Source organism: Macrotis lagotis, chromosome X, assembly GCF_037893015.1.
Source record: "Macrotis lagotis isolate mMagLag1 chromosome X, bilby.v1.9.chrom.fasta, whole genome shotgun sequence".
In the NCBI taxonomy this organism is placed as follows: domain Eukaryota; kingdom Metazoa; phylum Chordata; class Mammalia; order Peramelemorphia; family Peramelidae; genus Macrotis; species Macrotis lagotis.
The window spans coordinates 240,761,234-240,905,412 of NC_133666.1; the positions used below are offsets into that span (position 1 = coordinate 240,761,234).

General features: G+C 37.5%; 2 protein-coding genes across 6 annotated transcripts in view; one reads left to right on the plus strand and one right to left on the minus strand.

The window, feature by feature from the left end:
- The first annotated feature begins 10,229 nt into the window (after positions 1-10,229).
- MAP1B (microtubule associated protein 1B) lies at positions 10,230-117,405 on the plus strand. Of its 5 annotated transcripts, XM_074202531.1 has the most exons (7): positions 10,230-10,407; positions 18,446-18,547; positions 95,701-95,783; positions 97,652-97,792; positions 104,532-111,057; positions 115,844-116,082; positions 117,196-117,405. In XM_074202531.1, exons 1-7 carry the CDS (start codon positions 10,230-10,232, stop codon positions 117,349-117,351), a joined length of 7,425 nt encoding a protein of 2,474 aa, XP_074058632.1. In that variant the 3' UTR covers positions 117,352-117,405. The 5 variants fall into 5 exon arrangements, with proteins under 5 accessions (XP_074058632.1, XP_074058636.1, XP_074058634.1 ...); XM_074202535.1 differs by lacking the exons at positions 10,230-10,407; positions 18,446-18,547 and adding an exon at positions 86,165-89,572; XM_074202533.1 differs by lacking the exons at positions 10,230-10,407; positions 18,446-18,547 and adding an exon at positions 92,805-93,065.
- A 24,318-nt stretch (positions 117,406-141,723) lies between these two features.
- Positions 141,724-144,179, minus strand: part of MRPS27 (mitochondrial ribosomal protein S27) — a 160,053-nt gene continuing 157,597 nt past the window's right edge. Inside the window, exon 11 of the mRNA XM_074200629.1 lies at positions 141,724-144,179. This exon is cut by the window's right edge and continues 512 nt beyond it. The gene's annotated coding sequence lies outside the window, so the exon portion shown is untranslated.

Sequence of the window (144,179 nt, forward strand, 5' to 3'; positions counted from 1 at the left end):
AGCATATTGTATTGCTATATAATATCACATTGCATGTGCCAAAAGCCATTTTAAGCTAATAAGCTCCAGTACCAAGACTTTTGGGATACCCTGCATATAATACAACATTTCACTATATGCTAAAATTACTATATTCTTTGTGAGATTTCTCTTGGCCTTAAAGAATGGCTGACCAAATAATGTTCATTCATTTCTTCTTTGATTTAAATAAAATTTTCCTGATATGTACAATTAAAATTTGACTTTCGTTTTTAAAATGCACATTTGCACTAGTTCATCATTTATGAATGAAAGGTTTGCTATGATAAAGGCACTGTTTAGTAATTTTTAATTATAAAAACAATAACTGACAAAGACAATGTAATTGGGTTTTGTTTGGTAGGAGTAGTAGCAGCAGCAGTAGTAGCAGTAGCATAGAATTTAGATGTTATTTTTAGGTTTACAAAGCCCTTTACAAATATCATTTCATTTGATCCTTACAGCAACCCTGGGAGTTAGATGTTATTATTATCCTCATTTTATAGATGATGAAATTGAGGCAGAAAGTCATTGTGTAATTTAACTAGGGTCTTGTAAGTATTTGAGGGGCAATCTGAACTCAGGTTTTCCTGCTTCCAGGTTCAATGTTCCATCCTTCTACTGTGCTCCTATGATATGACATGATAATATATCTTATATCATGATAATATATAATGTGAATATTTCTAGATACCATTTAATATTTCTATAAATTATTCAAAAACTGTACTTTTATTGCATTATGACTATTATTTATATACTATATACTATTTCCATAGTATTAAAAGAATAAACCAACATTATTATATTAATAATACCATATTGATGCTTCATTTGAGTAATATTATGTTGACATTAATATTATAGTGATATCAGTATTATAACTGTAACAAGATCTCACATACTGATAATAGTTGGTAATATAATATTCTATATTATAGAATCATATAGGATTCTTGAATGTATGAATGCTGATGACATCATTTATTTATTGAAGATATGAATTATTATATTATTACATTATTTTTATGTCATTATTACTAAGATCCTTCCTAGCTCTAAATTCTATAAGCATTAACACTATTTTATTTTATCCTATCACAATGGTAATATTTATCCAAATTTTTTGCCTTTATGTGGAACATGATTATTTCATAAAAAAAACTCCCCAGAGCAAGTGTTTCTACAATCTTTTCCAGTATTTCATTACCAACAGGAAGAGAAAACCTATTGTCAAATTCCAGAATCTTAAAGTGGGTGGGACCTTAAAGCATCTTCTGGACTGGTCCATCAGATAAAGAAGATGCTATTATTTTTACTTTCAGGGTGGGGCAACTAAGACCCAGTGTTTACTTGGAGATGCTTGGCAAGTCAGTGATGGAGGGAGGATCTGAATCCTTCCTCTTCATGCAGCCTAACAAAATATAGAGCTGAGAACAAAGACAGATCTATAAACAATGATAGGCTATGTTGCCACAAAGCAAAAAAAGAGGCTTCACATGTTTACTCTGCAAGAGACTACTAGTTAAGTTTGGTTTGTGTGGGAGCAACTAAAAAGATTAGATGGTTATTTAGTATTAATAACTCTCTTGAATAGACAGAAAAATAATATATTGACAGACAGAGCTTCTGGTTTAATTTTTTTTAACCGGAATATGTCCTATGATAATGTAACTCATTTCTTGAGATGAAAAACAGCCATTCCTTATGAGAACTATTCAAATCCAAATTATCTTTTAAAGAAATTTAGAAATTTCTTTATATTTAAAGTATGTCTACTTTGCAGATGGGGTAACTGAGAGGATGCGATCTGCCCAAATTCAGCCAGCAAGTCAATGAGGAGAAAGGACTGCTTTCTGCAAATGTCCCAGAGAAATTGAGCTTGCATATTAGGTGTAGTTTAGAGGTAATTGACTTGTTTGATTTGTAAGATATTCAAAACATTCACTAAAAGTTACACTTAGGTTTCTTCCCTGAGTCGAATAATCCAAACTCTATAAAACTTTTATTTTAGGAATAATTTTATATTTTATAATAATACCTATTTTGTAGTTATTTTACATGTCTTTAAAATGTTTTTGTTCTTTTCTCTATATCTCTTCTAATTTCTCCACACACATCTTAAAGTCTGAAAAAAATGAAAATAAACCATCAGTGACAAGTTTAGATGCACAATTTCTGTCTGTAAATGATACAATCCTCAAAATTACCCTCTAAAATTACCTTAATTTTTTTTAAAAGCACAATGTTGACTTATTCGAAACTAGTTTGTTTATGAGCTTCAAAGTGTTTCAGTTTTAATTTGTTTTGTTGCCTAACCAATAACTTTCTATCTTGAATAGCTTAGGGTTTTTTATATTTACATAGGAAGATGTCTGTATATTTTTTTTTTTTTGCATTGTCACTGAAATTGGAGTCTTAAAATCAAATCCTGGATCTGAAATTTTCTACCAGTGTGACCTTGTACATGTCATTTAACTGCTCAGTTTCCTCTTTTTTTCTGTTTTGGATAAGGAGGGGATTGACCTGAGGTTCCTCCTCATATTCAAAAACTTGGCAAAGATGACACAAGATAAGAATATTGTTAGAAAGGTTGAGGAAAGACAGATGCACTAATGTGCTGTTCGTGGAGTTTGAGCTGGTCTAGAAGTTAGAAAGCAATTAGTAATTATACTAATAAAGTAAGAAATACCCAAACTCTTTGGTTTGTTTAATAGTATTTTTCCCCAATTACACGTCTAGACAATTTTTAGCATTCATTTTTACAAAATTTTGAATTCCAAATTTTCCTTCTTCTTCTTCCCCTCTCCCCCTTCCCTCTTCCTAAAATGGTGAGCAATTGATATAGACTATACATTATTGTTGCATAAAACATTTCCATGTTAGTCACTTATAAAAAAAAGATCAAAAAGTGAAAAATATGAAAAAAGAATGAAGTATGTGAAAAAGGTATGTTTGATCTGCATTCAAGGTCCATCAATTCTTAATATTAATGTGAATTTTCCTTCATGAGTTCTTTGCACTTGTCTTGGATCATTGTGCTACTGGGAAGAGCTGAGTCATTCATAGTTGATCATCATATAATGTTGCTGTACATTTATTTCCTGGTTCTGCCCATGTCATTTTGCATCATTTCTTGCAAGTCTTTCTAGGTTTTTCTGAAATCTGCTTATTTATCAATTGGGGAATGGCTTATATTTTTATAAATTTGATTCAGTTCTCTATATACTTGAGACCTTTATAGAAACATTTGCTGAAAAGATAGTTTCCCAGCTTTCTGCTTTCCTTCTAATCTTGGTTACATTGTTTTTGTTTGTGCAAAAGTTTATTAAATATAATATAAATTTACCCTTGGACTTAAAACAGTTAAACTCTTCAAAAACATACATAAAATGATGACTATGAAAAATAGGTAGGAACTGGTTCAAAGTGATGTAATAATGTTTGTCCTTCAGTCTCAAAGAAGACTACAACCGTGACAAGTACATGAATTGAATTTGAGTGAGGGGAGTGTAATAAGTCACCTGCCTTACTTTCCCCTCCAGATCTGTCTAGTTCTAGTGGCCAGATAGGAATCAGGATTACTGGAGATGGTCCTGCATGAAAGTGATGAAAAAGAAACATACACAGAAAAGCAACATACACAGAACTTCAATAATGTGAAAAACAACCAAAATATAACCCCAAATACACTATTATAATGAAAAATCTAATCCCCCCGCCAAAGGTGAGACAATGTGCTGTAGATGTGAAACAATATACATACTATTGGATGATTTTTTTGTTTTGCTTAATACGATTAAACTAATTTTTTCTCTTATTCTCTGTTACAAAGGATGATTATTACCTAACAGAGGAGATGTATGTGTAAATAAGGATGATATAAAAATATTCGCTTTTTTTTTTTAATGAGAGGGTTGGATTAACTGAACTCTAAGGTCTCTTTAAGTTTTGGAATGTTAAAGTTCCTTTAAGGCAGAATCTTTATTTAGCATAATAAGTATCTTGTACATTGATGCTATTTTTTCAATCCTATCTGACTCTTTGTGATTCCATTTGGAGTTTTCTTAGCAAAGATAACGGAGTATCCTTTTCTTCTCCAGTTCAACTTATAGATGAGGAAACTGAGGCAAATATGGTGGCTGAGGCCAAATTTGAGCTCAAGTCCTTCGGACTCCAGACCCAATGTTCTATCCACTGCACCATCTAGCTACCCTACATGCCTAACTTATAATAGGCACTTAATATGTGTTTATTGATTATTGATTAATTTTTCATTATTCATGCCAAATTTCATTTCATCTCTAGACCTAGGAAGCTCTCAGTTCTATTATAGAATCTCTCTTGGAAAGGAACTCAGAGATCATTTTATCTGACATTGAAGATCAAGTGGTATAGTAGAGAGCTAACTGGATCTAGAACCAGATAGGGTTCAAATCCTCCCCTCAACTCCCACCCCCAGACCACTGGATGGCAGGGTGACCTTGCGGAAGCAACTTCATCTCTCTGTGCCTCAGTTTCATCATCTGTCAAATGGAAAGGCTTAAAGAGTGACTTCTAAGTTCTTTTAGCTATCTAAATTAGATTCTGTTCATGTTGCAGATAAAGAAATAGAGAGAGGATGACTTATGCAAGATTATGCAGGTCAGAAGTAGCAGAGCTAGGATTGAAACTGAGGTTTCGTGATTTCAAATTCAGTGTGTTTGTCACTGTACTCTATTGCCTCTCCTCTAAAACGCCAAGGAAAATATAAATAAACCAGCCTAATGACTTAACCTCCATGGAACATAAATTGATGTTGTCCTTTTCCTCTGGAAATTTTTAAAAATTATTCTAAAAAATAAAGTGCATGCTAAATTTAACATATACCCAACACTGCCCTGCTTTTTTGTGTGTACTTTGTTGATTTTCCTTCTACTCTCTTCTGTGTGTTTTTAAAAATATTTCTCTTTTGTCCTTTTCTTCTTTTTGAATCACTATCACTATTCCTCCACTACTCTCCTTCAACTTTCCCTTCCCTCAAATAAGAGGTCTTTAGTATGAAAAAACTAATGGACCTGTTGTCTAGCCCAGAAAATATGTGTCTCATTATGCACCTGTAGCCTTTCATCTTTCTGCCAAGATCTGGATAGCATGACTCAGTGGTCAACAGGGTTCTTTTTAAAAATAGATTTTTTAATTAGTAGCTTTACTTTTTAGATCATCTAGATTTCCTCTGTATCCACCAGAGAGAAATTACTTTTAATTAAGAAAACAAATTCAGCAAAATGATTGATCAGAGTTCTTAAGTTTTTAAAAATGTTTTTCTTTACACTATTTTTAGTTACTATATAAATCAAACTCCTAATTCTGTTCACTCCATTCTGAATCATCACATACCAGTCTTCCCAAATTTCTTTGAACTCTCTTTTATTATAATAATATTCTATTACATTCACATAATATAATTTGTTTAGTCAATCCTCAATTGATACTCAATTTCTAGTTCTTTACTAAAACAAAAAAAACTATGTTATGAATTTTTTTGTTTATTTGAATCCTTTCTCTCTTGTTTCTTATCTTTTGGAGATTTATGCTTTATAGTAATATTGTTGGGTCAAAGGGTAGACACAGTTTAGTGACTTTTTAGGTATAGTTCCTAATTATAAGTCACAATTCTAAAATAATCCCAATTCACAGCTCCACAACAGTGCCTGAATGTAATTTCCAACCAATATCCCTCTACCAAAATACATACTTCCTACAAAACATATTTGTTATTATGGTATTAATTTTTCTAAATTTTTCTTCCAGTATTCTTGGACCAATTCAAAATTTCACCAACAGTTCATGAGTGTAGTGATTCTTCTATAGTCCCTCCAATTGACATATTTGCTCATCTGATAAATATTTTTTTAATTTATTTAAGGCAATGGTGTTAAGTAATTTGCCCAAAATCACACAGCTAGGCAATTATTAAGTGTCTGAAGCTGGATTTGAACTTAGGTCCTCTTGACTCCAGGGTTGGTGCTTTATCCACTGTGCCACCTAACTGCCCTCATCTGACAAATATGAAGTAAATTTCATTATTTATTTGTAGCATTTTATACAGTTGTTGCCAATTTGCATTTTTCTTTTGAAGATTGCCTGTTCAAATCTTTGACTATTTATTTACTGGGAAATGATTCTTATTCTTTGTTTATCTTGTATACCAGATCTTTACCAAAAATTACTACAAAGATTTTTGCAGTTAAACATTTTCATTATAATTCTTGTTCCATCAAATATTATTAATTTTTCAATGAACAGAAATTTATTTTCTCTCCCTCCCACCTGCTTCAACCACTGAAAAAGAAAAAAGAAAAACAAAGACTTTATTACCAATATGCACAATAAAGAGAAACTAATTCCTTCATTGATTATGTCCAAAAAATACATGTCTCATTTTGCACTCCAAGTTCATCTCCTCTCTATCAGAAAGTGGGTAGGGTAACGTGATTTATTATTGATTCTCAGGATCATGGTTGGTCATTGCATTGATCTTAAGGCTTTCAAAATTGTTTTACATAGAATTGTTGTTATTGTAAAAATTGTTCTCCTGGATCTTGTTATTTTACTCTCTATTGGTTAAAAATGTCTTCCCAGGTTTCAATGAAATCGTGTCTTTTAGCATTTCTACTGGTATAATACCATTCCATTATATTCACACCCCATATTTTTTTAATCAGTCCCAAACTGATGGGTTTCTTTCTTACTTTATAGTTCTTTGTTTTAAAAAAGCTGCCAAGAATATTTTCTGTGCATGTAGGTAGTTTTCTTTGTTCTTTGATCTCCTGGGACATATCCGTAGTAGTGCTACAGACAGGTAATAAGGTAAGCAGGTTGAAACTTTTTTAGGTATAGTACCAAATTACTTTCCAGAATAACTATACAAACATACATTATCAACAGTGCATTGAAGTGCCAGTTTTCACACAACTTCTGCAACATTTGTCATTTTCTTTCTTTTTTGTGCCAACTTTGCCAATCTGATAGGTTATGAGATAGAATCTCAGAAATGCTTTAATTTGAATTTTCTATTAGTGATTTGTAGCATTTTATATGTCTATTGATGGCTATGATTTCTTTCTTTAAAATCTACCTACTCCTATCAATTTTTGATTGGTTTATAACTCTTAACTTGATAGATCTAAATCAGTTCCTTCTAGATCTTGGAAATGAGACTCTTTCAAGTTGAAATTTGCTGGAAACATTTTCCCCCATTTATGTTTCTCTTCTAATTTTAATTGCATTGATTTTGTTTGTGCAAGATATGTTTAGTTCCATACAATCAAAACTGTCTATTCTAACTTTTATGAACATCTCATTTCCTTTTCGGGAACTCTTCCCCTCCTACTGGAAAATCTTAGCCACTGATCATTGATGAATGTAACCATCAAGCCCATTGCAAAGTCTCCCAGGTTTGGCTAAATCTGTATCTTTCAAGCCTATGAATAGTCACAAGGGATGTAATTTAAAAACAAACACTTTATTTCTGTCTTCAGATTTCTACATCCTACAAGGTTTATTACTAAATTCAATTCCATCTTGAAAAGGTACATGCCATAGGTATAGAAGTATAGAAAAGAAAAATTAAGAAGCTTATAATCTAGTTAGAAAATGAAGAATGATAACTGAACTGTAACATAAGGCAGCAGCACATGAAAAATGCTATAAATGCAACACAAAGGAGTATGGTATCATAGAGGAAAAATTAATTTTTAAAAAAATTAATTAATTTAAAATCAATCTATTTAACCAAGTACTGCTAGGTTTCTATTGGAATAGCTAGCATTTATAGCATTTTAATGTTTACAAAACACTTTCTATAAATTATTTCACTTGACCCTCACAGCAATCCTGTGAGAGGTAGGTGATATCATCATCCCCTTTTGCAGATAAGAAAACTGAAGCTGAAGAGAGATTAATTAACTTGGCCAGGATCATACAGCCATTTAAGTGCCTGAGGCAGAATCCACCCTCCTGTCTTGCAAATTTTAGCTACAGCCCTCTTTCCAAGCTGTCTTAAGTTCCTATATACTGAGATTGACAATTTATATAATAAGCAGTCCTCTCCCATTTTTATTACTTTTTTATAACAATATGCAAATAACCATTTCCTTATAACAAAGAACAGTTGAGTAAAACCTGCCCATAAGCAACCAAATCCAAATCTGGCAGCATATGCTAAATTATATATATATATATATATATATATATATATATATATATATATATATAAATTATATAAATATATGAGAGAGAGAGTTTTCTTCTTTCAGGAGAGGAGGAATTATTGTTATATCATGTCTTCAGATTTAAACTCAATATTCATTGCCATTAATCTGAGATGAGTGTTTTTTTAACCATTGTTTTCATTTGCATTGTTGTGTTGTCAGTGATTTTCAATTTCAACCTATTCTTTGTGACCCCATTTGGGATTTTCTTGGCAAAGATTATGGAGTGCTTTACCATTTCTTTTTCCAGCTCATGTTTTACAGATGAGGAACCTGAGGCAAATAGGGTTAAGTGAGTTGCCCAGAGTCACATAGCTGATAAGTGTGTATGAGACCAGATTTGAACTTACAAAGATGAACCACCTAGCTGCCTCTTACAATATTATAGTCATCACTGCATAGATGGTTTTCTCCCTTCTACTTCCTTCTCTTTGTATCCCTTATGTTCCCTGTCGGATCTTGAAGTCAAAAGGTATTTGACTCTATTTTTTTTCAGTATAGTTTCAAATTGTTTCCTAGAACAATTGATGGCTGTGCCTTCTATATAGTAATTTCCATCAAACTTCCCTCATAATACCTACTTTAAAACATGACACTATCATTTCATTTAATCTTTACAACCTCTTTCCAAGGTGCTTAAAGGAGGTACTACCCTTTATTCTTTTTATTACTCTTTCACTTTCTCCCTAAAATGGGTCTGACAATACCCACACAGTTAAATTTATTAACATTAATTAGCTGCCTATTTTGCTAAGGTGATAAATAAAGTAAGAAGGGGTCCTTGCTCAAAAAGAACTTTCTATCTTGTAGGAAACTAAGCATTAGCAAGTTTAACGGGCTTGGCCTTTTCAGAGTTCTTCCAAAAGCAGGCGGATGCATTTTAAAATTCCTAGTACCGTATCTACCTTAAAAGGTTCCATTGTCTCAAAATATTTGAGGATTTGTCTCGGTAAGGCACTAAGAGAGGATGCTGTAATCATTTTGATGAAGTACTACATCTTTATATTCTAATACTGTCGAGGTTTGGATTATATATATGCATATATATGACATTTTGTACTTTTAATTTGTTTTTTTAGTTTTTGCAAGACAATGGGGTTAAGTGGCTTGCCCAAGGCCGCACAGCTAGGTCATTATGAAGCGTCTGAGGTCGGAATTGAACCCAGGTGCTCCTGACTCCAGGGCCGGTGCTCTATCCACTAGCCGTTAATGATCATATCTGTCATCAGTGCACCTACTGTGTGCCAGCCACTGAAGAGGCAGCTTGCCTTCAGGTGGGTTTTATATTTAGGATCATCTTCCATGTGCATAATAGAAGATCCTAATGAGGAGTTTAAATCTTTATTCCTGTCCTCTTCTAAAATGACTTGTAAAGGAAATTGCAGGTCCAGCGGAGGGTCCAGATGCTGGGCGTGCATCCCCAAACATGGAGGGCTGGGCAGGGAGCTCTCTCATGTCTGTGTGGGGTCGCCGGTCCCGGAGGCACACATCGCCCGGAGGGGCGGCCCCTCCCCAAGGGCTGCGGGAGCCGTCGCCGGGGCGGGGAGGCTGGGCGGCGTGCGCGCGTGGCGCCGCGGAGGGGGCACCGCGGGGAGGGGGCACGGGGGGGGGGCGGCTCCGGGCATTGTCCGCGCACCTCGGCCGCCCCGCTTCCGGCCCGCGGCGTGATGATTTGCTGCAGATGACATCAGCCGGGGCTGCAGGGGAGAGGCGGCGGCGCGGGCGCGTCAGGCTGAGCCGGCTCCCCCGCCCGGCCCGGCGCTGCCCGCTCTCCGTATAAAAGCGCCGCCGCCTCCCCGCCCTCTCTCACTCCCCTGCTCGCCAGCTCCGCGCGCAGCTCCGCGCCCGGCCGGGGGAGGGCAGGAGGCCCGCAGCCGGGGAGGGGAGGGAGGGCGGGGAGGCGGCGCCCCCGGACGCCCCTTTCTGCGGCGGCGGCGGCGGCGGGCGCGGCGCGGGATGGCGAGCGTGCCGGTGGAAGCGGAGTCGGAGCCGTGCTGCAGCCTCCCGGCGCCGGCGTCCACCTCGCCCAGCCTGTCGCACCGCTTCCTGGACAGCAAGTTCTACCTGCTGGTGGTCATCGGGGAGCTGGTGACGGAGGAGCACCTGCGGCGCGCCATCGGCAACATCGAGCAGGGTGAGCGGGCGCGGCCGGCCCCACCCTGCGCCGCTGCGGTTGGGGGGCCCCGCAGCCGCGCCCCGTCTCCCCGGGTCTTCCCTGACGGAACAGCCTAGGGGGGCTGCGGGCCAGGGCGGGGCCCCGCACCCGGCTGTCCTCCTAAAACCCGGTCTTGGAGGAGTTTCACCAAAAAACCCCCAAACGAGGCGGGCAGGGGGTGCGCGAACCCGTGCGGGGCTGGGGAGGGGCGCGAAGCCGGGGATGCCGCCCCACACTCGCCATTGTGTGCGGCCCTGGGAGGGGGCGCCCCCGCCCGGTGCCCGCCGGCCCGGGCATCGCGGCCCCCGCGCGGCTTGTGGGCGTGGCGCGGTCCGCACTGCGGTGCCTACGGCAGCCGGCGCGGACAAAGGGCGGCATCCTCCTCCTCCTCTCCCTTCTTCGAGTTCTTCCCCCCAGTTCCCCTTCCTCTCCCCCACCCGGGGCCAGGCTCCCCGGCGCTCGGAACAAAAGGCTGCCGCGGGGATGGGCAGGGGAGGGCCGCCGCGCCCGCGCCCGCCCCGGGCCCGCACGCACGCCGCCCGCAGCCGCGCCGCCTCTTTTGTTCCTTCCCCTGCCAGCCGCGCCGGCTTTCCCTGCAGCGGCCGGGCTGGGCCAGGTACATCTGGCCGGCCGAAGGGGGAGGAGCGGCCGAGCGGCCGGAGCGCCAGCATTTTACTCACCGTTTTAAGATATGACCTTCACAAAAATGTGCGGCCAAAGAACCAATGCCACGGATAAGCGCGTTACTCCAAGAAGGGGAAGAAAAGGATAAAATCCTCCTTTTTCATTACCAGAGCCAAAAAAAGAACGAACAATTCCATCCCTCGTTTTTTTATTTGATCCTCGTGATGACCCAGTGAGATAGACGAGGAAGCTGTTTTTATGCTTATTTTCCACGAGGCACTGAGACTCAGAAAGGTTGCAACTTGTCCAAGGTCATACCAATTACTCTGTAAGGAGAGCCAGGTCGAGGACGGGAAATTTTGACTCAGTTCTTAATGTGATTTCCACTACACCATTCTGCCTTTTCACTGCATAAAGTAGACGATTTTCTTACTTAGAACTATCACATTTCATCACTTCTGGCGCATGCATCTCTTAGATCTCTTGGCCCAGTGGTCATTTGGAGAACAGATTGTTCTAGAAATTAAAAGTACAGAAATGAAAGTTCAGGTATTTTCAGAGACTGTCTTTCCTCGTCGATAGCTTCTGGGCAATTTTGTGGACTAGGTGTGGTTCAGCAAATAGGCTCTGGACCTTAATAGTCTTTTCCCCCCATTGTTACTTGGCTGATAATAAATTTTTTTTTTTGGCATGGTGTTGATAGATTTATTCATACCTTTTCTGGTAGAAAACTAGTCCGAGTCAGATAGAACCAGTACCTAACACTGTTTTCGCCTGTTTTCTTTATCTATTTTTAAACTTTGGCAAGACAGCTTCAGGTCTACCTTTTTGCCTTTTTTCCTGGCTCGAGCTTTTATGGAGCCCTCATATGATCTGACTGCAGTATTGATCCCAGGAACAATCAATCAAATGATCAAGCAGTCTCCTCCCCATTTTCAAGCTAACAGATGCCACCCTTCATCTGCAGATATGTCTCTTTAGTCCTCAGATCTTCCACGCAGGGTTTAGCTATTCAGACCTTCTTTCAGCCAGATAACTGTTCATGAAAACATTTTAGATGACTTAGCAAGAAAATCTGACTTACCTACCTTTTAATTTTGATTTAGTGGGTATCTCAATAGAGAATTTCACTGGAGGTTGCTAATTATGTGATGCTTTAGAGCTGTGGATGGGTCAGCTGGGAAGCATTTATGTGGCTTTGTGTTGCAGGGCGGTGTATTTGGAAAACATTTTACAATCTCACTCAAACATTTTTTTAAACAGAAATTCTATAGGTTTGGTTTGGAGATGATTTTAACTTGTTTACTTATGAGGTTCTCTTTGAGGAATGAGGAATCATCTAAATATACCAGAAATAAACAGGAGAAGCATAGATTTAGAACTGGAAGTCAGTCCTCTCATTTTACAGATGAGGAAATTGAGGCCCAGAGATGTTCAATGACTTGCTCTAATGTCAGTTAGAATTCAAACCCAGGTCTTCTGACGCAAAACCCACAGCTCATTCTCCTACTTTTCACTGCATTCAGCTATGGTGTTTTGGATGATGAAGTAAGTCAACAGACTCTAGACACCCTTGGATGAATGCTTAGCAGATACTTCTTGAAACTCATTAGAGAATGTATTATCAGAGATTATCACTGAGCCTTCTCAAATGCTGACTGTCTCCTCCCATGTTAGGAAAGAGAATTTTCCAAATGGTCTAGCTTCAGCAATTTCATCTAAGCATGTGATGGTGTCCAACTAGTCTTTCCTTAGGGCTAACAAGACTGTTCTTGAGGGATCTATTTAGACTAAAATAATAGATCCAGCATCCAGTTTCATTTCAAATAGACTCCTCATCTATTTACCATAATAACAGTAGAATGAATTTATAGGATTGTAGGATTTAATACCTTGTGCAGAGGGATTCTAACACAATCAGAAAAAAAAATTAATTGTTGCCTCTGCTTATAGTTATGATAGTTGTTTAAATGATCCAAACTAAATATAATAAAAAATAATTAGGGGAAGTTGGATGAGACAAACTAATGTTGATGGGAAATGACTTTCCATTAGCAAATGTTCTGGTACCACCAGCCTCTCAGATCTTGAGGTTGGTTAGAATAGAATTTTTTTTTTGAAAATTCTGACAGTACAATAAATTTACTTGCCTCTCTAGATAGTCACTTTTCCTTGGCTTTTATATTTAAATTTAACTGGATCTCATCATGATATCCTAATGTTAATCTTTTATTTTGAGATAATCAAATAATAGGACTTAAATCAATAAGTACAGGATAAGGAGAGGTGTAAAGTGGTAGTGATTGGCTCAGAAATTAAATCTATGCCAAGCAGAACTGAATTGAGATTTCTGGAAAGCATTAAATTCTGATTGATTTATTCTATTCCTTGTATACACAGTCAAAAATAGCAACCTTTGTAGGCTGCTCTGGCTTCATCTCCTTTGCTGCTATGGCCCATATCAAAAGTAGACTTAGATTTGAAGGCAGCTACTGTGTTTACTCTTAGCTTTGAGGTTTTCTTTTTTCCATAAGCCCTGTAGCATTTTCACTGAGAAAGCATATTTTTTTCTGTGTTTAGCTTCATGTGTGGGACTTTGCCCAAAACCTTTATCAATGTTTTGAAGCTGTGACACTCTGAATAGCCTCCCATATTCACTGCAGAGAACATACATCTTCTGGACACCCCATGGTTGACAAAAGCTTAGAAAAAGATACACCCTCAGGCTGAATATATATATATATATATATATATATATATATATAAATGTGTGTGTGTGTGTATATATATATATACACACACACACACACACACACACACACACACTCCAGGATATAGTGCAGAGGAGTAGACTTGAGCAAAGGATGAAAAAAGAAATGAAAACCTAGACCTTTTTTAGTTTGGGGCCTGCTATTTAATGATAATAAAGTGGTTTTGCACCACTTTTTTTAGTAGAGTCTGAAGGAAAATTTCATTCTTTTCTCAAAAAAGGGAGTAGGGCAAAACCCACCACAAATATTAAGAAAAGCCACAAATAGAAATCTCTTGACCACAAACCCTTGATTATTCAGATACCAAAAGGAGGTGGTTGAATCTAGCTTCATAAAAGCTAGAGGCATTTGAGGCCCCAAGAAGGCAAGCAACTAAGCTTAAGATTAAAGTAAGCCTTTCAGGGTGCTACTAGAGCCTATGGTTAATTTTCACACATTTGATTTACAGCTTGTTGATTCCACAGCCTTCTTTTATAGCTCCCTTGTTAATCTAAGGATTTTAGTTAATAAATTTGAGGGGGGGGGTTGTTTTTTAGTTCTCATAAAAAGTAAAATTTTTTTATCTAGAGAGGTATCCTAAAGCAGGAGACTGACCATGAAAAATCAATTAGTAAACATTATATTAAGTACAAAATATGTACCAACTAGTGGCTCAGTGGATAGAGAGCTGGGCCTGGAGTCAGCAAGACCTATGGTCTTACAGGCTAGCTAAGTGACCCTGGGCGAGTCACTTCTGTTTGCTTTAATCTACTGGAGAAGGTAATGACAAACCACTCCCAACATCCATGGCAAGAAAATCCCATGGACAGGATGGTCCACAGGGGCAAGAAGAATTAGGCACAACTGAACAACAAGTACATAAACTAGATACTATACTTAGTGCTGAGGATATAAACAAAAACTTTTAGTTACCTTTTAATGGGAAAGCGTTCGGGGTTCTTAGTTTCTATCCCAGACCAGTATAGTGGGGTGTTATGACCTTGACATTTAACTCCAGGAAAGCTGAGATGTTATATTAATCCCTTCCCACCTGAGAGTTATGATCTTGGTGATGATCATACACAAAGGAGACTGGATAAATTCCCCCCAAATGCCAGATCATAATATGAAACTACTAAGGGGCAGGAAGTATCTGCTGTTTTCCTTCTCTCTTCTCTTGTCCAAAAGTGCAGTAGTTTCAGACTATTCCGCAGACCATGAGTGGAATGTCTTGTTGCTCTCTGAGGTTCTTCAACCTTCCCTGTTTCCAAACATAGACTACACACTCACACTTAGACACACACACACACACACACACACACACACACACACACCATAGCTCTGGGAAATTTTAGGAACACACCTTTAGAAAGGAAGGAGTGAGTTCTGGGGGTTTGCTGGGAGTAAAGATACCCCCCAATTGCTGTCACTGATTTCTCTGCTTCAGATATTTTGCTAATGTGTTTTTGAAGTAATTTAGCAAAGTCTCTACTAACAGATAATCCTTTCTTAGGAAGGAGGCAACACTGAAAAGAAGGGTTTCTTTGAGCTTCCCTTAAACACAGGAGTTGAAGTTGGACTCCAAGACAATGTCTTTGATAGAGAATGTTCCACTCGAAGATGCCAATATGAAATGACTAATAATAACCAATAGCTAGTACTGAGTAAACTGAAGTAGTTTTTGCCTTTAATTGATGCAGCCTGCTTCAAATATCTTCTTTCTCCCTGAAATATTTCTATAAATTCATTGTCATTTTTATGAGTGGTAGCAGTGATTATTAAGAAACATTTTGCTTGATAATTTTTTTGAAAAAGCACTCTCAATTTTGAGTCATAGAGGTAAAAAACAAGAAAAGCAATTACATTGTCTTTTCTCAGCTATTGTGTTCTTGTCATTTAAAAATTACTAAAGAGTGCTTTTATTGAAGCTAACCTTCTATTGATAAAGGAAGTAATGCAAACATGCATTTTAAAAATGTAAACCAAACTTTCATTGCACATATCAGGAAAGCCTCACTGAAAGTCAGAGAAGAAATGAATGAATACTTTATGGCTAGCCTTCCTTAAGGCCAAGAGGAAAAATCACCCAAAGAACATAGTAATTTTAGCATTATTTAAAATGAAGAGCAAAATATTCACCCAGATCATAATTAAATCCTTGCTTTGTTTCATGATTATCTTATTTGACCTATGATGACAATCCTTGAAGACAAAGTGGAGGGAGGTCCAGGACTAGATTCTGAAAATTCTGTAGACAATAGCAATTAAGTGACTCAGGAAAGGAATTCACTAATGTTTCAGACTAGACAAGTATATAGTGTATACATTGAAATAAAATATTCTAATGAATTCAGACCTTTCAACATGTCAAGTGCTTCTGTGAATGGAAAAGAACTCATTTATCAATTCTGCTCTAAAGAGATCACCAAATCTCAACATGCATTTCCCGTTAAAATTTAAGCAGTCCATTAGCACAAATGCAAACTGAGGCTATTAATGTTTCTAAAGAGACTAATAAAATCATATGTAATAATTTAGATGCTCTTTAATAGAGTTAACTCTTTCATACCTGAATTCTCCCCATCCATCACAATGGGAATTCTATTGCTCATTAGAGGCTTTTCATATTTGGGCAAGCTTTTTTTCAACAACTATGTATCTATCTGAAAATGTGCTGCCTCCTTAAGTTAAAATAGATTTTTGGTTGAAATATTTCTTTGTTTAAAAAATTCTGAGACCAGCAGAGGGTTTGACTTACAATGTAGATTTGTAGTATAGAAGTGGTAACTTTGATGCTTTGAAAGATACAGAGACTGCACAGGATAGCAATGAAACAAATGATTTAAGACATGATTGAAATTATATAGTGGCATTTATGCTCCAAATCTCTTACCTTTGTGCCACTAATGACTAATAAAAACATGAACTCACCAGGTTGCATATTATAATAATTGGCAGGTCATGTTTATAGGGAGCTTAAGTGCTTGGCATATATTATCTCATTTGATCTGCACAACAAGCCTGTCAGGTCGCCAGGATGGGTATTATTAACCTGGTCTTATAGATGAGGAACCTGAATCTCAAGAGGGTGAGTAACATGCCCTCAAGTTATAGAGTAACAGCCAGGAGACCGGAGCCCAGTTGTTCTTTCTTCAAAATCAATCTGTTCACCTGTATCATTGCTAGGTGTGTCTAATAATCCAGTTGTTATTGAAAGAGAGCTTTATAAATACCTTCTAACTGTATTAGCTTGGAGAGTAATAACTGGAGTAGTAAGCAAAAGACCTGGGCTTAGTTCACAACTCTGCTATTAAATAGCTGTGATCCTAGGTAAATTATTTCACTTTTCTAAGCTTCACCATCCTTATCTTTAAAGTAAAATTAGCCTAGGAATTACTTTTTTTTGTGTATATACTAGTCCTATCCCTTCTCAGAATAATGTTTTTGTATGCATAAAATAAAATACATAAAATTACAAAGGAAATATATTGAAATACAATTAGTGAAAAAAAGTTGTCTTTTTCTTTTTGAGTTCTTTCCAAGCCTATGTTAATGTTGAGTGGCTTTTGCATATTTTCACATTTGCTCCCCTGCTCTGACCAGTATTGTGTATCAGAGAAATGCAAAAAGTCAACCATATAGGATTCTGAAGTTTCCCAATCTCCTTTTTATTCCCTTGCACCTACAGATACATATAGAGGTTGGTACTCCTTCCCAGTCCCTGCTCTCAGGTGGCAGGCAAAGGAGGAAGGAAGAAGGATGGGATCACAGAGGTTGTCAGTGCAGGAAATCAACTTTCATCCTGCTTCCCGCCCTCACCTCTCAGCTGACTGGTGCTTCCTCTTTATAAAAAAGAAAGTTTATACATTTTTTCCCTAGAGTAGCTAAGCCATAAATTCCAATTTTAGAGATGTTTTAAAAATTTTTTTCAATCTTTCCTTTTTGCCCCAGGCTGTCTGCCAACTTGCTCAGGTAGTGTTCTTGGAGAAGGGTAGTTCAAGTCCTGAATACTAAGAGCCAGACATTTGCTCAATAATGAATTAAAACTTCTTACCTTGGCACCAAAGAATTGGAGAAATAGAGTTCGAGGTTGGGGCTTGTGGGACACACCCACAGTAAAAATAGAATAACTTAGAACTGAAGCCATGAAAATGAACCCCTGTTCTCACCCCCTCTGACATATCCTTTCCTTTAGCTAAGACCACACCCAAACCATGAGTGGTCCATTTGGACACCAAGGGAGCATTCCAGTGGCCTCATAACCCAAACTTTACCTCTTGGGGTTTCTCTCCTTGTTCTTCCTGTTCCCATCTCGAAGTGGAGCCTGTCATTTCATTTCCCTAATGAATGTTTTCTTTCACTTGTCCAGAAAAGCAGTATTTAAATTTTATGAGGAGTCAAGAGTTCATCCTATTCTTGTCTTTCTCCCTCCTTCTCTATCATGTTCCAGTCTAGATGAAATTTGCTAAGTTTTCTAAGGAAGGGTATTTAATTCTGTGCTACCCACATTTCTTCATAAAGCTCCCTAGGGAGGGAGTTTCTACATCCTTCCTTAAAATTCTGGAAATGTTTGTTTGATGTTTTCCAAACCACATTTGGATGTCTAACTAGATGTATGGCTTCTCTCTTTTCTTTCACTTCAGGAATCCGATCATGGGACACAAACCTTATTGAATGCAACTTGGATCAAGAATTGAAACTTTTTGTCTCTCGACATTCTGCACGATTTTCTCCCGATGTTCGAGGTGATTTACTTTCAATATTATTTAATATAGAGTTTAAAATGGAAACATAAATTTGTTGATGAAGGAAACCATTACTTGAGGATTCCTGAAGTACTTCAGTTATTTGGAAAGGTTTCTGTGTATTATTTGATATGCAAATAGATTTAGACATCAACTTTCCATTGTCCATATGTAGATTATTTTAAGAAGTGTGGTTTCTTAGGAGAAAATTTTTTTATCCTAGGTTTATTTTCTTTTATCCTGAAATGCACTGAAGAATTGGAGAAATAGAATTCAAAGAGCCTCCTGAGCCTCCTCCCCTGGTAACCAGTCAGTATATACCCTGGAAAAGCAAAATAATCTTATTTTTCATCTTAGCCAAATACTATTAGGTCAGAAATCAAATTCACTTTGGCATTCCAATTCAAATACAAACAATCATGGGTAATAAAGAGCTGGCAAGTATATCCTACCAGCATAAGAGCTTTCATGAGATGACAATGAATCTTGCAAAAAAATTGAACATAAAAACTATGGAAACTTGATGTCATAGATAATGCTAATGGCTCTTCTCAGGAGGCATACAATCTGAATGGCTAACCAAGAAGTAGGTTGATTTGTCCCCCTATTCTCCTTGGAAGGGCTATTTTCGATACAACTGGGGTTCAGGTCTAAGCGAAACAAACTGCCCTCCCTATAAAGAGATCTATCCTAGGGTCTGGGGCAGGGGTGGGAGATGATGAGACAGTAGCCTTTATGCTTTGAATTAGCTGGACATAAGACAATGACATTCCTGATTATTCTCTAGCTATTACTTAAATTTTGGGTAATACATAATTTGTAATTTCTTTTTCTCATGTGCATTCACAGTTTTTCTGCTAGTCTTTTAACATTGTATCAAGGAGAAACTGGGCTCAGCATTTGTTTGACTGAGGTCAAATTCTTGTATATCACTCTGGGAAATGTTCCGCAGCTTCACACAGACTAAGAATCTAATCCGGGCAGTATATTCATGACTCATATTCATTAGTAGTCCTGCTAGCTGTCTCTCTGTGGCTGTCTGTTTGAATCAAATGCCCTAGGATGATGGCAGAATAAGGGCTGTGTAGCTTTCACTTAGTAAGATGGATCGCTTCTAGAATTGAGTGAGATATGGAAGTGAGTGAAAAATGCTAAACCATACTGTCAAATTCAGTATGAGCTTGTTCCGTGTAAATTGATATGAAATTATATAATGCTCTATGTATAGAGAGCTAATGGATTTTAATGGAATTCAAAATAGGAAAATTTTTGTGGGTTGTCATATTGTAGAAGACAATTTACTAAAGTTTAGAGCAAAATAAATCTTTTTAGGAAAATTCTGGTAAAAGGAGAAATGCTTGTCTAGTTTCATTTTTATAGAAGTTTGTTCAAAATTCCTTAAAAGATAGCTTCTTAGATTTTTTTTGTACATGTTAAAACAAATATGGGATTCCCTAAATGGTCATTGAAGCCGATGGTCAACTTCATTTAAGTTGACTCACACATGGTTTGGGGGGGGGGGGGGAAATCATTGTTGTTGTTGTAAATGAATGGTCCCAGGACTTCTTTTAGGCATTTAGCCAAATTGGAGGAATGAAAATTAGTTTTAAAGGTGGCTCATTATTTTTGACCAGAGAAGGCCTTGTACTTCCTTGCCACCTGATTACATATATCATTAAAGAGAATTTGTCCCTTAGGCACTCATAGTAGCTTAGATATAGAACTTGAAGGACTTTTTCTAATACTAATTGTAACTAATGATATATAGCATTTTTATAATGTGATAAATGTAAATTGCTTTATAAAGATGTTTAATTGAATCAATATTGAATTGAACCAAGTCAAATTGAATTGATTGAATTAATATTAAATCAAATCAAGTATATGTATTTGTATGTAAATATTTATCTATAATTTCATTTGATCACCTTAACTACCCTATGAGAAGGGCTATTATTATCACCACTTTACAGATGAGGAAACTCCCTGAAAGAAATTAAGTGACTTGCTCAGGGTCACTCAGCCAAGTGTCTGAGGTAAGAGTTGAACCTAGGTCTTCCTAACTCCTACTCCAGAATGCTGTTCACTGTGGCACCTAAAGAGCATCTAGTCCAACTTTATCATTTTACAGATGAGGAAACTGAGGCCCATAAAGGTTAAAACTACTTGCTCAAGGTCACACAAGTAGTAAATGGCAGAATTGGAATTCAAACTCAGCTATTCTGGCTTCAAATCCAGCTGACTTTTCTACTTGGTGGAAAAGAGAATTCATCAAATTCAACAGCAAAAGCATTAGCTATTTTCAGCTCTCACTAGGAAGAGCTTTTGAGGAGAGATGTGGTTCTTACTTGTGCCTTACATGCCAAACCTATTGAATGCCTCTCCACTCACCAAGGTTCTATAAATATTAAGGCAGACATTAGACTTCATCCACAAGGGCATGTAAGCACAGCAGACCTATAATGGATCCCCAGCACACAGAAGACATCTTGAAAAGATGAATGGGCAATCTATTTCTTTCCAGTTCCCCCACTTTCATCCCTTCCTCAACTCTCTAGTCATCCATCACTTATGGTGCCATCTTTGCTGTTCTCTCAATGCCTCTCACATTGCATTCTTTCTTGTTTTTTCCTCAGCTGATAATCCCTTACCCACTCAGATTTTGTTTCCATGATTATTCAGGAGAGGAATAATGGTTGACGGTATGCCATTATATGTCCATGCCAATAGCTACCGATTTTCCTAATGACTTTGTTCTTATGAACTCCCTGGCAGGAGCCTTGAAGTTATCATTGAAAGAGATTACCCAGATGGCTAATTCCAAATCATTCCTGTACCGAAGCTTCAGAATAAAGATATATCTTGGCTATGTTAAGTCCTGCTCCTTGATTTTAAGCTAGTCAGGGGGAAGATTATCTTTTTTCCTACTTGGGTTGTTCTTGTTTTGTAATTTCCATTCAAGATTGGTTTATCAAGTTTTATTGGCACTATTAAGGCATGGTTTTAGAGTAATCATCCTGAATGTGGGAATCCTCTACACAAGATGGAGACAGCAGCAACAACAAAGACATTCAATTCATGTTAGCCATTCTTTAAATGCCTCAACCCTAAACTGAATAGTTGGGGCAGTTTTTTCTTTGTAACTCATTGGCCTTGTGGCTTTTCAAAGATTGCTATTCATTTCCTAGGCAGTTATTTAGTAGGCTTGAATCTGTGAATTCATGTCAAAGATGGCATCATTTAGGAAAGCAGTTGATAATCCCATTCTCATTGTTGACCTAGTCTTAGTCTAGTCTTACCTGGAGGACATATTTTGGTCATGCAGATCAGAAAATAAGATGCAGAAACTGAATATTTTAATAATAGGTGATAGGCTAAATTTTTCTTCTATTTATATACTCATAATTAAAATATTTATTTATATACTGAAACAGTGTGGCTCTGGAAAGGGCACTCAATGACTTTGGACTCGATGACTGTGTTTAAATTCTAGCTCTACCATTTAACTACCTATAGCAATTACCTGGGTATGGCACTTCTGACATTTTTATTTCTGTTTCTTCATCTGTAGAAAGGGAATGTTAGAGGTGAGCTCTAAGGTCCCTTGCTATTCTTACTACCTATAACCAACCTTGATTCATTTTATTAGTGCCTACACAGAAGTATCACAGGCCACTGTTTTTTTGTAGTAAAATTGTTTTCTTTCCCCAACTTACTTTACCTCCTTCCTTCTGGAGTTTTAGAGCTAAAGACAGCAGGAAGAAACACTTTAAAGGACAGGATTCGTGATGGAACTTTGGTTCCAAGGGACACATGTAATGAACTCAAAACTGAGGAAAAATTCTCCTAATATTTTGGTCCTAAAGAAGTGGAAAGTGATTTAAAAGTTACCCTACAGTTCCTTTTTCCTCTGATGCTTTTCTCCTGCCTCTCCATTTGAAGCAAAATGACACTGCTATCTAGAACCAGATATGGAAACTGTTGCTTTTTTGTTTTACTCAATGAGAATAGATTTGATCTGACAATTTTGATGATTAATTTTGACTTCTAAAAATGCTGTCCCCTGAGGTGCCTTATGTAACTTTAATATAAGCTTTATTCTTTAAAAAAATCATATTGAAGACTTATTTTTAGAGAAATATTTGTATTTTATATGACCAAAGATTGCTGATGATTTTGGAGGACTCTGGGAATTGTAGAATACTAAGTCACTTTAACATAATATTACTGAACTGAAGTGGAATAGGAAAGGTCAGAAAGGGGTTTATTTTATTGACACAACAGATTCTGTGAAGCAGATGACAGTTCATTAACTCAGAGGTGATGACTGGGATAGGACTTCTAAGGTAGTAATGGGTCTGTAACAAAGTGATTCTTTAACTTCCTCTTCAGTTTCAATTGTCCCCCAACCTGGCTCTGATAAAACAAGTAACTAGAGACTTTGCCACTGAGATTTCTTTTCTTTTTCAATCCTTAGGCATGAAATGAAACATAAAAACTTGAATTTAAATATTTTCCCACTGATTTGAACAACTCATTGACCACATTAACAGTCTCCAATATGATGAAAATTGCAATTTGTTAATTTTGCTTTAAAAACTCATTCTTTTACCTTAAAAGAAAATCTGAGTAAAGTGAGTTTTCTCCTGAAATTTCTTGTTCCTAGGCACTAATTTTTTGAGAGTGAATTCAAGTCAAACCTTTTGAAATTAAGTCATGCAAATCCTTCACTTTGGTTGACATTAATGAGACAAGATTTTGCACCTAATATTTTTCCATAGCAAGATAAAATTCTCTTGGAAAACGTCTACAGTTATATTTGAAAGCATCCTCTTTCTCTGTCTAGACATGTATGTTTAGTCTGTCATGCTGTAGAATTATAGCTTAAGTGTATGTGACTAGAATGCAACAGCCTCCCTCCCCATGATGAGAATAATGAATGTGTAGCCCTGCTCTCTCAACTTTTAAATAATAAGGCACAAAAATCTACATTCCCGAAGCGTTAAAGGGGCTGACTTAACCTCAGAAGTGCCAGGGAATTCAGAATGGAGGCTGATACTTTATCCTAAGGTACTCCCAAGTGCTTTGATGTTAAAACACACACGTACACACATAAACAAGGGTGCCTTCTATCGCATCATGCAAAGACTTGAAGGATGGTGAGGGGGTGGGGTGTATCTGGGTATTAAAAAAGATGACAAAGGCAGCCCTTGATTTTTGTTGAGGTACCCATGATTGCATTTAATATCCAGCCTATTTAGGGAGTAGACCCCCTATTTTAATGCAAATTATTCACCATTCTCCCATTTCTTTCCTTCCAAAGCTTTCCCAATCCAGTTCTTGTGAATGGTCTCCCATTCAAATGTTAGCAGATAGGAACAGCCACTGTGTTGGGACTGTAGCATGGGTCTCTCAGGCCCCCTTCCCCTCCGCCCCTCCCCTTCCTTTTGAAACAGCGAAAAGGACTAAATCCTTCTGATGATAAGACTCAGAGTTATGTATTGTACTCCATACAATACATAATTCTTGGGAGATTTAAATAGAACTTCAGTTCCAGGCCCAACTGTGAATTTCTTGGATTCTTTATATTGGCCACATCCTCATGTTACATTAATGTGCCCCAGGGAGTTTGTTTTGTTTTTGTTTTATTTTGTTTTTTGCTTTGTTTTAAAAACTTGTATGGAGTTAGTTTTTAAAAAAGTGACAACATGAAGCTATGGCTTTCAGGCAAGCCTTGTTGCTCATGGGAAGCCAATGATGGCTCAGTTCAGTAAATGAACCTCAGGAGAAGTATCTATTCACCTTCTTTGGGGGATTAAAAAGGGAAGGTTTACTCTGGAGATAGTAATGACTCTCAAGGGATTTCTAGAGTGCACTCTGGAGCTACTCCAAATGTCTAGAGGCAGTGAGAAGGGAAGGGGAAATTGCCTGCTGGAATCGCCATTTTGAGAGGTGGGTGTAGTTCTTCCATTAGTCTTCACCACAGCTATCCCAGAGCTCTGCTGGCTTCTCGATATTCATGGTGAAGATCAGTGATTCTTTCTATTTCAGAAAGTACCTGAAGTCAGGTTGATATTCAAGCAATCCTTTGGAGTCCCTATAAATAATCAATAAAAATAACCCATAAATTTTCTTTACCTTTATTCCCCACCCCAACTGTCAACACGTATATTGGTGCCTCAGTTTAAGGAGTTTTTCTGAAGATTCTGGGGGTTAGACTCCAGAAATATCTTTAGCCTATAGAAGAAGATGAAGAATGGGATGGAAGTATACAGCAGACATATTTTACCAGTCCACAGGTTTGGTTTTTTTTTTTCTCTCAATATTTCATTAATGCTGGATTGGATTTTTTTTGTGTGTTATTGTTTTAACGTCAGTGTCATTTTCAATTACCTCAGTCTACCCACAATAGGTCCTTTTATAGCAAATTAAGAACAGTTGAGCAAAACAAGTCAAGCCAATTGCCCGTGTCTGGCAATATACACCTTGTTTGCTCCCAAAGCCCATTACCCCTGTGCCAAGAAGTCACAACTTCCCCACTATGTAAATCAGAACTCTAAAGTCTTTTAACGTTGTTTTCCTTCATATTTTTGTAGTCAAAAACACTTAAATTTTATAGAGCACCTATTGTGTATGAACAGTGAAGACAAGATGGGCATGCAAAGAAATATGAATGTGACTTCTGCCTCACGCTGCTTACAATTTTAAATAGAAAGAGAAAGGATAAACATATACATCTTGATATTTTATGAATGAAAGAAGAAATAGACATGGAGAGACAAAGATAGATAGATAAATGGAGACATAGAGAGACAGAAAGCAAAATGTTTTTGTGGTCTGTCTATAAATCCCTAAGGACAGAGGATAGACTTGATCCTTGTCCCTCTAACTCTATAGCTCCTAATTCCTTTGTAATGACACAGCCTACCCAGAGATTGCCTCCAGGTGACAGCCATAAATAGGATGCCAGGACTAATTAAAGAGTTACCAGGGTAACAATCAAATATTATCTATAATTCATCCTCAGGCATTTATTTTTTATTTTTTCTGACCTAGCCTGATGGCAAAGTTTATTTCATTTTAAGTCATCTTCATAAAGAGAAATGCAGTAGAGATGAGAGGTGGAGGGAACCAATTCAGTAACTCCATAAAATCCCACAAGACACAGAAAGTATTTTAGAATTAGCATGGTTTCAGAAAATTTAAATAAAAAAATAAATGACCCATTTGATTAAAAACTGCCTTGCAGTAATGACTGCAAGATTGATTGTATTTGGCATATACAACTAGGGATAAAATTTTTAAAATAACTTCTTTTGATGAGCTTATGGATTAGTAATAATTTTTTTTAATTTTATGAGGACTACTACATTTTTAAGGCCAGAGGAAATTTAAGGTTTGATAGGGTATGATTCTTCTTAGTAATTGTTAAAAGTGGCTCAGCTACTTACTATTTGCTTTTGAGACCTTGGGCAAATGATTTAATCTTTTGGGTCCTCAGTTATCTCATCTGTAAAATGAGAGGTTTGGAGGGATCTATATGATTCTTCCATCCTTAAGTCTTATGATCTCATTATCAAGATTCAGATTCAAAAAATTGCCTGGCAGCTCTCCAAAGGTATGAAAATAAAAGGGTGTGCTAAGTAAATCTTCGAGGACAGTGTTGGGCAACCTATCATTGTTTCTGGACAGGCCCTTTCTCCCTAATTAATACAAGTTAATACATCAGCCCAGGTTATGTATGAGCTACTACAACTGAGCACATTGAACCAAATTCCTGTAGCCTCTTCTCCCTCCCATATATTGCATCTGATTAAGAAAATGCCAACTTTCCATTAATGAAATAACAAATGCAAGGTGCATTTTTCTCTAGGGAACTCATGGCATTTGACAGATGTGGCCTTGTTAGCCCCTGAAATATCAGTCAGTGAAAATAGAACATAGAAAGTAACCTGGACTCCAAACAATAAGTCTCTAGTCAAGTCAGACTCCTGCAATCTGAAATGGAAGAGTTGTCCATTTTTGAGCAGTTTTCCTCTGCCATTTTAAAGAGCCCCTTATAAAAACTTAACTCTTCTAGGATTAAAAATGACAGAATGTTAGGGGCGGCTAGGTGGCATAGTGGATAAAGCACCAGCCCTGGAGTCAGGAGTACCTGGGTTCAAATCCGGTCTCAGACACTTAATAATTACCTAGCTGTGTGGCCTTGTGCAAGCCACTTAACCCTGTTTGCCTTGCAAAACAAAAAACAAAAAAAAATGACAGAATGTTAACCTACTTTATGAAAATCAGCCACTTTTGATTTAACATGATGCATACTCAAAGGTACCTCTAATACCTTGCTAACATGTCCTAGTAATCTACCCAAATTTAAGAAAGATTTGTTTTCACAACCTAACAGCAATTGGGGCTTATAAAACTTAACTCTGAGGGGTAACTAGGCAGATAGAACACTTGCCCTCGAGTTAGGAGTAGCTAGCTGTGTGATCTTGGGCAAGTCATTTCACCCCATTGCCTTAAATTTTAAAAAAATCACTCTGAGAATGCAGAGAAATCCTAGAGAGTACCATCCTTTAGGGACCAAAAAAAAAGGTTAAAATGTCCTTGTTATAATTTTTGTCTAAAGTATATTTTATGGGATATGACAACTCTTTTAAATCAAGCTATCTGGTTAATCAGAAGGCTCAGATTCTTTCAGCTTCTGGATAAACAGAATATTTTGTTGTAAACTGGTTTGGCATTTTTGTCATTGTACACGAGGTAGTGTGGTGAAATAGAAAGAGCGTTGGAATAGAAGTCTCAAGAAGTCTCAAGCCCCCAGTTCTGCCACCATCTGGCTGTACTATTTTATAGCAAGTGCTTGCTTATCTGAACCTCAAATTGCTTATCTATCAAATAAAGCACTGAATGAGGTTTTCTTAGTTTAAGTTCTCTTCCAACTTTAAAGACCTTCAGGCATGTTTTGTCTGACACTGATAGTTATTCTTTCCAAAGTTACCAAAATATACTAAATTCAATGACCTTTTCTTAGTCCTTATTTTACTTGGTTTCCTATATATGACACTGTTAACCCTCCCCCTCCTCCTTGTTGTCTTCTCTGATTTCTTAGACTTTGCTATTTCTTAATATTCCTCCTATATATTTGATGGTTCCTGCTTAGCATCTTCTGCAGAATTATTCTTCTGCTCTCATGCTCTGAAGTATATCTGTCCTCTCATCTCTCTATCCTTTTGTCTACTTTGTAGACTCTTCAATTGCTAAACATCCATTGGGTTGATCATCATATCTATAAAAATTTATATATTTAGCCCATTTTTTTCCTGAACTCTGGTCCCATATTGCCAAACTACCTGTTAGGCATTTCTGTTCAGCTTTTTTTTTTCAGTTGTTTTCAATTATGTGTGACACCGTCTGGGGTTTTCTAGGCAAAAATACTAGAGTAGTTTGCCAATTCCTTCTCCAATTGAATTTACAGATGATGAAACTGATTAAACATGGTCAAGCAACTTGCCTAGGATCGTATCACTATTTAAGTATCTGAGGCTAGTTTTGAACTAGTTTATACCCTAAAACTTTTTCCAAATTTCCATTTATTGAGGACACCACCATTCTTCAAGTCACCTATATATAAGCCCTCCAAGTCATGTGACTTTTGCTTTTCTCTCCCATTTCCTTTAATTAATTGTCAACCATTCTCCAGACTCACAGCAATTCTTCTTTTTGTACATCTCTGGTATTTGTCCCCTTCCCTCCAATGATATAGCCATTTCCCTAGTTCAGGTACTCATTGCTTCAGGCCTGGAATATTGCTACAGTCCTCTTAGTTCCTGGATTCCAGTCTTGCACAAATCTGTCAGATTGATTTTTCTACAACAAAGATCTGGCCATATCACTCTCTTACTAAAAAATCTCCAGTGCTTGCCTAGTACAAAATATAGACTCCTCAACCTATATCTAAATCTCCCCACAATCTGGCTTCTCCCTCCTTCCTTAGCCTTATTCCTTGGTATTTCTCTTCATATATATCCATATACTTACTCTCTATTCTCTCAACTGGTCTATTGGTTCCTTGTAATCAATCATCTTGGTACTTTCATGCTTCTGTACTGTTGCTTCCTCACTTCTCACTTCAAATCCTTCTCTTCAGAGTCTGACTTAGGTCCTACATCTTACTTCAGGCTTTTGCAAATCTCCATTTCCCTCTTGAAATGACTTTATATTACTTGGCATATAGACGTTCCCTCTTCCTCCTCCTTGTAGATACTGTATAGTTTCTGAGAATTCTGGTCAATTCTCCTCCAGTAAAGAGAATAGATTCCATGAGAGGTTAAATGACTTGCCTAAAAACCACATAGGCCATAAGTAGCAGAGCCAGAATTTGAACTGAGGGTCTAACTCTTGAGACCATGGGCATACCACAACAATAAACTGTCATTCCTAGGCTTCTTGCTTTGAAATTTGGATGGACCACTCAAAAGAGGTCATCTTTCAGCCTGCTCTTGTGTAAGGTGAGACCTGGCAGGGTTAGATCCCCAAAATTCCCTATATTGGCAACCTTCCTTGAAAAGACACTTGAGTTTCATCTTAATGTAGAAGTACTGGTTCTAGGAAACCTATTGAAATACAATTTTTAATTGAAAAGTTACATTAAAATGACCTTTTCTTTCCTCAAAATACAAAGGGGGCTGGAATAGATGATGCTTGAATTAGATTGGAATCCCCCCCTACTCACTTTACTATTTGTGGGGATTTTGACAAGTTTTTTAACCTCTTCAGGACTCCGTTTCTTCATTTATGAAGAATTGGACCAGATAAACTAAGATATCCCTTCAAGTTCCATGACATGTTACACACAAAGCCAAACATGGAGTAAAAAAAATTTAGGAAACAAAGGTAAATTATGGATAATTCTACATAATGTTGAATATTTTCAAACATCTAGATTCTTTACTGAAACTCTGAAAATGAACTCAGTGAAATTTTTCTTTGAATCTCCATTTCAGGTTGACTCCTAAAGGGACTGAAGGTTGAAACTGCTGGTGGGCTTTGGTGATTGCTAGTGTACTGAATTGTGAATATTTGAAGATGGGTTGCATTTAAATCAGAACCGTTTGCAATGCATATCTTGCCACATGAACAATTAATTAACACTGAATAATTTAACAAGTCAGTACATGTAAATACAAAATCACTTGGGAAGCAGTGCTTAAATCAAATCAGTACTGACAGCCCACAGCTTGTACAGAGGCAATAATTATCAGAGAAAGCCATAATAATAATATTCAGAGAAAAATGCTGTTTAAAAATGTATCTTTTGATGTTTCCTTGTTAGCTGCCAGTACCATTAAGGTAACTATTATGTTAACTTCTTTCTAATTTGTTTTTCTTATTGTTGTTGAGTTGATTTAGTTATATCTGACTCTTTGTGACTCCATGAACCATAATGTCTAAGGGATTTTCTTGGTAAAGATACTGAAGTGATTTGCTATCTCCTTCTCCAGTCTCTAATTGGTCACACATTTGCTATCCCATAGACATAGAGGAGAGCTGGATACATAATTATATATATAGTTATTAGCATATCAGCATGCAATAAATTCTTTTAATTAAGGAATTGAGCATTCTAGTCAATAATAGATTCTGGTTTAGTGAGTATTTTCTAGCTCTGACGAGGGACCATTTTAAAAAGAATACTCTAAAAAACACAGAACTCAAACTATAACCTTTGATAGCTCAAGGGCAGGTTCAAATCTCACAGAACCTTGGGATTACTAGTATGAATAACATTTATGTATAGAATTGCTGGTGAATAGAGTTCACCTTACTAGATACTGTGATAAAGAGTAAGAGAAGTTTCTACTATGTACTAGGCTTGTATTGACTACTTTTTATAAATATTATCTCATTTGATCTTCACAACAACCCTCTGGGATAAATGCTATTATTAGCTCCATTTTGCAGTTGGGGAAATTGAGGCATATCTTGCCCAGAATCACACAGTTAGGAAGAGTCCAAGGACAGATTTGAACTTGGGTCCTCCTAACTGTGCACTGTTTATGCTACTATAGACTGTAGAGCTTAAAGCTATCCATAATGCACCAAAATAATGGATATTGTAGTACAGTCAAAAGTAAGAGAGACAGACAGAAAAGAAGAAAGCTAGAAAAGGAAAAGAAGGAAAAATCTGGATTTTTGTTGGTTAGTTGCTTTGAATTGCAATATATTCTTACCCATGTTTGGGATTAGATGGCAGTGGGCAGCTCTGTGGCAGAGTGGATAGAGTTCTGGGTCTGGATTCAGGAAAACTCATCTACCTAAGTTAAAATCTGGCTTCAGGCCCTTACCAGCTATATGATCCATGGCAAGTCACTTATCCCCTATTTGCCACAGTTTCCTATCTGTAAAATGTGCTGAAGAAGGGAATGACAAACCACTCCACGACCTTTACCAGGAAAACCTCAATTCAGTTTTAGATCAATTTTAGTTCAATTTTAGATGATTTATTTTAACCACTCTGAGACTCGGTGTCCACCTTTGTAAAAATGAAACAGTTGGATTAAATGACTTTTAAGACCTCTTCCAATTTTATTTATTTTTTTTAGATTTCTCAAGGCAAGGGGTGGCTAGGTGGCGCAGTGGATAGAGCACTGGCCTTGGAGTCAGGAGTACCTGAGTTCAAATCCCGCCTCAGACACTTAATAATTACCTAGCCATGGGGCAAGCCACTTAACCCCCTTGCCTTGAAAAATCTATTTTTTTTTTACTTTTTTTTTTTGCAAGGCAATGGTGTTAAGTGGTTTGCCCAAGGCCACACGGCTAGGTAATTATTAAGTGTCTGAGGCCGGATTTGAACTCAGGTACTCCTGACTCCAAGGCCAGTGCTCTATCTACTGCACCACCTAGCTGCCCCCAATTCTATTTTCTAGGAAGTTTTCATTATTTCTATCTATGTTAACTAGATCTGTCCATTCCCCTCTAAATCATATTTGTCTTCACTATTTTTTTCTTCCCAAATCAACAGCACTTTGAGAAAAAATATATTATGACAGCCAAGTGTAAGGCACCACACTAGGCTGTAGCTGAGAATAAGAGATCATATTTGTCTTCCTAGTAGAATTTCCTAGAATATCCTAGGAACATGCTAATTTTAACTCACATGACTGAATTTTATTTACGTATACCCATGTATAATATAAATGTATAAATAAGATGCTGCTTTCATGTTATTTTCAAACATCTGAAACTACATTCTTATTCCCCTTAAAAAAAAAGAAATCCTCAAAAATCAAACTAGAGGCAGATGGCCTCAGATGTGGCCTTTTTCTTTTATCTACACTACATCCCAAGTGATTTCCCTTACCTCTTATGTGTCTCTGTGTTTTCATGCGCTCCACTTCTATTTTTTTCTTCTTTCCTTCTTTCCTCTCTCCATTTCCCCTTTTGACATATGATTGTGATTGTAGTTATTTTAAAAAAATCATAAAATGAATGCCTTTTTTAAGCATCATGCTGTTCAGTTTTATCTTTGTTGTATTATACATAGCCCAGAATATTTTGTAATAACATACTATAATATAAATATAAATGAAGTCATTTGCCAAGTTGATGTACTCCAGGGGTAGTTTATAAATATGACTCCATCACTGGATAGAAATTTTTAGGTCTGGAATCCTTTAACCATCAGATCATAAATAAACTCACAAAAAAAATTGAATAATTAACTCTCTCCTTGCCTTTGGTTTTCTCATCTGTAAAAGGAAGAAATTGGTCCCTATCAGTTCTGGGGATAAGGAAAGGGGATGTGAAGTGTGGAACTATATATGGCTTTAAGAAGAGTAACAACAATAAAAGTCCACCCTTCTCCCTAACACATGATTTATTTTTAAAGATGATTTTTGCATCCAGAAAGTGAATCCCCCGAATTTTGAGTCCAGGCTTGGTCTATTTTATATATGATTAACCTTTGAATTTCCAAAATGAGGTGTTTTTTTTTTTTTACCAGGAGCTTTTTAGTATTTGCTTTACTTTTTTTCACCAGGCAGCAAAATGAGAAAATTCAGACTTCTTGTCTATTAATCATGGTGACTCTATCTCCAAAATGACTCATGACTCAAAAATAGGAATTGTAACTTTGAATAACTGTAATTAACTCTTGAATAGACATGTGGGTTTTTAAATGACAATCTGAAATAAGAAAATCTGAAGTTAGGTAGTGATTATTTACATTCTAAAAGGATTCTATTTTATTCCCAGGGATCTTTAAAACAGGGAGTTCTCTGCCACTTTTCAGTGTTTACAGATCATTAATTATCAGTGAATAGCCTGGTAGCCAAAAAAATCTAAAAGATTGAGAAGTCCTTGACCACTGAGCATCAGCAATGGTATGGGGAAATGAAATATGGACTTGGAATTAGGACACCTGAGTTCTCTCTTGTAGCCATTCTGCTACAGAAGAGTATGATCTAATGCAAGCTCTTCTCTTAAGCCTCAGTTCTCAGCAATTAAGTTAAAGGCTCAGGCTAGCTCCTCTATGCCATCCTGATGAACTTGCCTCTAAAGCAGTAATTTGAAAAAAGTTAAAATGTAATTAAAGATTTTAAAAAGTCACTTTCAAAAACACGGTATTATATATTTTCAGTTTCCTTATTTGTACAACTCACTTGAATTTCCTAAGATCAGTGATTATAATTAAATATTTTTTACTCTGATGAATTTAGAGGAGTATCCTAAACCAACTAGTTTCAAAAACCTAATATTTAGTGTTGATATTATTAAATAAATAGCTATATGTTTAGTCTGTTATTCTAGTACCCCACTGATAGAGAACTGATTTTTCAAATAAATGAGCAGTTGGCTGCAAAAGTTCTTTAGCATTCCAATGATAATCTCATCAAAATTCCTTGGAGAACAGCATTTATGAGATTTGCAATATAATAAAATCATCCTAGGGCTGAGGTCCTTGTATCATCCATATTACATGTGCTACCTGTACTGGAGTTTGAGATCTAAAGTCTTGTTTCCTTCATCACCAGAGAATTTTTATCTGGCATTGCCCCCAGACTATGCTGGTTCAGCTGTCTCAAATTGGTGGGGTTTTTTCCTTAGATTTTACCTCTTTCCTAAAACCTTCAGTTTATAATATGATTTGATAAGCATTTCCATTTATTACTTTCTATCTGATTGACATGCCCAGTACTTTTGATTTTAGGAGGATTATTGACTTGTTTGATATTTTAGCACCATATAGACTTATTTTTAATGGTGATATAGGCTTAAAATTCAAATTCGCTTATTAAAAAAAAACTTTTCTGTAACTTTTATGTAGCTCTAAATCCTGAACAAAACCACTTTTTGGTAAATCTTTGGTAAGGCCATAAGACCAATTCAATTATAATCATCTCCATTAATGAAATTCTACAATAATCGATTCTTCTGGGCTTAGCCACTTATTACTTGGCTGACTATAAACAATTCATGTCAAACTCTGCCTTCATTTTCCTTATCTGCAAAATACAGATGATGATAATAATAGCAACTTCAAGGTTTGCATTATTTTAAGGATTACAAAGCATTTTCCTCACTGACTAGTGAGAACATTTTGGGGGATCCACACCTTTGATTTCCTTAGCATAGGGATCTCCTGGTGAAGAGATTCCTTCAATCAATACAGATCTGCAACTGATTTAGAATCTATCATCTGGAATGTTGTTCAATAGACAAAGAACACTCTGCGAGTTTGCATATGTCAAAGATGAAACTTGAAAGTAGGTCTTCTTGAATCTAGGACCAATTATCTCTCAACTAGGTCTTATTGCTTTTGACTTCAAGCATTAGTATTACCCATTTTTTAGATGAGGAAACCAAGGTTTAGAGATTAAATGAGTTGCCTATGATCACCCAGCTAATAATTACAAATGTGGGAGGAGTCATAACTCAGTATTCTGATTCCAAGTCCAGGACTTGAGACCTTATGCTAAAGTAACCTGAGACATTATATTATGTGATTTGATATGTTGTGTCATTTGTTGTTGTGTCTCTGACTCTCCCCATTTGGAGTTTTCTTGGAAAAGATACTGAAGTAGTTTGCCATTTCCTTCTGCAGTTCATTTTATAGATGAGGAAACTGAGGCAAGCAAGGTTGTCATATTTGATGCCTAATGTATCACCCCATTAGACTGTGAGATCCTTAATAAGAGATTTTATTATTTTTCTTTGTATCACCAGGTGACTAGTAATGAATAAATGCTTGCTGATCTCTTGATTATCTGCATCTCTTGTTTGTAGGATCATTATTCTCTCTTTTTGCTTTACTGTCTCTTAGTTCTTAGGCATCCCTTCTCATACTTAGTAACATGCATACATTTTTCACCATAGACTTGTAAATTAAATATATCATATTTTCATAGTTTTTAGACAGAAGTATTTGGGGGGGGTAAAAGAAAAATGATCTTAGATAATTAAATCATTTCCATCTTTCCATTCAAAGAAAATTAATAAGAAATTCTAATACTGTAAGAGTAGTTGATTTGCTTTTACTGAATATGTAGATGAACTAGCATATCTATTAAGCTATAAAATATATTGGGTTGTAGTGCTTTGTTTGGTCCTATAGTTTGATTGCTATAATTCTTCTCACCAGTTACTACTTACAGATCTCCAAATTCACTCTGGGATAAAGGTTTCAATTTTATAATCAGGTTTGGAAAAATTTTTTTAACTTTACATAATTTTGTTTTCTTTTTGTATATTAGAATATGTGGTTCTTCTTCTTGTTGTTATTAAGGTTTGCTTTTATTTCTGTTCTCCCCGGATAAAGTCTTATGACTTCCTAGCAAAACACTGATTTACATGTAGAGATGTGAAAGTTATGTGTGCTTGAGTGTGATACAATGTGTATATGATATATTAATTAGCTAGGTCAAATCTAAAAGCAAAATGAAACTTATTTTAATATATACTTTATAAAAATTCATTTGGCTTCTGAAATTCTAACCAGAATCTATAAATTATTTCAATGTCCCTTAAAAGGTGGCCATCATAGTCCTGTACTTACTGCTTTTGGAGGGTTGTGAATTCTCTCACCTTTGCACTCCACCTCTGCCCAAGTAAATTGATGGCTGCACCATTTGTATTCCTGAAGAGTCTACAGTGAGGAGAGTTTCTCTACAACCATATCTACTTCTTCTGCCCTGCTTATTAAATCCTGTAATTACAATAAGCATTATGGATTTATTCCTAGCTTCAACAGGATAATGTCATTGCATGTCAAAAAGGGGATTAGGATAAGGAGATACTACAGATGTTTTCACTTTTTGTTAAATAGAAGAATTTGACTGAGTTTTCATTTTGTTCACAGATGTAGATATCCATGACTTAAAACATTCCTAAGAAATCTTCCTTTTTCCTAAAAAAATAAGAAAAATGTCATCCCCAGTGCCACTAGTGGCATTGAGGCTTGTGACAAAAGGCACTCCTCTCCAAAGTAGGCAGGGCTTATAACTTCTTTTGAAAAATATGGAGGAAAAAGCAGGGGTTTATTGGTATATTCAGTACAACACAAACATTTGTGTAGATTCTTGTGGAGGTCTTGTGATTGTCTAGATTGGAAAGAATCAGACAGTTTTACCCTTTTCTTCCTACAGGAATATCATTGTTTCTCTTTTCTTTAGATCTTTAGATTTTCTTTTGTCTTTAAGTCAGTACATAAAAAGCAAGTGATTTGAAAAGAACCCTGGAGTCAGCTAAATATTTCATTTACACCCTCATTTTCAAATTCTCCAACAAAAGCAGCTTAATAACAGGAAAAATATCAGACTCGAGGACAATGGAATATAGTTGGGTTTTTTTTTGTTTTTACTTCACTACCACATCCTGTAAGCCTGCCTTCTTTCAAGGCACAAAATAGGAATCTCCCTATCTTTTTCAACCAATTCCCTTAAATGGGAATGTCTCCCCTTCTACTTTTATGGCTCGGTGCTACAATGTCTTTGGCAAAAGGTAATCAAGCCTCAACTCTAGTGATGGCAATCCATTATTGCTTGTCATCCCTCTTTATTTTGGGTCAGCTCTAAATATTGGGAAGTTTTTCTCCACCTCGAAGTAAAATTGAACCCTCTGAAACTTCTAGTGATGTTTTTGATTCTGCTCTCCAGGGCCAGGTTGAGTTTACTTCCTTTTCCACCTGACAGGTTCCTCATTACCTGAAGATGGTCCTCATATTCCCTACCCCCAAGTCTTTTTTTCTCTTTTATTAAAACTTACTAATCATTCTCCCTCTTCCTACCAATAGGATTCTCCCCCTTGTAACCAATAATTAAAGAATGACAAATCATCACATTGCGTCTAAAAATGTATTACCTCAATCTGTACTTAGAATGTATCCCTTCTCTAAGAGACAGGTACCACTGTTGGTCAATGATTAGAGTTCTTAAACTTTTCAATCTAGTTTTTTCTTGCTATCGTGAGGTCACTAGGCAAATTTTTCTCTAATCCTGCCTACTTCTCTCTATATCAATTCATATAAATCTTCGTGTTTCTCAGAATTCTTTATATTTGCCATTTCTTACTCTGTAATCATATTATGTTTATATACCATACTTAGTTCAGCCATTCCCAGTTAATGCATTTCTATTTTTTTCTTGTTTTTTGTTTGTTTTTTATTTTGTTTTGTTTTAATTTTCCTGGGGGAATGACTCTCTCTCTCTGTCTGTCTCTCTCTCTCTCTCTCTCTCTCTCTCTCTCTCTCTATATATATATATATATATATATATATATATATATTTCAGTTCTCTACATATCTTGGATATCAGACTTTTATCAGAGATAATTCCCACAATGATTCTTTTCCAATTGACAGTGTTTTTTTCCTAGCTGCACTAATATTGTTTGTGCAAAAGCGATGGTTTTTATTTTTGCTATTGTTGTAGTTATGTTATTATTATTATTATGATGATTATTATTTAGCCTATAAGTCTCCAAGCTGGTGATTACATCATTCCCTGAGTCTTCTATTGTGCTCTTGTTGAGCTCAAGCAAGGTTCTTAGAGTAAATTAGGAGACTGCTGGTAAACTTTTAACAACCAGTATCTCAGGGGGGAAAAAGTGAATTTATATACTTTTAAGTTTAACCTTCATTTTCTTAAGACTTTCTTAAGTCTTTCAAATCTCAACAATTACCAAAACAATAAGCCAAGCCCTGATTTGTAGTAATGGTGAGCTTCTGATCCATTCAGTAAACATTTATTAAACTCTTACAAGTTCCAGCACTGTGCTAAGTAAGCACTAGGGCTACAATTAATTTTTTTAATAGTCCCTGTACTAACCAAGCTTATACCCTTAAAGGGGAGATCACAAATAAAGGTAGGCAGGGAGTTGAAAACCAGACAGTGCAACACATGCAAAATGGATTTAAATTTAAAATATAGCAATGCGTGACCCAAGCATACTTCTTTTGTTCAAGCCTTTTCTTCTTTAGAGAATATATCTAGTTCCTTCAAATGATTCTCCTGGTATTGTCTCTAGTCCTCTGCTCATCTTGGTCACCTCTTCAGGATTCTCTTGGGCAAATCAAGGCCTTTCCTTTAAACTGTAGTATGAAATATTCCATATAAAATGTCCTAGGACAGCTCGACATTTAAAGGATTTGCAAATGAGAGAAGCCCTCTCTGAGGTGAGCAATGAACTTCTCTTACTCCCCTAGTCCCTCTCTACCCCCACAACACAATACAAATTTAAGTTTTTATTTATTAGGATTTCCTAAAAGAAAGTACATCTGTGACAAAAATGAAACCGAAATGTTAATATTAATTTTTAAAATAATATAACCCTGGACTTTTCCTTCTCCCTGTAAATGACTAAAAAAAATCAAACTTTTTTTTGATCCTTTTAATATATTCATAACCTTTTCCAGGAAAATGAGAATGGAGAGTGTTAGTCATCGGAAACTAGGTATAGAAATCACTTTAGAATCTTCAGTTCTCTATTATTCCTTTCCTTCAGGCACTTTGAAATAACTAGTTATGATGGGAAAAAATTACTAATTATTCCATTTTGGAACAATACCATATGGATTTATTTTATGAATTCCACTCTGGCTCTTCACCAGCAGGGGGCATTGGTAATTGCTAGGCTGGTGAGCCCATAAACCCCAATGTTACCAGTTGTTGTATCACTCTTTAAAGCTGGCTCATTAAAAAATGATCCCAGCATTTGATAACAGAATAATATCTGTATTCTCTTGGGATTGAAGATTTGCAGTGTTTGGATCTGAGGAAAATTCAGCTTATATGTATCAGAAATTTGAAAGCTCCTTAAAACACTAACTTCCCCCCAGGATTCTGGGGACTCATATTTTAGAGAATAATGATATGATGCATAAGCTAGTTGGCGTAGACACTGGAAGTCACAAGAACCAGTTCTAGTATCTAAGAATATAGGCTATACTTCTTTTAATTGCTTTGAATACTTAGTGAAGTCAACTAAAATCTTTGGGGATGCAGTAGGGTTGTGCTGTTTTGGGGAGTCAGGAGACTCTTGTCCTAGACCTCACGTTTAAATAGCTAAGCAGCTCTGAGTAAAGATTTTTTTGTTCCCTTAGGTGCTTTGGTTTCTTTGTCTGGCTCTTAACATCCTATTATCCCTTGATACAGGTTCTTGATTTTTGTTCCTTTGAAAAGAAATTATATTCTTCTACTCTGTGATAGATTTCTGGTAATGGAAAACAAGAAATTGAATTTCTCATTGTTTTTTTTTTTAGGTTTTTGCAAGGCAAATGGGGTTAAGTGGCTTGCCCAAGACCACACAGCTAGGCGATTATTAAGTGTCTAAGACCGGATTTGAACCCAGGTACTCCTGACTCCAAGGCCGGTGCTTTATCCACTACACCACCTAGCCACCCCCCTCATTGTTTTTAAAATAATTTAGAGCAGCAGTTCTAAACTTTGGGTTCATTAACTTATTCTTTTGAAATTTTGATGACTATACACAAGGTATCCCATAAGTCTTACTGCAGTTTTAAACTGGTAAAGCTTGAATTATATATGCCTCTAACTATGTGCCCTAAGCCTTTTGGGTCACTATGTACTATTTTTAAAATTAATTTATTTCTTCTGTAACTTGAAGCATTTTATTTTATGCATTTATAAACATATATCTGAAAAGAAATCCATAGACTTCTCCTGCCTGTCAGCGGGATCCATGACACACAAAAGATCTAATTACATTAAATTAAAGATCTGGTTAAATTAAAATCCCTGATTGAGAGCCTGACTCCTTCTGTTGGAGTTCATCTATAAATGGGAAAACCAAGGCACAATTAATCTAAATGACTTGAACAAGATCACACAGTCAAAGATAAATTTAAATGGAGTTTTTTTTAATCCAAACCTATTACCTTTTTACATTCTAGCAGTCCTCCAATCATTGTAACAACTCTTCTTGAACAATGATTTCCCTATAATCATGATCATCTTTGTAGGATTTCAACAAAGGAGAGTAAAATGAACTGTAGGATTTTTACTTGTAACAATCCCCTTACCCTAGGGCTAGCCAAATTTATTGACCAAGGGTATAAGTTGGCCTCAAGTTTTTGGTAGATGATGATGATGATGATGATAATAAGTGTTTTTCCAGACCAGAGGTATAATTGTCACAGAACAGAGAACTCATCTGCAATTAAAGAGTTGCCACTGAGAGGGCATAACTTGCTCAGGATCCGTCAGCTAATATGTTTCAAAAGAAAAACTTGCCCAGATCTTCCTAATTCCAAGTTGCATCTCTGATTTAAATTCAGGTAGTTTGGCATGGTGGAGAGATCCCTAACTTTGGATTTAGGGGACCTGAGTTTAAATCCCATTTTTAATGATTTCTCATAATTTCATCTCCTTTAGCCTGAGTTTCTTCATCTATAAAATGAAAGGATCAAACAAGGTCAGGTACCTTCACTGTTTTGGGGTTTTTTTTTGCATGTCAGAGATCCCTTGGGCATCCTAGGGAAGCCTCTAGTGTAATATTTTTAAGTGTATAAAATAAAATTCAAAATATTACAAAAGAAGTTAATTAGGTTGAGCTATACTTTTTGAAATACTTAAAAATCACTTACAATAAAATTACTAGATCACCTGAAATCTGTCCATGGACCCAAGTTAAGAACCTTTGGATTAGATGATCTTTGAAATTCCTTTTAGCCTCGGATCAATTAACAATGTATCATTACACTATTAGAGGAGACCTAGAGGTAGCATTGATGTCACTTATGATCTGTGCTGCAGTCTTCCATTCCTCCTCTTCATACTTGTATTTTCTCTCATCCCAAAATCTTAGTTTCTTACTTTTTAGTTTTCCCTTTTTAATTGCTCCCCCTTTCTAAATCATGGACCTGCCAGTGTTTAATTGTTTAATTCCCAAATATAGAGCTTAGAGCTAGAAATTCCACTAGCTTCTTCTCAAGTTCATTGATTGAAACTCCAGTCCAGTGATTGAAAGGCTCTGGTGAAGGTCCTGGAAGTCCTTCATTTATAGATCATTTTCTCCATTGGTAAGATTTTTCCCATTGAGAAATAATTTACACATTAAGATCATGATTAATAAGAAATTGGGTGGGGAGGGAGAAGCCAGATAAGCAAGTCAGATTGGTCAACTTAGATCTGGTTTTTAATGTATAAAATGCACAAGGATGCCTGTAGTGCTTCTCATCTCACAGGTCATGGTGAGGATTAACTGAGACAACATATACAAAATATTTTAAAAATTAATGATGATTTTTTTAAAAAATATTATTACTGTTGTTGTTAACTAGGGGTATCATGGTGGCATCAGTGGCTAGAGAGTCAGCCTAGGAACCAGGAAGAGTAGGTTGATTGAAAGATTCCACCTGTAGAAGAAAGGCCAACAATACCACAGAGGTCATAATGTCATGAGAGAGAGAGAGAGAGAGATAGCTTTGGAATCATGAGATCTGACTTTAAATCCTGACTCTTCCATTGATTAAATATGATCTTTCAGTTATTAGTGTTTTGTATTAACTAGTTGAGTGAACCTTTCTGCACCTCAGCCTTCTTATCTATAAAATAAGAATGATCCACTTATTTTTTTATCTTATAGGTAGAAATAGCCCCTACATAGGGCTAATGGATATAAAGTTTTATATAAATGTCAGCTTAATATTATTATTTGTTAATCTCTCTGCAGCAGTCCCCTGACCAAAGATCTCAGCTGAATGCAGTCTCATATCTGGAAGGATTTGTCTCTTAGAGCACTCTGCTTGCGGCTATTTAAGCTCATTTCACTTTGGGTCAGTGGTTAGAACCATTCCCAATTGTTGTTAACCAGATTTGAATCTGTGCCTGTCCCCTAGAAAGGGAAGGATCTTTGGGGCATGACCCCCTCCCCAATAACCATATATCTCATGACTCAAGGAAACTAAAGCTTGACCTAAGATGACTCTGCTTATAAAAACATATACCCAGGCTAAGTCTGATTGTCTTTCAGCTCCATATATGGAGAGCCTGGTGGATGATTTTGAGAATCTGTTTTGCATTTGGTTTCTAAAGAGAGCATGTGAAAAACCTAGGACTGGGATATCATTTGGCCCAGATGTTTGGTTGAAAAGAAAACAGGCGGCCCCAAATCGTTTCCACCTTAATTCTGAGTTGTAGCAGGGATAGCAACAAACTGGCTGTTTCCTCCAGGTCGAGACCTTGCACCATAAATGAAAAAAACATTTGAAAGAAAAAGCATCCTCAGCTGGTGAGATTCTGCCTGCCTCTCTCCCAGGCTGTGCTTCAGATGGAAAGGAGATGTGATAAAGTCCTGCCAAACGTTCAGGCAAATGGGTGTGTGTTTTATATTATTTCGGGAATGTGGCTCCCAGTCCTAAATCCTAAAATACTGACAGGCTAGAGAGCTGAAGAGACAGGGGAGATAAGATAAATGGCTTTGGTTTCCCCTTCTGACTTGGCTCCATGCCTCATTTGACCTTCAGATCTTGAGGGAAGAGGGATGGTATTGGCTTGCTTCAGTGGTACCCACCTACTGATCCCCACCCCCACACCCCCTGAAGGCTAAGGCTCCAGGCTGGCTACCTCCATGGTGGCAGAGGGTTAATTAGAACACCAGGAAGGCCAAATGGGAGTGAAGTGATTTGAATTCCCCCCATTCCCATGATGAGCTGGTGTTTATTAGTATGCAGTCTCTGTGCCAACACATAGTTTCAAGTGGTAGTCACAGAAAGGGTCCTGCCACTCCTGTATGTCTCTTGGGACTTGGATTTCACATCCATCTCTGCATTGTTTTATTAGGCAAAGAGAAATTGTTGTCTCTTTTCTGTGCTTTTATTTTTGTTAGATCAGTACTTATAGAGGTGCTGGGAAACAAAAGATTCCTCCTAGAGATGAATACAACTCAATTTCTTTAGAAGGTACATCCAGATAGTTTTTTGCCTGCAAACATTTTGTTGAATAAGCAGGCATAAAGGACATTATTTTTATTTTTTAGGCAAACTAAAGAAGCAAAAACTTAAATAAGAAAAAGGTGCAGTGACTAGACTTGTGATTTTATTGGTATGAAAAAATCTATCAGTATAAGTGAACAACTTTTCTCTAACTTGTACTCTGAGAGGATTTCCTAGATTGATGAAGTTAAATGACTTGCTCAGAGTCACAATATTGGTATTTGTCAGAAATCTGAAACTAGTCTTCCATGACTCTGAGACCATTCTCTCTTCATGCCACTAAACTTTACTTTAAAAAATATAAACTTAAAAAAGAAGACACTGAATACCAAATATTTTCAAGATGGGGTATTCTTGGGAATTCCAGTATGCTCCTACCCATGATTATATTCTTAGATAAATTTGCACAAAGAGAGTAGGGCTTAGTCCATAGGACCAGGGTCATGGGCCAAAAACACTTGCATTAGACTGGAATGTGATGCCTGTTGGGTTTCCTCCCATGTCTCTGACTGTTCTTCCTTTGCTTGTTCATCATACCTAATAATTTGCTTGTTCATCATACCTAATAATTATGGGTATCTCCCATGGCTCCTTCTTGGTTCCTTTTCTCACTTTATACTTTCTCTCTTGATGATCTCAAAAATTCTCATGGGTTCAATAATTGTCTCTATGCAGATGTTTTCTTGCTGTAAATTCTCTCCTCTTTTGCAGCGGTCTGTTAAGTCATATAACCAAACTGATTAGAATTCTGATTAAATGAAGAGCAAATCATTCAAAGGACTCAGAGGGGTTATGGATTAATTACATGAAAATTTAGACTCAAAACATTTAAAAATGAATGCTAAAAATAAATAACAAATTAGAGAAATTTGGAACTTAAACTTTTTAAAAATGAATGTTAAAGATTAATTAGAAGATTTGGAATGCAAAATTTTTAAAAAAATGAATGTTAAAAATAAACAAAAACTGAATCACATGCATGGCTCTGAACTTTAGCTTCTCTTGCTCTCCTTGTTTTACTTACTCTCAGATTCTTGACTATGTACTAGAACTCTGAGATTGTCAGATAAATCACCTCTGGATCTGCAAGATGCTGACTTAGGTTTGATTTTCTTAATAAGAATCTTAAACATTTTGCAACAAAAAAATGAAAAAATCCCTAACATGTTTTGAAGTGCATTCTAGACTAGAACTAGATATGTCATCCATCATAAGACCAAAAGATTTATATATGAACAAAATATCATCTAGCCCTAGCCCTTCTTTTACAGAGGAGGAAACAGAGCACCAGAGAGGTTGATGTGATATGTCTAAGTGTAGCAAATAGAAGGGTTAGGAGTAGATCCTAGACCATCTGCCTCTAAATCCAGTGATTTTTTTCCCACTATACAATAAAGCCTTGGAGTGAGGTGAACCTAGAATAAATCCTTTCTTAGGAGAAGTATATGATTTCCCCCAAGTGTTGCTGAAATGTGCAGACTTAAACATAAATGCCCCTTTGCTGATGGCCATCTGGAGTTTCAGTAGAATATTATTGCTTATGAACCAATTCAGAAGAGTAACCCATATCGCTGCCTGTCTCCATGCTGCATATGAATTATACTCTGTTTTGGTGAAGAGTGAATTCTGTACAGCTGGTGTGGTTTACTGTTCAGAACAAACCTCCTCCTCAACTCGGCTTGCTAACATTTTGGGAGAATTGACCTTGTGAGTGGACTGCCAAAAGGCACAGGGCATTTTAGCTTCTAAGCAAAAATAGAAAAAAATTGCTTTAAAAAAATAGAAAATCCCAATGAAGAAAGGCACTCATACTCTTTTAGAATAGAGCTGAGTCCCACTGGAAACTTATTCCTGGAATTCTTTTTTTCAGGAACACAAAAGGAGGGATAAACGTAGTATGATTTTGATCTTTGTCAGTGGTACCCATACAAAAAAAAAATCCCATTCAATTTACTGTGTACCTGTCAGTAATCTGAATGAGTTCCTTTTTCCTTCTGATGGATGATAGTCCTAAAAGCGTGATGTTTTTCATTATCCATGTGAAATAGAGTACCAGTGTTCACATTTTGTCATTTTGATGAAGAATAAGGCAGAGAATAAGCATAACTATTCAGTGTTTACATAATCTGCCAGATTTGGGATGGGATTGTGGCCCAACTAAGAAAGGGCATCTAATTTTGCCTGATAATTCTCTAGTTACAGTCTGTCTCCTTCAAGAAGCAACACAAGTCATAGTGTTAGAAAATTGAGTTGTATTAAATTTGTAACTAATTATGTTAATGACCTGTTATGTCATGGAGATGACTCTCCTCTAAATGGCTAATATTCTTCATGATTTTTCTTTATATAAATTTATTCATTATGAAGGAAATAGGACGGATCTGCCACCTGGGTTTAGGAGAACTTTAATAGCTAATTTTCTAAATTTGGCCCAGGAGGAAAGGAAATCTTAGATTCATTGGATGTCACAACTAGAAGGAAATCCTGATTAAAAAAAAAAAATACAGCTGGTTAAAATAAACTTCCACTTCAACTGTCCAAATAAAAACTCAGTGAAAACCTTTAGGGAAAGGTTCCCCAAGTGAATTTAACTCTTTCTCTCTTCCCTCAGGGGAATGATTCCTTTTTTTTTTGGATAAAACAATCTTTTCAATTGAATTGAATTGTTTTAGATTCACTTGTGACCTCCACAGTTTTGTCAGAATGAAGGTGCCCAATTTTTCCCATTATATCATTTAAATCAATTTAATTTAGCCTAGCATGACACCCAGCTCCATAAATCTGAATAAAGCCTCAGGCTAGAACTCGGATTCATTCAACTCATCTTACTTGGAGTAGATTCCTTTTTCCACTCAAAACTAAAAATAATGTCATGCAGTTACCTTTCTAGGCACCTTTAAAGTCTAATCAGATTCTTAGAAAAGGTTTGTCATTCTCAGAGCTGGCCAGTTTTTAAGGCAGTCATGTATGTTTTCCTTTCTGCTGAAAGAAAGATGTGTCCTGATTTTTGTTCACGATATTCTAAAGAAGATTGTATAGCAAAGAGTTAAAACTTATTATTTCTTCACTAAAGGATTTCTAAGTTGCAAGGAACCTCAGAGACCATCTAGTCTAACCTACTCATCTTTACAGTTAAGGAAACTGAGGCCCAGCAAAATAAAGTGTCTTGCCTAAGGCGTGACAATGATAGTAAGCATAAAGTTGGATTCAAGACCAGGGCCTCTCACGCTCTCACACATCACACATGGTCTTTAATTTTCTATATTGTCTTCTATATTTCAAGGTTCTTCATGAAGATTTGGTGATGAGTCAGCATGTTTTATTATTGTCAAATTCATGCCTATAGAATGTCCCATATGCTTAATGTAGTCCCTTACTTAAATTTGTAAAACCTTTACCTCAGACCCAAATAGAATTGCTGGCTCCATGGAAAAATTAAGCAGTCTCTACCTCCTTCCTGACCCCCACCTCACCCTTCCCCTCCTTTCCTTTTTTTTTAATGCTATAAGTATTGGTGGAAATATTTTCTGAAAAATCTCTTGTGTTCTAGATATAAAATTTAAATTAATACAAATTAGTAGATGAATTATTTCCAAAGGAGGACAGAAAACAGAAACTGAAAGCACAATAGCAGTTATTAGCCTGTATGTAAGAATTTGAATTGGAGGTTGGCAGAAGAGTGCCTGGCATACTAGGCAATGAAAATATCCTACTGGGTGATTAATAGATCTGCAATTTATGTGTCCTCCAGAAGACCAATCACTTCCTCCTCTATCTTCAGACAGAAGATTGGTGGTGTAGTCCTGAGAGCTGTAGGGAGGGTAGGACTTGGTGAGATGTCAAGAGGGGAAATTGGTAGCTACGAGATCGACTGGGGTCAAAACTTGGTGCCAGTTGTCTGGGAAACCCAACTGACTAAGAAATGAAGTGAAGAGGACCTAGATTACTGTCTCTATGGACTGATTTGCAGATTGAAAAGACCTTCTAACTTGAGGAAAGTATTATTTTAATATCAATATTAGAAAGAAAAAGAACATATGCAAAATAGATTAGACTGAGAGCTCCAAATATTAATGAGTAATAATAACAGCTAATATTTATATAATAATATTTATAATAATATTTATACTTTAAGATTTGTGAAACTCCTTATATGAATTATCTAAATTTCTTCTCACAACAGCACTGCAAAGTCAGTGTATTATTATTCCCATTTCACAGTTAGAAAAACTGAAGCAGATAGACTGAATGACTTGCTCAGGGTCATGTATCTATTAAGTGTCTGAAGCAGGATTTGAACTCAGTTTTTGCTAATTCTAACCCTAAACTTATTTGAGTTCATGGAAATTTGATATATTTTTATTAATACATATGGTCATAGTCACATCATATGTGTTTGTATGAATAGATAAGTAATAAGTAGGTGGAGATAGGTAGATAGTTGAGATGATGGATGGATGGATAGATAGATAAATAGAACTAAGAGATTATGACTTCTTTACTCATCAGTTCTTTCCTGACTTGCTTAAGTGCTCTTTGGTTCGGAGTTAGAATTTTAATCATTTGAATTTAGTCATTTAGAATTTTGACCATCCATTGCTGCCAAATCTTTCCCTCCCTTCCTTTCGACTGTTATCTCATAATATTCTCCTCTATCCCACTAATCTCATTTTACAGACAAACTTGATTGTAAGATTTTGATTAAAAAGACCTTAGAGATCATGTAAACTCTACTCTTGCCCCTTCCTCTCTTCACTTTGTAGGTGAATCCATGTGTCAGCCACCATGCTAACCTCTGGTGATACAAAAAAAAGCAAAAGATACCCTCAAGGAGTTTACAATCTAATGGAGGGGCAACATGCAAACTTAAACGTACAAAACAAACTAGATATAGGAAAAATAGGAAGTGATTCACAGAAGGAAGGCCCTGGAATTTAGAGGGATTGGGAAAAACTCAGAATGGTGAAATAATTTGCACAAGATCACCAGCAGTTCTGGAATTCAAATCTAGGTCCAAATTCCATTATTTTCACCACAGCATGCACAAATACACTAATTTGTTTCTCTATGCACACAGGCACAGGTTTTTCTCCACTGTGGTGATGTCCCCCCCCCCCATATTCCAAAAGCAAAAAATTCCAAAGGCATTCTAAAATACGGTATTCTACAACATCAGCTTTTTGAAAATGGGTAAAAAAATATTATGTAGATCTTACCATTAGATTATAGAAAATATTTCTTTATTAGTGAAGCCATTATAGATTACAGAATCTAAGAATCAGAGACCTCAGCTGGTCCAGCTCAAACATGAAAGGAATCCTCACTATGACAAACTGGAAAAGTGATCACCTAGCTTCTGCTTGAAAGTCTCCAAAGCGAGGGAGAATGTCACTATCGCTTGGGTCATCTGTCTCACTTTTGGACAATTCTAATTGTTAAGAAACTGCTCCTGCTATCAATCCCCTTTATAACTTTTTACAGTCACTCAATGATCCTGGGCCTGTCCTTTAGAGTCAAAAAGAACAAGGAAACATGTTGTAATAGATTTAGGAAAACTTGGTTTCAGATCCTCTGTAGGCACTTAATAGCTAGGTGACCCTGGGCAGGTCACTTAACTCTGGATCTCAGTTTCCTCATCTGTAAAATAAGAGACTTAGCTTCTATATGTATTTTCCCAACTCCAAATCTACGAGCCTATGCTAAATTTCATCCTTCTTTCACATGATGGCAGATTCCACAATGTTTTCTTGCTTGGGGCCCCAGCTCTGGAATGTACAGATATCTGTTTTACATCTGAAGACAATGGCATCATGCCCACTTGGTTTGAATAGCAAATCCAGGAGGGGCCCACAGGGAAGAGTTTTCTCTGCTCCCTATTGCTCCAGAGGCCTCACTATAACCTGTTCCAATGCCAGAAGGAGGGAACTAGGTTAATAACATTCAAGTAAAAATCTTAAAAGTTCATTCCTTTTAAAGCAGACTGTTGGTATATTTGGTTATTCCTTCTGAATATTGATGTAATAGCCCAGACTTGGCACCTCTTTTAACTGAGCACACCACAGGAAGATAATGAGGAAAATCTTGATAGGATTAAGTTATTTTTAGGATTTGTTTTATATAGCTCATGACGTGATGGCCTGACTAAAGAGGTCAGCAGGAGGGACACTCTATCCTGACTTCCAGGGCAGGAGCTAAGTGCGCCTGCAAAAACAAAAGTTATCCCTCTGTGGAGCTCCCCGCTGACTTTGCACCCTTGGCCATCTGTCTCCTAACACGTGTTTAGTTTACTCAACTTATGTGCCTGGGTTTTGAAACTGGGTTCATGTAGCTATGAAAATTAAACTATTTACTTAGAATGTGTCTATCTAAGGGCATTGCCAAACCATAATAGGAGGCAGCTAAGTGGTACAGTCAACAGAGTGCAGGTTTCAGAATCAGATGTGAGTCCAAATCAGGTTTCAGATATTATCTGTGATCTTGGGCAAGTCACTTAACCTTGGCCTGCCTTCATTCTCTCATCTATAAAATGAGAATAATAATAATAGTGGTACCTACCTCCCAGAGTTTTCATGAGAATAAAGTAAAATGATATTTGTAAAGTACTTTATAAACCTTAAACACTACATAAATGTTAGTTATTATGATTATATTGAAATATTAGCACTCTTAGTTCTGATCACTTTTTTATCTTTATTATATAGTTAAATTGGAATTTTATAAAACTTTATAGATTGACTTTAAAACTGGGCAAATCATCTAACTTTTCTGTATCTCAGTTCCTTCTCCTATAAAATAGATACCAATTTTTGTATGAATGACCTGTTTGAAAGGATTGTGTTGAAGCTTTTTGTAAACTTTGAAATGTCATATAGAGTGAGTTATTATTATTAATATTATTATTATTATTGTTTTTGGTTTTGTTGTTTAAAGACTCTGGAGTATTTCATTATAAAACTAATCTTCTCTGCAAATTATTGAACCCTTGTGGAAGTGCCTTCTCAAAGTACCACTTACTTTAATGTTTCAGTGTCTAATGAGAGAATTCACCAGCCTCCTGGTGGACCTGACTTGTCTGAGTTGTTGATTTCATTACTCCCAGTACATTTCTATGAGGTTGAAAGGAGTGTGCTAACTCTATTTCATGACAGATGGTGAAATCAGAGGTAGACGGTGAAATGTTGCATCAGTAATTGTTCTGGACACTAGTAGAACTGTCTGGTGATACAGGTGTCTAGTCAACTGACTCCCCCCCCCCCACCCCGTTTAATATTTTCTGATATAGTGTAATGGTTCTCAAATGATACCTAGAAGTCCTCAAGATCAAAATTGTTTTCATAATGATGCTAAGAGGTCGTTTTTATATTAAAATATATTCCCCATTTCCAAATGTGTATATATATATATATATATATATATATATATATATATATATATATATATATATATATATGTATGACTAAATTTTCTTCCTGTACTTCAACCAAAACAACACAGCACAGTTGATTGAATACAGAAAGAGATAGGAGAATTGTGCTATCTTGTATTAAGCCAGACATTAAAGTTTTGCAAAATTATGTAAAACGATGCCATTCTTTGATAATTTTTTCTTCAGAAAATATAATTATTTTTCATATAAATATTTATGTTAACATGTAATGGGTTTAATACAATTATTTTAAACTAATAAGTGTTTTAAAATTTTTCTCCATTTTAATTTCTAACCTAGATATCAATAGATGTTAACCTCATATTTTTAAGAATGTAAAGGGGTCCTGAGATCAATAAATCTGAGAAGCATTGCTGATGTGATTTGCGTAGGGGATTCAGAATCAGGAACCACAATGTTTGAATTTTCCCTGAGATACTGATTAACTGTATGCCCATGGGCAAGCCTTTAACAGCTCTTTTGGCCTCAGATTCTTCATCTGGAAAATGAGGAGAATGTTGTATGGACCTCACAGAGTGGTTGTGAGGATCAAATGAATTAATGTATGTAAAGTTTCTTACAATCTTAAAGTGCTATCCAAATGTTATTGATGGCATAATCAAAATAACAATAGTTATGACTCATTTTTGTCTCCTTTTAAATAACCTGAGTATTTTCTAAATTATTGATAAGATCAGGAATGGTTTTCTTAGAACCTATAAATAATCAGACTAGTTTCTACATATGATACAGTTCTAGTGGAAGACATGGGGGTTTATTTCTTTTGGTCCAGATCTGTGATTTAAATTTTCTAAAGAAATTCAATAGAGGAAATTACCTCCAGCCTAAGCAGAGATGGTTATCTCTTGGCAATTTAGGCATAATCTGTTTAAAAGATACACCATTAATAACTACAGGGAAGTTGCTGTTGTTCTTTGTTTTTTGAAGAAGACCAAAGACATCATGGAATGATGTGTTTCTTATTTGTAAATTGGATTGCACAATGTTGTCAGCCTCAACCTTTCTTTCAGACCTCATTTTAAATGGGAAAGCTCAAGTATTTGTGTTTGATTTATTATCTTTTTATTTGCTGAGTATTACTTGAGGTGATAGGGATAGAAAGATAAAGATGAAACAGTTTCTGCTCTTAAGGAGTTTACATTCTATGATGTAGACAGCTTGCACATAAATATATACAAAAGATACACAAAGTAAATTTGAGGAGGAGGATAGCAGCAGCTAGTGGTTTGGGAAGGAATGTTGTACCATTAAACTATGTACCAAGCCACTAGTGAGCACTTTCCAAATATTTTCTCATTTGATCCTGACACCCACTCTAGGAGGTAAGTACCATTATTATTCCCATTTAACAACTGAGGAAACAGAGGCAGACAGGTTCAACAACTTGCCCAGGATCACATAGCTAATAGTATTAATGCCAGATATAAATTCAGAACTTCCTGATGCCAGGTCCAGTGTTCTGTCCAATGTGCCACCTCATTTAGGAATGACTTCCTACAGAAGGAAGCTCTTGAACAGAGTTGTGAAAGAAACAAGGATAAGAATGCTAAGATGTGGAAGGAAGGGGGGCAGTACATTCCAAGTATGGGGGGACATTCAGTGAAAAGATACTGAGAGGAGAAATGGGGTTTTGTGCGTAAGGAACAACAAGGTCCCAGATCTTATGGAGTTGAGCCCACATTTGATGATATGTTCTTACCTACAAAACTTGTAATCCATCTTTAACCCTAATTATATTACTGTCATTTCAAGTATTATATAAAGATAACAGTCTGATCTATGGGGGGGGGAATTAAGTTACTCAGGTTCTAAAGGGGAAAAAAAAGAACATTTTGAAAATGCTTCTTATTGAGGATGTCAGTTTTATAAAATAAAAACATTTGCAACAAAGTCGGGGGGGGGGGGGAATCCATAGACTGCCTGCCTGCCAGCAAAGAAATAATTTTACTGCTGAGTTAGAACAGCCCTAGAGAACAGAGGACCTTGAAAGAAGAAACTGAGGCTGCAGTCATTGATTGTAAAGTCCTGTCAGATGGGCAAAACCGAAGTGAGCTTCTCTAAGGAGGCAGCCTTGGGTATTTGACAGGAGACCACAAAGAAAATAGTTTTGTCTGAATGAGAGTGCTGGATAGAAACTCATCTGAGATCTCAAGAGCAAATTGGAGAAAACAAAATTTAGCCAAAAAATTGCACTATGGGCATGTCTGGTATCTGGTTTTATGAGTTCTAATCAACCATAGAAGTATTTTGCTTAACTAGACATAAAAGCTGTTTCTTGGAGGAGAGAGGGCAGGATAAAGGAAAGAAGAGATAAATTAACAAAACAAAAACCCCAAACCAGACATATCTGAGTACTCTGTACAGTTTTCTTTCTTCCTTCCTCAGGTGACTATCCATTCCATCATCCCAGCCAGGACTCCTGTTAAATAGGTAGCTGTTTTCTGTACAGAAAGTAGCTGAGAGAGTATGGATGGAGTACATGCAGATTCCTCTCCTCAGCTGGTGAACAAGAAGCTCTCCAGAAGTCTGTCATTTTGATGCAGATTTGAGAGGGTCTTGAAAGTTGAAACATATGTATGTGTATGTCAGAGCATATATTCCTAATTAGCAATACTAGTTCACATGTATATATCTGGCACCTGTGGTTACAAAATATTTTACATCATCTAATTATATCTTCACAATATCCCTATGATGTAGCTAGTCCAAATATTATTAAACAGGCCCAAGGTCATGGCCTTGCATGGTAGGTATTTAATAAATGTTTCTGGAAGTGGGCCTGCCTTTTACAAGTAGGGAAACTGAGGTTCAGGTAAAGCAACTGGCTCAGGGTCACACAATTATTAAATAAGATTTCAAACGCTAGGTCATGTGATGATCGGAGGATTTAGAGTTGGAGGGGACATGAATGCTCATCTGGTTAGACCCTATCATTAAAAAAAATAGAATCATTGATGTCTTATCTCTTCATCACAGGCATTTCTGGAGTAAATGCCCCACCCCAACAACTGTCTCCCCCATTTCTGATTGTGATGAAGAAAAAACACTTAAGCATCCCATTCACACTTAATTTTTACAGCCAAAAAACTGAAACTGGAATGAGTTAGAAGTAAATACTATTAAATGTTGTATGATTGCATTAGTAGATGCTGATGTTTGAACTTTGAATGTAATTTGAATCCTAATTTCACGAAGACTTTTATGTGGGGAAATATCTATTTTATTAAAGATTAAGTACAACGAGGGTATTTGGATGGTCACAATTAACTTATAGTGGGGAAAGCTGTTTCTTTGGTATTTGGCAAATGCAAAATTTTATTTTCTGTAAAAATTAAGGGCCAGAAGCATTAGACTTGAATTGCTTATGACTTCTGTGTACTGCTGAGGTTTTTTTTTTTTGAAGGGGGGAAGAGGGATGATGAATAAGATGAAAAGCTCTTAGATTACACGCCCTTGAACATGTCCAATTCAAATCTGTTTTCCCTTCTTCCTTCTTCTTGAGTTCTTTTTCTTCTGTTCTCAGACAAGGAGGCCAGAGAAAGGGAATTGCTCTGCCTTTGTCTGGAGACTGCTATTCTGCTCTGAATAGCAAATGAGGAAAAGTAAAAGTGTGTATAAGGCCCCAGCTGTGGAAGCCTGCAGTGAGCAGACTGGACAAAGGCCCCCTCACAATGGGGCCATTTCTTTCTTTGTGGTGGTTCCATGATTAAGTCTCTTTTCCATAAGGTGACAACAGGGCCTTAAAATCACAGCTTCTGACTGAGACCTGGGACTGGTAACTATAATTAAGAAGCAGTTCCCTGAGGATATCCTTCAGAAACCTGTTTGCACATAGATGAAAGATGAGGTGTGGGGTAGGGTCTCTTCATAAACTGGATATAGTAGGAATTTTTATTGGCCAAATTCCACAACTTCATTGTATCCCTCTGGTATTTTTTTTTAAATATGTATTTTTATCTTTATCCTCAGGAAGCACATTTTCTCTTTTGCTCATCACCCTTCCCCAGTTGACTCCAATCTTTCATGTTTCTAAAGTTGTTGTTGTTTGTTTAGGTAAAGTGAAGGTAAATGATAGAGGGACCCTAGAATTCTTTGGAAATGAACTAATGTGTCCTTTATGTGTGATCAGAGAAGAAAAAATGTGCCCAGGTCAATATACTGATATTTTTCATATATTTCTCAAATGGTGAGTTGGGGCCTTCCAAAGGTGTACTGACTTTGTGGCTCTTCAGTGTTGAGGAACTCACATGTCTGCAAATAACCAGTTTTTAATCCTTTTACATCCTCTAGCAACAAATAGAGCTGAAAAAAAGAAACAAAGCCAGATGGGGCATCTCTGTACAATGTAGGTTTAGAAGATTGTATGCTCCTTGAGGTCAGGGATGGTTTTGTTTTTGTGTTTATATCTCTAATACCTTATATAGGACCTGGTACATAGTAGTCACTTAATAAATGTTCACTTACTCTGAAGAAGTCATTGTTAATTGTCAGTAAAACCCAAGAATTGTATCCTTTCAGCACTCCCCAGAGTCTTATGCTTACTTTTTTGTTGTCTGTTGTTTCAGTTGTATGATTCTTTGTGACCCCATCTGGGGTTTTCTTGGAAGATCCCAGAGTGATTTGCCATTTCCTTCTCTAGCTCATCTTACAGATAAAGAAACTGAGGTGACATGACTTGCCCAGGGTCACACAGCTAGTAAATTTCTAAGGCCAGATTTGAACTCAGAAGAATGAGTCTTCTTGATTCCAGGGCTGATCCTCTAGGCATTAAAGTGCTTTTGCAAACCAGTCATTTGGGAAATAAATGTATTTTATAATAAGGAGTATTATATTCAGAACTTTTTATCACATGTAAAGCATCTCTTTAAGTCCCCATGACTGAACAAGAGGAGTCTGAAAGCAATTCAGAATGTTTTCCAAGTCTACCCTTGGGAATACATTTCTGTTCTCTGTAATTTAAAGTCTTGTTGGCAGATAGGCTGAACCAGGAAATTTTGGGCACACCAAGAGATACCAATTCTTCCTCCTCTTGCTCCCTTCCCCTTCCCTTACCCCTCAGTGTACTTAATAAAAAAAGAAGACAACCTGAATCCTCTTCATCTATGAACATTTGAAACAACATTTATTAGTAAACTAGTTTTAGTAATTGATAACTTTGGTGAACTTTTGTCCTTGTAAATATAGCCCCTCCCCCTTAGTAATTTGGGCTCAGGAAAATGCTGATGCTTCAGATTTGTTAAACAGGTCTTCAGAAGGGAAGTTGATGAGGTAAATCTAAGCATTTCTTCAAAATAACAACTCAGAAACAAATCAAAATTCTGCTTTCTTTACATTTAAACTAGTGATGAAGTCTGATAATTTTAGGTAAATAATATTTGTGAAAAATAAAAATTTCTGCTTCCTTATTGAGCTCTCCTAATAGTACGCCTTGTTACTAATTTTCTGAATTCCATCCAACTGTCAATCCCAAAGAATAGATGAAAGGTCCTATGATGCGCAGAGGAAGAGCAGAAGCTAGTGCTAAGGCTGAACACTTAGTATCACTGTTGGAAAACTTGCCCTTTGGTTGAGTTCCTACAAGTAGCCCATACTGAGCATATTCATGACTTATTGTCTAATCCACTCTATTTAGCACTCAATGCAGACTATTTTCCTAATTATTTCATATACTAAGTATTATCTTCCCAGCGAGATTGTTAAACTCTCTGTGGCTTGTGAAGTATTGTGTGGACCAGGAGCACAAGTTTTTTTGCTAAGCAAGGTTCTCCATCTCTTAGACCTGGGTCCTCTGGGTTTCTCCCCCCACCCCATGCCTAGAAAGCTCTTCCTCCTCATCTCTGCTTCTTGGCTTCCCTGGATTCTTCTGATCTTCTCACTGCCTGCCCAACAAGAGATGCTCCTTTACTTTGCTTGTGTCAGTTCCCTGACCTGAGATATCTGTTTCTTTCTCTACTTCTGACCAAATCCAATCCATCTTTCAAAGCAAGGACTCAAGTGCTACCTACAGTGGAAAGTTGGTGTTATAGGCAGAAATGAAGTTGGATGAATGGGATGGGGGCACATTGTGGAAGGCCTTGACTGTTAAACTGAGGAATGTAGTGATGAAGGAGAGCCATTGAGGTTGTTTCCAGCAGTGGTAGGATATGTTGAAATGATTAGTGGGATTACTTCTTTGTAGGGGGGGGGAAATTAAAAAAAACCAGGATATATCTTTAGAATTGTATGTTCTCCAGTCTTTGGAAAATTTCCATAAAATTAAAATCTTATAATGTAATGCTCCAAAAGACAGATTGTCTAAAGGCAAGACATCTCTAAATAAAAAGCAAGGGATAATTGGAGAGAAGAGGCAATTTGAGGCTGGATATCAGGAAATAATAACTGACATTTTTGTGGCATTTTAATATTTGCAAAACACTTTACATACACAATTTTATTTTATCCTCACAACCACTCTGTGAGTAGATGCTGTTATTATGCCATTTTATAGAAGGAAATTGAGTCTGATGTGCTCTGGGTCACATAGCTAGTAAATGTCTGAGGTGAGATTCTGACTCAAGACCAACACTACACAGCAAAAAACCCAGCTCCTAAGACTCAAAAGCTTAGCTCTAACAATAAGAACTGTCCAAAAGTGGAATTGGCATCTTTAGGAGGCAGTGGTTTCCTCTTCATTGCAAGTCTCCCAGAAAAGATTGGCTGCCCACTTGTCTGAGATACTAAGAAGGAATACTTGGTCCAGTAAAGGTTGAATTATATGGCTTCTGAATTTCCTCCCAATATGAAGGTTCTGGAATTACAGAGTCATAGAGTAGCTTATCGGTCTTCTCACCCTCATCTAAATAACTACATAAATAAGCATAACTTAACTTAGCACTTGAATACTTAGTCTTGAAAGTCCATGCATCTTTTTGCAAATTTTACTTTTCCCTTTTTGAATGGTCATTTCTTAAGTTATTTTCACTCACTGAAGAATTTCCCTAGGTTTCAGATAGAACTTGATTTCTAAGAGTGTGACAAAATAATACAACAGTTTTTAAAGGTTATTAATTGCATCCTGTTCTTTAGACTCTCTGGCAACCCTGCTCCTCTCTTTTCCTTTGCCATTTCTCTGCTTCCAAGATATTTATTATTCTCTATGCCATTTACTTTTATGATTGATATTGTAGTCAATGAGACAGCAGGTTTTCAATGATGTTGCAGATATGGACCTACAACACAGTCTGCCTACTAATCATATTGAGTTGAATGCTTATATATGTAAATTTTCAGGTACTTTTTTTAGAATAAACAGAATCAAAAGCAAGGGGAACTTTGAACTGTGAAAAGAACATACTGTGAAAGCAAATGAAGCCCATGTTTGTGTCAGGAATTAAATGGAGGAAGGAAGATTTCAAGCAGGCAAATGATAAGGCAAGTAAAAGTAGAAATCTAATTTTCTTTTTTAAAAAGAAATCACCTGATGATCAAATTGCAAAGCCACACTTTAATAGCTACTGTAAATTACTTGAGAATGGAAAGCATGCAATATGGTACAGAATTCTTTAGGGGTTATAAGGAGATGAAATATCTTTTCTAATCACAAAGATGATAGTTGCATTTCAGTAGTGTTGATGGAGTGTGGAGTCAGCATTTTCACCAGTATTTCAGTTGTTAGACATTGTAGATATATGTGTGTGGAGGCACAAGCTAACGCTGATAAGAGAGTAGGACAATTTGGAGGAAATTGGCCAGAATGGAGTTTGTGGGCCATGGAGTATGAGTGTGATTAGTGCTTGTTGCAAAAGCTCCTCCTGACTTGATTTGATAGGAAAATGTCTTTTATCAAATGTGTTTATGTTTGTGGTAGCAGTACTGATTCATGAAGAGCTTGATAGCACTCCGATTCCATCATTTTCTCAATAGACATTTTCCAGACTACAGTTTCAAAAGAATTAAAAATAGACGGGATACCTGATAACCGAATTATCCTTCTTGCTATGCTGAGTTCCTCAATTAACCAAAATTTTTATTCAGCTTTTTCTAAATGAATGCACTGGCCTTAGAATCATTGAAAGAATAAAGAGCTGTTCACATGGTACATAATCTTTGTGATAATAGTGAAAGAGGGAGCCTCAGTCTTGAGGAAGCATGAATCTTTTGTCATTGTAATTCAAGGGGATGAGGAAAATGTGAATGGAAAGGCAATTTCCATCTTCATTTTAGCAGCAATATTTAACCAAAAAAAAAAGAAGAAAAGAAAATACTTTTTAAAGACTTAATACTTTGACTGATATAGGACTATAGATCATTTCCCTGGAAATCAACTATGAGGTGGGCCCACTCAGAATTAACCACTTAATGTCAGTAAAGTAAGTGTCAGAGACCTTCCCCATAAAGGCTTCCTCCCCCACATATCCCACACTCTTATACAAAGGGTTATTAGCTGTATTTTGAGTTGCTTTTTTTTCTGGGTATTTAAGGTTAATCAAAGGCCTTTGTTGTTGTTGTTGCTGAAAAGATAAATCTTCAATTTATTATTTAGTTCATCACTTTTATTAACTTCTTTGAAATGCAAATGACAGCAAGGCATAGGTCACCAGCTGCAGCTGTGACTGGAAGGCTGTGGAAGCCAAGGCAACAAGATGGAAATGGGATTCCCAAGGAATAATCAGCCAGCTGTTGGGGGCTTTTTAGAAAATCACAGGGGACCCTTAGAGAGTGGTTTTTTGATTATGGGAGATGGGGAAAATGTTGGGAGATAGTGTTCAGCAAAAACTAAAAGGAAATATTGATCTTAGAGACAGAAAGCTGGGAGACATGACCTGTAGGTGCCTAATTGGATTCATGACTCTCTGCTAATGGACCCTTGCAGTAAAAATGAAATCCCAGATCTTTCGGTAATCACTATTTGGTCAATGTGAAATCACACTATAATTGTCACAAGTTATGATGGGTACAAGCTATAGTAGACTGGAAAGAAAAGATCCTCTAAGCCTTGAAAACTTTGATTTTCTGAGGACTATGGTAAGCCACTAATGATAAACCTACCATTCCAGGTGGTTAGCTTCTTTTACATAGATTAAATAAGAGTTCGGTAGATAGCTAACTATGTGTCCTCTCATCTCACCCTCTCAGAGACCCTACAGGGTAAGTGCTGTTATGATACTTCACACTTTTACAAAAGAGCTAGGTTTGGCTTACCTTAGTGAGGATTCAAATTCAGGGTTTCCAGTCTTGAAATGCAGGGCTCTGCTATGCCACCTAGCTGCCATGAGAAAATAAACACCATCTTAAAAAAAAAAACCAATCTGATATGTAGGATGAATCTTTAGGAGGGAAAGGAGGAGGATTATTGCAAGAAACTGTGGGTTTATATATATATATACATATACAGATTTTAAAAGGAAATAAATACTAATAAGCAAATTCATACTTAAGTATTCTAAAAAGGTATTCATTAGAATATCCTTTTACAGTAAACTCTAGGACAGTCTTGGGAAATTTTCTGTATACTAATGACTAACATTTTACATGATACTATAAGGCTTGCTACTCTGGGAGGTACAGGAATTATCCTCATTTAAAGGATGAGGAAAGAGGTGCGAAGAAATGAAACAATTTGCCTAGGATAACAGTTCATATGAGCATGAAAGGAAGACTTTGAACCAAGTTCTCTACCTGCTAGACCTGTTTCTCTTTCAGAAATAACATCTGAAAACATTCTCAAAATTTTATATGAAACACACCAGAAGGAGAGGACCTGCTCATTGCCACCTACCCTGGGTGTTAACATGTTAAAATTTAGGATAGGAGGGATTAATGTTAAACTGCCCTTCTAATTGGGTTGTTTATGTAAAGCACTGGGAGCTGTGTTAAGTTGACAGTGTTGTCTTATTTGGAGGCTAACGGTATTGTTGGCTATGATTTGGCTTATGGATGCCCTGAGGGAGGAAGTGCCTTCTGGCCCCCTCTTAATGCCTATTAAAAGATGGCATTGATGGATTTTGGAGGGAGTCACACAAGGCTCTTTGAGTGGGAGAAATCAAGCAAAGAACATTTGTGGAGGCACAGCCCAGGTTTCTGAGACCCTCCAGGGACCAAGTGGTTTTACATCAAATTCCCATCATACCCTAGCAGAAATCTCAATTGAAAAAAAAAACTGGAAAAGGAGAGATACACAAGGACTGTGGAGTGTGAGAACCAGGACTGAGTTATTTGTTGGTTTAAAGAAATGAAACCTGAAGTATATTTACATTAAGTAACCTCTGTCAACAGAAAGATAATTATATTCATGTGGTTTGCTGTTGGGGGAGCTTAATAGTCAGACATGACACCATCCAGATAAATACCTACAATCTCCCTAGAATCAAGAGACTTGGGAGTGGCAGGGCAGGGGGACTTTTAAAAAACAAACTGGTCTGAACCCAGACAACATGGAGACTTAAATCTGTTTCTCTCCTTCCCTCTTCTTCTTCCCTTCCCTCTATTTACAGTTTCCACTTTGTGTATCAATGAGAAATGGGTAGCTGGAGGAAGGAAGATGCCTTGTCATTGTGTGGGTTAAGGAGTGAACAAAGGATTATTTTTAAAGTCTGTTGGAAATAGCTGCTACAGCTATAGGACTGGCTTCAAGAATGAGCTTAAAAGGGAATATCATTGAGGAAAAGATACATATTTATAAGGAGGAATACTGGATTTAGCTTTTTTTTTAGAGTCCACAAATTCTATTTTTCAGTCTGCATTCTTTTTAAACAAAGCGATAAATAAAGTTATTTAAGCCACTATGGTTATTATCTTGAAACTGAGAGACTGCACTGTGTAAAAGTTAGCCAGGTTCATAATTGCTTAAACAGAGAATGGTTAAAATATACCTGAGGATGAATGTCTCTGTGACTTTGTGTTTTTGCAAGTTCTGGGATCAAATAATGAAACCCAAGAGAGAAATCACAATTATCTCCTCCCAGAATATATCAATAATTACAGCTGTAAAGCTGAAGGGAATGAACCTCTAACCTGGGACAAGATTGTAAACAACTAATAAAATAGGGTGGTATTCAAATGGGTCACAAGAAGCCTCTTATTGCAGAATTTAATTGAAATAGAATAATGTGAGGTGGGAAAAAAAGTTAGGCAGTAGGACACTTCCCTTGAGAGAGCAAAAATTGAATGGACCTCTTCTGGAAAGGCTTAAGAACACACTGGAATCTGAGTGGAAATAAGTCTTTATCCCCTGGGCTTGAGTGTCTTGAACCTAGGTGTATGAATGGGCTACTGAGTGGTACTACGCTACTGCTTGCACCATCTCCTGAGGAACTTTCATGGTCTTAACACAATTCTGCATCAGCTGTGGGGTCTTGTTCCCACTTTCCTCTCTTTTGTGGGATTCTTTTGTTGTTTTTTTTTTGTTGTTGTTGTTATTGCTGTTGTTGAGTTGTTTTTTTTTTAAAGCACCACCTCTTCCTTGCCACCAATGTTGGGAGCCATGTCTGGTGGATAGTGAGTGTTGGTTGTCCTGGATTTCACTCATTCATTTTTTTCAAGTTAATAAAATTTGAGTACCTACTTATATACATGGTATTGTGCTAAGTATTATGTGGGATTCTGATAAAACTTCTGTTACTGTTGTTTCTTTCTCCCATTTGCCTAACTTTGAAGATTTTTCTTTTTTTGGATCCAATCTCTAACTTCATTGATGACCCAATGCAGAAACTCTTTGACCTATGACTATCATTTGTTTACAGTCTTAGCTTTCTAAGCTGTGCCTGGGGCCCAGAGGTGTTAAGTGACTTACTTTTGGTCACACAGTTCATATTTATCAAAGGCAGGACCTGAACTCAGGTTCTCCTGGGGATCAATCCTTTCTCTTCAGTGAGGTCTAGGGGATAGAATGCTGGATGTTGAGTCTGGAAAGCCTAGGTTGGAATGCTTATAGGCTGTATGATCTTGGGTCTGGATCTCATTGTAAAATGAGGAGATTGGATTAAATGACCTCTAAGGCTCATTCCAATTCTAAACCAACTTATTACAGTAATTATAATTCAGAGTAGCAAGAAGAACATTATCCTAGGTATTAGGAGACCTCTAAGTTCTGCACCTGGCTGTGCCAATCAGAGATAGAACTAAGGTGGGAGAATTAGGGCTTTGACCATTGGTGTCAGAATTTAGAGAGCAATGATAGCACTTGTATTTCTTTTCTATTTAGAAATAATTGAGTTTCTTAATATTTTCCATTATCCTTCAGAAGGCCTAGGTTGGAAATCCTGCCTTTTTATCCTTCCTGGATTTCTTTTGTAAAATGAAGGAAATTGATTGTATGATCTCTGAGATCTGTTTCGTTTCTAAACCAGCTTTTTTTTTACAATGATTATAATTCAGAGTAGTAAGAAGAATGCTACACTAGGTATTAAGTTTTTTAATATTTCCCATTATCCTTCAGGATATTTTCAATTTTAATTATTAAAATAGGAAGCAACTGGATGATATGCTTCCTCTCCCTAGCTTCTGTTCATCAGGTAGACTCCTTGACTTGATCCTTGTTCACCTCAGCTTTCTCATATCCCCCAGGGTCTTCACCCTCAGGACCTTGTATCCTGATGTCTTTTCCTCCTGCCCTTATTCCCAACCTAGATTTCTCCTAAAAAATCCAAAAGTTTAATTAAGAGTAACTTTCACAGAATTTGCTCTGCTAACATTTCTATTAGCTATTGGCATTAATTAGTCATATAACCTTGAACACAAGTGACTTCCCTTCACTGGGACTGTTTCTTCATTTACAAAATGGAGACAGTTGGCTTAATAGCCTCTGATGTGCCTTTAGTTCTAAATCTATTATCCTTTTCTCTCTAATGCACCTTCCTTCTCTGTATTCTACAGTCCCTTAAGTTTTTGATTGTAAATTATAGATTGAATTTGCTTCCTAATTAACTATAGTAATGTTGCTATGCTTTAGCCCAGTAGTCATGAGTGAGTCTTTAACATCCATTCTTTCTGTGCCTCTCTTAACTGGCTATAGAAGACTTTAGGTCAGTTCTGGCCACCCAGACTCCTCTTGGAGGTTTTCTCTAATCTTGCAAATAAAAAAAAAAAAGATGATTTCTAGAAAAGGAGGTCTTAATTTAAGAATTAAGCGAATTAAATTTTATTCATTTATTCATTTAATTAATTATTAAATTCATTGATTATTTAATTGATAAATTTTTGATTATATAAATTCATTATTTAATTATATAAATATGTATTATCACTTTACAAAATTACCTGATTATTTGAATTATTATTTTGATTAAATTTAATAAATTTAATATTTGTTGCATGCAAACTTTTAAAAATATACTTTCCTGGTTATTATATCTTCTCAATAACTTCACCTGTACAAAAGTCTAGATCTATTAAATGGGATGCTGAAGGGTAATTCAGAACTGAATCTAAATGGGAGGCTTGTTGCATGTAGCTCTTAGCATAAAACAAAGATTATTCCCATCTTCCCTAGGGCACAAGAAACAAGACCACTCCTATGTCTGTAAATGTGTTAATTCAGATTCACTCGTCACTTTATACTTTGTTCCTGCTGCTTCCTGCCCTTCCCTTTCCTCCAGGGGCTCTAGGAAAACTAAGTCACTGGTTCCAATGAGGTTCAGTAACTGAAGACTTAAAAATATCTTATGTCTAAACACTTAGAGTAAAAAGCCCTCTCACAGGCATTAGCTCATCTGATGTTCACAATAACTTCATGATTTTATAGATAAGGAGATTTGTCTAAAACCCAGCAAGGGAATGCCAGAACCAAGGACTTAACTCTGATGCTAACCTGAAATGGTCTTTATACTAATACCACTCTGCCATCCAGGAGCATCTGCCAAACCTCCCAGCCCTCCTCAAAAATACAGGAGGAAAAGTGGTTCCTGCCACTTAGAGTGCACAGTGGTCTTTTTTAAAAAAAAAAAATAGAACTAAATAACTGGTTCATTTATTATGTCCTAGTTTATAGCATTGAAAAGGCACTGAACAAGCTAGGTCAGGTTTTTTCACATGTATATGCTAAATAGAAAGCCAGTTCTCTCTGGCTCTTAATATCTCTAAATCCTAAAAATAATCATTCACTTAAAACTTGTTTCTAGTGCCTATCATGTATAAAAACCTTGTGTTAGATACATAGATGATGTACTTTGTTTGAATTCAGCTTTATTGTAGACCTTAATTTAGAAATACTAAGGTTATCCACCATATCCCAGGTCATTGTCAGTCTTCTTGACTTTTGTCCTGTCACTGAACTTTGACTCTGAAAAAGAGAGTTAGGATGATGACTTTGTGCAGTTCTACCTCACTTTAAACCAGTTCACTCCCCAGTCAAAACATCACCCTTGTGGTGTCATTGGTCTTTGAGAAAGAAGGATGAACAATAGCAATGTCATGGAACTTAATGAGATATTGTAAAGGCCAGCCTTCCCAAAGGGCCTGCTTAATGGGCAGTGTGAGGAATGAAAAGAGGGTTGGACCCAGAGTTAGGACAAAATCTCAACTCATACCTTTATTAGATATGAATAACCACATCCATAAGTTACTTATCTTCTCTGAGGCTCAATTTCCTTTTCTGTGAAAATGGGATTATAAATTCTCTCACTGCCTGAGGGGTCAGAGGCTTGTGATGAAAATCCACTTCTGTAATTTGAGGTTCTTTAATGTGTTCAATAAATATTTGTTGATTTTGATTTCTAAAACCATATTTGTCTTTGAAATGTGTTAATTTATTAGAGACTGGCTAAAACCATATGGCTGTTTTGTTAACCACATGTTCATGTCATTTCTGAAATGTACATGTGGGAACCCATTTAGATAGCTGATTTTGAAAATTTGCCAAGATTTGGGAGTCATTATCTCCCTTCCCCATCCCCATCTCTTGCTACCTGCCTGCCTCTGTCCCTCTCTGACTGTTTCTATCTCTTTTCCTCCTTTTCTAATCAAATCTTTCAGACTTCTTTGACTGTTATAACTTCCAAATACCAATAATTTTTCCCTAGGAGCAGGAGGTTCATCTTAAAGTTTGAGTTATTGTTGTTTAATGATGTCAAACTCTTAATGTCTTCATTTTGCATTTTCTTGGCAAAGATACTTGAGTGGTTTTCCAGTTCATTTTACAGATGAGAAAACTAAGGCAAACAAGGCTAAGTGACTTGCCCAGGGCCACAGAGCTGACAAATGTCTAAGGCCAGATTTGAACTCAGGAAAATGTCTTCCTGAATCCATGTCCAGCACGCTATTCCCACCTAACTACCCAGTTATTAATGATCAGCCCCATCTTCACTGTTCAATCCAGAATGATGTATGCACTAAGGTTAATAGCTTTAATTTTAAAAATCAAATTTTGAATATTTTGAATAAGGCTAAAAAAATTTCTTCTAGGAAGATGATGGAAATGTCATATTTAATGGAAAATATATAAACTGGGAGTAAAAATACAGCTTGTTCCTTGTGGATCAAAATTTGTTCTACATCTCCTCCTGTTGCACCCTCCAACCCATCCTCATCATCAGTATGAAACTACTTGACTGTCTGCTTCCTTTTTACAGGAATCAGGTAGTGGCTTACTTTAAAAGCAGATATATTTTTAAGCCATGTAATGAGATTAACTCTCTGTGATTCCTCTACTATCCTAAAAGGTTTTCAGAAATCAATCAGCACGGCTCACCAAATCTTAAACAAGGTCCCTTCTGCTACATATATCCATTGATACTGTGGCGACTGTGCAGTCACACACTTCAAGGGAAAGAAGAGACTTTTGAGTCACCATTTCTAAGCAGTTTTACAAAGAATTAGAACCCAGTTGAATTATAGGATTATTATGCCCACAGGCATATAAAACAATTCCTGAAACCTGTAATTTTGGAGTAGATTAGGCAGGTTCCCCATTATACAGAATTATTGACCATAAGAATTTTTGAGGGAAGATGATGTGTGTCCAGAAGTGAAATAGCATTGGAGATAGAACTTTAGAAGACTAGCTCTGAATCTCTGTCATATATTAAAGAGGAAAGAATACTAGCTCTTCAGTGTGAGGTTCAGTTTCTGCAACTGATATTTACTGTATTGTATGATCTTGGGCACATCATTTGACCTCCCTAGGCTTCAATTTCATGTGAAAATGGTGATTTTGGCTAAATGATTTCTGAGGTCCCTTCTAATTTGAGATCAATGACCATAAGATCATTGAATTTAACCTCTCTGGGTATCAGCTTCCTCATCTATAAAAGAAGATATTGGGTCAGATCATGGGTACTTTTAATCTTTTCTATGCCATAAAATCCATTGGCATGATGAAACCTGTGTACCCCCTTCTCAGAATAATGTTTTTAAATGCATAAAATAAAACATAGAAGATTACAAAGGAAACTAATTATAATGAAATATAGTCTTCGAAGTATATATTTTTAAGAACTCAAGTCTAAAAACACCAGAACCTTGGAACTAGATGATATTGAAGGTTCCTTCTAGCTCTCAATCCTTATGACCTCAGAGATTATCTTTTTTCTTGTTGTTGCTGTTATTTCATTTGTGTTAGACTCTTCATGAATTGATTTGGGGTTTTCATGGCAAAGTAGAGTGATTTGCCATTTCCTTTTCCAAATCATTTTACAGATGAGGAAACTGAGGCAAACAGGGTGAAATGACTTGCCCAGGGTCTGAAGCCAGATCTGAACTCAGGTTCTGACTTCAGGCCAGGTGATCCATCCACTGAGCCACCTAGATCTCCTCCATAATCCTATGAACTCTAAAATAGAGCTCATAGTTCAGAGAAGGTGCTGTGGCTTGGAATTCTGCCCAGCCACGGGGGTTAGAGTCTTTGATGTGGCCTCAGGCTTCTCTCAGTGTGAATCACTGGACTTGGCAGCCATCTTCAGTTGGGGGAAAATGTTTTCTGGGCAATGCTGTCATGGAAGCTCTCTGAGAAAGACCAGTTTCTCTTAGCATGAATCAAGTCCTCACAATCAATGAGCAAATATGGCAGTGGAGCATAGAATAGCCAAGAAGGAAGAACAACTTTCTTTGAGTAGAAGTATGTGCTTCTTCTTTTGAGAAAGAGGGAGAAACATCTTAAGCTCCTCCTGATAGTCTAACCATGGAAAACTTTGCTTTATTTAGGAACCTTGAGGATGGGGAAAACCCTCCATCTTTTTCATTGAACATTACTTGTTTTCAGGCTTTTCTCTTGTAAGGACTTTTTGTGTAATTGTTTGGAGCAATTTTTAAATTCCCATTGTTAGGAAACTCTTACTTTTAAGGTAATGTTTGGGTGCAAATTGGTATTTGCCCTGGAGTGGTTCCATTTCTCGTTCCCTTTCAGACTGGGTCCATCTGCTAGGTAATAGGATGTGTTTGTATCTTATGTTGTATACTATATGCCAAGCAGTTTGTATTGTGAACATCATATGAGCTTTGAAAGGCTAAAACCAGAGAATTTTGTCTATCTACTCATTAACACTCGTTGGAGACAACTGAATTTTGTCATTTTATACCTAAATAGAGTTATTAATACAGTCTAGTTCAGACTTACTGTCGTCCTTCCTTAGCTTACTTTTTTCAGTAGAGTCTGAAAAAAAATTATGCCTAAAAAGATAGGGGGTTGTTGGCAAATACTATTTCTCAGTTAGTGTAAGAAAAGTGTTGGCATGAGTGTGTGTGTGTGTCCCTAGGCTCACTGTTATTAGAGAAGGCAGGGTGGTATAATGGGGAAAGGATAAGACTGGACAAGATTCAGCAGAAAGAACACTACACACAGATTCAGAAGGAAGCTAGCAGGCATTTATTAAAGGCTTTCTATGGTAGACACTGTGTTAAGCATTAGAAATAGAAATACAAGTGGAAAGAAAAAAAAATCCATAATCTCAAGGTGCTTACACTCTAATAGAGACAGACAATATACAAAAAGGTCTGAAAAGGGGGTGACAGTGGGCTGAGGAGGAATGAAGTTTCCCAACATGGGATCATGATTTTTGAAAACCAAAGGAAAACATGAACAGAGCTGGGAAGATAATGAAAGCAGGATAGCGACTGAACAAGTTGCAGCATATGATTATGGAAGGATACTACTGTGCTTTAAGAAATGATGAGCAGTATGGTTTTAGAAAAGCCTGGGAAGACGTATATGAAATAATGCAAACTGAAGTGAGAAGAATTAGGAGACTATTGTACATAGTTACAGTAATATTTAAGAAAGATCAACTGTGAAAGACTCAGCTGCTCTGATCAATACAGTGATCCAAGATAATTCCAAAGGACTTAATGATGAAAAATACTATCAACCTTCAGAAAGAGCAAAGAGTTTGAAGTATAATGTTTTTCATTCTTTTTTTCTTGTTTTTTGCAACATGGCTAATATGGAAATATATTTTACATATGACATACATAGTTGATAGCACATAGGTTTGCCTTCTTGATGGGGTAAGTGTGAGAGAAACGAGATAGGGAGAGAATTCAGAACTCAATTTTTTTTTCAAGAAGATAAAAAATAAATAAATAATAACTTTGTTTTAAAAATAAAAACAAACAGATCATTGATTCTCATGACAACCCTGTATCCTCCTTTTACAAATGAGGAAATTGAGGAAAACAGGGTCACAGGACTCAAAATATCAGAACCCATATTTGAAACTAGGTCTTCCTTACTCCAAGTCAAGTGTTGTCTCCTGAGGCAATCAGCAGACATTTCTCTATCTGGCTTGGGCAGCCCTCAACCCACAGCTATTTATTTCATTCTGAAACTAGGGAAGCTTTGGTTGTATTGTGTGACAGTGAATCCAACTGGTAAGGAGATCTAATTAGTGCAACATCCTCATGTTTCTTTCGGGGTTATGAAGGGGAAGACAAACCTGAGGCAGCAGCAACTTCAGAATGAGAGGTTGGCTGGGTGCCAGGGTTAGCCTTGAAGCCAAAGCTCATTAAAGACTTAAAGTAGGGATAACTTGTGAGGTTTGCAGTCAGACTAGTTAGAAAAGCCAAGGGTGCCTATATTTGACAAATAAGAGGTCAGAAGCAGAGCAAGACTCACAGGCTAGCCAAACCTTTACAGAGTTCTTTTAAAGGATGTGTTTGTTGATTACTCCACCACCACCACAGATAAGTATATCTGCAAATGTACATGTTTTCTCTGTTCTTGTAAAATATTTTGTTGTAAAGATCTGAGGCAAGAAGAATAAAATCAGATTCCTTTCCTGCAAAAAGAAGGTGGGCATAAGGTGACAGCGAATTCTGCGTTGTAAAATAGTTTACAATTTTGTGAAATTAACTCTTCAAAGTTTATAATGTGAAGCTAATGGAAAACAAGTGAGGTGAAGGCCTTGGTTTTTCCTTTCTTCATCACAGGATCTGTCCAATGGTATTTATAGTTATTCCATAGGAAATTTAATTGACCAACTAATTATTTTGGGTAGCATGGTAGCACGGTTAGGAAGATTCGTCTTCCTGACTTTAAATCTGGCCTCAGACACTTCTTATTTCTGTGACCCAGGGCAAATCATTTCACCCCTTTTGCTTCAGTTTCTTAATCTGTAAAATGAACTGAAGCAACTTCAGTTGCTAAGAAAACCCAAAATTGGGATCAGCAAGAGTTGGACATGGCTGAACAATGATATTTTTTTAAATTGTAGAGATAGGGACTAGCCCTGTACTTTCATTAGTCCTAGTGAACTCCTGGATGAGAAAGCTCTGTATTTATCTCGGACTTCTAGTCTCAATGAGTCACCCGGATTCTAAAACAAGGCTAAAGAGGGTCAGATCTTGCTGCTGCCAATTTTGTATGACCCACAAGCTAAGAAGAGAGTTTTACATTTTTAAGTAAAGAACAAACTTTATTTTAAAATGAAAAATCATTCTTAGAGGGCCAGGCAAAACAGGTAGCAGGATAGCATGGTTTCCTGAGAGATGATTTTCCTGGGAACCAGAGAATGAGAGATGAGACATCAAAAAGGTAGAAGATGTCAGAGGTGAAGTTTTCTTCCAGAAACCCCATACTTTTAAGACAGTTTCCTATATATGACACCATACTAGATTGGGTTTTTAACAGAGATCGGGAGGAAAATTGGCTTTATTGACTAAAAGCCTAGCAAGTTCAGTTGTGAGCCAAGACTGATCATCACCATTGCCTCCTCAGGAACATCATTGAGTATTTGTTGGTTGCTTTATCTCTGACTAAAGAAGCTTTTCTGTCAACTGGACCATTTAGATATAAACCAGGGAGTGTTCAGAGCTGTGTACAATGTAGTCCACTTAAAATAATGACCCATTAAATGAAAAGACTCATTAAAAATAATTCTTCCTCCATGTGCCAAACCATGGAAATGCTTATGTTCCATTTAATGCACCCTAGGGCAATAAGCATTCTAACTATAAATATAAATTAGCATGTTAAAAGGAATAACTTTCCTAATGGACCTAATTATGGTGCATTGAGCATTTAAAATTCAATGGAAAATTATCCAGTGAAAAGAATTATATTTTCTATAATGGAACAAATAAATGTAAGACTTGACAGTAAAAGTTAAAGGAATTTTTTGAAACAAATTTGAAGGAAAGGCACACGTATATCTAAAAATCTCCAGGGCTGAAATAGCACTATGTGGATTCAAGAAATACTGCTTAATTTTGACCTCTTGTTTTGTTTATCTGATGCTGAAGTTGTGAAACTATATTGTGTGAGTTTCTGTTTCACCTTTCCAACATCTTCAGAACTTCCTTTTAGTAAGTGACTCTTCTCTAGAATAGCTGGGAAGGCATTCAAGGTTGTTTTTTCCATGGTAGAGTCAAATCATCCCAATTTTGTTAATTTGTTTCCAGGAATTTGGGGAGAGAATTTATCAATATAGTTATGGATAATGGTCCTTTGTCTATTGGCTTACCTAGATGTTTCTTTAAATTTATAAACTCTATCCCCACTGACACTAAAATATATCCCTATAGTAAAAAAGGAGTAATATGTATTACATAAAACTGAGATAAATATGCATATGTATAAAAATCCCAGGTTTATTTAGAGCTAGAAAATCGATTCATCTGAAAATGAATACAGTCAGAATAGCAAATCATCTTATGCACAGAAACTGGAGATGAATCTTGTACTTCTTGCTCATGCTAAAAATCTCTTGTATTTTTCTCCCAAACTAGGCTTTGTGATGTCTGCATTTATTGTCCTTCATTCTTGTACTATTTTCTGAATTTCATAGCTAAGATAAGATTCATTTGACTGTATCATGCATCATACATTATCATGGGATCATAGAACTAGAAAGGATCTTAAAAGCCATCTAGTTAAATACCTTTATTTTCTAGGTGAGGAAACTGAGACCAATGTGGTCAAGTTAGTTATTTGCTCAAGGTGATGTTGGCAGAAGGCATTGGGACTGGATTTAAACCCACATCTTCTGACTTTGGCTGTTAGATTTGGAACTGTAGGAGCAAGCCCAGCCTTTGGAAATATCCAGAATTTCTTGCCTGGTAAATATAGAATAATAACCTGTACTTTGATAGGCACATTCCCAGCACATGGAGCATTCTGGGATATTAGACCATCCCCAGACCTCCATAATATTTCCTCTGAACACTTACATATGGGGAAAAAGTTGTATTGGGACAAATCAAGCAGGACAAATCAAATAGACATGGTCTTAAGACATTAGGCTCTTACAAATCTAAATTTGTTCTGGATGTGGCAGCTGAGGGATCACTGTATTTATGTTGGTTTCTTTATGTCATGTTAGATAAAGTGTGTCATCTTTAATTTTTCAGTCTTTGCTAAAAATAAGAGCCAAGAGGGACTCTTTTCTTAGAGGACTCAGCTTGCTCTACTGAAGTTCAGCACATAGCCAAGAACTAAAATAAAAATATTGAGAGATCTTCTAAAGATCTAGGTTGAGAGTGAAAAATTACAATTTCCATCATGTGAAGTTTATCCCATGAATAAAAAAGTAACACTTAAGATAATGTTTCCGTTATTCTTTAAATGCTTTCATATTTGAAGTTTAACCAGAGCATTTTTTGAATTTTAAAGGGATCATCTAATAATTCATTTCACAAGTACCTGAAAAATATAGGTATCTAAATTAATTTCCACTGGTATTGATGATTAGTTCATTGAGAAACTCTAAAGTTTCATCTCAATATTTTGTTAATACCCGCTATGAAAATATACTAGGGCATTCCCAGAATTATAGAATCTCAGAGTAGCAAGGCAGTTTAAAGACCATCTTGGGTAACTCATTTATGAACCAGCCTTCCCACTTAGAGTCTTAGAGAATTACCTGAATCCCCCAAAACCCAGCAAAGTCTTTCACTTCTGCTTGGAGACCTCCTGTGATGGAGAACCAATGCCCCCAGAGGCAACCTGTTTCATTTATGAATGGCTCTAATTATTAGGAAGCTTTTCCTTCCATTTAAGATGAAATCTTGTCTGTCTGTCTCTGTCTCTCTGTCTCTGTCTCTCTCTCTCTGTCTCTCTCTCTCTCTCTGTCTCTCTCTCTCTCTCTCTCTCTCTCTCTCTCAGTTTCACCCATTCTTCTTGTTCTCCTTGGAACCAAGAACTAGGCAAGTCCTTTTTTTCCCAACATAGTCCTTCAAATACTTTGGAACATAAACATCATGATTCCACTAAACCTTCTCTTTCTAACTCAGCATACCTGATCCCTTCAACTTATTCTAATATAGCATGATTTTTAAACCCTCCCACATCCTAGTTACCACTATCTGGAGTCTCTCTCACTACTCAACGAGCTTTCTGAAACTTAGTTGTCAGAACTAAATACACTATACTATAGTCTACATGGTGTCCTGAGGGACCCTAAGCCTCTTTAAATTCACCCTAAGATGCTGGAATACCACCATGCTATAAGAAATGAATAAATTGACTTTAGAAAAACATGACAAGACTTGAAAGAAATAATGAAGAGTGAAATGAGCAGAGCCTAGAGAATGTTGTACATAGTAACAGCAATATTGTGCTAAGAACAATTTTGAACAACTAAGTCACTCTGCATATTCTAAATAACTCAAATCAATTATAAAGGATCTATGAAGGAAGATGCTATAGCCACCTCCAGAGAAAGAACTGATACATAGAGAAGTATGTATAATATATGTAACACTATATATCTATATCTATATATCAATAGATGTATATATAGTACTATATAAAAATTAAAAGTATGTATTTTATATGATATATGTTATATATGTGTGTGTCCATATGCACATGCACATATTTTTGTGTCTAATGGTAGCCTTCTCTAGGGTGGGATAGAAAGGGAAGGAAAAATCACAAAGTATAACAGAGAACAAAAGAAAATTTAAAAGGAAGTACAGAAAAGTAGGATAGCTTTGAAAACAATGTGCAGTATTTATTGCCTAGTTTTTCAAAACAGTAACCAATGTGAAATAGAAATACGTGGTATTATATTGAATCCTCTTTTTATGATGTGCTGTGTGCATGAAATGTACTTTGCTTATTTATATTTTAAGTTCAAAATGAATTTTAAAATTTTCTTTAATTTATTCTAAGATAACATCACTCTCTGAGCTACATATCTGTCATTTCCTGATTCCCAGATAGTCTTAAAAATCTTCAAAAAACTGCATAGCCATGACAACCTCTCTTGTGAAGTTTTTAAAATAGCATATATATATATATATATATATCTTAACATTTATCCCTGTTAATTTTAATCTTCTTAATGCTTGAACCTATTGCAATCTTTTAAAATTCAAATCCTGATTAAGTGACTTTTACATGTGTGTGTGTGTGTGTGTACACACACATATATGGGTCATATAGCTAGTTAGTGTCTGAAGCCAAATTTGAATTAAGAATGATGAGTCTTCCAGAGAAAGACCGAACTTTCTATCCACTACACCACCTAGCATATATATGACCATTTATCTATGCTTATATTTATATTTGTGTGTATATAGTGATATGTATATAACTATATGTATATGTTATAGTTATAATATATTATATATAATATATATATATATATATAGTGTTATCATGTGATATATGCTTGTGTGGGAAGAGAGAGTGAGCTGTGGATCAGAAGCTAAAAGATTTGAATTTGAGTCCCAGATCTGTTTCTATCTATGCTATTGTAGTTGACTCATTTCATCCCTCTGTGCCTCAGTTTCCTCACCTGTAAAATAAAAAGATTGAACTCTGACTTCAAAGGCCTTTTCTAATTTTAAATCTGTCCTATAAATATCTTCCCTTCTTTGGGCCTCAGTTTCCTTATTTGTAAAATGAGAAAGTTGAATGAGATGATTTCTAAGGTCTAAAGCTGCCATAGTAATTAAAGAGAGAGAGAAAGACAAATAAATATGGAGGCTTTGTGAGACCCTTAGAAGGTCTCTGAAAGTGAAAATAAATTGGGAAATTAAGTGAAGGATATAGTCGATATGAAAGGACAATTCAAGCCCAGTATCTACTCTCAGAATCTAAGAACATGATTAAAAAAAATGTTGCTGATGAGACATGGGTGATAATGGCATTAATATGCCATTAAGGTGTCTTCCAGTTGTAAAGGAAGTGACCAACTTGGTAAAGGGAAAACACTTGCACACTGATTAATCAATACTATGAAAATGTGATAATATTGGAAATTATTTAAAACATTATTGATATAATACCTAATAAAAAGGAAATCTACTTGTCAGTCTTGGAAAATGTGATTCCAGGAATCAGAATTTACTGTTGTTTATTAAGCCCCGTCAGGAAAGAGGGGGTGCCTTGTCAAGTTCACATTGGTTTGTCAGACGTATTCCTCAACTGGAGAAGAGTACCTTGGGCTGTCAGAGTATGATGAAAAATATTCCTTCTAGGTGTCTGATTTCCTTTTATTTGACTATATTCACCGAGGAGCTTTCTGATACTCATTTGGTTTCTCAAAGAGACTTTTCTTTTGAGAAGAAAATGTGATGACACAAATATTCTTGTTGATTTCATAGTTACAATTCTCTGTGAAATTTAATACATTGGTACCCTTCTAAAAAGTCAACTACATCCACATATATATCTATGTTACACATGTTTACATATATACATGTATGTATGCACATACCTGTAGCTGGCCTCTTTCAAAGTTTATCAAACCAACAACCTTTTATTGTGTACTTGCTTGACACCTTCCAAATTTGATTAGGACGAATTTATTCATCAGATCTTAACTCCCTGGATGAGCTAACAGAGATGAGAGACTGAACCTGGAAGGGTAAGCATCAAACCATGTTCCCAATGTGGTACAGTAGAGGGAGATCTGTCTTCAGAGCCAGAGGGTTTCAATTCACATTCTCTTCTGTTTCCAGCTTGAGTGATGTTGAGCAATTCAGTGACCTTCCCTGCAGGACAGTTTCTTCAGGTTTCTGGGGACAGTAGACTGTCCCACTTCCAAGCTGCCTTTCAGCTTTGCATCCATGATTCTGGGTCCCAGGGGAGACCTCTTGGGGGCATTCCTTTGACAAATCCTTGAGTGGGGATTCACCCAGTTAGTGTGTTCTCTCTGCCTCTCTCTTCCCCTCCTCCTCTACTGCTCTCCCCCTCTACTTCTCTCTAGTGCTTAACTTCAGAGGTACAAGAGTTATTCCTTTTTTATCAGAACTAATATAATTAGAGTAACCAAAACATATGTTCACAATGCCCCCTAACCATAACTTAATATGGTTCTTTTTTTGCTTTTATCCTTAGCACAAATACCCTGCTTGTAATAGACACTTAATAAATTCTTATTGACTGCCTGTTACTACATATTTTCCCTCAACAACTAAATAAGATGTGCATGTGTGTATACTTTAAGTTATAGCATTGAAATTTGTAAATGAATAATTTAATAGTGAATTATATGAGCTACCTTGTGGTTATCATTATGTTATCATGTCTTTAAGGTCACTTTTTGTAGATAGTTTCTTAAAACTATTAAACCTAAGAGGTCAGTCTAGGTCTTAGCTAATCAAAGCTCTCACCTGATACAAGCATCGCCTTAATAGGGAGTTTATATCCAGCCTCTGCCTGAACATTTCTAGTGATGGAGTTATGTTCCAATTATTTAGTGCCTACTATGTCCCACTGAGGCACAAAAGCAAGCACACATCATGTAATTATATCTTTGTGTGTGTATATGTGTGTAGATGTGCAAATGCAGGGAATAGGATGGGGTGAAGAAGAAGAGCTGGTCAATTATTAAGCACTTTTTTAAGCATCTGCTTTGTGCCAGATTCAGTGTTAATCACTGGGAATACACACTCATACAAAGAAATCCACATACATCTATGTATACATTTATGCATACATGTATATAGATGCATATCTGTTTTGTGTGTATATGCATGTGTATATGTATATATATATATATATATATATATATATATCTTTATATCTCTCTCCCTCTTCTGTTTCTTTCTCTATTATATCTATGTCTCTGGCTCTCTATTCTCTCTCTCTCTCTCTCTCTCTCTCTCTCTCTCTCTCTCTCTGTGTCTGTCTGTCTGTCTGTCTCTCTCTCTTCATATATATGTCACAAAAGATAGGTCCTGACCTCAAGGAATGCTAATGGAGCAAGGAGTCAGAGAAAGGTTAGTCAGGCTGGTAGGAGGAGGAAAACTAAGTGTCATGAAAACCCCAAGAGGAGAAAGTAAACAGGAGGAGAGAATGGTTAACTGAGTTAAATGATGCAGAGAGGGTTCGAGAAGGATGGGAACTGCAGAAAAGCATTTGAACTTGGCGGTTAAGACCCTTAATCACTTTGGAGAACTCAATATCAGATGAGGGATGATGTTGAAAGTCAGATTGAAGTGGCTTAATTTAATGAGTAGAAAAGTAAAAGTAATGAATGTAGTTGGGTGTTTGGGTTTTTTCCCCTAGTGTTTTGGCTATGAAAGGAGAGTTTTAGGCCAATAACTTATAGAGATGAGAGTTTTTAAGGATGGGGAGATTTAAGCATTTTAAGTGAATAGAAAAAGAGTCAGCAGATGGGGAGAATTGAATATTGGAGATAGAAAATGTGCTTGCATGGATAAATCAGAGGAAGGGCTAAGCTAGAGGTATTAAAGGCCACTTCTTCTGAGATTAGATTAAAAGGAATGGGAGAATGGGTGAAATGATGTTTAAGGGTTTTAAGAGGGAAAAATTATTCAGGCAAATTTCCCCTGGTCGCTTTTCTGTTCTTGGTAAACTGAGACCACTCTAACCAAGAGATTAATTTTCCCTCTGACTGAGACTCCAAAGATTTAGAGCAATTAACCATTGTTAACACCTCTATGAATTCTTTCTTTTATTTAGTATGCCTTTGAGTTTCCTCTTCTTGCTCACAACTTAGTAGCCCACTTCAGCAAAATCATATGGAAAGAAAAAAAATGAATGTTTTTCTCTAAAATTTCATATCATAGATGGAAATTGCTGAGTAAACATAGTATATGTCTGAAGAATAGCAACAAAACTTGGGTCATGAAGGTAAAGATTGACTGTGGGTCTTGGCAACTAAGAAAACTGGGTTTAAAAATTGAAAAGGCATTCCTCAGTTGTTCTTGGGAAGAACTCTTGGACAAAGAACACTGAATAACCCTGATTTTAAAGAAAATGTTTTTTTCTGGGGTTTTTTTGGGAAGGCAAATACAGTTAATTGGCTTGGCCAAGGCCACACAGCTAGGCAATTATTAAGTATCTGAGACTGGATTTGAACTCGGGTACTCCTGACTCCAGGGCTGGTGCTTCATCCACTGTGCCACCTAGCCACCCCTAATTGTCAAGAAAATGTTAACATGGGTGAGGAGAAAGGGGAAAGTGGCAAAAGTACTTGAGTGTAATGAATTAGGAAGGAAAAGGGAACCTGGTTTCTACACTATTTTTTCTCAATCATTGGAAGACTTGAGAACTGAGATTAATTTGAACTGGGAGTAGATCAAGTTGAACTGGGAAGAATAACCCAGTCAACTGGGCAGTGTAAGTACTAACTGAATCTTGAGCTCTATCACTGTAATGTGCAATGACCTGAATGAAGATAGCTATGAAGTAGAAATTGGTAGAGTTCAAAGCATTGTTTTGGGGAGTGAGATGTCATCTATCTAGCATAAATCCAAATGTCCTCCTCTCTGTCAATCACTAGAAAAATTTTAATTATTTATCATTGTAGAGTGCTGAAAATACAACCCCAATTGAGCCAACATTGTGGCCAATCATGATATTGTTTTAAAAAACATTTGCAGAAATGCAGCCTGAAATTGTACTATATGTGATAGTTTATAACATGGCCTCAAGAAGCCACAGAGTCAAAGAGCTTATCTCCTGAGAATCTCCTGATATGTCTTCTGACTCTTCCACAGTTTTCATTCTCTAAAGCTTTGTTGTAGTCTTTCATTTGGCATCCTAAAAGTAGGGGATAATTGTCTTGAGCCTGTGGTCTGATAAATTAGAATTGTAATTTAAAGCAGGCATACTAATAAATGATCCATTTAGGACTACTCTTTTCCTACTTTAGTTCTTGAAAATCACTACTATAGAGACTTGTTCCAATATTCTCCTTATGGCCTCCGCTTAAAGATGATTATTTTATAATGGATGTACTTAAGTACCAGTGGATATTCAGTAGATCTTTTAAAGGAAAGAATGAGTGAGTGAAATTCAAGGATAAGGTCTGGAAGTGATGAGATTTGTATTTAATTATAAAGAAATGAGAATGGTGAAGTGCCTTGTTAAAAATTAAATTTGTTGGTGAGTTACTGTTTCTGTTTCTTATGTGATCAATACTTGTTATTTGTGTTTTCCTTTGTTAGTCCCCATTCTAAAAATTCATTCATAAACTACATGTGATTTTTTTAAGGCAGCTGGTTTTGAAGGTAAGTATTGTTGGGTAATGGTAACAGATGGGGGTGAAAGGTCAGCATTTTGCCTTGATTTGACAAATGGCAGGCATTTGACAGCAAATTAAATGTCAAATAAACCTGGCAAATGATTCAGAAAATCAATACTGAGTAAGAAAAGTTGTGAGAGCTTTGCATTGGTCATTTTGACACCCCTGGGAAATAAGTCTAGCAGGATTTTCAAATACTAAGTAAGGGTGGTAATAAATAGACACAGAGTGAAAGCTCTTTGAAAACAACAGCCTTCCATGATTTTAAGTAGGGTCTGCCTTAAATGGGCCACCCTGCTGTGTGTTAATTGTGTTATATGCAAGTATCCATCATTTTGTGAAGTGTCCACAGTCTTCTCCCCTGCCCAGCTGGCTTCTTGGCTACTGACCATTTAGATGAGCTAGAAGGGACAGGGCTCAGATGGATTGGATTTGAATTTCCAATCTGCATGTGTGTCACAGCATCTGCATTTTTTACTGTATTCTACCATCAAAAAATTGTTTTTTTTAAGGTCTCAGCCTTCCTCAATTAGAATAGATAAGATATTAAAAATTGTATGTGGAGTTGTCTTTTCCCCAAGCACTGCTGTTTGATGTCAGGGCCATGACATGGAAGGAGAGAAGATGGGGGGGTTGGGGAGAAGAAGTTAGTTTACAGTTGTTGTTGGTATGTGTACATAAGTTAACTCTTAACCTTTTTAGAACCCCCAGTGATAAGGGCTGGATGATTAGGATCTAATTCCCCTTCTCTTCCCACTTCCCCCTTATAACCTCACCTCCAAAATCAGGCTCCATATTGCTGCCCTTTTGTTTTTATTTATATAATTTTTTATCTTCTAATGTTCATTCTACCTTGATTTAGATATTTGATTAGGTTACCTAATGTGGAAGAACTAGTCCACTGGCTGGTTCTTTCTCCAGGGATATGCCTTCTGGTGGAGATAAATTATCTTAGTGAATTTACTATATTGAAATGGCTCCTGAGCACAACCAGTTGAGAATATGCCCTATGGGCCACATTAAACAGATTTAGTTCCCTTTTTAGCTGTCAAATTTTAGAGAAGCTTATTTTGCCCTGTATCTTGGGGGCATGAGGGGGGGGAGGGTGACAAGCAACAATGGAGTTTGAGTTCCTTGAGCAGTATTTCATCTGAATCTCAAGTCTGAGGACTTTTTGTTAATATGTAATAGTTCCCATGCAAATAATTTGATTGAATAGAATTGTATGCTTTTGAAAGTTTCCACAAACCTTAATCAACTTCCTTTCACTGTCCTTTCAATAGGGCAGTGATTAATTAATCTTAATACCTTTCATTAATGACACAATCATCATAAGAATAGAAGTATGTATAGAATATTTTACATAGATTTATACATATGCATATATTCATATACATATTTGTGTCTAATGGTAGCCATGATGGGGTGTGAAAGGCAAAAAGAAGGGAAAGAAATTTACGTGATAAATTCTAGATTTAAAAGGAACAGCAAATTGTCCATAATAGATTTGCATTTTCACGTGCAGTTGGTTTTTTTTTTATTGTACCATTACAGAAAAGCCTTTAAGGCTTCAGAGTGTTTTCATAGCCATGGATGAATGAAGAAATAAAAAGATTAAATTACCTAATGTGTGCAAAGCATGGGCTAGAGATAGGGATACAAACGGATAGGGAAGACACTGCAGTCTTATAAGCTTATATTCTAATGGAGGTGAGCCTTCACCTCATTTGTTCCTCATAGCAGCCCTCAGCAAACTTCAATGGCCTCATCAAGACCGAAATGCTCAATTTGGCATTCAAAGCCCTCTATAGCCTAGCTCCCTCCTACTTTTCCAGTTTTCTTAAACCTTCCTCCCCAATCGGGTTTCACTAGCTTGCAGCTTGTTCTACCAACAAGACAGACCCTCTCTCTGCTTCAGGCAATGTTAGCCAGAATGCTTTCCCTCTTCAAATCCAACTACTGACCTCCCTGTTCTTTTAAGTCCCAATTAAAATCTCAGCTTGTAAGGGACAGCTAGGTGGCACAGTGGATAAAGCACCGGCTCTGGAGTCAGGAGTCCCTGGGTTCAAATCCGGTCTCAGACACTTAATAATTACCTAGCTGTGTGGCCTTGGGCAAGCCACTTAACCCCATTGCCTAGCAAAAAACAAAAAAAAAAAAACTAAAAAAAATCTCACCTTGTAGAGGAAGGCTTCCCCAATCCCTCTTAATTCATCTCTGTTAATTTTCTCCTATTTCTCCTATGTAAAGCTTACCTTCTTTCTTTACTTGTTTGCACGTTTACTCTCCCATTAGATTGTAAACTCCTAGAGGGCAGGGACTAGTTTTTGCCTCATTTTGTAGCTTAGCACTGTGTCTGGCATGTGTAGTGTATGCTTAATAAATATTCATTGATTTATTGAGATAAAGAAACTGAAGTACAGAAGGTTTCTTGACTGCTAACTCCACAGTATCCCTTTCAAGGTCATATAGCTGATAGTGGAGCTGGACTTTGAACCATGAGTCTTTTAACTCTCCCTCATACTTTTTTTCCAGTATTTCTTCTAATCATAAAGTTAAGATAAAAATGTTGGATCCTAGTCTTACTGTGGCCATGAAGTGATAGTTTTAAAGCATATCTCTGTTTCACCCCCTGAGATTTTTCATAATCCACCAATGAAAGCTTATCCTGGCAGAAACCTCACAAAAAATAATTTTGGGGTTAGGTTAGAGGTTCTTTAACCAGGGGGAGGGTGTGAGTGGGTGTGTGTCCCCTTTGACACTGTGGTGAAGTCTATGAATCCCTTCTCAGAATGTTTTCAAATGCCTAAAATAAAATACAAAGGGTTATAAAGGAATTCAGTTATATCAACAAATTATAAACATTTCAAAAAACTAAGTGCGTGGAGTCCAATTAAGGACCCCTTGGCTTATATGCTATCTTGGGGTCACAGCGATCTAAACTACTATAATTTTATGATTCTTGATTTAAAAAAAAACCCTAAGGAAAACTTATAGGAAATGCCTGTGAATTGGATTTTATTATATGTGGCAGTCACATGAATAAATGAGTAACGATCACCACAGGTGACTGAAAAATAGCTTCTGGGTAGATGAGGCAGGTGTAGGAGCTCCTGTCAGTAGAGAAAGTTGAAACCCACAGAAAAATGTTAAATCCAAATTGACAGCTAATGTGGAGGGCCAGGGGAAGTACTCAAAAGCATACAGGACTGCATTATTTAGGAAGCTTGTTTAGCCTTGGGATAAGGTCATTTAAGTTTTATGAAGCTTCAACTCAGTTTAAAATGCCAGTTTCTATGTTGTTTAAAAAGTTCCTAGGGATTTAAAGACCCACTAGGAAGAAGGAGGAAAGGGAAAGATTTGTTAGTGGGGGGGAAAGGGAATCTAAGTTATGGACCAAAGGGCGACTTATTAAATATTCAGTTTGTATAACTAAGATAGACACCAATTTGGAGTCAATAGATTTGAAGGTTTTTGAATCCAGGCTTTATTAATACTTTGCCCCATGACTTAAAGCAACAACCTACTTACCTTTCTAGGCTCAGTTTTTCCATTAGTAAAATGCATGAGTTTGAGAGATGATCTTTACAGTTCTTTTCAAACTTAAAAATTATGTAACTTTTTTCTACTATACTTTAAAGAAGATTTAAGAAATTCTGAACTTTCTCCCAGTCTGTAAGAAGTAATGGGTTTCTTAAAGGCTACTCTGCTAATATAGACCAAAAGAAACCTGTCTAGTCATCTTCCATGATAACGAAGAAAATTCAGAAATAGATGAGAGCTAGAGGGGACCTCAGAGCCTTCTAAGCTAATCCCTTTATTTTACAGACAGGGAAGTCAGATCCAGAGAATGATGTATAAGTAGTGGTCAGAATTCAAACCTAGTCTTCTGTCTCCAAATTTACTCAGAACATTGGAGGTTCACTTTGAGACAATGGTCCTTCAATGCCTGCCTCAGAAATAAACAGCTAATTTTTGTTGCTGTTGTTGTTAAGTTGGTTTAGTCTAGGCTGACTCTGTGAACCCATTTGGAGTTTTCTTGACAAAGATACTGGAGTGTTTTATCATTTTTTTTTCTCCAGCTTATTTTAAAGTTAGGAAACTGAGTCAAGCAACTTGTCCAGAGTCACATAGCTAAATGTCTAAGGCCAGATTTGAACTTAGGTCCTCCTTACTCCTAGACCAGTGCCCTATCCTCTACCCCATTTAACTGCCTCTTATTTGCTGTCCTATCAATAGACTGTCACTTTTATCTCATCTAGAATTGGACCTGGAACCGGCACCCTTTCTAGGGGTGATGACTATCTGAGCTTTTGGCATATCTTTGAATAAATAATCTCTTTCTCTATTCTAGCCTCCTTAGCTGCTACCAAAAGTGTCAGCATTTCAGTCTAGGGGAAGCAGACCTACCTGGTACCACCTCTGCTGGTGTTTTTTTTTTCCTTCTAGAGGTGAAATATATTCCCTTCCTTTACGAATCTGGCATTAGAAGAGAGGAATAGGGAAGAGGGAAGAAGATAAGGGGGTGATGATGGAAGGAAGAAGGATCAAGGAGGCTTGTAAGATGCAGAGGGAAATGAAAGACATTTCCTTGGTTGGTATTGGACCTGAAGGGAGAGTGTTGGTATTGGACCTGAAGGGAGAGTAGGCAAAGGTACATGGGTACATTGGCCACACCAGTTATATGTTGTTCTCCATTAAAGAAGGCTGGGTTTTTCAGGAGAGTCTTACAATGGGTTTGTATAGGACAGTTCTGAAAGATATTAAATAAACCACATTAGAAACAAATAGATACCTAACCATCTAAGTGAGAATTATGGTCTATTCTAAAATTTAGACATAATTTTCAGTCAGTATTTCATAATAATTTAACTCACTTCTTGTTCATTTCACTCAAGAGTTCCAACAATGGCTTTAGGTGTTCATTGATGAGATTGGATGGATGTCCTACGAGTTTCCTACCATCTATAGAAGTTTGTTAGGAAGAAAGAGTTTTGTCCTAATGTTGTGTCAAACATTTAGTGACTATGTGACCCTGGGATACCATCTAGCCTCCCTATGCTTCAATTTCCTCATCCATAAAATAGGGATGATACCAAGCAACCTCCATAGATTTGTTGTGAGGTCCAAATGAAATAATGTATATAAAACATTTTGCAAACCATAAAATTACTATTCAAAAGAATTCACACCATTTTGCCTTGTCTTTTATCCTACCACAAGATCTCATTGATAGATAGCAAAGTGAAATGATGACAGTAATAGAATATGAATTGCAAATGCAAACTAATAACAGGGAATTAGACCAGTCTTTGAGAGTCCAGGCATACTGGGCAGTGTATCTACTTATGAATTCTTTTAATACATAATTTATTAATCGTTTGTGTGTCATGACCCTCTTTGCCAGTCTGGTGAATGACCCTTTCTCAAAATAACTAATTGTTATATTTAAATCTGCCTCCCTCCAAAACCTCCTCCCCCCAAACCAAATAATGCAAAAAACCTATGATTACAAAGGGAGCCAATTGCATTGAAATACAGATATAAAAAAAAATTTAAACCCCAAGGTATTGTGACCTATAAAAAGTTCAAGGGACATAGTTTCTTGATAATTAATCATTTCATCAATCATGCTAGCAATAACGTGACACTCTCAAATGTCAAAAAAAAAACCTCATAAAACTCACTTGATGCTTTTTTGCTGTTGGAAGAATGGGTAATCCTGAAGTTAACAATCGACTCTAATTGGTTAGCAAGTGATGAGAGAGAGTGACCGTAATGAGAGTGAAAGTATTCCAGTGAAGGGCTGGGAGACATGATTTTGATCATCACCTGACTTTTTGATCATCACCTATCTGACTTGAACACAATGGGCCAATTTCACCCAGATTAGATTAAATTCTTTGTAAACTTCTTTAGTTGAGTGAGTCTCCCACACAGGTCTCATCTATCAACAATGTCCTTCCAAAATCCTGGTCCTAATTGATTGTTAATATAAGATATAAATAATCATTTTTTTCAGTTGAGAACCTCTGGTTTAGCAAAATAAGTAGTTGCCCTTATCAAGGGGCATGATCACAGAATATTGAAATTAAAATGGAACTTAGAAATCTTGAGACCTTTATCTGAATAGGAAGAGTGCTCCAAAACATTTTCAAACATGATCAGTTAGAAACCTGTGGGAATGGGGATCCCACAGGCCTGCATGGCAACCCATTTCAATGGACAGCTTCCATTGTTAGGAAACTTTTCCTCATGCTGAATTGAAAATTGCCTCTTAGCAACCACCACTTATTGCTCCTAGTTCTATGCTCAGGGACTAACAGACATAAATGTAATCACTCTTCTACATAGAGCATCAAACAGGCAGGCATTGTGACCTATAACATTCCCAAGTGTAGCTTGGAATCAGATTAAAATGTAATTTGGAAATATTTAACAAAATAAGTAAAACACAATAGAGCATAAATAATGTGAAAATGTGGTTTGTCTAAGTCAGTAGATTCTTATGTAAGGTTTAATGACCCCATATATATATTGTATTTCAGTATAATCTATTTCCTTTTTATTTAATTTTAAGCATTTAAAAACATTTTGAATACCATCTGTATCCAGATAAAGAGCCGTGGAGTTTGAACAAAGTTCAAGGACTATTCCATTTAATTTAGAGGGGAAAAAACAGATATCTTATTGTCTGATCTTGCTATCTCTTAGACTTTTTGTTCCTTCCTTAAGGATGTGATTTCTTTCTCATCACACTCAATTTGGATCAATGTACAGCGTGGAAACAAAATAAAGACTGACAGATTGCTTTCCGTGGGGGGGGGGGGTGAAGTAAGATAGGGAGAAAAATTGTAAAACTCAAATAAAATCTTTAATTAAAAAAAATTCTGAGAAGGGGTCCATGTGTTGGTTCACCATACTGCCAAGGGGATTCAGGATAGTTAAGGCAGTTAATGTTAATTAAGATTATTTAGGTAAAGTTACAATAGCTAGGGTTACAAACCTATTCTAGACCACTTCATTTTTCTTCTCTATTAAATGAGGGTCTTGGTCTAGACAGTTAAGTTTTTGTCTACATTTAATAGGAAGGGACTTTAACAGAAAGCATATTGGATTTGAAATCTGAAGACTTGTATTCAACTGTGGTCTCACCACGCCCATTCTGTGTGACATTAGGCAATTCATCTCATCTCCCAGGGTCTAAGTTTCCTTTTCTATAAAATGCAGGAGTTGACTGCTATGTCCTTTAGGATTTCTTCCAGCTCTTTATGACTTAGAAAGTAACAAACAAAGTAAGATCTGTAAAACTTCAAGACAATCTGGAGAAAAAGGAAAAAAAAATTCTAATATACCTAAAATCTCTGCAAAATAAAAAAAGTCTAAGTCCTAGTTCATTTATTTGTTATTATTTAACCCAATCAAATTCTAATTCATATATGCATGCATATATACACATTCCACCATCACCACTTCCATTTTTAAAGTCTTGAGTTAACATAAGCGTACTTTGACTCGTTCTCTGGCATAATGAGAAAAGAATCTTAACAGAAGGGTAAAATTATCAGAATTAATAAGAAAATAGAATAGGAGGTAAACAGAGACCAAATAGAGAAAACTTTATTTCCTTTTGATAGAAATAAAATATTTCCAAAGAAATCTGGGGGAGAAATAAATAATAGCAGTAATAATATATTAATAATTGCTGGCATTTAAATAGTGCTCTGAGGTATACAGCACTTTTGAAATATTGTCTCTTACAAGGAAAGTAGTTATTATTATTCCCATTTTGCAAATGAAGAAACAGGATTTATTTTTTATTGTTTTTAATTTAATGATAACTGAAGTTAGAAGACAGAGAAAACTGGAAACTAAATAGGAAATGGTTCAGAATCCAAGCTACTGCAAGGATACTACAGGACACCAGAATACTTTCCAGGACAATAGAGAGGGTATGATACAACAATACCATTACCTAGGATATGTATTTCTCATCTATAAAATAAAAAAAAAATCCAATTATATCTTTCAGCTAAAGGAATTATAATTTAAAGGGAAGAATCAAGAAGAGGAGAAAGAAGTGATGGTAATCAGCCTTAGCATCACTGGTTATGGTCATTCTCTGAGCTCATCTCCAACTTTAGAACAACATTCAGTTGTCTTTCCTGCCACTCCATTCCCAAAATAAGCATCTCTTGATCAACATGTCATTATTTTTTTTTTTTGTAGAGGAAGAGGGAGGGAAAAGGGAAAGGAAGAGAATTTATTAGGCATCTCATTTGACTCTCACAGCAATCCTGGGAGGTATGTTCTATTTTATAATTATTGTCCTCATTTTGGAGTTGAGGAAACTGAAGCTGATAGAAGTGAAATATTTGCTCAGGATCACATAGCTAGGAAGAGTCTTGAGACTAGATTTGAACTCAGGTCTTCTTGACTCCAGGTCCATTGTTCTAACCACCGCCATCACCTAATTTTGCACATAGTATTTAATAAATATTTTTTGATGAGTTAACCAATTCTTCGAACTTTTTGTTAGCAGCAGCAACATACTATATTTATCTAACATTTTTCTGTTACGAAGTATTTTTATAGATGTCATTCAATGATCTCATGAGGCTGATGGCAACTTCTTTTTGCAGGGGGTGAGTGGTTTGGAATTTATGATTTCATTTGTGTAGGGAGTTCCTTCCTGAATACACTCCCTTCACCAATCTAAGGTTACTTGGGATATACTGAGTGGTCAAAGGGCTTTCATAGGGTCCTATGGGCCAAGCAGAGGGAAGATTTGAACTCAGGTGATATACCTGAATTTGAGGCCAGTTCTCTATCTAACAACACACTGCCTCTCTGCAAATATAAGTCTTCCCCTTTTACAGATGAGGAAACTGAGGTCCAGAGATTATAATGAGACTTCCATGGGGTCTCCCACTAAGCAGAGTGAGACAAGATCCAAGGCTTCCAATGACAAAAACAGATGTCCCTTCCAACTCTAAGATTCTCCACCTGTGAGAGTCTTTGATTCTATGAAATGCAGTTTTCTGAGCTGCAAGCTAAGCTCTCCAATAATAACAAGGACAGATGAATAGAAAGAGGGGCCCAATTTGGTCTGATGTATAGGGTTCTCTGGGAAATCAAAGAACTAGTCATCAGATGGTCCCTCCTCCACCACTACCCCCCCCCCATTCTCTGAACAGTGAAGATTTTACACACCCTGGGAGATGATCTCAGGGAGCCATTTCCTGGTCCTGGATCTATTGATTTTCTGTCTAGACTGATAATTTGGCCACCTCCAAGCCCCCTCATGAGAGCCTCAGCGCCTTCTTCCAGCACCTTTGTGTATTTTAGTTGAGTCTCCTCCAGGTCAAGTGTAACGGGGGCTCTGGAGCTTTGGCAGAAGGAAGGTTTATTTGTATAGGCCAGGAGCTTGGTCAAGTTTTTGTTCCCAGAGTCTGCTGGGATCTCGGGTATTAATCAATAGGCAGTGGGTAAATTTGTAGCATGCAGAACAAAATGGAGGCTTTTGTTTGTCCTTAGCGGTGTGGGATCCCATTCTGAATGATCTCACTCCCTGCTCCAAATGTGGACAACATGGAAATCAATGTGCCAGACACTGGTGTGTTGCTACTGTCTACTTGTCCGACATGACTCTTGGAACTAGTTGAGCAGGAATTTTTGTAATCTTTTTTTATTCTCCCCCCCCTTTTTTTTTTTGAAAAAAAAAGTGAAAGGAAAAAGGCAATAAGAATATTACATAGGGGTCAGCCATATACTAATCATTTAAAAATATTTCATTTGAGATGGGATTTTGAGGTGAGATGTGCCCCTCCAAAGGGGGGGGGGAAGCTATTGTGTTGTTTGCTTCAATGGGGAGCTCATGCCCCCTCTGAGAAGAAGGCTCAGGAAGAATGCCCCAGACAGATTGAGGTCTGTAGCATCCCCAGTGCCTCGAAGTTAATTAAAAAAGGAGAGAGGATTTTTGTGGGGGACTCTGGCAACTAACAGTTCACTTTCTGTTCTCCTGAAGAACAGAAGATTCATTGGAGAGCTCTGCTGACTCAGGCATCTGACACACATCCCCACACCCTCCTCTTCTTCCCTCCTTCTCTTTGCTTCCCTCCCCTCGGCTTCTAACTCCCTCTCTCCCAGACAAACAGCATCATGCTTGAAGAGGCAGCTGGGATGGAAGAGGAAATAGGAATAGAATTAAAATTGCATGGACTCGACAACCTAGGTTATAGCTCTGTTGACTCTGCCTCTAACTAGCTGTGCCACCCTAGGTGAGTGACTTAATCTCTCTGGGCTAAGCTTCCTCATCTTTAAAATGAGAGGGTCTCTGGGGCCCATTTCTAGCCCTAAATTTCCATAATGCCCAATGTTTTGTTTATATAAGCAGAAAAGATACCTGGATGCTGTTTTTAATGGAAAGTTGGAATTAGAAACCAAGTGAATAGGCAACCTGGTGTTATTAGTTCATGTACTTCTCCTAATTTAGTTGGTTATTTTTTATTTATATTGTTCATATTGTTGTTTATTATAAATCTTTATTGTATTTATATTGTTGTTTTATTTTATAAAAACAGGAAATACTCTTTGACATAATTCTTTTTTAGGTTTTTGCAAGGCAAACGGGGTTAAGTGGCTTGCCCAAGGCCATACGGCTAGGTAATTATTAAGTGTCTTGAGACTGAATTTGAACCCAGATACTCCTGACTCCAGGGCCTGTGCTTTATCCACTATGCCACCTAGCTGCTCCCCCTTCCTTCTTTTCTTAAAAAAGTCCTTTTGACTTGAATAGTTATCCTTTTTCTTTTGAATAGTTAGATTATGTAGGGTACAACACATTACTTTTTAAAAAAAACTTATTTCAGTTCTAAATTATTTATCTCCCCTCCTCCACCCTTTGAGAAGCAAAGAAAACTATTCTATATGTGTATAATTATGCAAAATAAATTGCTGCATTAGTTCTCAACATTAGTCTCAGCATAGAGATACAGATGAAAATGTGGCTCAGTATCCCAGAGATGAAAGAAATCTTGGGAGGCTGTCTAATTCTATCTTCTCACTTCTTGACCACTTCCATGTGTCCATCTTGTTCTGAACATGTCACTGTATCATAGAATCATACTGAGTCTTAGAACTGGAAGGGACCTTAAAGAAGTCCAACTTCCCATCCATTTCAGGAATCTCTTCTGTAGAAGCTTTTGACAGTTGGTTGTTCAATCTCTACTTGAATACTCATTTCCATTTTGGAATACTATTAGCTGCTGTTGTTGCCTTTTAATACTTCAAAAAGTTGTGGCCCTTTACCTTCTACTTGTTTGTTCTAGTTCTTTGCTTTGGAGCTACACAGAATAAATTTAACTTGTTGCCACATGATAGCCCTTCAGAGGTTTCAAGCTAGCAACCATGCCCTTTCCCTCCCCAAAAGTACTCCAAGAGAAGCATAACAGCTTCTACTATTTCTTATGATGTGATCTCGACATCTGAATATGTCAAAAAATCTAGAACATGTGCAGTCTCTCAAATTCTGATGGAATATCAATTCTCACCTTGTAAGATCCATGAAGAATGAGTATGAATATTTCTCAGTTTCAGATCAGCTATGGGCACAGCACTATGGTCTCTCCTTCTAAAACAAGGATTCTTAACTGTTTCTTTGTCAGTAGACCACCCCATGGGCAACCTGGTGAACCTTTCTTAGAAAAGTTGTTATTCGGTTGTTTTCAGTCACTTCTGATTCTTCACGATCCTACTTAGAATGCTAGGATAGTTTGCCATTTCTTTCTCTGCTTTATTTTTACAGATGCAGAAATTGAGGCAAACAGGGTTAAGTGACTTTCTCAGAGTCACACAACAAGTAAGATGTATCTTCCTGACTTCAGGCCTATGTATCCTCTGTTACACCTAGCTACCCCTTTCTTAGGGCTTTTTAAATGCATAAAATGAAATAAATTGCAAAATCTTAAAAAAGAAATCTATTCAGGGCGGCCAGGTGGTACAGTGGATAAAGCACTGGCCCTGGAGTCAGGAGTACCTGGGTTCAAATCTGGTCTCACACACTTAATAATTACCTAGCTGTGTTGTGTGGCCTTGGGCAAGCCACTTAACCCCGTTTGCCTTGCAAAAACCTAAAAAAAATCTTAATATAATAAAACAGGAATAAAAATAATAAAAACAAAGGGAATTTTTAAAAAATCCTACAAATTCATTGATCCCTGGTTAAGAGTTTTTAATTCATCTATTCCAAAGCCAATGGAAATAATGATTGCAGACTTGAGGATCAGTATGCAATGGGGATTGAAGACAGAAGAAATCTTGAGTGCTGTTGATCTTTTCAAGTTTTGTATGGATACCACCAAAGTATAAGGATCCAGCTCTTTTTTACAATATCTTTTCTCCCTTTCCTCCTCTAATTCCATTTCTTTTTTATATTCCTTTCTCTCTTTCTTACTGTACCCTTTTTCCTTCTGTGATTCTGGTTTTAAAGAAACAGTTTTATGTATAAGCATTCTTGTAAAAGTTCTGAGCTATTTGTAGGAAATACACAGTAAATATCCAAGTAATTTAAAAAAAAACTTCAAAATATTTCAAAATAACCTACAACTAACCTACCCTTTTCCCCCTCTATGCCCCCTCCTCCAAATAGCCTAATCCCTAGAAGACATATAGATCTACTGAATCTTTAAGGTTTTTAACAAGAGGAAAGGGTAATATTGTTTTATTAGGGGGGAAATAGTCTTGGTTTAGAAGCAACTTGAGCTAGTGAATAATGTGCAGGAATTGGGTTCAAATCTACCTTCTGACACTTATTATCTATGAGACCATAATAAAATCACTTCTCTTCCTTGAACCTCAGGCAATGCCCTAAAATTCATCTACTAAGCTGTAGACAGATTGCTGTTCAATCTGAGTGTTTAATGGTCTTTGGAACAGCTTAAACAACTATTTAATCATCAGTAGGAAGGGTAGTTTGCTTTCAGGTATTTCTTTCTTTCCCCACCCCAATTTTCATCTTTTCTTTACAATGAAGTGGCTCTGATTTCCCTTACTTAAGGTAACAAACATTGGGTACGGACTGTCCAGGAAGACTCTTGACAATTGAGTGTTCTTTTCTGTGTTGAAGCCATACGTGAGAAAACCAGCAGCCCTCCAACCCCACACTCTCCAATCCCCCAGCTAGCAAGCCATTCATGGGGGCTGCATAACAGTTTTCTTGTGAGGTGCAGAATAATTTGCACAGTGGTCCAAAAGAAGTGATGGAAACGTGTTGCTTTTCTTTCTTGGGAACTTCTGTTCTGAAACAACTGAATGAGACCTTTACAAATGCTGCGGCAGCCTCCTCCCTCAAGCAAACCTGGCCACGTTCCCAGAGTGAAGACTGGGAACACCAAATATCCCACTTTCTGAGAGCCACAGCAGCCTGCCCTGAAGACAGTCTGCAGTTCCAAGAGCTGGCGTCACCAGTGGGTGCTGGGGGGAAGGGGGAGAGGGGGCTCCGCCAGCCTCAGAACTGGCCAGATGCCTCAAGGACCCAGCCCTTGGTTACATAGTCCTGTGGAGGAATTTTGGCCAACAGACAGCCAGGCTGTGATCAGGGCTCAACTGCAGGCTTTCTTCTGTTTTTTCCTTTAATCCCTTCTCTTCATTCAGATCCAACTTTAGGAAAACAAAACAAAACAAACTTTTGTTGGAGGAGGAACCCTAGCATCCTAGGTGAAGGTCTTTGTTGTGGTACTGGGGGATTCTAGCAAGCAGGATGAGAAGTAAAGGGTGAGTTGAATTCCAGTGGGGTTAGCTCTGAAGCCACCCCTGCTGTGGCTGGGGGATAAACAGCAGCTGCCACGTGACGTGACCCTGGTTGTTGTGTTCCCTCTCTGAAAGTCAGAGAGAGGAGAAGCGGGATCCTATGGATCGGTGAGCATCAGCCCAAGTTTTATATATCAGGCTTGTAGCTAGTTCTCTTGGAAAGGGGAAACTAGGGGCAGATGCAGCTACTGACCACCCAGAGGTGGTAAGCAAGACTATTGCTGCCGAGAGATGAGGATGCCTGCAGTTGGGAGGTGCTAGTAGCAAGGTTGTGAGAATCCCTGGGAAGAGAAAGTAAGTAACTTTTTCTCTATCACCTATTGGGGGGGTTAGAGCTCGGGAACCCCACTTTGATGACACCTGGAAGAGGTCTGCTTTTGCCAGTTCCTGTATCAGGACTGCATTTTTTGGCTTAGACAGTAGGTAGTTGTGTTTTGCAAATGATAGTGCTAAAGATGTGACCCAGATGTGATCTCTTTCTTCTCATTGGTCTGAGACTGCAGATCAGGTGTGGCAGAATCTGGCTCTGGTTGTTCCTAGGAAGTCTCTAACTTTTTTTTGTTGTTTCTGAGACTGCTCTGTCAAGAGGAAATGGACAGCAGGTTTTATTGGTTTTGAGTTGTGATTCCTTTTATATCATTTTGATTAGTGAATTCAATTTAATTTTCTTTTAAACACCCAAAGTGGTCATGGAAAAAGATTGCCGGATCTAAAGAAATCAGTTGTAGATTGTAATATTGGCAACAAAAGAACCTTTTATTCAATGGATTCACTTAATTATCTTTTCTGGAGCTCTTCCCTCATCCTAAATCTTTTTTTGCTAGTTCATATAATGCAACATTATTTTACTTTGGAGTTTCTTCCTTTCTAGGCTAAAAACCTTTAACCATCTTCTAGATATATTCAACTTGATCTTTGCCCCGTCTAGTACCTTTTTTTTCTTTGATAGAATTCTCTTATTTCTTCTTCTTTGGGTCTCCCTACTTCTTTAAGAAGATGCTTAGATTTTCCTCAATTCTTCTTTTGGGTCCATGACAACTTTTCTATGGTCCTTCCCTCCTGTTATTTTGCTGTGTCTCAGGATTGTGACCCATTGTGTTCTGTGCCCAGCCCAGTGAGTGTGGCTGAAAACAAGCTGAGGAGGAAAATGAAGATAATTGTCGGTCTGTAATCAGGAGCATCAGCATTTGCTGCTTCTGCTGCCCTTCTGGTCCTTAATGATGAGGGAAGGCAAAGGTCCAAATGCATTCTGGACTTCTCAGATGTTTCTATAATTATGCAGACACAGCTTTAGCTCTCTGGGGGCAACAATTATTTTTTCCCCATAGTTCTATCCTCCAGTTTCCATCTTTCTCCTTGGTCAGTTTATGTTTCTTCCTGGAATCACAAGTTCTACATGTCTTACAATCAATTTATCAGTGAATCAGTAAGGATTTACTAAGGTGTGCAGGGGACTTGCCAGATGGTAAGGACATGAAGGAAATAGGAAATAGGAAAAATCTCTGGATGGCTTATATTCTTTTTGTGGCAGAAATGTGTGAGTGACTACATTCTCCAAATTTGTTTTTCTCTGTTGAACATTTCTTCTCTCCATGAAAAGGACAGGAAACACTGTAGTCAGCTCCACACCCCACCACCACACCCCACTCCTGCTCCTATTGCTCCTCAGACTAGGAGGAAAGGCTCCTGTATAAAAGCCATTTGGAGGCCATATTCTGTTAGCTGTAGAGGATAAAAGAGGGGGGCAGAATCAGGAGGTTTCTGCCCAGGAGTATCATTAGAATTGTGATATAGCCTTTCCAAGTGGGAAAACCATAGTTAGGTGTGGGGGAAGGCAGTAGAGTAAGGCATAAGACCTTATTGATTCTTAATTTTTATCTTTCTACCAGTGAGCCACTTCTTGCTTTTTTTCCTTCATCGTCCTGTTTACTTTTACATCAGAACCCTCCCAAGGGCAACATGGTTGCCTTGCCCAGTGGAAAGATTTGCTCTGTGTTTCCTTGTACTTTTCTCTGAGCAAAATTAATTAATTAATAACCTAGTAGTCTGTAAGCTTGCCTCAGACAGCCATTCTCATTGAACTAATTGCTAGTCCGGGGTTTTCTGGGTGACAGTCATTCCACAATGAGGTTCCTAATTAATCTCTGCACAGTTCTCACCAGAAGAAAGGCTGATAAGAAGAAACATCCCCAATTATCATGAGAAAGGAAACATCAAGATCCCTGTCAAGTTTTCCTGGAACCAGTCCCTTGCATCAGATGAAAATTACCACTAGCCCAGAGAGGCAGACTCAACTATTAACTATGAAAGTGAAGGGAGGGTGAAGACCCTAAGACCACACAGACAAGATTCAGAGAGTATCTCTGCTATATATAGCCTATGCCTGTTCATTTTTATTTCATAACACTGATTATAATTTCACTTGTAAGATAAAGTAATGAATACGGGGGAAGGGGCACCAGGTTGGAAAAAGAAAATTTTTCTACTACCTCAAAATGAAAATGTCCTTTTCACAGAGAGAAGAAATGACTAATAATCTGTTCTGTTGGTTTTTATCTGTAAAAGCTAAAACTTCCTTTCTGTGTGTTTATGCTCACAGGACAGAAGATTCTTCACCACCGAAGTGATGTTTTAGAGACTGTTGTCCTGATCAACCCTTCAGATGAAGCGGTCAGCACTGAGGTAAAACTCAGCGATATGATTCTGGGATCAGGCTCCTCCCAGTTTCCCCACTCACAGAGGGGTAGACAAATACCCAAGTCAGAGGAGTAGAGCTGGGGAGGAAGAGGGGCCTATAAACCATTGTCAGTGCTCAGGAACGCACCTCCTCCAAGCCTTATTAATCAGTGAAGAATTTATCTTCATATCTCTCCTTACAGTGTCTGCCTATTTCCTAATTTGAACCCAAATGACTTTGTCTAACCTTTAGCAAAGCAAAGAAACCAGGGGTCAGGACTGGGCTTTGTAAGTTCAGAGTTGTATCACTTTGCTGGAGGAGGTTGGTGTGTGCACTGCTATGAGGAGGGAGGAGGAGGAGGAGGGAGGAGGAATGAGAAGAACTCACTCAAAGAACAGAATTGTTTAGAGTTAGGTATACAAACAAGGAAAAAAAGGAAAAATTGAGGTGGGGGTTCAAGAGACATGTAGGGTAGGTAAATATGGGTCCCATCTAGAAGACAGCTAGGGTACTCACTGTATCATTATTCTGCTGACTCCTTTTGAGGAAAGTCAACAGAAGCCCCATGCTCTGAAATTCACTATGTTCAAAGTATGCTCTGAAATAGGAACTTAACTAATGCTAAGAGTCTCATTGCTGAGGCCAGAGAATTGACCCAACCCATGTTCCATTTCCCTTATTATGTGGAACACTGTTTGACAAGTGGACTGGCACTCAGGATCAAAGTAGCCCTTGTCCCTGGAGGTCTCCATTACACTTTCACTATCCCTTCTACTAGCTCTCCATATATCCTGTAGGTTGGCCTCATGTGCTCAGACTTGCTGAGATTGATTCTCACTTCCACCCCTAACTACTCCTTCAAAATGATTGCACCCCTTTGACTATCCATTAAGAAGCAGAGTTGATGAGGAAAGTGATGTTGACAGCCATATATCAGTGCCTTACAAGTCAGGAAGCAATTTTGTGACTGAAAAAAAACCCCAGAGGTTTTATACATGAGTTGGCAGACTGCCTGGAGAACCCAATAGTCATGGAAGAAGGAAAGATAAGGTCAGACATGTATTTAGTTTCAAGACTCTGGAAATGCCTTTGGAACACATAAAATGGTAACATACCAGAAGGCAAGTGCTTCCTTCCCCAAAGGGGAGTAAATTGACTTGACTTATCAAGAAGAGGATTGCATTTTAATGGGCCACTGCATGACAGACTGTCTTCTCCAATTAGGGACTTTTATTAAAGTATATGGATATCTCTGCAGTGCAGTCAGACTAGAAATCCATTTGAAGGGTTATTTCCCTCTTTTACCATCATGATTCTTGCTGACCATGCTAAGACTTCAGAGCTTAGAGGCATCCCTTTGGCTACCAATAAAAAGGGATAGAACCTTTGCTTGCAGAGGCTACCAAGGATAGACACAGGAGATTGTACCTGTTACTGGGCAGCCTGTCAGCTTGGGGATTGATATGAGTCATGATGGTCAAGGAAATATCTGTACTTGATGAAATTTGGTAGAGTTTTGTTAGGTCAGCCCTTGACTCAGAAGCCACATGCTCTTAGTGGGTTCTTTCAGAGTATCCATGAAACATAAGGATGGCCAATTGTGAATGGATTACTATGAAAGAGAGGCATTGAGAAGGATTGCCAATTATTGTTACCTTCTTTGGTAGCTCAGAAAATAGCATGAACAGCTTTCTAGTGATCTTAATCATTGACTCTCAGCTATTGTCGGGAAGCATGACATTTGAATAGTTCACTGTATGGCCACCCTGTGGGAGAGCAAAGCCACAAAATTCTTGAGGTATCCTGCTAACTCTGAAGAGCTCCAAAGTTTTGAGGCCAGCCCATTATCTCATCTATCTTTTCTTGGCTTTAGGTGCGCTTGATGATTACAGATGCTGCCAGACACAAACTGCTTGTGCTGACTGGACAGTGCTTTGAAAACACAGGAGAACTGATCCTCCAGTCGGGCTCTTTCTCCTTCCAGAACTTCATAGAAATTTTTACTGATCAAGAGGTGAGTTCTTGACCACAAAGAGGATGTCATTTATTTTTAAACATTCATATATTGTGTTGGTTCAGTCTGACACTATCAAGTTTATTTGTGTAGTTGGGGAATGAGTAAGGGTGAGTAGCTAGAAAAATAATAAAACCATGTCCTCATATTGGAACTGATGAGGCTGACACCTGATCTGGTTGTTATAGGCTATCTTTATGGCACTTATTCATTCTTTAAATCAATACTTAGTGTCTTTGTGATGTAAGTAAGGGGTAGGCATTATAATCATTTCACAAGTGGTAAAACTTCAGGTCCAGAGAGATTTGAGCTATAAATTAAATCAATAACAGAGCTAGTAAAAAGGTGTCTTGCCCTTACTTCCAGTGTAGCAGATTTCCCTTGCACTTAAATCTTAACCATTTAGCTAGAAATCTCAATCTTCACATCTCCCATTCCTTGACATATCTCACTTGTCTGCCATTTTTAATGCCTAATTCCTTTGTGTGGACTTGGGAACGGCGATGAGATAGTGTAGAAAAGGGAAGATGTGTCCACTGACCAGCAGAGATCTATACATAAAAGACATGTTCTAAGTGAGTGAAATATAAGTGAGTGAAGTATCTGGCTTTTGCTTCTGGTTCATTCACATCTTAAATAATGTGTCATTTATGGTATTTTATAAATCAACACCCAAATCAGATAAAGAGTTTTAATTTGTCCCGGATTTGAAACCATCAGAATAGAGAGCCTGGGCTAAGCTCACAGTCTTCATAGACACTTCTCTAAAGTGAGTGATTTCATGTCAGTTCTAACACATCAGTCCAAATCAAACCCAATGTCCTTGTCACTACAAGGATAGATAGCAAGATACTGTATCAGGGCAGCTAAGTGGCACAGTGGATAGAGCCTGGCCCTAGAGTCAGGAGGACCTGAGTTCAAATGCAGCCTCAGACACTTAATGATTGCCTGACTGAGTGACCTTGGGTAAGTCAGTCTTTACCCCATAGTCTTAAATAAATTTTTTAAAAAGTCACTGCATGGAGTGGCTGACAAGTGAACTGCTTTCTGTTTTATACAGTGTCCCAAAGATGGGCTTTCTAGGTTCTGTGAAAGACTTGAATCTCCACGACATAACTCTGTGTTATTGCAGTGTCTCTTCAAGGGTTCTGGGTGTGCTTTTTTCCTAACTGGCAAGTGCTACAAACAAACTGTCAGGTCTCATTTGGTTCACCTTAGTACTTTTGGAATCCCACCAGTCAGCTAGCATAACTGGGCTTCTCAGTCATCCAAGGTAGGAAGACCCTGACAAGGAACATTTTACTTGTAGCTTGAAACTCCAGATTTCACAAGGTATGGGGTCACAAGTTTCTCTAGGCAGAAAAGTGAGAAATGGGCCAAGGGCCCTCTGTCTCACCCCTTCTTTAAGATATGGAGGGAAGCCAAGTGGAAAGGACATAGATTGGAAGTCCGAAGCCCTAAGTTTGAATCCAAGCATTGCTGCTCACTTCCTCTCTCAGGACCTCATTGATCTCAAGTCAAAGTGAGTGGTGTGGCTAAAATGATCTCTAAGGTCCTTTAGAACCCTAAAGGCCATGATAAACCATCAACTCACATTTATATGGTACTTTTCTCACAATAATCTTACAAGGGAAGTAAAGCAAGAATTATTCCCATTTTACAAATAAAGAAACAGACATTGAGTGACTTTTGCCCATGACATAGAAAATTAGTGTCAAAAGAGGAGTTTGAGCAGACATCCCTTGACCTCAAGTTTCTATCCCACAAAACCTTAACCTCTATAAGTATTCAAAGTACTGAAGTTAGACATCAAGGACCTGAATTTGAACCCCAAGTCTGCTAATTTTTACCTTCATGATCTTAGGCAGGTCCCTCACCTTCTCTGAGATTTGTTTTCTATAACATCCTTATGCAGACCACTTTATAGAGTTGTTGGAAGGATAAAGGAGAGTATGAAAAATGATTTGTAATCTTGAAGCTCAAGTTCCATAAACTTTTTTTTTAAAACCAGACCTGTGGTTTGTAAAGAGTTTCTGGTGAGAAACTCTCTCCATTAGGGCTGGTCAGCACCTCCTTTGTAATTGAGAGATTTCCCTGGGACAGTAAGAGGTTAAGTGACCAGCCCAGGGTCCCCCAATAGGATATGGCAGACACAGGGCTTTAGGCCTTTCTCTCAGCTGTGCTGTGCTTGCATATGTCTTTTTGGGGTTTGTTTGTTTTTTTTAGATTTTTTTGCAAGGCAAATGGGGTTAAGTGGCTTGTCCAAGGCCACACAGCTAGGTAATTATTAAGTATCTGAGACCAGATTTGAACCCAGGTACTCCTGACTCCAAGGCTGGTGCTTTATCCACTATGCCACCTAGCCACCCCCTGCATATGTCAATATAAACTATTATTATGATCATTAATATGATTCTGAAACTGAGTCCCTATAGTTCTGCAACTTCTGGCACTTTACCTGAGAGCTATTGATTAATTTATATCTTCTTTTAAGTTAATAGGACTTCAAATCACACTACATATGTCCCTGTGATTACAGTGTAAATGCCTTTGGTACTCTGAGAGGAGCAAGTTAGATTTAGTACATTTTTTTTTTTAGATTTTGCAAGGCAATGGGGTTAAGTGGCTTGCCCAATTTAGTACTTTGTAAAAAGAGCCACACACTAGGAAAATTAGTTGTTCTGAATCTATTTTAGAGATAGTGAACACTTTCCATATTTTTTGGTGGAGAAAGGAAAAAGCAGCAGTGGCAGAGAAAATCTGGAATTTGCCATGGTCCAAGCCTGAATCTTCCCACTCATTTACAGAAACACTTTTCTCAAATACTTGGGCAGTCTTGTAGTAGCTCTTTAAGTATGAGGTCTTGTGTCACAATATCAGAATTTTCTTTATTCATAATGAGATTACAAATAGAGAATACCACAGGATTAGAAAGATATCATATTGGCTGAGATTTTTAAAAATTGAATCATGTCTCGAAGCCTGAGGAGTTGTTAGACATGTGGCCTGTAAATTTTGTTTTATTTAGGAACATATAAAATGGGGGGAGCAGCTAGGTGGCACAGTGAATAGAGCATGACCCTGGAGTCTGGAGGACCTGAGTTCAAATCCAGCCTCAGGCACTTAATAATTGACCAGCTTTGGGCAAGCCACTTAACCCCATTGCCTTGCAAAAGCTAAAAGGGGAAAAAAGAACATAAAAATGGTTTGTTTGGTTAGAACTTCTTATATGACCTTAAACTAGTCATACATTCCCTCTCTGAGTTTCCTCAACTAGAAATGAGTAGTTTAGGGTAGCCAATAGGTCCTTTCAAGCATTAAATATTTTTTGAAATCTTATGGTCCTAAATTTATTAATTCATGAAGTTGAATTTGAGAATAGTGAGGTATCTCACTGAATACTAGAATAGTAACAAGAAAAAATGAAAGAGAAAGTTAAACTCAAAATGAAAAGATGCAAGTTAGAAATAATGATTTTAATGGTTGTTTTCTTTGGAATAGCTTGTGAGGGAGTTTACTGTCTTGGTCTTTGAAGTTTTTCACATGGATAGGGATTGATCTTGATAAGGAGAAGGACTATCTCAGTATCAGAGACTAGGGGAAATAGCAGTAGAGCAATGATTCAGTAGCTGCCAACTTCTTAGAGTTGCTTCATCTCTTCATCGTTTGCTTAATTTTGCATTACCAGAGGTAACTGGGTGTAACAATAGATAGAGCTCTGAGATCAGAATCAGAAAGGCCCATTTTCCCGAGTTCAGATCTGTCCTCCAACACTTAAAGCTGTGTGATTCACCATCACCCTGTTGACCCCAAGTTGCCTCCTCTGTAAAATGAGCTGAAAAAGGAAATGGTAAACCATTCCAATGTCCTTGCCAAGAAAACCTCAAGTGGGGTCACAGAGTCAGACATGACTAAAGCAATTCAAGCTCAACAACAAAAAAAGTATTACCACTTTTTTCCCCCTTCTCATCTTTGTTTTTAAATGATAACTAATTTTCTGTTTTACCACAATGAAAAATATAGTAGAAGCATCCTGGGCTGTTGCAAAATCAGTGTTGTTAGTCATTGGAATTAGAGTGGAGATAGGGGACTGGAAAATCTGTCAAGAACTCCCCTCAGCCCTATGATTTGGTGATCTTCTCATATTGAACACAAAGTAAGGGACCAATGCTGCATATGAAAACTGTGCTCTCATTGAAATTGCATTCTTACTGTATTTTGAATCTTTTTCCAGGTGAAATGTAGTTTGACTCTCTCTATGCCTATTTTCCCAGTTATCAATCTCAGGGACTGGAAGAATGGTAGTGGCTTATACAGAAATTGCCAAGTTTTGAAGAGAAACTGGTTGAGAATGATAATCATTTATAGTTGTACATGTCAAGCTTGAAATGTCCAATAGAAAGTTGTCGGGAAAGACCCAGGCTAGATATGGGCTGGATATGTGAGTCATCTGCATAAAAGTGTAATTAAATGAGTACTTAAGAAGTTGCAAGAGAGAATATAGAGAGTGAAGGGAAGGGGACTTAGGAAAAATTTTGAGGGAATATCCATTATTAGGGAGAATGATAGGGTATGATAAGGCAACCTCGAAGCCTGAGGAGTTGTTAGACATGTAAAATAAGAGCCAGGATGGAGTAGTGTCGTGAAGGCAACTTAGACATTGAACAGGCCAAAGGTTCCTTGCTGACCCTTGAATGACCACTGCACTTCCAGCCTGGGTGAGATAATGAAACTCAAATCAGACACAGACAGTCAGATAGAGACAGTCACAGAGACAGACAGAAAGACAGAATGAAGTATACTGAGTTGGATAGAGCTACTCTAGAATTGTATTTGAAAGTGCAATAAATGGGAGTAGGAGCATGTAAATTTGTCCTGAGGTAGTGATGCTAGATAGCAGGAATTGAAGAGATTAGTGTGGCACATTGACAGAATAGGGGAGGGGGATTACCATGCAGATAGAATACAATCAGTGAAGAAAAACAGTTGGCTACCCGGAGTTGTTGGATGCAGTGTTTGCAAAGTAGCATCATCAAAGATCTAACTCCTGGGTGGTCTTAGGCTGTCTTTTGTCCAAGGCACAGAGATACCAATACTAAAGTATTAGAGTCAGACAAAACATTTAATACTTTGTGATCATCTAAAGAAAGTAGTTTGGACTCTAGATCAAGAGGTTTACGATATCAAGAGAGCTATTTGTTTGGAACCAAATGAAGGGGGAAAAATTAAATATTGGCTCCTCTAGGATCATATTTGGAAAGAAGTTAAATATGGTTACATTTAACTTCTTTCCAAATATATTCAAATAAAACAAACTGTAAGAAAATGATATTTAGTGATAGTATGAGCCAAGGAAAACTTTGTTCCATTAAAGAAAAGACAAGGGTTCAGACTTGCATTGTTTTGGGAAGCCTAGAAACGAAAGAACATGTTATTTTTTTTCATTGCCACATCATCATTTGTTAATGTACACCTAGAATTTTTTCCAGTCTGAAATATCTGAGCTGATTTCTGAATTTTGTTGAATTCTGAGCTTTAGATGGGTCCCCAACTCCTAATCAAGCCTGTGTCTATAAATCTGACTTTTTGTTTTGTTTTGATTTTAGATTTTTGCAAGGCAAATGGGGTTTTAAGTGGCTTGCCCAAGGCCACATAGCTAGGTAATTATTAAGTGTCTGAGGCCGAATTTGAACTCAGATACTCCTGAAGCCAGGGCCGGTGCTCTATCCATTGTGCCACCTAGCTACCCCCTAAATCTGACTTTTGGATGAAAATAAATGAGTTTTTTTATATTCAGCCACAATCAGTTTTGTAGATTCTTTATTTCTCTGACTACTGTGGAGCTATTGTAGTAAGAAAAGCTAGCCAATGCACTGGAGCCAAATTTCGTCCTCATTCACTCACTCAGCCTCCCTGAAAACAATAGGAGAGAATTATATTTGAACATAATTTTCCTATTTAATTATGAACAAATGAAGGAAGAAATAATTTTGAACTTAATTGTAAAATTGTTCAACTGCTTCAGTAACTTCTATTCAACATTTGTAGTGGCATAGGTGTGAACAGTCAACCAGATAGACTACTCATGTTCTAAAAATATCTTATTGAAGTGGTGAGAACAGGGAGGATGCATGAGAAAGTATGAAAATAAATCTTGTTGAACCAAAAAAAAAAATTAAAATTTAATTAAATTTTAAAAATAATTAAAATAAAATTAATTTTTAAAATAATTAAAAAATAAAAATCTTATAGGATCATAGAGAGCTGGAAGGACTTTAGAGAGCAACTAGTCCAAGTCCTTCATTTTATAGATAAAACTAAAGCCCAGAAAAAAGTGATTTGCCCAAGATTATAAAGGTCAGGATTCAAACTTTGATTCTATGACTCCCAGTCCTGTGCTTGCTGTATACCGCATTCATTCCAAAATTTAATCATTTTAGAACAGTGAATATCTCCTTATTACCCAAACAGTGGAATTTTATAGTCTCACTAACTAAATTTTGAAAGAAGCCCTACTTTCTCTGAAAAAAAAATGGTAACAAGTGAGCATATGTATGTGTATATATTCTTTTATTGCTTAGATCTGACTTATAAGGTCCTGTTGAATTAAAAGGAGAAAAAAGATTACCTCATCATCTTGTTGGGCTTTTGGATCAGTATCTTGTTAATTTAAGATGATGATGATTCATTGGTGACATTCACTTCATTTTCCTTTCTATTCTTTCCACCCCTATCCCAGATTGGAGAATTACTGAGTACCACCCATCCTGCCAACAAAGCCAGCCTAACCCTCTTCTGTCCCGAGGAAGGGGACTGGAAGAACTCAAACCTTGACAGACATAACCTTCAGGACTTCATCAATATTAAACTCAACTCAGCTTCAATATTGCCGGAAATGGAAGGACTTTCAGAGTTTACTGAATATTTGTCAGAATCCGTGGAGGTCCCATCTCCCTTTGACATCCTGGAGCCTCCCACATCAGGAGGATTTCTGAAGCTCTCCAAACCTTGTTGTTACATTTTCCCAGGGGGGAGAGGTGATTCAGCACTATTTGCTGTCAATGGATTCAATATGCTTATCAATGGAGGATCAGAAAGAAAATCCTGCTTCTGGAAACTTATTCGACACTTGGACCGGGTGGACTCTATTCTACTCACCCACATTGGAGATGACAACCTGCCAGGAATCAATAGCATGCTGCAGAGGAAAATTGCTGAGCTGGAAGAGGAGCAGTCCCAGGGCTCCACCACCAACAGTGACTGGATGAAAAATCTGATCTCCCCTGACCTGGGGGTTGTCTTCCTCAATGTACCTGAAAACCTGAAAACTCCCGATCCAAATGTCAAGATGAAGAGGAGCATTGAAGAGGCTTGCTTCACACTGCAATACTTAACCAAATTGTCCATGAAACCGGAACCTCTCTCTAGAAGTGTAGGGAATACCATTGATCCTGTCATTCTTTTTCAGAAGATGGGAGTAGGGAAACTTGAGATGTATGTGCTGAACCCAGTCAAGAGTAGCAAGGAGATGCAATACTTTATGAACCAATGGACTGGAACCAGCAAAGACAAGGCTGAACTAATCCTGCCAAATGGCCAAGAAGTAGATATTCCCATTTCCTATTTGACCTCAGTTTCCTCTTTGATTGTGTGGCATCCAGCAAACCCTGCAGAGAAAATCATTCGTGTCCTATTTCCTGGAAACAGCACTCAATACAACATACTTGAAGGACTGGAAAAACTCAAACATTTAGATTTCTTGAAACAGCCCATGGTCACCCAGAAGGATCTCTCTGGTCAAGTGGCTAGTCCAGCAGTGAAGCAAGTAAAACTGAAACAGAGAACAGATAGCCGGGAAAGTCTCAAACCTGTTGCAAAGACACTCTCCAGCAAACCAGTCAGAAAGGAATCTAAAGAAGAAACTCCTGAAACTACTAAAATCAATCATGTGGAAAAAGCATCCAAAATTGAAAGCAAAGAAAAAGTGATAGTGAAAAAAGAGAAACCAATAAAAACAGAAGTCAAACCTTCAGTGCCTGAAAAGGAAGTTTCTAACAAAGAAGATCATCCTGTGGTAAAGGCTGAGGTGGCCGAAAAGCAAGCCACAGATGTCAAACCCAAGGTCACCAAGGACAAAATTGTGAAAAAGGAAGTGAAGACAAAATCTGAAGACAAGAAGGAAGAAAAGGAAAAGCCAAAGAAAGAGGTGTCTAAAAAGGAGGAAAAGATTCCTCTAAAGAAGGAAGAAAAACCTAAAAAGGAAGATGTCAAAAAAGAAATCAAGAAAGAAGAGAAAAAAGAATCCAAGAAAGAGATAAAGAAAGAAATGCCACTGAAGGAAATCAAAAAGGAAGTGAAAAAGGAAGATAAAAAGGAAATTAAGAAGGAAGAAAAGGAAATCAAAAAAGACATTAAAAAGCTTCCTAAAGACACAAAGAAATTGTCTACTTCTCTCTCTGAAGCCAAAAAACCCATATTAAAACCTAAAGTGCAGAAGAAAGAAGAGCCCATCAAGAAAGAGCCTACTGCCGTTGGAAAGCCAAAAGAGAAAGGGAAAATCAAGGTGCTTAAGAAAGAAAGCAAGGTCTCTGAAACTACAGCAGCTGCTGTTAGCACAGCTGCAACAGCTGCTGCTGTAGCAGCCACTGGAATCACCACAGCAGGTCCTGCCAAGGAACTTGAAGCTGAGAGATCCCTCATGTCCTCCCCTGAAGACTTGACCAAGGACTTTGAAGAGCTAAAAGCTGAAGAAGTCGATGTTCTCAAGGAGACCAAGCCTCAGTTAGAACTAATAGAAGATGAAGAAAAACTGACAGAAACTGAACAAGTCGAAGCTTATGTCATCAAAAAAGAAACTGAAGTCATTAAAGGTCCTGCTGAATCTCCTGATGAAGGTATCACCACGACCGAAGCAGAGGGAGAGTGTGAACAGACCCCTGAGGAGCTTGAGCCAGTGGAGAAGCACAGGGAAGATGACAATGAAAAGTTTGAGGATGAAGGGACAGGTTTTGAAGAATCATCAGAAGCTGGGGATTATGAAGAAAAGGCAGAGACCGAGGAAGCTGAGGAGCCTGACTATGAAGGCAATGAAAATGTGCCTCTGAGCAGTGCCAAGCATGGCAAAGAGGAGGCAAGAGTACTTGATGAGGAGGAAGAAGCTGAGGAAGATATGAAGGTTGAGGCAGATGGACATGGTAAGGAAAAAAGGGAATCTTTGGCAGGTGGTGATGAGAGAGCTGAAGAAGACATGGATGAGATCATTGAGAAAGCGGAAGCTGAAGAGACAGAGGAGGAACCAGATGAGGAGGAAAAAACAGAAGATGCCAGAGATGAGGTCTATGAAATGGAAAAGCATCTAGCAGAGGAAGATTATGTGATGGCTGTGGTGGATAAGGCAGCAGAGGCTGGTGATGCTGAGGATAAATATGGCTTACTACTCACACCAGGCAAGCAGTCAGGAGCCCAGTCTCCAGCCAGAGAACCTGCTTCTTCCATTCATGATGAGACTTTGCCTGGTGGCTCAGAAAGTGAGGCAACGGTTTCCGATGAGGAGAATCGAGAGGACCAACCTGAAGAATTCACTGCTACATCAGGCTACACACAATCAACCATTGAGATTTCCAGTGAACCCACTCCCATGGATGAAATGTCCACTCCTAGAGATGTGATGAGTGATGAGACTAACAATGAGGAGAGTGAATCTCCTTCTCAGGAATTTGTGAACATCACCAAATATGAATCTTCCCTGTATTCTCAAGACTACACCAAACCCAAGCTTCCTGATGCTTTCAATGGATTATCTGATGGGTCAAAAACAGATGCCACTGATGGCAAAGATTATAATGCTTCAGCTTCTACTATCTCACCACCTTCATCAATGGAGGAAGACAGATTTAGCAAATCTATTCTACAAGATACCTATCATTCTAGTGACCGGGACATGAGAGCCACTGCTATGCTAGAAATCAAAGATGGCTCATCAGAAGTTTCAGATGAAAAATTTAGTCCAGCCAAGAGTCCATCCCTGAGCCCAGCTCCTCCATCTCCAGTAGCAAAAACACCTCTTGGGGAGCGTAGTGTGAACTTTTCCCTGACCCCCAATGAAATTAAAGTCTCAGCTGAAGCTGTAGTCATCCCCAAATCTCCTGAGCTACCTCAGGAAGTCCTTGAAGAACATTGTGCAAGCCCAGAGGATAAAACACTGGAAGTTGTTTCTCCATCTCAGTCTGTAGCTGGCAGTGCTGGTCACACTCCTTACTACCAATCTCCCACTGATGAGAAGTCCAGTCATCTTCCATCAGCTGTGACTGAAAAGGCACCATCTGTTCCTGTAAGTTTTGAATTTGATGATGCCAAAGATGAAAATGGGAAAACTTCGATTAGTCCTATGGATGAGCCAGTACCTGACTCTGAGTCTCCAATAGAGAAAGTTTTATCTCCTCTACGAAGTCCTCCATTGATTGGATCAGAATCTGCATATGAAACTTTTCTTAGTGCTGATGACAAGACTTCTGGCAGACGCCCTGAGAGCCCTTTTGAAGAAAAGATTGGAAAACAGGATTCTCCATCTCAGATAAGCCCTGTTTCTGAAATGACTTCCACTGGTCTTTTCCAAGAGAAACAAGATGAAAAAAGCACCGAATTTATACCAATAAAGGAAGATTTGGATCAGGGGAAAAAAATGGAGGATTTTGAAGCTGAAGGTTCTCAGCCAGGCCTGACTTTTGATGACAGGAAATTAGCTGGAGATGTCTCTCCTACACAGATAGATATCAGTCAATTTGGATCCTTTAAAGAAGATACCAAAATGTCCATTTCTGAAGGTACTGTCTCTGATAAGTCAGCAACTCCTGTTGATGAAGGTGTAGCAGAAGATACATACTCACATATGGAAGGTGTGGCTTCAGTTTCTACAGCTTCAGTTGCTACCAGTTCGTTTCCAGAACCAACTACTGATGATGTATCTCCTTCTTTGCATGCTGAAGTTGGCTCACCACACTCCACAGAGGTGGATGATTCCCTTTCAGTATCTGTTGTACAAACACCTACTACCTTCCAGGAAACTGAAATGTCTCCATCTAAGGAAGAATGCCCAAGACCAATGTCCATTTCACCACCAGATTTTTCTCCAAAAACAGCCAAATCCAGAACACCAGTGCAAGAGCATAAATCTGAACAGTCATCAATGTCTATTGAGTTTGGTCAGGAATCTCCTGAGCAATCTCTGGCAATGGACTTTAGTAGACAATCTCCAGACCATCCTGCAGCAGGCATGAGTGTACTCCATATATCTGAAAATGGACCCACAGAAGTTGATTATAGTCCTGATATGCAGGATTCCAGTTTTTCACACAAGATACCACCAGCTGAGGAACCATCTTATACCCAAGATAATGATCTTTCTGAGCTCATCTCAGTATCTCAGGTTGAAGCTTCCCCATCTACTTCTTCAGCACATACCCCTTCACAGATAGCTTCTCCTCTCCAAGAGGATGCTCTCTCTGATGTTGTTCCTCCCAGAGAGATGTCATTATATTCTTCACTTGCCTCTGAGAAAGTACAAAGTCTGGAAGGAGAAAAGCTTTCACCAAAGTCTGATATCTCTCCACTGACTCCAAGAGAGTCATCTCCTTTATATTCACCTAGTTTTTCAGAATCCACCTCAGCTTTCAAAGAAAACACATCCACTTGCCGCAGTCCTTCCCCATCTCTGTCAATGGGTACTTCTGCTGCTGAGCCCTATGGCTTCCGCTCCTCCATGTTATTTGATACTATGCAGCACCATCTATCCTTGAATAGTCATGTGCCTTCATCTGGCATGGAGAAAGAACAAGAGAGGACGATAGCTGATGACTTTAGCTACACCTACCAGAAGAGTGAGAAAACCAGCAGGTCTCCTGATGAAGAAGACTATGTGTATGAGACATGTGGGAAAACTTCCCAGTCATCTGAATTAGGCAGCTATTCCTATGAGAAGTCAGAAAGAGCTACAAAGTCTCCTCAGGATAGTGATTACTCCTATGAGACGATTGAAAAGACCTTCCAGGCTCCTGAGGATTGTGGTTTTGCCTGTGAAATTACAGAGAAGACCATTAGGACTCCTGAAGAAGGAGGATATTCCTATGAGACAAGTGAGAAGATGACCAAGACCTCTGAAGTGGGAGGATACACCCATGAAAAGATGGAGAGGACCTCAAGGCTCTTAGATGACATTAGCAATGGCTATGATGATTCTGAGGATGGTACTCAGACACCAGGAGACTCTACTTACTCCTATGAGACAACTGCAAAAATCACCAGCTTTCCTGATGCTGAAGGTTATTCCTATGAAACTCCTAAGAGAACAAGCCAGATTTCTGATTCTTCCTCCTACTGCTATGAGACACCTGAGAAAATTACTAGAACTCCCCAAGCTTCTGCATATTCTTATGAGACACCAGACCAGTGTTTCACTGGAGAAAAGAAATCACCTACACAAGCTCGTCAGGATGTTGATCTGTGTCTTGTCTCTTCCTGTGAATATAAGCACCCCAAGACAGAGCTCTCACCTTCCTTCATCAATCCCAACCCGCTAGAATGGTTTGCCAGTGAAGAACAGACCCAGGAATATGAGAAACCCCTCACTCAAGCTGGAGGAGGCCCACCACCCCCAGGAGGAAAGCAACAAGGACGTCAGTGTGATGAAACCCCTCCCACATCAGTCAGTGAATCAGCCCCATCTCAAACAGACTCAGATGTCCCCCCGGAGACGGAAGAGTGCCCCTCCATCACAGCTGATGCCAATATTGACTCCGAAGATGAATCTGAAACCATCCCCACAGACAAAACTGTCACATACAAACATATCGACCCACCCCCTGTTCCAATGCAAGACCGAAGTCCTTCCCCACGCCACCCTGACGTCTCCATGGTGGATCCAGAGGCCCTGGCTATTGAGCAGAACCTGGGGAAAGCTCTGAAGAAGGACCTCAAGGAAAAGACAAAAACAAAGAAACCAGGCACAAAGACCAAGTCTTCCTCACCTGTTAAAAAGGCTGATGGGAAGTCTAAGCAGTCTGCTGCCTCTCCCAAACCAGGGGGCTTGAAAGAATCTTTAGAGAAGGTCTCCAGAACCACTTCTCCAAAGAAGAAGGAATCTGTAGAAAAAGCAACCAAGACTAGTGCCACACCAGAAGTCAAAGCTTCTCGTATAGAAGAGAAGGATAAGGAGGCCAAGAATGCCACCAATACCTCAACATCAAAATCAGCAAAGACAGCAACTGCAGGTAAGGTTAGAGAGGTGCTGTCCCAAGCATTTTGATTTGGGGGAAAATGATTACATTTTCAACAGAAATTAATGTCCTATCTAGGACGTTTGAATTCCCTGACACCTTCACTGTTTTTGTTCCTCCCTCACTAAATATCCACACCTGTGCCTTTAACTTGCCCATTCACCCATGTTCTTCAGCAGACCCTGCGGGAATGGATGAGGAAAACATGCCTTTATCAAGTACCTACCACATGTTAGCAGTGCCCTAAGCACTTTTCATATATCATCTTATTGAACATCATTCCACTAGGCTAGTTCAATATAAAAACATACCATTGGACATTTATGATAGAGTCTGTGTCCATTATATTCTGATACACTCTGCTTTATTATTAAGATGACTTTAAATCTGCATGATGGTTAACCTCAGGACCTTCCTTGAGTTTGGAGTTTGGACTGGATACTTGTGTATCCTACGTGTAAATTTTGGAAAAAACAATAACTTCCCCTTGTATTATTGTCCATTGATAGATTTGAACCATAACTATAATAATTTTGACTTCCTATATAACATACACATATACATCTATATGTATATTATATATATATATAATGTATATATACCCCTTTGACCCTGGGAAACAAAAATCTAGTTCCCCCAATTAGAATCCAAGTTCATTGAGTAGAAGATTGTTTTGCTTTTCTGTTTTTATCCCTTTTGTTTAGTATAGTATTTGCCATACTATTAAAGTGCATTTTCAGTCATTCATTCATGGAAATACATACATATATATATATATATATATATATATATGTATATATATACATATATATATATATATATATATATGATCTGGTTAAGTGACGTTTCTTATTGTGCCCTCTTATGTTACACTCCAAGTTTACCTTGCCTAGCCCTGGTTTTGGATTTGCTTGGTGTTATAGATTATAGGCTCCAAGGATCTACCCAAAGTCAATGATTTTTTTACCAAGGAATTGGCTTTTTAAGGCCCAAAAGATTTTTTTTTAAATACTACAATGTTGGGGAATGAATCAGCAAGTTAAAGTCAATTCATTAACTCATCAGCTCATTGTCTTGTCATTTACCATTTTCTATGACAAATGATTCCCAGTCAATATTTACTAGATATTAATTGAGGAAAATTCTGATTAAAAAGGCTGATTGAGCTTCCTTTTTATGCATCTCTAAACAGAGAAATGTTTTAAGTGGTTGAAGAGACTTTTTGTATTCTTTTATGAGTGGATATATAGAAGGTTATTTATGTTGAAAGTTCCACTTCATTAGAACTTCTAGATGTTGTTGGTTTCTGGGGATAGATCATATTTTGAACTCTGTTTCCAGATGTATTATATTCCTGGGACTAACATTGGTTTACTAGAAAGCCTAATCTTATCCCAGTTACCTATAGTGGCTCTGAAGATTAAGCTTTAATACAATAACAATGGATTGCATTAATGTTACCTTGTATATACACATATTTAGTCAATATTGTATGTATACAAATGTATGCAGATTAGCAAAAGTATATATACAATACTTTACAAATAATATTTCCTATATTTATTGGAAAAATCTGGTAAACCTTTGAAATTCTAAAGTTTATGTCTCTCTTAAATAAAGGAAAATCCCATGCTGTAGAGAATTATTTTTAAAAACATGAAGACTCAGTCCAAATCAAAATAATTCTTAAATCCCAGTGATATATATATATGTATATATATGTACATATATATACATATATATATATATATCCATCCTTGAGGAAGCAAATTGAAGTCTTCTATATTTAAACATAGCTCAGTCCCTTGAAAGATAGCCCAGAATTAATGAAACTCACCAAATTAGCCCCTCAACCTAAGAAACATGATGAGTGAATTGACTAAAGTAAAAACAAAATGCAACTAGGCGCATTTAAAAAAAATTTAATTTTCTATCAGTAATACTCATGTTGCTAGTTTGACAATATACTTTGAGTCATTTAAAAGGATAATCTAGAGGTCAAGTTTATATGGAAACTCTTGACGTGATTGAGCCTATCTTATGGGAAGGTACTTTTCCACTCATTTCATAGACTTATTTCTAAAAGTGAAGAATTTTGTCATTTCTCTTACTAAAAAATGCCCTAGGGGCAGCTAGGTGGTGCAATGGATAGAACAGCGGCCCTGGAGTCAAGAGTAACTGGGTTCAAATCCGGTCTCAGACGCTTAATAATTACCTAGCTGTGTGGCCTTGGACAAGCCACTTAACCCCATTGCCTTGCAAAAACCTAAAAAAAAAATGCCCTAAATCTTGTCCTTCTTCTGCTGTCATTGAATATTTCAACACATCCATCTAATTAGGGCTACCAGACTTTTACTAATCACATATGGTAATTCCTTGCAAACATTTCTACGTGTCAAAAGATGAAGTCATGGGGTAGCCAGCTGAAACAGGGCTTGGTGAAGGAAATTCTTTTGACTGTGGCTGTTCAGGATGAAGCGACCAATTATTTCAATCAAATATAGAGTTTTCACCATTGAGTTTTATATGGAATCGACTGATTTAATGAATTCCTTGATGTTTTTATTTTTCCACTTTTGAAGATATGGCCTTTGGAAATCCTTAAAGATCACAGGACTTCTTTGGGGCAAACTATGGTTTTCATGAAGTTGGAAAATATAGAATACAGCTCAGTGCTTTGAAATACCCTGGGGCCAATCCTATTAAGGGTTCAACCACTTTTTAAACCATTTCTCTGGTTAGAGATTAATTGTACATGCTCATGTGTGCACATGTGTGATTTATCCTTACCAACAGCATGATGCCCACTCTGTTTTTAATTGATCTGACTTGCATGTAACCTCTAACTTTGTTAGCTCTCCCTTCTTGACGTGGGCGGTTTGCTATCCTCAAATGCTCTGGTTTGATAAGAAGTAGTAGATTATTTCTGTATGTGCTCCACAGAGCTAGCTCCCAGGGGCTTGATGGAGACACCTGCTGGAGTAGGTGGTTTTTCTTTTCTTTTTGTCAATTAGCAAGCATTTTAAAAAGTGCTTGGTATGAGCCAGGCCCCACCTGGAAAAGCAAAGAAAGGCAGAGATAATAAGATCTCTGCCCTCAAGACACTCATGTTTTAATGGGGTAGACAACATGTAAATAACTAATTATGTACAGAATAGAGCAGGGCAGGAGACCCAGAAAGACTTCCTGCAGAAGGTAGGATGTGAGAAGAGGCTTGAAACTAGGGAAACACCTTCCAGGCTTGTGCTCAGCTGCAGCGAGCTCATAACTCCTCAGGGAAGAAAACAGCTGAAGACCTCCAACCCCAGCTTCCCAAGCTAGGGAGACTGGCCAGCTCCCTAATCGGACAGGGCTCTGGTTGCTTCCAGGAGACATCCTCTTAGTTGGTCTGACATTTGTACATCGTCTTGGCCTTTCTGATTGAAGGTGTGAGGTCTGGTTAAAGGATGCCCCCTACTGCTCTCAGTTGGATCTGGCCCATTTGGCTAGAACTTGAAAAGCTCCCTGCAGTGTCATTCCTTCCCCAGATACTGGTTGGCTGTCCGGTGCTGTCTGGAGAGTTCATTTATCATGAATGTTGGCATATGATGCTGAACTCTGGAGATGGGAAGGTAGCTGAAGATGTCAGCCCTATCACCTAGGCTCATCTCCATCCATGAGATGGGGCTGCACTTGGAAAGCTACTCTCATGGATGAACTAAAGGAGAAAAACGTAAACACCTTCACTTGTATCTGAATATAGGGCTTGAAGCTCTTCTTTTGCTATCCTGTAGCAGGGATGAGGAAGCTTTTTTCTGCCAAGGGCCATTTGCCATGTTTATAACATCATTCTTGTACTATATTTGATCAGACATTTAATTAATTCTCCCCTAAAAAGTTACTAGATTTGTTGAGTTTCAAGTCTTACTTGTACTGTCAGATCAATAGGACACACAGTCAGAAGTTCCACACCCCTGGTCTATGGAGAAGTCATTCTACTTTTTTATTTCTTATGTTGAAATGATAAACAAACCATGTTTGCTTTTTCTATATCACTGCAAGCATTGTTTCTGAGGGAAGAGGTCAGTGGTAGGAGAGAAGGTCTGGACCTGTGATTTTATTTCTATTGAAAATATCTGGTATGGAAATTCCTTTTGAAAATTTAGTCTTAGATAGTTGCTGGAGGAATTAAGAGGTTAAGTGACTGGTTCAGGGGTCACAGATTCAGTATATATTAAAGACAGAACTTTGAGATTCATTTTTTTTTAATTTCTGGAAAAAAACCAAGCATTTCCATAACATAATGCAATAAAAAAGATGATTGCATGAAACTGTAAATCTATACCACTATGTATTCAACTTGCTATTTCTTTCAAATATACAACATACATCATGCAAATTTATTTTTTCTTCCCTGCCTTTCACCATTTTAGAGTTGGCTACCATTAGACACAAATAGATATACATACATATATATATATATATACATATACATATGTATATACAATATACATATATAATATATGTAATCATTATATAATATATATAATATAATCATTATATAATATATATAATCATTCTAATCATGCTTCTATTTATCAGTTCTTTCTCTGATAGAGAATAAGTAATTTTGACCAAATTAACTATAAAGGTCATATGAAAAAAGACACTGTACATGACTTTTTCCCCCTCCCCCAAAGATGTGCCTATTGGATACCACTGCATTAGGTGGAGGGTAGTAGAATTATTCTATGACTTCAAACTGGTATAACATATAGCATTCTGTGTTTACTTACCCAAGGACCTGGACTTACCAAGACAGCCAAATCCTCAGCTGTGCCTCCAGGACCACCTGTATATCTCGACCTTGTCTACATTCCCAATCACAGCAACAGCAAAAATGTCGATGTAGAATTTTTCAAGAGAGTGAGGTCATCCTACTACGTGGTGAGTGGAAATGACCCTGCAGCTGAAGAGCCTAGCAGAGCTGTCCTGGATTCCTTACTGGAAGGGAAGGCTCAGTGGGGAAGCAACATGCAGGTAATTATGCAAACACATCCTTAGAAACAGCATCCACTTAAGAGGAGTAAAGAGAATTGCAGAAACTCTTAAGGACTATGTATCCCTAAGAACTATGCCTTAACATAATGAGAGTGAAGTGGCAGGTCCACAGTCAGTCCCAAGAAGTTAGATAGCTCATTCTTTGGTACAAAGAAACTAGGGAAGGACTTTTTCTAAAGTTCTGCTCCTTTCTATTCACATCATATTCATACCTACAAGTCTTTATAAAACTGGTTCCTCTCCAATTCATGGATAGTATTGTATGGAAATCATGTTTCTCTATGCTTCAGGAGAGGTTCTAAGGACGGGCCAATCCTTTTCTGTATGGCTTTGAAATTTGTTCAAGGCAGAGAGCAATTATTCAACCAAACATTTTTAAGTAGTTACTATGCGGGGATCAGAAACAAAAGATAACAATCCCTGTCTTCAGGAGACCTATGTTCTATTGGACTTGTCATATACAAATAAGCAGAAAAGAAACAGCAATTACAGATTTATTAGAATCAGAAGGAAAACAAAGGAAACCTTTGGTCTGTGGTTTATGTCTTATGTAAACTAATTGTTTTTAAGGTTGCAATAAGGAAAGACTGGATTTTTTTTTCAGTTTTTGCAAGGCAATGGGATTAAGTGGCTTGCCCAAGGCCACACAGCTAGGTAATTATTAAGTGTCTGAGGTCAGATTTGAACTCAGGTCTTCCTGACTCTGGGGCTGGTGCTCTATCCACTGCGCCACCTAGCCACCCTAAGACTAAAATTTTTACCCTGCCTAGTAGCAATCCTTTTCTCCACAGTGAAGAGTTATGAGTATTACATTTTAAATAATGGGATTTTGTTTTTGACTTGTTTCCTTTCTTCTTCCCCTTCTCTGAATGATGACTATTGCAGGTGGAAAAAAAAGCTACCTATAGCAACTTGATATAAAAATAGCAATTATCAGATATATGTGTGTATGTATGTATATATATATGCATATATATGTATAGCTCCGTAACTTTTTTTGAGACCTGAAGACCCATTTGTTGATGAAGCTATTACGTTTCCTGTTTCCTTATTGCTGAAGCTATTAAAAATCATCTTCTTTCAACACTTCAGGTGACCCTAATCCCAACTCATGACTCCGAAGTGATGAGGGAATGGTACCAAGAGACCCATGAAAAGCAGCAGGACCTCAACATCATGGTTCTGGCAAGCAGCAGCACAGTGGTCATGCAAGATGAATCCTTCCCCGCATGCAAGATTGAATTGTAAAAAAAAAACAAACCCACAAACACAAACAAAAAAGAACACAACACAACCTTTAAACTCTGTTTCCAGAAATTCTTCAATTTGAAACCACCTTTTCTAAAAAAGTTAACCCATTCAATTCAACTGCTGAACTATTTACCTGCCAAATGCTATACTGTGTCATGGTGATGCAAGTCACTAATATTTTTCAGTTTTTGCTGATTGTTAAAGGGAAGTAACAGTATTCCCACAATAGGGTTCAAATTACTGCAAAATTACAAATCCTGGCTCATCTCTGCTGAACCTTTAGAAACCATGCACTAGCAAACCCAACTTGACTTCTGCCAGGTAAAAGCATTTGTCTTAGAGAGAGAGAGAGAGAGAGAGAGAGAGAGAGAGAGAGAGAGAGAAATGAGAACAGAAGGGAAAGACAATGAAAGAGTGAGTGCTGGCAAAGATATTCACAGAGAGAAAAGGAGAGAGGGGTAGGGTAAGGAGGAGAAAGTAACAAACAATTAGGTCTGCACTTGTCTCGGGCAATAGGTGTATTTACTTCTGCAGTTTACTTAGATTTCAATTTATATGAGTCTGAATTATCAAAAAAGGGTCTTTACTAAGTTGACTGGAAAACAACCCACCACAACAACAACAAAAGGAAGGGAAGTGACTCTGAAGGGACATGAAATCTTCCCATCTTACCTATTCTAGTTTGAAGTCTGCATATTGACATAGCATAATAATCCTAGGCTGGATCCACAAGTAGTTGGAAAACCCATTCAGAACTCTCAGAACTTTTCTTTTAACTTGCAAATAGGTTGGTCTAAGGCATGCTCCCAGTGTCCACCCACTTACTTAGTCCACTCTGAATCACTCAACCTGCATGTGTGAACGAACACCCAAGTCAGCAGCCAATTAACTGAAGCAAAATACCAAAGCAGTTGGGAGTACATACCTACAGTAGACAATTTGCCTTAGAAAGTGACTTGAATGTACAAAGATACTTGATGCACTTATTTTTTAACGTGAGACAGCAAGTTTATAAAACATCTGTGTAGGATTATAGATACACCAATCAAAGGAGTGTGAGTGTGCATGTGTGGTAGTAGGAGCCAATCTGATTGGTCCAACAGCTTGGTGCTATGAGTGACATAAGTCTTGGAACACCACCAGCTCCACATGAGTGCACTGCGGCCCCTCAACCTAACAAGACAAGCCTTTTTGAAAGCTTCTTTTATATTACAGCAAGATCAAGCCTGAAGTGGCATCAGTGACCAAAAGTGGGAAACGTAGTGAACCATTCTTACCGTATGTTGACAGAGGTTCTCAGCGAGTGTACAGTATTTCCTTTGTCTTTCATTGGCTTTTTTATTTTCAATTAATTTCAGAGCAATTATGGGAACAAGTGTACAGAATTTTTTTTAGCACGTGTGAACTTTTCATAGATGAACTTTTTAACACTAGTTTTTGTTTACAGGAAAATGCAAAGAAAAAATTTCAGGTGAAGGTATTTTATTTTTTTTAAAAAAGTCTTTTGTAAGACAAACAAAAAAAACCCCCATCAATAATGTTGTTTGAGGTTTTGATGAGAATGAAGTCTGATTTTGCAGTCATGTATTGATGAAAGTTCCTGAACTGCCAGGAATAATGGTTCTTTCCCCACCACCCGATGTCACATGCCCCTTCCCCTTAACAACATTTAAATTTGAGTGATAAGTGATATTTGAGAGTGGAGACCAACTGGACAAGTACAGCACTCAAGAGTATCTGATGCTTTACTTCTTTCAACACCTTCAGCAATGAGATGAATGAGCCAAAATATATTTAATGAACCCAAGCAAATTTTTGTTTTGGCATTTTTAAAAAAAAAAGTTTTTAAATTGAAGCAGTTCCCAATTCCTACAAAATCATAACCTAGAATATAAAGATCATTTCTCCCATCATAGCTATTTGACACATTAGTTTGGGAAGCTTGATGAAGATCAAGCTAGGTTCAGGTGAGATATTGAGGCTCCCACTCAAAAGAAGGATGCTTATTAAAGAAATTGTGCTCTCCTGCACAACTCACATTTCCTTCAGACTCTAAAGTCCACTAAGTAGCTGAACAATGACCTCATTTTATTTTCCGTTTGTTATTTATTTCAGAATTAACATTGTTAGTTTATTTTTGTTTGATAAGGTGTATGTTTGCACTGCTAACTTTTATGAGGGTTTAAAAATGTGCTTCAGAGTCCTTTCATTATGGGCTCATGCAGTCCACTTAATGCTGTGAATTAAGTTTTTCAAATGTTTAATTTAAAAGATATTAATATTCTATTTTTGTTAGATGTCTCTAGGAACGCAGCCTTTATTTATTACTCTGTCTCTTCAAAATCCTTAAAAAAAGCCTCAGAATTATTATGGATCAAAAAAACCCCACATATGAAGGAAATGAATTATGAAGAAAATCAAATTTGCTGAATTCATAATCATTTTCGTAGAATTTATTATCTAGGACAGCTTATGAAATGAAAGAAAAACAGTTTATTGCTTAATTGATATCTGAATTCTGTCACAGTCTTATGCAGATAAGATTCCAAAGTGTGTTTTAGTGGAGGAAGAGCAAACTTGTCACCTTCTTGTCCAGTTGAGAACTCTTTTAGTTTTTATTTGGCAGGAAGTCTAGTTATGGTGGGACTCACCCAGTTATGTTTGCTTTGACTCATATTCATTTTGCTTTTAAGCAAACAAACATATAATTTGTCCAAATAGCAGTCCATTTTCCACTTCTAGTATATTTTCTTTTTTGCTGCTACAGAATTAAAGAAAGATTAACAAAGAAAAAGAACTGTCCACTGGTCAGCTGGCTTTTCCCTATAAAATATTGTAATTGCTTTCTCCATCCACCTCTATTCTAAATGATGGCAACAGCCTGAGTGTTACATAGCAACCCAAGGTTTGCAATGGGATAGCTCCTCTTGCCCCAAAGCCTTTCTTGCCTGTGTGAATAAATTTGCTAGTAACAGACCTACCCACTTCTTTTAGCACCAGTCATCCAATGTACTGTGTACATTCATGGTGAGCTCTATAAATCAGCACAGATTCCTAGGAGCATGGTTTGATACTGATTCCTCCACTTGCATAGATTCAACATTCGAGTGCAGAGCACACTCCATTTAAATAACAGCATTCCCCATGGCAACATCCATGATCATGACCTCAGTAGTAGTACTCTGGACAAAATTTGATGGAGAATGAACATTCAAGATGACACTCCATTTCCAATGTGAACCAGCTCTCCTTCCTTCCACCTTCTTCCCCATGCATGCTTTCTCAGTCTTATGGTGGGACTGGATACATTGACTCTCTCCAACACCATCTTCATGGCATTTTTTTTTAAAACTTAGATCCCACAGTGTATATGAATGTTTTTAAGTGTCTCCAATAGTTTACACAATTTAGGAGCTCTCCAAGGCTCATTCCCTAAGATTTAATCATTTGGTTAATGGTGTTTTACAGCCCCTTACCCACCCCAAATGCTTCCCCCATTAAACCCACAGCACCCCCCCAAAAAAAACTGCTGTGCTACTTTAGAACTGCTGTCTTGCCTCCATTTCAGGCACCTGTCCCTGAGAAGTTCTTGCTCAGTGATGATATTGTGAGAGTTTTAGTATTTTTTTTATTTAGTAGATCAGAAAGCGGTTCTGTTTACATTTGAAAGGAACTTGTAAGCTTTGATCTTTTAACTGAACAACACACCAAAAGCAATGAAGGGATGAGCATTTCTTTAAATGCAATTATGTTATTCACCTGGTATGAATAAAATACACATACACATACACACACCTAACAAACAAAAACCAACCTGTTTGTTGTAACTTCTGCTAAAGAAAATTAAAGAGACAGCACCCACAAAAAGTCAGAAAACACAACACAACAAAACAAACAAAAAAAAGCTTCTCTGTACTAAAGTAGTTTGGCTCTCCAGATGACAAGAGGTACTGAGGATATATGCAGTCCAGACTGGGCTGCCCTGAACAGTGAGGCTGTGGCCAGATGTCCCCAGGGGCTGCTGCCTCTATTGCTGACCTCAGGAAGAAAGTCTTGAGCTGGGCTGAGAAGCACCTCACGCACTCCTCTCTCTTGTTCTGAATGGTGTTTGTGTCAGTCTGCAGCTGTGTATGGTATTATGTCTTATAATCCTGCATCACTCTATTCTATCCAGTCATATCTAATGTAGAAAATTAGTTTCCAGTGAAAGTAATATGTAGTGCTTTTATGACATTTGTGTGCAATATCCCCTCTTTCCATTTGATGTAAAGGAAACAAATTCAGTTCCACAATAAAATACAAAATGGTAAAAAGATGCCGTATGTGTATGTATGTATGTGTGTTCTGTCATTTTCATATCATTGGTTGGTAAGGCAGAGCTCTTGGGATCTTGGATGAGTCTCTTCACCTCTGAGTTTCTACATCTTTAAATAAGGGGTTTGGATGGAATCATCCTTGAGTCTCTGAGAGCTCTGAGATGGTCTAAGATTTAATCAATGAGTACATTTCACAAAACTTAAGGATTTGTCCCCAATAGTTTTCTAGGATGATAACCCTGGTCCTTCTTAGAGTACATTTGTTGAGGACTTGCACAGTAGCTAAAAAAGAGGTTTAGATTCTACTTTGGGTGTATCTATTTGGGGAAAATGGATAAAATTTTTAAAAAGCAACCAATCTTTATTGAAGCCATGAAGAGGTTCTTTAAGGACCTTTGCTTCCTGAAAGCAACTCAATAAAAAAACAAAATGATAGTTTCCTCACAGCTGTTTTTGGGAAATGTGTCATTAAACTTTTTTTATTTGGGGAGATTTTTGGCAATGTGGTAGAATAACTACTTACATGTGCATAGCATTATAGACTTGGATACAGTTCATTTAGTATAAATAAAGAGTTCTGGACAAAGTTCTGGGCTCACTGATAGACTTAGGTATTAGTCTCAGCTCTGTCAATAAAGTAGCTGAGTGACCACAAGCAAGGCACTTCATCTTGTTTGATCTCAGCTTCCTTATCTGTAAATATGGGGGCTTGGCTTGCCAAATACTGGGCTAGGAACTAGGGATGCCAAGGCAAAAATCAAAGGCATTCCTGACCTTAAGCATCTTTTTGGTTTTTCCCTTGTTGGAGGGTAGGAGACTAGAGATTCTGTGAAATAAATATAAAGTAATTCCAGGAAGGAGAAAGCACCGGGACATGCCTCTTGTGGAGGGAAGCATCTGAGTTGAACCTATCTGCAGAAAGAAGCTTGGAATTCCAAGAGGCAGAAAGGAGGGAGGGTGTGAGGAATGTCACTGACTACCAAGTGATAAAAGCAAGATCCAATCACTAGCTCCGGAATCATAATACAAATGTAGAATATTAGTCAAGCTCATTTGAACTCTACTGTGCACTTTGTAAAAGCAAAGTAAAATGTAAAATGCATTTGTGAGAACATAAGAGAAATGAATTGAGTGCCTTGCAGCTATAACATTGCAGGAAATAACCATTATCCAGCAAGGGATGAGAGGGAAGGATGAGTTGATTGCTTTCCCCTTTTCCATATTCATTTATTTCTCTAAGGGTGAAATTTATGGTTATATATGCTATCTTTTTTCATTCCTGATACTCTGTGGAAGGCAAATACCTACATGAAATTTCTATTTAATCAAAACTTTCCAGACCACAAATCAGCAGAGTGTGAGCTCTGAAAAAAAAAAAGCTCACAAAGCAATTTTCTATTTTTGAGGGATGTCGAGGAATTAGGCAATTTTCCACTGTTGCAACAATTCCCAGATTTTAGGATTTGGCAACATTCCCATTAAAAAGTCCTTTGAATTGCATTATAGGTACTGTAACATAGGAAGTCAGATCCTTCTTGACTCCAGATGCTGACATTACCCAGCAGTAGGCTGGTTTTCCCTTACCCACACACATCAGTCTTATGTTGGTTCACCATAGAATTAGACCTTGCCCTCAATGAATTTAATTACCATCTCTCTGCTGGTGACCAAAAGTGGGGCTTGGCCCAGGGACCTCATGTTGGCCATTCAATGAAAGCAAGAGGGATTTGGGGTTTAAGTCATGGTCTTTAAAAAAGAAATCAAACTCCTAAACCTCAAGAAACTTTCCACTGTGGCAAATTTGTATATCCCAGCAAAACGAATCAAAACGTTGGTCATGTCTGAGAATGTTTGACTTTCTTCAAGGTTCAAGACCAACCCCTTTGAGAAGCATTTTATGACTTTCAATTGTCATTGGCTACCCTGCCACCATCAGTATGTAGCTATTTGGTGATAATTTTTGTCCTTCATCCTCAAAGACCATAACATCAGGGAGGTGATTACCATGACAGCAAGTGAATTGGATTAGAGTGAGGGGGGTTTGGTGCTAAGTCACCAGCCTCACTTGTTCCTTCAGTCATCTGGAGCTAGTGGCTAGATATGAATCAGGACAACTGGAGATGGCTCACCATGCAAGACAATCAGGGTTAAGTGACTTGCCCAAAGTGACCTAGCTAGTACATGTCAAGTATCTGAGGTTGGATTCCAACTTGCATCTTCCTGACTACAAGGCCAGTGCTATATATCCCATATTTACCTATCTGTGAACATACTGTTTCCCTTAGGAGAATATAAGCTCCTTGAAGGCAGTGGCTATGATTTATTTTGGCTCTCTACCACCAGCATATAGTACATTGCCTGGTATACATACTTATTAAATGCTCAAAGACTGATTGCTTGTCTTGAACTGCATCTCTAAGCTGCTCTGAGCACTGGAGTCTTCATAAATAGTACACTCCAAGGAAGTATCAACTTCCTACTTCAAGGATCCATGATTTCTGGGATGTGGGTATTAACTCCGTTTACTTGGATCAAAACCCTCTCTACACTTTAGCAGATAGTTTCATGAACTATTGTGGTTGAAAGAATTCATCATCTAATAACCAACCTCTGGTGATGAATCTCTACTGACAATGGACCAAGACTTTTCCTTGGACATCAGTCATGGTCTCTCTCTTGGCCTTAGCCTCAAGGTCTTTACAACTCCTTTAGTCAATCAATTAACCAATAAACATTTATTAGAGGCCTACTGTGTAGCAGAGACTGCTAAGCACTGGAGATACAAAAAGAGGAAAAAGAAAGTCCCTGCTCTCAAGGAGCTTACAATCTAATGAGACAACATGAAAAGAAATATATACATATGAACAAGATCTATCCAGGATAAATAAGGAAGGGGGAAAAAGAGGGAAAATCCTGGAATGAAGAGGGGTCAAGTAGAAAGAGGTCTGACCATTCCCATATTCCTTTGCTGAGTCATTAGAAGTTAGCTGTCAGAGCAGAGGAGGGAAGAACCTTTCAGGCAAGAGGGAAAACTGGAGAAAACACCCAGGACTGAGATGGAGTCTTATGTCAAATAGTCTGGAGAATTATTGAATTAGAGGAGTGGAGGATAGGAGGGCTGAGAACATGATCATTAGGGTCAATTGTTATAGATGAGAAGAAAGGCATCAATGAAATATTTCTTTTTAAATATACAGAAAAAATTGCAAAGGGGGACAAACAAATGGAGGGATTTTATTACTACACTGTTAAATTTAATACATATATATGCTTTTTAAAAAATACATAAAATTCATAGCTTCTTAGGCAAGTCTCTGTCTTGTTCTTTTTATATTGACATAATATTTGTTGATTAAGTTTACAATAAAATTCAATTAAAAAGTGTTTTGCAGATCTTAAGAAAAAGATTTAATCACTGTAATTACTCAATCTGGTGCATTATTCCTTTCCTTTGAAGTTTTGGGATTGAAAAGGTTTGCAGAAAACGATTTTGCCACATTTTGCTGCTCATATGAGCTAGTGCAGACTTTTTACTTAGATCCAAAATATTTTTAAGAGTGCATGACTAGATAGCATTTGATTCTACATATAATTCTCTCTGCTCCATGAGACAAGCAGAAGAGAATCTGCAAGGCAGGGCAGGTAGGTGAAGCAGCAGATTGAGTGCTGGGCCTGGAGTCAGGAGTACCCTGGACAAGTCACTTAGCATGTTTGCCTTACTTTTCTTAACTATAAAAATGGGGACAAATAATGCCACCTACTTCTCAGGATTGTTGTGAGGATTAAATGAGTAATATTGCTCAGTGCCTGCACAGAGGCACTGTGTATAAACTAGCTGTTATTGTCATCATCACACACAGGAGATGGATGAGTTTAATGTTGGAGGGTTGGCCCTAGAGCATCTCTATTGTAGAAATTTGTCTGAGAAGAGTCTTTTACACCTCTAATTGGAAAGGGATGGATTCCCTTTGGTCTTTCCCTTCTATTGCCACATATTCCTTCGGAATCCTTCAACTCTTTATTTTTTTTCATTTATTTATTCATTCATTCAGCAATTATTTATTAAGTATCTAATTTGTTCCAAGGACTGCACTAGATGCTTTGGGTCACAGAAAACAAACCAGTCCCTGCCCTGAGGGATTCTGGTGAGGGCGAAATGAAGCCTACACTGATAGAGAAATACAAACTATATGGGATGTAAATTCAAGAGATTTGATTTGTAAAGGAAGGAATCATGGAAGACCTCCTGTATGAGGTCCAGCTGGGCTGGGCCCTGAAGGAAGTAGAGATGCTGCTACCCTGGTAACACATCACTTGCTTGAAGTCCCCATTTGCCTTTGGAACTCAGATTAAAAAACATTCCTGTTCTTAACCCTGTTACCCCAGGGAGAGAATGGAGAGCTATAAGCATCTACTGTCTCCTAATGGGCATTTCCTTTGGCCTTAATGTTGTATCATGAAGCCAAGAATCTCTGGACTGTTTGAGGTCTTGTCCTTTACCGTGGTAGAGGATAGCCCATATCTGGAGGAGGGCTTTCTCTCTGACTGTCCTCCATACTTGGACCTTCTTGGCTTCCTTTAAATTCCAACTAAAATCCCACTTCCAGTAATTTCCTGTCTTCCTTCTGTTAATCATTTCCATTTATCCTGTATACAGTTTGCTTTGTATATATTTGTTTGGCTATTGTTTTTCCCATTGGATTATGAGCCCCCTGAGATCAGGGACTATCTTTTGCCTCTTTTCCTATCTCCCAGTACATTGTAAGCACTTAATAAATATTGAATTGTTTATTTAATTCAGTTGATTTCAGTAAATATATCATGTATCTTATAGGTCCAAAGCTTTTAAGAAACTGGCCTGCTATGATTTCAGATTTAGGTCATGTTACTCTACTTTTCTGAATCACTATCCCCAAAGTTCTTTAATTTCCTCAGCAACTCCTAAGATCTCACTACTCCAGTACAGAAGGCTTTCCTTATGTCTGAGCTAAGTTTCTTTAGTATCTCTTTAGTCTATTATTTATTCTCAAAAGTAATGGGAGAGGGCAACTAGGTGGAACAGTGGATAGAGCACTGGCCCTGGAGTGAGGAAAAACTGATTTTAAAAACCCCAATTGCCCCATCCTCAAAAAACAAAACAAAAAGAGTGGATGTTACTTTTCAGATGTTTTGTTGTCCTTCAAATTTTTCTTTTAGCAGGCTTCAAATTAAATCAACATTTACTTCTTCAATGCCTACTATGTACAAGGAATTAGACTAGGTACTATGGTCATTTCATGAATTTCTGTGGATGCTGTTCTATTTTTCTACAACTGGATTAAGTGTGCAGGGGGTAGCTACCTGGAAGATGTGGAACAAAGAAATGACTTGCAAATTTCTGTCCTGAAAAGGTATTGAGACATAATGGAATGAATGTTGGTTTTGGAATAGGAAGACCTATATTCAATTAGCATTTTTTCTACCAACATCTGTATGACCTTGTAGATCTTATGCCATCTCTTAAGGTGGTCACACCTAAATCTTAATGTGTAAAAAGGTTGAAGGGGACAGCTAGTTGGTTCAGTGGTTAGAGCAACAGCCCTGGAGTCAGGACGACCTGAGTTCAAATTCAGCCTCAGACACCCAGTACTGACTGGGCAAGTCACTTAACCCCAATGCCTTGCAAAAATATATAAATAAATAAAAACCAAAAACAGAGGATTGGTCCAGGTGATTACAAAGATTTTTTCTAACTCTAAATCTTCTTTACTCTTAAAATTTAGGTACCTTTAAAATCTTACAGAGCTACCAGATAAAAGTGATAATTTTTTAGTATAAATTAAACCTTTTTTCCCTATCTGACCAGTCTATCATAGATTCTACTCTATCTAGACTTCTTTACTTTCCCTCTATTTCAGTCAGCTTGAAGAGAGCTATGCCCTATAGCATGCATTTAAATTTTTTCCCATTTTTTTCCAATTAGATGTAAAAAATTTTACCTTTTTTATAATTTTGAGTTTCAAATTTCCTCCCTCTTTCCTCTTCATTGAGAAGGTAAGCAAATTAAAAGTTAAACACATACCATCATGCAAAACATATTTCCATATTAGTCTTGTTGTGAAAGAAAACAGACCCAAAAAACCCCAAGATAAATAATGAAAGTTTAAAAAGTGTGCTTTGATCTGCATTTGGATCCCTTAGTTCTTTCTCTAGAGATATATCAGCTTTCTTTTTTGATTGATGGCTCAGACTTCTGGCACAAGTCATTCATTTCTTGGCTCCACTCTTGATTCTCTGCTTTCCAATAGCCTTGGTCCCACACAGTTTTCTAGCTTCCCTTTATGAATTATCTTCCCCCCATTAAAAGGTATGTTCCTAGAAAGTATAGACCATCTTTTCAGATTGCATTTATATCTTAACACTTAGTACAATGCCTAACTCTTGCTAAGTATTCTTTTTCTGCCACTTATCTACTGTCTTTTATTAATTCCATTGACTAAATATGGTTGTAACTTAACATGGTGTGAGCAAGGGGGAAGCTAGGTAGTGTAGTGCATAGAGCACTGGCCCTAGAGTCAGGAGGACCTGAGTTCAAATGTGATCTAAGACACTTAATTACCTAGCTGTGTGACCTTAGGCAAGTCACCTAACTCCATTGCCTTGCAAAAACAAATAAAATGATGTGAGCATTATGGTTTGACTCTTCATGTGATTCCCTTAACATTCCTCTCTCTTTTCAGGGACCCATTACTAGATGTCACCATTCTACCAATACTAGGATAGAGAGCTTCATATTTGTGTGGTATAGGAAGGATGCTTTGTACGGTTTCTGTTTTTCTAGACTCATATCTCCTGAGCATGAAAACCATTCATTTCCTTAGTGGCCCAGATCTCTATGATTAAAGACATCTTTTCAAGGAATTCTACAGGCTTCCATTTACCTTAAGGTATCTGGCACATCCTCCCCCCCACCCCCCAGTCTAGTGTATTTTAAAGATTTATTTAAAGTGTGTTAAAAGCTTTTAAAGAAAAAAACTAAAAAGCGAAAAAAAACCTAAAAGCTTTTAAAGTACTATATAGACTAATATGGACCAAAGTTCTCTTGATTTAGGTGCATTGAAAAGGGACCTTTACCCTCTTCTCTGCAGAAATCTTTCCTTTAGTTTTTTATATATTTAATACTCATCAAAGGTAATAAGACAAAAGGCAACAAAATGGTACAGTGGAGAGAATGCTGAGCTTTGATTCGGGAAGACTGGAGCTCAAATTTAACCTCAGACATTTAGTAGTTGTGTGACTCTGGGCAAATCATTTCACCTCTGTTTGCCAGTTTCCTCATCTACAAAACTCAATGTTATTATCACCTTTCTCCCAGGATTGTGGTGAGGATCAAATGAGATTTTATTTGTCAAATGATCATCACAGTGCCTGTAAATAGTTATTTATCTTCCTTGGTGTATGGTACAACACATTCAACATAATAAATTTGTTTAATAATGGGATTTTTTTCCCCAAGGCTCCCTTGCCCCAAGGCATAAACTCATTGATTTCTGAACTTTGTCCTGGCTAGATCTGGAATCCATCTTTCAGGTTTCTTCAATATGGCTCAAATGCATATTCTATTTTAAAGTAAGGTCTCAGTATTTGCCACAATCTAAAGAAAATGTTGTAATGCACCTTGATGCCCACTATTCATTCATGTATAGGAAAGTATATATTATTGCTTTCAGGAAAACTGTCATATCAGTGAAGGGGGAAGGAAAAAACTCTTTTCATGACAAGAGATTGTTACAGTGATAAGCAATTTTCCTATCAACTGTATCCCAAAGAGAACATGTCTTACACATTTTCTATGATGGAGTTTTAAAATTGATCATCTTTAAACATTGGAAAATGTCACTCTCTAAGGGCTTTTAAAAGCTATGACATAATGTCTTGCTCTAGGGATTGCTCTAGAGAAAACTCCCTTCCTCTAAGGCAGCTTATTTCTCTTCTACATAGCTTTCATTATTAGGAAGTTTTTCCTTATCTCCAAACTCAGTCTATTCTGAAATTCCTAACTCCTTCAAATTGACAGTGTCCTTTCTTCTGACTTTATTTATTTTATATTTATACCAAAATGCTGATTTATGCTGACACATCAATTATTCCTTCAATTTACTCCAAGCATCTCTCCTTGGTGGAATGGGCACATGAGAACAACTTGTTCTAATGGCCATGATGACTGTTAAAGAAGACAATGTGGAACTTTTAGAGCTTGGTCAGAAATCAAAGATGTCAAGGTCATCCACTGCATCCAGGCCCTCACCAGTTGTCCTGACTTTTGTCTTGCCATTGGACTATGACTCTGAGAGGGAGTGAGGCTGATGACTTGGTTCAGCTCTGCCTCACTTAATTTACAAAGCAAGTCAATTCATCAGAGCAAGTCAAGATATCACCCTGTGATGTCATTGACCCTCTTTGAAGACAAAGGACAAACTATATAACTCCTCCAGGAAGTTGTAACTCCCTTTGGGCAAGGATTTTTTTGTTTTTAATCCAGGAATCTTAGGTGGGTCAGTAAAGTGTTGGGTTTGGAATCAGAAAGACCCAAGTTCAAAACCTGCTTCAGACACCTGCTTGTTGTGTGAGCCTAGGCAAATTACTTAACCTCTTTCATTTTCAGTTTCATGGCCCATCACATAGAGATACTAATATAGTACCACCTTCTAGGGTGGTTTAAAGTATCAAACAAGATAGAATTTGGAAAGTGTTTTGAAACCTTATAAACACTAGGTTTTATCCCCCACCTAGGATGGTGCTGTTTTGTACAGAGCAGGCACTCAGCTTCACATGAATCCCTAGGGATCCTTCAAGGTCCATTTAAATCACCACCTCCTATTCAATGACAAGTCTGAGCTCCTCAGTTGCTAGAGCCATCCCTCCTCATAACTTCTCTGTGGCTTATTGTTGCTCTTGAACTGAAAGGGCAGGGTCTATTTCACCTTAGTCTCTGTTTTTTTTTTTATGCTTAGAATAGCACCAAGCATATTGCAGATATTTAATAAATGAACAGGATCTTAGATATAGAACTGCCAGGAACTTGGGAAAACCTGAGTTCACATTTGCCCTCAGACACTACCTCTGTGACCTTGGGCAAATCACTTCACCTCCTCTTGCCTCAATTTTCCTCAATTATCATTATAGGATGATAATAGCACCTAATTCCCAGGATAGTTGTGAGGATCAAATAATTAATTGTAAGGTGCTTAGCACTATTTAAATCTAAGCTTATTATTTTTAAACTTTTTAATCCTAGATCATGTAGATAGTGAAAGAATCAGAATTTGAACCCAAGTTCATTATTACTTAACTTGATCACCTGCCTTACTCATCACTTAGATCCACATAACTCCTAGTCACTGCAAAGAATCAAATCCATTCTTAAAGGACAGTGAGATGTTAGTATTATGAAGAATAGCTCACATATAGACAGAATGATGAGGTTTACAAAACACCTCTTCACAACTCAGTGAGATGAGTAGTGCATTATGATGATGATGATGATGATGATGCCCATTTTATAGAAGTGAAACTGAGGTCTAGAGAGCTAAAGGAACTCCAAAGCTAGGAAGTGTATTAACAATAGTTTTAGAATTGGAAGCAACATTAGAGATTTACTAGTCCAAACCCCTAACTTTGCAGATGAGGAGACTGAGGTTCAGACAGGTATTTTTAGACTTGCCCAAGGCCACATAGGGAATAATACAGGCAGATCGGGACTTGAATTTGGGGCTCATGATTCCAAGTTCAAGACTCCCACATTCAGTGCTTTTTTCATAGCACCATAGGAAACAAAAACTTGGGTCCCTGGGTTAAAGATTCATCACATTTTCCACCCTTCCAAGCAGTACCTCATAAAGGCAGTTAGATATTCTTACCGTAAGTCTGGACCTGGAGTCAAGAAGATCTGAGTTCAAATATGATCTCAGATGCTTAATAGTTGTGTAACTCTAGGCAAGTTACTTAACCTTGATTGCCTCAGTTTCCTCATATGTAAAATGAGCTGGAGTAGAAAATAGAAAACCACTCCAGTATCTTTATCAAGAAAATTCCAAATCTGCTCAGGAAGAGTGGGATATAACTGAACAACAAAATGGGAAATTTACCCTTAATGCTTCCCCCAACTGGATCCATTTGAATTGTATTCTAAACACTCTCAGATCATACTCTAGAGACTACTCTACTGAAATATTCCTTTCCATTTACACTGTGTTATAATAACCTTTAAATTCTTTAAATAATACATGGGAGTTGGGGCAGGAAGTGGGGCAGGAGGACAGCAGAGAAAGCTGGAGAAACAATTAATGAAGAGGGCTAGTGGATGAATACGTAACTCTCCACTTGTGAATCACCATATTGGTCTTCATTGTAAAATGAAATATATTCAGGGCTAGGGAAAGGGGGAAACTACAATGGAGTTAAACTAACAGATATCCGGTATCTGTCTTCAATATAAAATCACATTTCAATTACATTGATTTGCCTTTAACACCCCCCAGGCTTGCAGTAGGCTTCAGCCTAATAACAGACGTGTTCTTAACTCTGTAGCATCTGTGACTGAAGCTAAGTTCCAAGGAGATATTTCCAACTCAACTCCCTGATGTGATCCAAAGCCAAAGTACACAAAATCAGAGAGGGCTTAGGCTAAGAACTAAATTAAAACCAGATTCAAGAAACTTCAGAGAGTCTCTTAAATCATATTTGAAGTAAAAAGTTTTAAGTTGCAATTCCTTGGAATAATCTAAAAGCTTCCCACTCATTGCTTGCTGTAAAGAAGTTTCTTTAATTCCTGGTTAAAGTGACTTAATCCTAAACACAACAATTGTGGTAGAGGAGGAAGATTACCATCATCTTGCCTCTGACCCTTACTACCCGTGGGTACTTGGGCAAAGGCAATTAGGCACCTTGGGAATCAGTTTTTTAATATATAAGAGAAGAGGATGGAACTAGATGGTTCTAAGATTTCTTCCAGCTCTGGGTCACTGATTCTACCATGTAATGACCTAGAAGTTCAAATCCTCTAACCTTTCCTCTAACTAACAAGATATTCTTTAGTAGATGAAGAACATAAATGATTAGTTCATAGAAAAGGAAATACAGAAAGATGACATGACTGAAGCAGTATAGGGAAAAGAGGCAGAGTTGGAAAACAGAATGTGTCATTTTTTTTAAGGAGGGCATGGGGCAGCTAAGTGGTATGGTAGATAGAGGCCTGATCCTGGCAGCAAGAGGAACTGAATTCAAATTTGACCTCAGACACATGATGCTAGCTGTGTGATCCTGGGCAAGTCACTTAATCCTGATTGCCTTGTGAAAATAAATAAATAACCAAGTAGGGTACTGCTCCCTTAGCTTCAACTTAACCTTCAAAAAAAAAATAAGACTACTGGGTATGAATGTACTGTACTATTTAGTTACCCTTGCCCCCACTTTCTCTTTTCTTCATTTATTTTCTGGAGTCCCAACCAATTACTCTCCCCACCTAATGGTTAATGAAAGGTCCCTTCATATTCCCTATTTCAAGAGGATGGTGGTGGGAAGTAGAATTGTCCAATTCAATTAAAAAAACATTTTACTTAAGAACTTACCATGGGGATTCAAAGGAAAAAAAAAGAAATGGTCCCTTCCATGAAAGAGCTTACATTTTAGGAAGATGGTTATAACACACAAATATACAAGTTACAAGAACTAAAGAGAGAGAGATAAGCAGAGGAGAGCAGATTACTTATTATGGATGGGGCATTATGTGAAGCACTCAGAATACAAGTACAGGTGAAAAGATGAAGGTCCCTGTCCCTCCCCTCAGAAGTGGAAAGTGAGGGGAAGAAAAGGTATTGTGGAATCAGGAGAGTCAGGAGCAGAGTAAAGAATGAATAAGGGAGCAAGGCTGGCTTAGGCATTTTCCAAAATAAAAGTTCCAGGAAGAACTCATCAATCCATGAAAGGACAAAAATGGTAGAGGAATCTTTCAGAGGGAGGTCCCAGGAGACATATTGCAGGATGAAAAAGTTGTTGGGGGTATGGTAGAGAAGTCCTGAGAGACAAAAGTGAAAGGAAGGAAGGAATATAGAAAAGAGGTCATGAAGGAGCAGATATGTGAACAGTGTATGCTTGGAAATGAGAGATGGGGATATTGATTTTGGTGGAATAGAGGACTGTGTACTAATTAGTCCAGTCTGGCTACACACTGAATTCATGAATTAAGGTGGGAAAGGTAAGTGGGAACCAGATTGGGAAAAGTCTTAATAACCCAGTTGGGGAGCTTCTATCTCATCCTATAGACAATGGAGACCCATTGTAAATTTTAGAGCTAGATTGTAGGAACGCAGATTTAGAATCTGAAGAGCTAAGAGTTCATTTGGTTCAAGTCATTCATTTTACAGGTAAGAAAACAAACCTACAGAGGTAAAATAAAAGTTACCTAGTCACCTCAGGTAGTAAATGGCAGAGGTGGTATTTGAACCCAGATCCTCTGTATATGTTCAATTGTATAACAGTGCTTCCCAAAGGAATGACAATAATACAAACAAGCAAATCACTTACATGTTATATCTATCATTTGATTCTCACAACAATCCTGGGAAGTAGGCATTATTATTTTTCCCATTTTACAGATTAGGTAAGAGAAATTAAGTGATTAGCCCAGGGTCACACAGCTAATAAAAGTGAGTGGCAAAATTTGAACTCAGATCTTCCTGACTCCAAGTCCTATGCTGTCCATTGTACACCTAACTGCTCTAATAATATTACTTAGGAGTTGTAAAGAAGGTAGATTAGAAGAAGTGAGACAGGAATCTAGGAATTTTGATACCAGAGTTCTGTCTTATCTGACTGTTAATGATACAATTTGGGGTTTTCTTTTTGGAGGCAAGTGGGATTAAGTGATTTTCCTGGGATCTCACAGCTAATAAATCACATTTTGAACTCAGGTCTTCCTGACTACAAGGTTGGTGCTTTATCCACTCCACACCTAGATGACCTGTTTTCTCTGCAGATGCTAGAATGTTTTGTCATTTGTTTTTTACAGATTATTTTACAAATGGGAAAACTAAAGCAAACAGGGTGAAGTGTCTAGTCCAGTATCACATGACTAGAAAGTGTCTGAAGTTGACTTAAACTCAAAACTCAGTGCTGTATCACTGTACCACCTAGAAGACCCATTAGGAGACTATTAAACTAATTCAGATGAGACATGATAAGATTTTAAAGATGAGGAGAGACTCCCAGACTGTAGAGAAAGGATGAGAGAAGATGAAGCTTTCAGACTATTAAAACCAGTAGCCCCAAAGCCTAAAGAGTTTCACCTAGGGCTGACTATCCAACCTCTGGCTCCAAAAGCCGTTCATTGTGTACTTTGCTTAAAGAAATGCCTACTGGGAATAGAGATACCCTTAATGGGAAGAAAATGAGAAAACAATTTTCCAGAAATTCCCAAAGGTGGCCATGCAGCTGGAGCAAAGAAAGAAAACAGGATGTTGGAGTTTATGTTCAGGGAGACACTAGAGGCACTAAAGAAAGGACATCTAATATCAAAGTTGAGTTCTGTCTTCACTCAGAAATATAGGAAGAGTTTAATGGGGCTTTACTTTCCTTGAATTGACCTTGGTTAATGTGAATGAAATATCCTAACCTGGTAAGGGATAGTAGGCTAGTGATGTCATATTGGTCTTCACTAATAACAAAGGACAAGAACCAACCAACCAACCAACCAACCAGGCAGGCTAGGGACCTGTCTAGGTTGTCACATTCAATTGGAATATAAGAAACATTTTATATAATTTTAGTAGTATTTTATTTTTTTCCCAATTACTATCAAGAACATTTTTAGCTTTATAATTTTATCCTTCCCCCTCTCCAGTTCCTAAAAATGGTAGGCAATTTGATAGAGGTTATACATGTGCTATCATGTAGAACATATTTCCATATTAGTTAGTTTTGAAAGAAGAAACAGATCAAAAGGGCAAAAAAAAAACCCAAGAAAAAGAACTAAGTGAAAAAAGTATGATTCAGTCTTCATTCAGAGTCCATCTGTTCTTTATCTGGATGGGGATTTCCTTAGGGAATCCTTTGTTCTTGTATTGAATCATTGTTGCTGAGAAGAGCTGTGTCATTCACAGCTGATCAGCACAATGTTTCAATGTTGCTGAGAGTGTATACATTGTTTCTTGGTTCTATTTGTTTCATTTTGCATCGGTTTGTTCAAGTCTTTGCAGGTTTTTCTGTAATCTGCCTGCTCATCGTTTCTTATAGCACAATAGTATTCCATTACATTCATAAACCACAGTTTGTTCAACACATTTTATACACTTTTTAATGAGTACACAAATTTAATGTCAGAAAATGTAGATTGGCATCATGTAAAGCACAGGTTGGAGTCCAGAAAACCAGGGTTGAAGTCACCTCGGATTCAGGTAGTTATTAAGCACTTATTGGATGTCAAGAGTACAGAGGAAACAGTAGAAAAAAAGAAAGAATTCTTCACGGAGCTTAAATTTCTTTTCTTTTCTTTTTTTAGGTTTTTTGCAAGGCAAATGGGGTTAAGTGGCTTGCCCAAGGCCACACAGCTAGGTAATTATTGAGTGTCTGAGGGTGGATTTGAACTCAGGTACTCCTGACTCCAGGGCCAGTGCTCTATCCACTGTACCACCTAGCTGCCCCATAAGGACCTTAAATTTTAACTGGAGAAGACAACACATAAAGGAGAACTGAATAGAGGGAAAGCAAGACATCGAGTGTCAGAAGAGCTTCCTGGAGGCAAATGAAGCATATCTGGCTTGAGTCTCTCCAACTTGGATGCCATTGATTTGTTGCTGTTATTCAGTCATGTTTGATTTTTTTAGGGTTTTTTTTGCAAGGCTAATGGGGTTAAGTGACTTGCCCAAGGCCACACAGCTAGGTAATTATTAAGTGTCTGAGGCTGGATTTGAACTCAGATCCTCCTGACTCTAGGGCTGGTGCTCTATCCACTGCGCCACCTAGCTGCCTCATGTTTGATTGTTTGTGACCTCATTTGTATTCAGACTCTTTATAACCTGGTTCCCTCTTACCTTTCTCTCCATTTTCTCTTTGATTCAATGACATTGCTCTCCTTGCTGTGTCTAGCATATGACTCTCCATCTCCCAATATCTCTGCTTCCTGTCCTCCCTGACTTTCTTCAAGCCTAGGTAAAATCTTACTTCGTCTTTCCCAATCCTCACTAATGGCTAATAGTCTTCCTTTGTTGATGATCTCCAGTTTATTCTGTATATATTACATGTCTGTTTTCACATTTTTTCCCCCTTTAGACTGGGAGTAGGATGGAGGCTATTTTGATTTTTCTCTGTATTGTCATCACCAAACACAATGCCAAGCGCCACTATAAGACGCTTAACAAATGTGTGCTGAGGACTTATTTGCATATGTTATAGAAGCAATGTGCTTTCATGGAGGTCCAATTCTGAACTTTGATACTCAGCATGGTACAACAAAGGTATTAAATTTGAATTCAGAAGACTTGAGTTCAAATCCTACTTCTGCAATTTGCCACCTGTGTAATCTTGAGCAGTTCAAAATCTCTTTGGTCCCTGGGTCTTATCAATTGTAAAATGAGATTGCACTAGAGGACCTCAAAATTATCTTCTATCTCTAAATCTGTGATATTGTGACCTCAGTTATGTCTGTTAAAGATTGCTGGGCTCCTCTTGGGTCAATCCTTTATACAATAGGAAGCTCCCAGAGATGAAGGAATCAATTAGGTCACACTAATATGACCAAAATAACTGGCAAGAGGACATTGGTGTGGAGAATTAATTTCTAAGGGGTAAGAAAATTAAATTAAAAATTTAAATCAGAAATCTTTCAAGTTATTTATTTTTGCATCCCTTTCAGCCCCCTCCCCCATTTCCTTAACCTAGCAAGGCATCCTTTGTAACAAAAGTGGAAGGTGAGAAATAATCATTTATTATTTACTATGTCCTACTTATTTTAAGCTCAAAGAATGGAAATACAAGTAAAACAAAAAAGACAGTCCCTGCTCTCAAGGAGGGGGTTGTGGGGGGCATGGTTTTTAAGTTCAGAAAATCAGGAACAGGACTTAGAGAAGACAGGTTGGTGTAGGTCCTTCCACACAATGGTGGTTCCAGGAGGAACTCAGCAGTGAGGAAGGATATTCTGGTGTGAGCAGGTAGTAGGGCTAGTGCACTTTTCCAGGGCCTGTACAAACCACCATGATTATGAAGGCATGGCTTTTGAACTTCAGAAAGTCAGAACCAGGATCGAGAGAATAAAAAAGAGAAATAAATGGCAGCTCAGCAGAAGTAAAATAAACTGATTGTGGCACAGTGTTCTACATAGACGCCACACCTTTTAAAGAAGGGAGAGGTTTGGTTAGTTTTTAAGGACATTTTTTTTTCACTTTAGTGACTGGCTCAAGACCTTCACAAATACCAAAAAGAGCAAATACAGTGAACATCCACAGTGAAACTACTTGGCCACTAACCAGAAAGAAATCTTGGTCTTCATGTTGTTCAGCAGTTAAGCACCATGTTATCTCATAAGAGTTTTGAACATTTTCCCCTGCCAAAGGTTGTATTTGAGGTAATGGAGCAGCTAATTGATTTATTTAAAGTTTTAAAAATTTATTTTGTCATCCATTAGCCCAAATAACTCCATGGGGCTAGGATCAATTATTGATTTGACATCTAATCAGCCTGTGCTCAATCAGCTTCAAAAATTAGCAAATTGCTTTAATGTGTCCATTTTTGGCCCCCAAACCAAATGTTCTTAGTTTTTTGATACTCTACTTCATTCCTGATACAAAATCCCTTATGACAAGTATGGGAATCTATAACCTTTTTTTGTCTTTATTCCACGCCCCATGCCCCCTGCGCCATTTCCAGGCCACACTCAGGGGTAGGGTGATGGGTAAACTGCTTCACTTGCAGGGGAGTGGGGGAAGGGGGGCAAAAAATCCCAAAGCCTGTTTCCTAATTTTGTGTGTGTGGGGGAACTCTATTAGATCAGTCTTTAGCTTGAATATGGGCAGCTAGGGGGCACAGTAGAAAGGAGGCTGAGTTTGAAATCAAGAGGACTCCCCTTTCTGAATTCAAATTTGGCCTCAGATACTTCTATCTGTGTGATCCTGGGGAAGTTATCTGTTTGCCTTAGTTTTGTCATTTATAAAAGGAGATCAAGAAGGAAATGGCAAAACACTCCAGTATCTCTGCCAAGAAAACCCCCAAATGGGGTCATGGAGATTTGGACAAGTCTGAAAAAAGCTTTACCACACTAAGCACTTAGCTTGAACAATAAGGTCTCAGCCCTAAAGCAAAGAGCTTATATTAAGGTACTCATTTTGATTTCTGAGGAGCTAACTAGGTGAACGAGGATCTTGTCTCCCTCCATTTCCCCTTCATTACTGGACGAAAACCTTACTTCTCCACTTAGGGGCCTTCCTACTAGACCAGTTGGCCCAACTGAGCAGACAAGGTAGACAGATCCTAGGTTCATGGTTTTGGAAGTATAAGGAATCTTGGAGCTCACCAAGTTCAACATCTTACAGATGAGGGAGAGAAGCTTCAAAAAAAGGATGGCAAAAGACCAAAAAAAAAAAAGTGGTGCTCAGGGTCTGATCTTTCCTATTCATTTCTATGCCTGAATATAGTAGTCAGCAGACTGACTTCCAATGGGAGCTGTCTCTCTCCAGTACTGAAACCATGAAAGAAACCATAGAAACTACATTCTCATTTTTGTTGAGAAGCAAGAGTCTGCTTTCTCCTAAAAAAAAAAAAGGCAGTCAACATCATTTACTTATTCTCTTATATCTGTGGAATCTTAATATTGGTAGAACTCAGTCTAATTCCCCCATAACTTTGAAGTTTCACTTGCACTGTGCAATTGACAATTATCAATGCTGACAAAAAATAAGAAATAATCAATATTAAAGGCCTGTACAAAGACCCCTGGTAGAGTTGTGAAATGATCCAGTCATTCTGGAAAGCAATTTGAAGATGTGGAAAGTATTGTGGATTTATATTCAGAGTTTAAAATCTTCATTAATTTTGTTGCAGAGATCCCTAATATCCTAAGAAGGCCAATATCAGGTCTCATATACACCAAAATATTCATAGCACTTCTTATGGTAGCATAAGAAAATATGATTATGATGCATGGGAAGACTTATATGAAAGGATGCAGAGTGAAGTTAGAAAAATTTGGTAAAAATCATGATTACCACATAAATGGAAAGAAAAAAATCCAAAATTGAATTCTATAAAATTATAATGATCAACTTCAGTCTTGAAGAGATGGAAAAAACTATGCATCCTTTCTTTTTTCAAGAGGGCCTGGTATACAATTGTGTTCAAAGGTATGGCTCACTGTTTAGGGAATGGGGAAGAGGTATATTTTTAACTTAGTCAAACAGAAGGGAAACAAACTGATGGACTAAAGAGTCTTCTATCATGGAAAGACTTGAACCTTGTGAGGCCTAATTTATCAAATTTACTGCTGTTGCACTTTGCAGTTAAACATACATTTCTTCAGAGTTGGGGTAGGTAGGAAATAAAGGGTGATTTTGACTCTTCTTTTTGCAAAGGATGATGGTTAAACCAGGGGTGTGCCAGATTTAAAAGATCCTCTGATTATTAAATTTTCAGTGAGTATTCACACCTCAGAAATCAACAATGCCATAAATCAAGACTTGCAGTTTATTGTTTTGCTGATTGCCTAGACTTAAGAAAATTTTATGCAGATTCAATTTTTAGCGTATGCATATCCTCCCTCCCACCCCACCAGAACCACTTACCAGCACACCCCTAAACTATTCTATAAACATTGCTTGAGCTCAGAAGGCCCAGAGAATAAACCTGTCACCTACAAATGACTATGTTCACCACCATCATCATAACTGGCATATAAAATATGACACCTTAAGGTCTGCAAAGTGCTTTATCTCATTTGAGCTTTAGAGCATCCTTGGGTCTGCCAAGAAAAAAGATAGCCTGGGACATATTTGGGAAGGATGAGTCAGTGAATAGTGGTAGCCAATAAAGCACAAGGCCTATTTATTTTCATTTTTTTTTTTTATTAACAGACTAGCTACTGCTATAGGCTTTTAAGCAACTTTCCTTTTTTTTTGCTTCTTACTCTATGTATCTATGTGTCTTTGCAGTCACTACCAGTTAAAACCCTTAGGAACCTCTAAAATGGGCTGTGTGCTTACCGTGAGCAAGGAAGAGGCTGGAAACCAACGTCACCATTTTTATGGTCAGAGGATAGAGGTGAGAATAGTTCCATAAATGGCAGTAGTGTTTTTGAGAAGGGGGGGAGCAGTGCTGGCACAGGACCACATGTATTTCCTGAGCCCTTATTGTAAAAAGGTGTCTATGTTTATGGATAAAAAAGTTTTCTATGCAAAATGGGGGCTGAGGAAGACCCCACAGTCAAATGGAGGGAAAGAATAGAAACAAGATGCTTTTGGGGGATATTGGTGCTGAAATCCCCCCACTCCTCAATAATGAGTGTATCTATTACAGACATTTTACTGCACTTCAGAAATATTACATTATTACTACACTATAGAGATGCAAGGCCTTTGGCAACCCTGCATCGAGTAAGTCCTACAGCATATGTTCACGTCATATTTCTTGTGCCACATTAGTTAATTCTTACAGTATTTCAAACTTTTTCATTGACACTCTATCTATTATGGTGATCTATGAGCAGGGATTTTTGATGTTCCAACTGTAATTATTCTGGGATACCCCCCAACAAGCACTCACTCATGGGAGACTGGGAACAATCAATAAATGTTGTTTTTTGATTGCTCCACCAACCAACAGTTCCCTCATCTCTCTTCTACTCCTCAGGCCTCCCTGTGTCCCGAGATAAAACAATACTGAAAGCAGGCCAATTAATAACCCTATAATGGTCCCTAGGGTCAACACAGCAAATTTCAGTCACCTCAACCTTCAGCAACCACCACCCTGATCAATCAGCAGCCATCAACATCCAGGCAAACCCCCACACCCACTCCATCCCTCTTCAGCAAAAAGATTACAACTCATTGAAGGCTCAGATCATGGTTGGCATTTTTAAACAATAAGTATTTTAATTAAGCTATGTACTTTTTAAAAGACATAATACTACCACACGTTTATAGACCATATCAGAGTGTAAACATAACTTTTATATGAACTGGGAAACCAAAAAATTCCTGATTCACTTTATTGTGCTACTTGTTTTATTGCAATGTTCTGGAACTGAATTCACACTATCTCTGAGGTATGCCTGTACATAAAACTTAAACATCTATTTTCACTTTTATCTCTTGGCAACTAGAGAACAATTTGAAATGAAAAAGTGGTGCTGTATTTAAGAAGTAAGCAAACACAATCCCCATGCTCTTCAGCATAAGGAAGAGAAACTTTTCAAAATATACCTTCTTATTCCCAGGATATTAAAAAATTGTTTTTAACCAAGAATTTCATATTATATATACATATATATATAAATGTATAGACACACACACATATATATCTATATAGATCTCTGAAAGAATTAGGCTACAATCTAAGAACTGTTAAATTTTTCTTTATATCACTGATACTTAGTAGTGCCTTACTTTATATCACTGATACTTAGTAGTGCATTACTACTTTTTCAAAATTTAAATTGAATTTCTCTCATTCATTTTAATCCTGCTCAAACCCTTTTTCTCTCTTCAGTTCTTGTTATTGGCTAGAGTGGTATGCTAGTATAAGCTTGGGAGTAGGTAGCTGAGCCCCATGCTTCAAACAACCAGGATCAGACAGTTTCACAAGCTAGGCTTGACTTTACACCCAAAGAAAGTTCTTTTAGGATTTAAGAGTAAAAAAACAAAACCCACTAAACCCATCAGTAATTGAGATTCTGAATTACACCGAGTTCATGGCCTTGCTTTGACTCTTGCTCAAAAACACTGATTGATAATCTCCCCACAGGCCACAACCAGACTGGGCAGAGACTGGATGAAAAAGTAGATGTTAGGGAGATGTTAGGCCATACCTGGTCAGTGAGGGCATGTTCAGACAAAATGACTGCAGAAACACAGAATGTCTTGGGACTCCTTCCAATTCAGTCTGGGATATCTGAGGACACAGAATCCTCCTTTAGAGATTGAGCTGCCCTGAAATGAGTCCCTCTGCCAAGAGGCTGACAGCCTCCATTATTGTTTTGTTTGGCTCTGTTCCCTGAATAGTAATAGATAAGTGGCTCATTGTGGTGGACACGGTTCCAAATTTAGGAGCTCCAAAGTTGGGAGAGTTAAGCTAGGTTTTTTTTTTGGCTGTACTGGTTCTCCATCTATCTTTTTATAATGTGGGTTTGCTAATTTGTTAAAATAATCTGGATTTCTGTTACCCAACTCCTCCCCTTCAACCTGAACTTGAGACTTCAGGGGAAAGATAGTCCCATTAACATAGACTGCTGAATGTTGAACTAGCCCAACTATTCTGAAGGATAATATAGAACTATGCCCAAAGACACAGAAAACTGGGCATATCCTTGGATGAAGTAATATCAGTAACAGGTCTGTATCCCAAAGAAAGCAAAGAAAAATGAAAGGACTTGTTTGTACAAAAATATAATGGTAACAAAGAGCAGAAAATCAATTAAGAAATGGCTGGATAAGTTGTGGTAAATGTAATGGAATACTATTGTGCTATAGAAAATGATGAGCAAAAAAATGGTTTTAGAAAACACCTGGGAAGACATATGAATTGATAAAACATGAACTGAGTAGAATCAGGAGAACATTGGACACAGCAGGACTGCAAGCAGGACCAACTATGAATGACTTAGCTATATTCTGATCAAGACAATGATCTAGAGGACCCAAGATGAAAAATTGCTATTCACTTCAGAGAGAACTGATAAAGTCCGAATGCAGACTGAAGAAGCATGCTTAAAAAAATGTTATTGTTTTATTTTCTTTTGCAACATGGCTTATATGAAAATGTTTTGCATGACTTCACATGTATAATCAACATAATGCTACTTGCCTTCTCAAAGACAGGAGTGGGAGGGAGATAATTTGGAACTCAAAATTAAAATGATTGCTAAAGTTTTGCCTATATGTAACTGGAAAATATTTACCAAAATAAAAATTATTTTAAAAAAGATGGTACCCAACGGCATGTCAGTGATCAAAAGATCATAAATTTATAGTTTAGCAGTGAATCTCATACATAGTAGGTGCTTAATACATATTTATTGGTTGACTGATTATAGATGGAAGGTCAACTAATTGAACCCTAACATTGACAGAGGAAGAAACAGGTTCAGAGAGGTCAGGTGATTTACTGAAGATCACCCAGGTAATTTGTGGCAATACCCAGATTTTGATTCCAAATCCAAGACTCTTTTGACCCTGCCAGGGAATTCTGGAGTTTAAATAAGGAGGCTCATGGGCCATGACCTGCTTCTGTAAGTCCCTGGGGAGGCTGAACTGTTGGAAAGAGCCTAAACTA

Coding starts and splice junctions, on each gene's coding strand:
- MAP1B (XM_074202531.1), top strand. CDS start 10,230: ATGGCGAGCGTGCCGGTGGAAGCGGAGTCGGAGCCGTGCTGCAGCCTC. Junction 10,408..18,445: donor CATCGGCAACATCGAGCAGG/GTGAGCGGGCGC, acceptor CTTTCACTTCAG/GAATCCGATCATGGGACACA. Junction 95,784..97,651: donor ATGAAGCGGTCAGCACTGAG/GTAAAACTCAGC, acceptor TCTTGGCTTTAG/GTGCGCTTGATGATTACAGA.